A 144,179-nucleotide genomic window follows, 5' to 3' on the forward strand; every position below is an offset into this window, starting at 1 on the left:
CTGCGTTCTAGTAACAGGGAGTTGAGTGCTTTCCCATGTTGAGTCCCTAGAGTTTTCTAGAACTCTTGTGGCAAGCTGGACGGGGAACCTTCACAATGGCCCAAGGGGGCACCAGGACTCCAGATTCTCCCCCAGGATGCAGAGCCCCCTGTCCAGCCCCAAGTGGAAGGCAAATGAAAAACGAATCTGCTGATCAAGAACAGGGCACCCAGTGCTCCCTCACTGAGGAGGCCGTGCATACTCTCTCTGGAGCCCTGGTTTTGTGAGGGATGGAAGGGTAGGGTGAGTGAGAAAGTGAGGGCTGGGAGATCAAAATGGCTCTATACTGACATAGGCACTAAATGAGAACTGGTGATCACAAGCTGCCCTTGCCCTTGAAGCAAAGGCATTGTGGGAAAAAGGAAAGAGAGAGGGACTTTTCCACTTTGGGTCCAAATTCAAATATGATTTTCCAGACTTTGTACTGGCCTATGAGAGTGTGATTTTCACTCCCAGGGTCACAGACAACAACAACAACAACATTAATACTATTAAGTATTGGTTATTAAGCAATTACTATGTGCTGGGCCCTCTTATAAAGCCTTTACATGTCTGATCTTATTTGATTCCTACCACAGCTATAGGAGGTGATATACTCTTATCCTCAACATGAAACAAAGAAATCAGAAATCTGACCCTTTCCTGGCACCGGCACATGCTGGTTCAAGCCACTGCCTTCTCTCACTGGGATCCTGAGCTAAGGGATCCCTAACTAGCTTCCTTCCTCTACCCCAGCTCCACCCCTCTGCCTGGTTTATTATGCTCAGAACAGCAAGCAGAGGGATGTGTTTATAATAGAGTCACGTCATATCATCCCTCTGTTCAAAGCCGTCGGTAGCTTCTTTTCCACTTGGTGTAAAGGCCAAGGTCTTATCAGTGACCACACAGCTACACAATCTGCCCTATCCCTTCTCTGGCCTTGTGTCTACCTGCTCTCCCTGTCTCCACCCCAGCCACTCTGGCTTCCTTAGTTTTTCTCAAAAGCTCTATACATACTCCCATCTTGCTTTATTTTCTCTTTTAGCCAACACACTTATTTCTTCTTCTAAAGGGTTTAAAGTACTTACTGATCATGCTTATCATCTATTGTGCTCAACTAGACTATAAACTCCCTGAGGACAGGGATCTCTATTCTGTTCACTAATACATCTCAAGAATCTAGATCAGGCACCAATTATAAGCTCAATAATTGTTATTTTTTTAAACTTTTAAAATTTGTTCTTATGCATAATAGAATGTATTTTGACATATATGGAGTATAACTTCCCATTCTTGTGGTTGTGTATGAGGTGGAGTTACACGGGTTGTGCATTCATATATGAACCCAGGAAAGTTATGTATAATTTATTCTACTATCTAATTATTGGTTGATTTAATATAATTTGTAAAAGTTCTCAGAAGTGACTTAAAATATATGTGGTAAAATTCCCACAAGGCTAGAAACGACACCTATCTTGGTCATCACTCTTTAGCCCACAGTAAAGGGAATAAATATTCATTGAATGGATGAATAAATGAAACTAAATTTGGCAATCAATATTTCCCCACAAAGGTATCCATTTCCAGTTTTGGTCCCACATTTTAAAGTAAACCTCTTTAATCATTAATACTTGGATGATTCTTTTTAGGTCCTAATATCTACTATGTTTTAAGAAAATTGTTTTCCATTCTGAAAAAGCTAAGACTTCCTATAGAAATATTTTATTTTTTTTCTATACTGAGCTGAAATCAGAACAGTTTTGGGCTCCGGGTGGGGGTGAGTAGTCTCTAGGACTCAAAGTCATATGAAAGGCAAAATCAGAATAAGTTCAAGTCCTAGAACTGCCACTCCCTGCAGGCCCCTGAGCCCCAGGATGTCCCTCTGGTTCTGCCACCTCCCAAGCTTATCTTCTTGTCTTCTCTGAAGTTTTCACATGAAATCCAGGAAGAGGACTTCCTGGCTCACTTCCCAGGCTGCTGCCTCTATTTATCATGCGTTAATGAAAAAGTTGGCTGTCAGGTGGGAATAAACTGGAGTTTGCCAAAGTATCCAACACAGGAATTGATTTACTGAGCATTAACTCAGTAGCTTACTGGGAGACATTGGAGTAAGGAGTGGCAGAGAGGGTGAAGAAACAATGGCTTTAAGGCAGCCCCTGATGTCAAGGAGTGTCCAGTATAGTGGGTGAGCCCGGGCAGGCCTGCAGGGCCTGGGCCAATGGGGAGGCAATGTGGGATCTGATTCAAGAAAAAGGAGCCAGTCATAGATTAGGCCTTTAAAGGAAGGAGTATATTAAATCTTCCGGGGTCGGGGGACAAATTGAACAGAGAGAGGAAAGGGAAAGGGACAGATTGTTTGGAGAAGAGACAGAAGACCAAGTTGGAAGAGCAAATGGAAGAAGGTGAGTTGATTCAGGCTTTGCTCTAGAGGTAGCAGAGAACTCCCGAACAGGGTCACCACCAGGGTGAAGGAAAGGGGACATCTGCATCGTGTGCAAGATATGAGGCCCTGCCAAAGCACTCAGTAGTCAAGGTAAACAATACGTTAATGAAATATTTTTAAGATCAAATTGACAAAGTTGAGCCAGGCTTTTTATGAATATAGTTTTACTGAAAGGTTTGACTTGGGGAATGCAGGATGAAAGCCCCATTTTGGAATCCTGATCTGGGAAGACCAGTTTGAGCTCAGAGCCTGCCTCTGCCTCTGCAGAAGGGCAGCAGGAGCCCTAGGAGCTGGGGCAGCTAGTGGTCCAAAACCACCCTCCTGTTGCTCCTGTCCATCTTCCTATTTTTTTCCCTATATCATGCTGCTACCTTTCTGGCTTCTGCTGTCTCCTGTTCTTGAGGGCATGGATAATATCAGAATCCAATGGGAGAGACAATTTTGTAAAAGTTATCCACATCAGAACAAAATAAGGGGTGTGGGAGATGTACCAAGAAGTGTAGCAGTGTTGGCTGCTTCCAGCCGGGATGTTCTAGAAGCTGGTGGCATCTACCCCTGGGCTTTACAGAACAATCTGACTTGGCTAAGCAGAGACAGTGGGAGGACTGACCTGAGCTCAGATACTAGCTCTGCCATTTATTAGGTGTGTTACCTTGGATAGGTCATTGGACTTTTTTGAGCCTCGTTTTCCTTCTTAGTAAAATAGGGATCATGATTACCCTCTCCTCACAGGATTTTCATGAGGTTTTTGTGAGATATTATGCACAATCCTAGAATGGTCCTGTTCAAGATTGTTATTGTTAATGCAGACTCACATCATAGTTCCTCTATCGAAAATAAAGCAGTTCTATGAATGAAGACAATATTGGAAATTCCAGCTATCTGGAATGGAGTATGGCCATTTTCCAGTTAGCAGAAAGGGTTTGAGTAAAATCCAGAGTGAGTTCTAATGTTAGACTTCCCAGATTTACTGAATTTATCAATGAATCAACCCATGTATGCTGATTAAATACCTGTTATTTGTAAGCTAGGTATTGTGGATGACCCAAAGAAATACAGGACATGATCTTGGTCCCCACTGAACTTAGAATCTGGTAGATAAGACTTGATATAATGGGGGTGTACTTTTTAAAATTTTATTTTATTTATTTGTTTTTATTGTTGTTGTTGTTTTGCAGCCTACTATACATGTATCCCTCTCCTGATAACAACACCTGGATTTTTCCTTGGGAAGCTTTCCCATTCCCTGCTCTCAGCCCTATCCTCTCTCTGGGTTCAATGGGTAGCCTCGGCCAATTAATGCATTGCCTTTCCCTGGCCACAGTGATTGGTTCAGGGATGGGCACATGACCCAATCAGAGCCCAGGGGACTCAGTGAACCCTTATAGGTCTGCTGATTTTTTTTCCTACTTGACTAGAATGTATGAAGTTGTTATCATTTTGCCATCACAGAGAGAAAAAACATTCTGAAATGGAACCCAGGTACAGAGCCAAGAGGGAGGGTGAGGAAGGGAGAGGGAGAGATCTTGGTGATTATTTGAGCCACAGAACCAAGCCATATTTGAACTCCAATAATCCAATTAATTTTGGTTTAAAACACAGTATTATGACATGGTGAAACTTTGTTGTAAGTTTTCCCCAGCCTCCACCACATTCTGACTTCTCTGTGTGTGTCTGATTCTTAACTACTACCTGCATATATTATTTGATATCAGCCTTTTGTCTAGCTCTCCTCCTTCAGCAGACTATAAGGAAGATGAAAAGACCTTGCAAAACATGCCATCTACTTCTTTGACTTGCTTGCAATAAGAATAAGGGTTCAATTTAGCACAAATATCCAGATTAATTTATACTGTGGGCAAAAGGTAACCATTGGCCTATAAAAGCTTTAAATTTACAAGATATCAGAGTATCACCTTGAGAAGACTTATGAAGTTGCACTCATACTTAATCTCAAGATTTCTTACAAGAGTTTGAATTAGTTTTTTCCTCTTTTTCAAACCAAAGTCACAATTGTGGGTTTAAGTAGTGAGTTTCCCCCTTTTTGATTTTATGACTTAACCAGGAACAATTTGGAGGACACTCAAAACAGAAATTTTCCATTATCATTTTTAGGTACCATATCTTGCCAGCACTACTGATTAGATACTTTGGGTCAGCACTGCCAAGTGTCTTACTTGCCACCTTCCAAAGAGTTTCTGGCCAGGCATGGTGGCACACACCTATAATCCTAGCAGCTCGGGAGGCTGAGGCAGAGAGATTGCGAGTTTAAAGCCAGCCTCCACAAAAGCAAGGTGCTAAGCAACTCAGAGGGACCCTGCCTCTAAATAAAATACAAAATAGGGCTGGGAGTGTGCCCCACCCCCCAAAAGAGTTTCTGTATCACAAAAACTGCGTGTCTTTTCAGTAAGAGCATAGTAGGTGCAATAATGAAATTATTGGTTCAGGAAAGGGAATTGATAACAAATAACTTTTCTGACAAATGGGGTTCATTGTGACCAGTCAGTGTTGTTAGCATAATTGAGTTTAGCATCACAGCAGAACTCACCCTTTGAAAATTAAGTGAATTTTTGTTCCTGTTAACTCATTGTCTTGTTAGTGTTCATTTCCTGCGGATGAGTTTGAATCTAATTTTGTTCTTAAAAATTTAGAGACATAACTGGGATTATTTCAAGATATTTGGCATGGGTTCACGTCCTGTGCCAATAATTTTCTTGCTGCACCTACAATATGCTTGCCCAAGAGACCCATAATTTGTATGATGCAAATTTCTAAAAGGAGGCAAATAAGAATGTAAGAGATTTGACTGTCTGACCCAATGTGAAGCCAGCCTCACCCGAGGTGAAGGGCTCCCACATTCACTGGCCATGACGAATCAGAATGAGAGAACTTGCCCTTTGTGTCCAACTCTGCAGCACAGATTAAGACATAGCTATAAACCAGCACTGGTTTCTGCTACTGATGGCACCATTATCATTTTTAAACTTATCATTTATTCATTAAAGCAATCCCAAAGCTTATGGGGGTTGTTGACAGAACATAAATACAAACATAAAAATAAATCATACAAAGTCCTCTGGAGCTGCCTGAGACTTCAAGGATCAACTGGTTCCATCCTCTGCAGCAGCGTTACAGTCCTTGTGTTCTTTACCTCTGTTCCCATGTCTTCATTTCTAAGCTCTCCTTTAAGAGGAAAGACCTTCATGAGGTGCTGCTCTGTGAAGGGTCTTGTTCTTTCATTTGGCTCAAGAGATAACATGTCCCATGATTTGCTATAACTGCGGTATATAGTCTAGCTGGCACCTCTGTTCCAGAGCACGTCTACTTAGGGATCTCATATCCTCTGGGCTTCTCAGGTCTAGGCTAAGTATGGTGAGTTCTTCCAGATTTCTTCTGTGTTGGTTCTCTGTTTATTGATATCACCTAGCTGGGCATCTTTCCCAAAATATCCATGCTTACTTTATTGAAATGCAGTACTGGACATGATAGTTAATAACTCTATTGAATAGAGACATGGAAATACACATTATGTTTCCTCTAATAAGTGACAACTTCCCTTGACTTCAGTTATTTGCTATAAAATGACGTGTTGGACTAGATGATCTCTAGGATCCATTTCCTGGCTCTGCTCTGAGAGATGAAGACTGAATATGTACACTTTCAGAATGAGTATAGGAAGGAATGTTATTTAGATATTCCCTGTCAAATTGATTTAATAGAATAAAATAAAATAAAAGGTTTGTTATAAATATTTTCCTGAAGCAATTTACCTGTGTAGATTATGAGCCTGATTTACTTTCCTTTAGGAAATGTCATTGGTAGTCTTTGGACACACTTAATTGGTAAAATAAAAGTTTTTGATGAGTTGGATACATGTTACATAAAAGTCTAGTTTAAATATTTTAGTTTTTGCTGACATGTTATCTCTGATGTAATTCATTTCTGTTGGTCTTTGATTTTTCCATCAGTAACAGGATCCCAAGCTACTTTATAGAAGGTTTATAAACCAGATGAGGAGTGAATGTGGGTTCTACCCTGTGTAGAGTCAAACATGTGAAGGTAGGTATTCTGAACTAGATGGCAGCCTTTGGAGACCAGAGTCTGGCTTCCTGTGACTTTATCCTAGTGCACAGTAGGACTTAGTAAAGTCCACTGTGTTAGGTCAAGAATGTCACCCTTTTCCAACAACAAAGTTTCTGATAAGGAACTTGCTTTATCTTATTGTTTACCTTTCTGTTGTCAACAATCATGATGGACAAATTTGATATTCTATTAACATTTTGAAGGGAGAAGAAGAAAGGGAACACAAAGGGGGGCCAAGCTCCAGAGCTTTTTATATGTGAAATATAAATGTCAAAGTTAACTTGTTTTTCTATTAAATTCTAAGTTGCAGTTTTCTAGCTATTTATGTTTTGTGACCATTAAAAAAAAAATCAGTTTCAGAAGAAAGATGGGCCACGATTCTATGGAAGTTGCTTACAACATGATTTTCATTGTTCAAAAAACCCAAATCAACCTAAGCCAGAATGTCTTGCTGTTGTCCCTAAAATAGTCCATCTTTGGACAGAACCATTAACTATTTTTAAAAAGCCAATAATCAATAAGTCTTAATTTGTTGCACTGACATTTGTGCAGGTTTCATCTACATGAAATTAATTAGAAAGAAAATGTTTTCTCAGCGATTGGTGAGAGGAAGGGAGTCCGGTGGCAAGATAAGTTTGACCCTGTATTGTGGAAACATTTTAATGAGGTTAAGCCTCAGCGCCCTTGGATCCAGCAGCTCTTCCAGTGTGTGCTGACATTGCTAATGGGGTACCGAGGTCTTCCAAGATGGACTAATGACTTTGAAGGCATTTTGTGGGTCATTGGAGTTCTAGGTGGCTACTTAGTCTAAAGTATGTGACATAAACATCTGGAAGAGAGAATCGTGAAGAAGAAACTCACAGGAGCATAGCACCCCTCCCTCCACATTCTCTGCTGAGTTATCCTCGTCTCTGAACTCTGCTGATTGAAGTGAGGTCAGATCCTAATTTGTTGGCACCAAAGGGCATCTTGGCTCTATGAGGGGCTCACTGCATAGCCCTGCCTGTGACATTCACAGGGGATCACCAGGCTCTGGGAAGAGTGGGAAAGGATATGCATGCCTGGGCCCTCAGGGGTTAGCAGTTACTTTAATTGCTTTAGGAATCCTTCACATGAATGAGACTAATGGGGTTAGACAGAGAAAATTCTGGCCAGACTTGATCAAATACATTGAATTTTCCCCTTGGTGCATAATTAGGTTAAGAGAAGTAAGTGCTTCAGACGAAATCGAAGATGTTGGCCCATTATGAACCAAAGTCTTCAGGGAACACCTGGAGGTCCCAGACACCAAGGTTCTCAGCCTTAAAAAAAAGCATCATCTGTCAGAAGCTACGGGGAAGGTCAGTTCTGCTCAGGTCTGAGGCCTATGGGGGAGCAGAGGAGGCTGATTGTGGTGGACTCTGATCATAGGAGGACTTCTCTCTTTTGAATGGTCTTTTCCAATTTGGGGTCATGTTCTCTTCCTCATTCTACCCCATTCTCCCTTTTGGGTAGATCAATGATGGCTTCCTGGAGGGGATGGTGGGTAAATGAGGTTGAGAAAGAAGAGTCCTTAAGAATGAAGGAAACCACTATCAGTGATGGTGACATGTGACACTGGAGAAAGGAGAATTTCTCACAGGCATGGGATTCTTCACCAAAAGGTGATTCTGCAATCTGCATTTGGGGTAAAAATTGGGAGCTCATAACCCACTTCAGTCTAATGTATGAAATATGATATGTCAAGAGCTTTGTAATGTTGTGAACAACCAATAAAAAAATAAAATAAAATAAAATTAAATTAAATTAAAAAAAAAAGGATGAATCTGACCTTCTAAGAAGATCCCCGCAGAGGCATATAGAACACCAGGCAGGCATTGGAGTGACAGAAATCTACATACACTGCCCCCTGCAGGAAAGAGGAGTATCTAGGAGGTTGGAGAAGATGTGAGGACAATGACGTGTAACCGATGTGGATTGATACAAGGTTTGCCTTCTGGGATCACAAATGCAGAATGTGACAAAACAGGCCGCCAGAGTCTGAAGACACACACCATCTCCCAATTCTGCTAATTCTGCTATTCACAATTCACTGACTTCCTTGCTCTGGGCCTTAGTTTTACTCCACTGTCAGTAAAAGGAAGGAGTTAAACTAGAAGGTCACTAAGTTTCTTTGCTGTGATTTATTCAAATTTTCTTTTATTCGAATTCTCTGAAAAATGAATTGATTCTACTCCTGTAGAGTCTGGGTGAGAGTGAATTTCAGCTTTATGTATATCTGTAAAACACAAATTTAAAAAATAGAAATACATAGAAGGAAGGAGGATAGCTGGGTCAAATGGTGGTTCCATTCCCAGGTTTCCAAGGAATCTCCATACTGTTTTCTGTATTGGCTGTACCAATTTGCAGTCCCTCCAGCAATGTATGAGTGAATCTTTTTTTCCCCACATCCTCGACAATACTTATTGTTGTTTATCTTCAAAATAGCTGCCATTCTGACTGGAGTGTGATGATATCTTAGAGTAGTTTTGATTTGCATTTTTCTGATTGCTAGAGATGATGAGCATTTTTTCATATATTTGTTGATAGATTGTATATCCTCTTCTGAGAAGTGTCTGTTCAGGTGCTTGGCCCATTTGTTGGTTGGGTTATTTGTTTTTTTTGGTGCTTAGCTTTTTGAGTTCTTTGTGTATCCTAGAGATTAGGACTTAAAAACAGCATACTATAGGGACACAGCTACATCAATGTTTATAGCAGCACAATTTTCAATAGCTAAACTGTGGAGCCAACCTAGATTCCCTTCAGTAGATGAATGGATAAAAAAATGTGGCATCTATACACAATGGAATTTACTCAGCATTAAAAGAGAATAAAATCATGGCATTTGCAGGTAAATGGATGGCGTTGGAGAACATAATGCTAAGTGAAGTTAGCCAATCCCCTCCAAAAAAATGCCAAATGTTTTTTTCTGATTTAAGAAGGCTGACTCATAGTGGTGTAGGGAGAGGGAGGATTAGATGAATTCTAGATAGGGCAGAGGGGTGGGAGGGAAAGGGAGGGGGCAGGGGAGTAGCAATGATGGTGGAATGTGATGGACATCATTATACAAAGTACATGTATGAAGACTTAAATTGGGTGTCAACATACTTTATATATAAACAGAGATATGAAAAATTGTGGTATATAAGTGTAATAAGAATTGTAATGCAGAAAAAGTACATGTATAAAGGCATGAGTTGGCATGAACATACTTTTTATACAAAGATATGAAAAATTGTACTTTATATGTGTAATAAGAATTGTAATGCATTCTGCTTTCATGTATTTAAAAAATAAAATCAATAAAACTAAAAAAAAAAAAAAAAAGAAGAAAGTCCAGTAGAATAGAAGAAGGGGAACAGGAGAGATAGGTGGTAAGAAATATAGAAAGAAAAAAATAAAAAAGAGCAAACACACACAAATTTAATACAGGAAAGGAAAGGCCTGGTTGAGACCTGTGGCCTGGTTCCACAGGCTGACAGACCAGATGACCTCGGTGAAAAGGAAAAGGAGGGTCCTGGCAGTTTGTAATAAAGCCCACTCCTTAATGGATTCCAGACTGAAGAGGAATGTCCAGGTGAGTTTTTCTGGAGAGAGGCCCAGTGTGCTGTGTTTATAGCCAATACTGTAGCCTGGCCAGGCAACGGGCGCCTTTAGGACCAGCCCTGAATCACAGGACCTGAGGCTTCATCACCTCCACTCTAAGAACTGGCTGTTTGATGAATTCTTGGCTTACTCTGCTGTTTAACCTCTGAGAAAGTAGAGATAGCTGTAGTAGGATCTGCTTATCTGAACTCAATTCTGGCCCAAAGTTCTAGGGAAAAGAAATTCTCAAAGAAATGAGAGAGAAAAAATGAGTTGAAAATATTTTTTTTGTGTGTGTATTAAATATGTGTTTTGCATGTGTATGTGTTTGGGATGCTGGGGACTGAATTCAGGGCCTTGTGTAAGTTTGTGGAGTAAAATGTTCAAGAAATGAATAGCTCTATTACTAGGGGAAATTGGTGCAATAGCCTGAAAAGAATAACTTCATTTGTTTTCTCATTCTGAGCCTCACCAGAACCTGGCAGGGAGGGTTGATTTTTGTAAGTTCAAAGTGTCGGAACCTGGATCAGCTGATGGTCTGTGCCTCTTTCTGGAGACTTATGCTGCTGTTCTGCTCATAGTTGGAAGAAATTGCACTAACAGACACACTTTAAAAAAATCCAATATAAAAGAAAGACTTTCTCTCATTACAGAAATATTTGGAGAATATACAAAGAGATAAAATAGAACTGTAAAAACATCCCAGTATTCAGAGATAGCTAGCATTAAATTTGGATATTTCCCCTGTAACTTCTTATTTTGAAACAATTCTAAGCTATAAAAATTTGAGATGACAATAAACCCCTAGGAACCCTTCACCTGGATTCATAGTTGTTAACATTCTGCAGTGTATTGTCCTTATCTGTCTTGGCTGTATCATTTGGAAGTCATTTGTAGACCTGACATTTCACCCCTGAACATTTTGGCTTGTAGATCGTGAGAGCAAGTTCATATCCCTACAAAGCCTCAATAACAATATCACAACCCGGACTTTAATACTGACTTAATAACATCACCTAACAGTCTGTATTCTTGTTCCCCAATAGTCCCCCAAATGTCTGTTGTAACCTTTTAATTTCAATCCAAGTTCTGAGTTTTGTGTGTTTCCTCTATTAGCATTTCTCTAGAATTCTTTAACCCAAAAAAATAGCCCCCCCCTTTATTTTCCTTTTTTTGTCTTGAGAGTGTTCAGACCAGCCCACTTTGAATAGTTTTCAGATTTTGTAGTCCTTACTAGATTCATGTTAAATATTTTTGGTAAGAATGCCACATAGGTAATGCTTTGTACATTTTGGAGATTTAATTGTCTGTACCGAACCTAGGTTGCTTTTCTAATCAGAAAACAGAATAATGCATGTCATTATTGAAAAAAGCTTTCAGAAACATTTCAACAATACCATAGTCCTTGAATAGCTTGATCCCCAGAGAACGCAGCCTGGGTTCATGGAAGGAGTATGTGATAGGAGGGCAGATGGATGGTTTTAGCTCAATGAATAGTTATGTGATCTTGGATAACTGACCTCCTTGCTCTGACCCTAATCCTAACCCTAACCCTAGCTCAACTGCTAGTACGATGCCTGGCTCTGTGCTTAATACCATTGTTCAGTGACTTTACAAATTATTTCATGAAATGCTCCAATTGGTAATGAGTCTCTTGTCCTTGGAAGTATTCAAGCAGAGACTGGAGGGCCCCTGGAGAAACAAGTTGAGGAGGGGGTTTTGCATTGCAAGGAATTCTTCTCCTTTGCCTCTGGTGGCTTTTCTGGAGAGGTTTTTCTTTCCTATTTTAAATCAGAGCTTGATATGGACATTATTATTGGAATTATAAAAACTCACGTTATGTCGCTCTGTGTCTCCCTACTTTTCTGTCTGCTTCTGTTATTGAGTTCCTCCTTTTTCTTCCACCATCCCTTTCTTAGTTGCAAACTTCTCAGTACTTTACAAGTCTTTTCAGTTTGAGACACCAACTATGCCCCCTTGTGCTCTCTTGGAACCAGTGGGGAATTGAACCACCATAGGAAACCTAGGCCACAGACCCACCCTAGGGATGAGCTGTTTTGCTCCAGAAAACTAGTTCAGGATCCTCAGATGGGCTTCTCTCAGCTGAAAAATGAGAAGTGCCCTAGAAGTGGTGGGGTGGTATCTCCTACAACTGCTTTCTTCCTGGGTTGCTTATACCACATTTCCTAGATTTATCAATAGATTCTAGACCCTGGGTCAGCTTTAATTTCAAAGGGTCGTTTGGGAGTTTGTGTGTCTCTGTAGTGCATGAAAAGAATAGCTTGCATCTGCCCGCGTGGGGCCATTGCATTATTCCACTGGCTCCCCCGCCGCCGCCCCCTGAGCTTGCCTGGGTAATGTTCTTCCCTTACAAATTTCATCTCGCTGCACTGTGCATCGAAACGACGCAGTTATGGAGTGCACAGGGAAAAAAATTATAATGCCATTAAAAGTTATCATAAATTTCAGATCAGCATCACTTCTAATCCGATACACAATTTTACTGCCTCTATAAAGTAGGATATTTGCAGTGGTCTGAGGCGTCTCCTGGAGCGTTTTACTTCTTTTTAAATTAAACACACCAACTTTGTGCTGAATTCAGAGTGTGGACATAAAAAAGGGGGTAAAAAGGAGAGGGAAGGGACATCAGATGGGAATTGCAATTGAATCTTTATATATGCCATCTTGGCACTGTGGTACTAAATATAGTGCCAGGTAAATAGATGTGCTGAAATATTCAGAATAAAAAACAAATGTTCCAATAGCAGAAGCGTGAGCCCTGAGAATATTTCCACAGTGGGTGTGCTTAAAATAATAAAATACTGTTGTTTAAAACTACTCAATCCTAGAAAACCCTCTGTTGTTAAAAAAATATAGCGCTGGTATATGTGTGAGGGGCTATGTGTGTTGAAGATGTATAAAAACTCCTAGGAAATTAAACAGAATATAAGGGGCTTGATTTCACTGGTTGGAAGGTTGCACTGATTATTTCTTTGAGGTACACTAACTCTTCCTAGAAGTTTAGGACATCAGAAGTTGTCATTTACTAAGTGACAACTCAATACTCGGAAATGTAATGTCTCTAGCAAGGGCTGACCCATGAGCCACATGCAGATGTGTGCACTCACGTAGTGGAGAGAGGTGGTACCTGCTCAAGTGCTAGTATGAAAGGGAACTCCAATCACAAGGGTTCTGGAAGAAATGATTTGACTGAATTGTGACATTGCTTCTTCCCCACACCCTATCATGCTAGCCATTCTTAGCAACCCAAATGCTGCTATGTGCCTAGAATATGGTGCTCTGGGCTAAATGTGAAGATACAAAGGAAAAACAGACCCATAGGTCTACTTGCAAGGAGCTCATAATCTAGACCGGGATTTTAGACAGTGTAATCCTGATTACAGTAGAGTGTGTTCAATGCCAGGGAAGCCAGTGCCCACTGGGATCTTACAGAGCAGAGGAAACCATGGGTTTACCAGGACAAAACAGAATACAGCACCTTAAATCTCTTTCAGATTGGGTCTAAATTCTCCAATTCAAATAATTGCAGCAATAGTTCTTATAAGTTAACAAACAATCAAATAAACAAATGTGCATCACATTCTGGTTACTGTATGTTTTGCAGACAGAAAGCAACCAGACTTATTTGGAATTAATGAAGTTTGTAATAGAACATGAATGATACCCAAGCATGCAAAACATTTTACCTTAGGAAGATACTTAGGATCTGTCATTTAATCCTTAACAATGAGGCAGGTACTATTTAATTTTACCGATGAGGAAACAAAGATTGTGTGAGGCCAAGTGATTTTTTCCCCCCAAGTATTTGAGAGATTGGCCCAAATCCAGACCATCTGGCTGGACATCCTGCCCTATTCTATACCAGCTGGGTTTTGTCTGATGCCCATGCACAGACTCTGGTGTGGATGGTGTGTATTGAGTCTCAGGGAGGGCTGTGCCAACATGCTCTTGTTATGGCCAATTCCCAGCCTCTACATGGAACTAGAGGACCTGGAGACACAGTTGCCTGTAACCATGGTGAAGAATAATTTCTGTTGTGGTGCCTAATGGATTGGCAATAACAGAGCAGGTGGACAGAAAGCCTTGATCATAGAACTGGAGTCAGGTAATTATGTATAGCATTTGTAGGACACTTAATGCCTTTCAGGATATTGCAATCTCCTTAAAACCCAACAAAATAGGAACTATGATTATCATCCTTATACTACTGGCTGAAAAAACCAAAGCACAGAGAGATTAAGAAATTTGCCTAAGATTACAGAGGGGGACATGCTGGAGTCAGGATTCTAATCCAGATTCTAATCCAGAGTTTGCTGTCTGGAGATAACAGGACCCCATGACTCATCTCGTTTGTGTTGATGGGGCTGGGTGTCCTCAGTATTAACTGCAGATAGCATGTTGTGCTAACAGGTATTTGATGGGTTGAGACATGATCCAACGTAGGGAGTACTGTCCCTGTTGTGTGTGAAGAGGAACAAGTGAAGTTGTGTCTCCGTGTATGCTACGTTTCTAATCTTGTGAAGGAGGGTCCTACACATTTGCATCATATATTGTATTTGGAAAACAGTTTGTATTGTATAGCAGGCTGGCAAAGTTGGAACTTCTGATATAAAAGGCAATCATGAACTCTGAATACCTATTAAATAATTCATGCATTTAAGATATCAATTTACCAAACTTTTGTTAAATGCCTATTAATATGCTACATAGATGCTCTGATTGGTGCTAATTTATCACAGTATAGTTGTCTTCAGTCAAGTTAGATTACCTTACCTAAAGTATATTTAGCCTTAAATTAAAAAATTCAAATCAATAATATTTATTTAACTAGATTGTGTTGTTGAAATGAAATTACAAATAATGGCTTAAATAACAAAAACCTTTATTTAATGATAGGAAATATTTAGCCCACCATCTATTTTTATTTTTACATTTTCTCCAATGTTGACTTAAATATACTCACATAGAAAAAAATTTATGTGCACTAGTATATTTTATAAAATAGTATCAACTTCAAGACTTGATTACTTGAGCCAATTAGACTTCTATCATGAAACTCTGACATAACGAGTTCTTTGGTGTTGAGTTTTTGCTTTTTAAAATTTAGATTAAATTAATTTTAACTGGTACATAAACACAAAAACTACATATTTATGGGGTGCCATGTGATATTGTGATACATGTATATTTTATATAATGTTTAAATCAGGCTAATCAGAGCTATCTTCACACTTATTCCCTATGATAAAAATATTAGATTCTTTTCTTCTAGATATTTGAAATATATATTATTGATATCTGTAGTCACCTTTTGTGCAAAAACACACCAGAACTTCTTACCTCTATTTTTTATAACTTAGTACCCACTGATCAGCCTTTTCCTTCTCCTCAGTCTCTGGTAACCTGTGGTCTATTCTCAACTTTTATGAGATCAATTTTTTTAGGCTATGCATATGAGTGATATTCTGAAGTACTTGTCTTACTGTGCCTGGCTTATTTAATTTAACATAGTGATCTCCAGTTTTATCCATATTGTCACAAATGACAGGATTTTATTATTTTTTATGCCTCAGTAATATTCCACTATCTGTATATACCACACATTGTCTTTATCCATTCATTAGCTGATGGACACTTAAGTTGTTTCTGTTGGTTGGCTATTGTAACTAGCACTTCAATATATGCAAAGTTTGGATGTCTCTTCAACATTCTAATTTTCTTTCCTTTGGACATTTATGGCATTGCTGAGTCATATTAGTTCTTTTTACAAGATTTCAAGGAATCTCCATACTTTTTTCTGAAAAGGTGAATTAATTTGCATTCTTACCAACCGTGTGCAGAAGTTCCATTTCCCCCCCATCTTCACTAGCACTTGTTATCTTCTGTCCTTTGGATAATAGCCATTCTCACTGAAGTGAGGTAATATCTCATTGTGGTTTTGATTTGCAGTTCTCTGACGAGCATGTTTTCATATGCTTGTTGACATCTGTATGTCTTCTTTAAAATATATTTTGTATTTTGAGTTCCTTATATATTCTGGATATTTTTCTCTTATCAGATGACAGTTTTCACATATTCTCTTCCATTCTGTAGGTTATCTCTTCAGTCTGTGGATGGCTTCCTTTGTTGAGTCAAGTCTATTCAGTTTGTCGTAATCTCATTTGTATGTTTTTGCTTTGGTGGACTATATTTTGTGGCCTTGTTCAAAAATCCTTGGCCATTCCAGTGTATTTAAGCATTTCACCTGTGATTTTTTCCCCAGTAATTTCATAGTTTCAGGACTTATATTTAAACCTTCAGCCCATTTTTAGTTGATTTCATGTATTGTGGGAGGTGAGGTCTAGTTTCATTCTTCTGCATGTGGATATCCAGTTTCCCCAGCACCATTTACTGAAGGTTGTTCTTTCTCCAAAACATGATCTTGGCACCTTTACTGAAAATAAGCTACTGCAGATGCTTGTGTTTACTTCTAGATCTCTAGTTTGTTCCATGGTCTGTGTCTGTTTTTATGTCAGTATTATTTTATGCCATGCAATTTTGGTTACTACAGTTTTGCAGTATATTTTGAAGTCAGGTATATTACACTTCCTACTTTGTTCTTTGGTGCAAGATGGCTTTGGATATCTGGTGTTTATTTTTCCTTTCCCTTCCTCTTCCCTTTTTCTCTTTCCCTTTCTTTCCTTTCCTTTCCTTTCCTTTCCTTCCTTCCTTCCTTCCTTCCTTCCTTCCTTCCTTCCTTCCTTCCTTCCTTTCTTTCTTTCTTTCTCTTTCTTTCTTTCTTTCTTTCTTTCTTTCTTTCTTTCTTTCTTTCTTTCTTTCTTTCTTTCTTTCTTTCTTTCTTTCTTTCTCTTCTTTCTTTCTTTCTTTCTTTCTTTCTTTCTTTCTTTCTTTCTTTCTTTCTTTCTTTCTTTCTTTCTTTCTTTCTTTCTTTCTTCTTTTTTCCCCCTCTCTCTCTTTCTGTGTCTTTCCATGCAAGTTTGTATTGTTTTTCTAGTTCTGTGGAGAATGACCTTGAATCTGTAGATTGCTTTGGGTAGTATGGACTTCTTAACAATACTAATTCTTTTAATTCATGAAAATGGGATGTCTTTCTATTTTATTTCTTCAATTTATTTTATAAATGTTTTATAGTTTTATGAATGTTTTATAGTTTTTCATTGTAGAAATCTTTCATCTCTGGGGTCAAAAAATCTTGAGTTTTTTTTTTAGCTATTATAAATAATATTGCTATCTGGATTTCTATTGCAGATAATTCACTCTTAGCCAATAGCAATGTTACCAGTTTTTGCATGTTAATTTTTTTTGTACATTAATGTATTTTTGTATATTAATTTATTAGTTTTAGTAATTTCTTTGGTGGAGCTTGGGATTTTCTGTGTATAAGATCACATCATCTGCAAGCAGTGAGAATTTGACTTTCTCTTATCCAACTCTTATGCCTTTTATTTCTTTCTCTTGCCTGATTGGTCTGGCTAGGACTTACAACCTTTAAAAGAAAATAAATGCCAAAGAATTTGGAGAAACTCTTTTCCGCCCACGAATACTGGTTGACATTTAGTTTCAACCACAGCTTTCTATTTAAACCCATTCTGGGAGTGGTTGAATTTGGGATAGATATAAAGTTTTTCATCTTGCTTAGTTTTGGGGAAACTCCTTGAAGGGGATTTTGGCTTGAAAGACTGAGTTAGCTGGCCTTGGGGGAGGAAGACGAGGTTCAGCTGCAGGACTGTGTCAGCTGCCTGGCTCATTCTCAGGGCTCTTGACCCATGCCCATGTGCCAGCTCACTGAGGAAGGCTGGGACTTACCAGGGCCTGCAGTCAGAAGCTGAAATAGAAGTATCATTGGCAGTTATGGATGTGGGGCCAGGGAAAGAATGTATCATTCATTAATGAACTTATTAATTAAATAATGATTCATTTCACTTTGTAATGATTACTTTGGAAATTATTGAAATAGTTTTCAGATACTTTGGTGAGATGATCCAACCGTGCGGAGGAAATATCAGTAAAAGTTTTTTTCATGGCAGTTTAGTATCCATTTCAAATTAATTAAACTTTTCTTAGAAAAAGATATTATTAGCATTGCTTCAGAGTGGATAAGAGAAATTTTATCATATAAGTAATTCTATATTATGGATTGTAAAAGTACAGAGTACTTAGCTGCAAGAACAGAAAAAGGGACTTACAGTGATATCAATACAAAGCATTTTAAATATATTTGCATTCAATATGACTAGATGTTACAGACATATGGCCATAGGTGGCTGACATTATTAGCTGAGAATTTCAATGAAAGGAGGCCTGAGTCTGCATTTTAAGTTAACTCTACCATGGTTACAACATGCCTTCATGGCCTCAAAACCTAGGACCCATTCAAAGACAGGAAAAGAGAGGTGGAAGTCAGCCTCACTGTCTGCTTTTATTTGAAAAAGCAAAAACATTTAGCAAAAACATTTCCAAGTAGTCTGAGAAATCCCAATAGGCTTCATTGTCCAAAGTTGTGTCATGTGACCACTTCTAGCCACAAAGAATGCTGGGAAAATGAGCAACCACGTGTGTATCCTCTATCAAGGGAATTAAAAGAGAAGGAGTTGGGAATAGGTCAATTAACCTTCAAAAGATGCATTCAAAAATCTTAACTCAAAAGGAGTTAATCTGCATACTTAATGTGTTGGCTTTAAAAAACATGGAAAATTTCAAACATATCAAAAAGTAGAGAAAATAGAATAATAGATCCTCATGAATCCATCACAATATTCAACAAATATCAATTTATATCCAGTAGATTCAATAAATCCCTACCCAGTCCTCCATCTCTGTGTATTTTAAAGCAAATCCTAAATATTATAAAATTTTATTCACAGATAGATCTATAACAGCTAAGAAATATTTGCAAAGAAAGCATAGCCTTACTACCACTACCATCTCAAAATTAAATTAGTAAAATTCCTTAATATCACCAAACATTTGATTTGAATTCACATTTTCCCAATTATATCATTTTAAAATATTTTATTTTAATATGTGTCCTTTCTCTTTTGACTTAGTTATTATTTTGTCCATGATGTTTAAATTGATGTATCCAATAGTTTTTTTTTCTTCTTCCTGGCTAGACAAGTGCCCTTGCATTTAATTATTTTGAAGTATCTTTTAAAACCAGATTTATTGTGGCAGCTTAAGGTTTGACCATCCACACACAGAAATCATACTCCACAGGGTCTACTGAACTTTGAGTATTGATTCTTAAAGTTCAGGATGAAGATTGAGATATTGGAAAATAAGTGTATTCCTTTGGACTTGCTATGTGCATAATATCTGGGGATATTAGACTATGAGTTGGATAAAGTTCCAACTTTAGGTATGGGAGCACATGTTGGAACAGCAGCATTTTGTCACTACTGTGGTACCAATTGGTATGACCGTTCCAGTGCAGTGTGATTTACTTCATAATTTGTCCATAACAAATGAGATGCCCTTTGAGATCCTGTTCAGTCTTCCAAGTTTGTTTATTCAAGATCAATAGTTAGGGAAGTTCTTTCTAAATGTAACTTGAAATCCAAAAGCTAGAAAAGAAAATACTGATAAATTCGATTACATAAAAAGAAAATAATTGCATATGAAAAGAAAGAGATAAAAGACTAAGAAATAAATATGAATGGTGAATTGAAAAAAAATGTGCAATTCACATCACACACAAAGATCAGTCTTCTAGGCAAAAGATGATGGTGCTTGAACTTGGAGACAACAAAGAGAAAAACAGTGTGTTGGGCTAGATTGTGAAAGAGAGTCAACTAGGTACAACTACTTCTTACTATAGTTTAATTACTCTGCTATAAGTGCCAGGACAATAAAACTTCACAGCATAATGCTTTAGGTGATAACCCTGCCATTCTAATGTCATAGAGGAAGGATTCTAAACAGGCAGAGCCAGCAATTTATTGTGTATGAAACAATAGTTTTGGAGTTTGGAAGCCTGTATGGTAGTTCTGCACTGATGAGGTTAAAACTGTCATAACCCAATCATTTTACCTCGAAGCTCTCTGGCATTGTCTCACACATGAGCTTTTGGGGGAGACCTCGTATCTAAACCACGACAATGGTCAACTTGACCTCTCTGAGTCTGTATTTTCTCACAGGTTGAATGGATCAAACAAAATCCTAATTATAAATTTATGTAATTAAGATACACAATCCTAATCCCATGTAGTATAGACTTTTGTTATTCTTCATGATTATTTATATGTTGATATATTTCATTTAACAATTTGGTTAAAAACTATCACTGTAGTTTTACAATTGGGATTCAGTCGTTAAAAATTATTGAATAAAATGTTTGTTTTTCCTCCCTCTATCTTTTAAAAAGGCAAGCCTATACAGAGAAGTTATTTTCTGTGTCAGAGAATGTGCATGATGATTTGTTTATATCTTTAATGCTAGTTTTGATTACCTCAGTGTAAGTTATTAACTGAGAAAGACCAAGAACCACACTATTCAGTGGAAGTATTAGACTAATATTTATTTATTTAATTATTTTTGTAATGCTGTTTGACATTTGTATATACCAATGAAGACATTATCACAATCCAGATAACAAAGTATACCTAACACCCCCAATGTTTCTTTCACCTCTTTGTAATTTTTCTCTTTCACCCTCCCCCCCCACACACCCTTGGCCTTATCTCTAGTCAACCACTGATCTGGTTTCTATCTCTATAGATTAGTAGTAGTATCTAGAATTTTATCTCACTATAACTATATAATATGTATTTTTTGTTGTCTTGGTTATCTTGCTTGATTATTTTGATATTCACTATTGTTGTATGTATCACCAGTTCATTTCTTTTTATTGCTGAGTAATAGTTAATTGTATGGATCATGTGTTTATCCATCCACATGCCCCTGAGCATTTGGGTCATTTCTAGTTCTTGGATGTTACAAACAAAGCTACCATAAACATTTACATGCAAGTATTTTTTTGTGAACAAATGTTATTTATTTGTGTAGATTCATATTTTCATATGGCATTATCTCCCATCTATGTAAAAGATCTCTTTTAACATTTTTTTGGGAGGAGAATAGTGCAGGTCTTTTGGTGATCATTTTTACAGCTTTTCTTTAAAAAAATTTTTAAAGAAAAATGAAAAAAAATTCAAATTCCTCCTGTTTCAAATTCCCTTTGCTTTTAAAAGATATTTTTGTGGATATATCACTATACATTGATCTTATTTTCTTTTCGTACTTCAAATATTGATCCACTGTTTTATTGCTTACATTGTTTTTGATGAGAAATCTGCTGTCATCCTCATCTTTATTCCTCTATACGTAATGAATCCTTTTAATTTATTTTTTTCCTGGCTTTGTTTTAGGATTCTTCTTTATCTTTGATTTTCTGAAATTTGATTTTGAATTGTCTTGATATACTTTTCTTCATGTTTCTTATGCTTGGGTTCATTGAGCATGTGCTGTGAATTTATAGTTTTCATTAAATCTGGAAAATTTTCAACAAATTGTTTTCAAATATTTTTTTCTCCTTCAACCGCATACTTCAGGAGCTCAGGTTATGCATATCAAAAGGCTCTGGAATTTGTTCTTCAATTCACTGATACCTTTTATATGATAATCATCATTATTATTTTCTTCCTATACTTTATTTGGGATAGTTTCTATTGCTATACCTTTAAGTCTACCAATTTTTCTTCTGCCATTAATCAGTCAATCAGTCAATCTCTCTCTCTCTCTCTCTCTCTCTCTCTCTCTCTCTCTCTGTATGTGTGTGTGTGTGTGTGTGTGTGATTTTACACTTTTTTTTGATCTTTACAAAATATTCCATGTCTCTACTTAAGTTTTCAATTTATGGTACTGTGGTTATAATAACTGTTTAAATGTATTTGATGGCTACCTCCAAAATATGTGACCAATTTAAGTTGGTATAGATTGATTTTTCTCCTTGTTTGGTTTATGTTTCTCTGCATGCAAGGCATTTTTTCCTTTATATACTTGATAATTTTTTATTTAATGAAAGATATTTCACCTTGTCTGGTGTTGAATCTATTCTTGAATTTTATTCTGGGATTCAGGTAAGTTACATATAAACAGTTTGATCTTTTAGGATCTTGTTTTTAAAATATGTTCAATAGGACAAGAGCAACTGGCTATATTTGTTTGAGTATATTTTGGACTTTTCAATTTGTTACATTGATCTATGTGTCTATTTCTTTGCCAATAACATTGTGTTGATATCTTTAACTATGCAGCAAGTCATAAAATTGACTAGTATGGGTCCTTCATATTCTTTTAAAAGTTATTAAAATTCATTCTTATTCATTTGACTTCTCATATGCATTTTAGAACCAATTCTTCTGTGTCTATAAAGATGACTACTGGGATTTTGATCCAAATTGTGTTTAATCTATAGATCGTTTTTAGGAAGGATTGACACTATTTTACTATTTGAATTTTTCAAACCATTATTATATCTCTCTCCATTTATTTTGGTTCTCTTGATTCCTTTATTAGCACTGTACTCTGTCTTCACTCCTCTGGGACTGAGTGACATGAATATTAGTCCTTTTGTGATTGTTCCAAAGATTTTGAAGTCCTTACCTTTTTCAATCATTTTTCTCCTTGTTGTTTTGATTGGCTAATTTCTATTTAACTGTCTTGTCTTCAGGTTTAATGACCCTTTTCTTTGTAGTCTCCATCCTGATATCAAACCCATTCAGTGAATTTTTAATTTTGGTTATATTACTTTTAAATTCTAAAATTTCCATTTGATTCTTGAGTTTTTTTTTCTGAGACTTTTAGTTTTTCCATTTGTTTCAAGAGTATCCATGATTGTTTTTTAGAGAATATTTTAAAAATACATATTGTAGATGTTTTGTCAAATAATTCCAACATCTATGTTATCTTGATGTTGGTGTCTTTGATTATCTTTTCACATGTGGTTTGAGATTTTTCTTGTTTATTATATGCAGAGTAATTTTTCATTATGTCCTGAATATTTTGAAGATTATGAGACTTCAAATCTTACTAAATTCTATGGAGAATGTTGATATTTTTGTTTCAACAAGCAATTGACCTGTGTAATTTCAGGCTGCTAGTGCCAACCTGCCTTCTGTGGTTCTGTTAAATTTTCAATGTCTTTAGTAACATTATGTGCTTATAGCCCATGTGTGTGCCTTCTGGTGGCTAATCAGGAGTCTGGGGGAGGGTCCATCTGTCTGTTTCTCAAATTTTTTAAATATGCTGTTTAGGATTAGGTCCACATCTGGGAGTCCATAAATAACTGTAAGGGTTTGCTTCCTCCTTCTTTGCCTTATTCCTATACTCTTTGTTCTCCAGGGATCCGGTTTTCAGTCTTCCATCCAGAAACTCCAGAATTTATCTGTCCTGTCTATTGGCTGGCTCTGCTACTGCTCCTATATCCAGGACCAAATGAAGGGTGGGAAGGATGCAAAGAGATGGGAGGAGAGAAAGAGAGAGTGATGGGGTGTGCCGAATCCTCTTGGGAACATAGCATCATTGAGGGGGGATGACCGTCCTCTCAGAATTTGGCTCCTGAGACTCCTGTTGCTGACTGCTGTTGCTACCATAGGCTTGCTTGGAGCCCAGAATGCTCAATTATGAGGGTGGGGTAGGGGGAATGTCTAGGGGTCCACGCTCTATCTAAGTATTGTAGTCAAAGCTATCGAGCTACTCATGGGCATTCTCCTGTATCTGGGTATCCACTTTCAAGGTTTGGACTACATTGTGATCAGGTTGAAGGATACAGGGAAAGAAGGTAACTTCACTGCTTTTTCAGTAACACCATGAATCCTGGTCTGCCTGCTACTATTTAGTTTTTAAATAGTTGCAGTATTTGTCTAGGTTTTAAACCTGTATTCAGTGGGAGAGAAAATTAAAGTGTGATTGCTTCATCTTACCCTGAACAAGGAACCCTTAGCATTATTTTTATATGATTTATTTCTATAATATGAACAACACCTATAATTCCAATACTGTCTACCCCACCTCTGGTTTCAAAGCCATATCATTTTCTCTTTTCCTATTTGTCTCTTTCCTATACATTCTAAGAAAGCTCCTCAAGCTTTTCTTCTACACAAATGATTTAATATTTTTAAAGAAGTAGTTCTACTTTTTATTGTGTCAAAAGAGATTTTAATGCTGGTAATCACTGGTGTCTTTTCAATAATTCTTCATCTCACCTATCTCCCTTTTTATCTCCTTCTGATTCATTTGCACCTTATAGGTTTCTGTTCCCTGTTTGATACAGGCCCAATCTTCTCATATCTAGTGAACAATATTAAACATTTTCCTAGGAATATATTCTAGGCTGTATAGGAAAATTTCATTGTTTTCTCTTACTTTGAAACTTCAGGATTTTTTTTTCCTCATTACAGTTTCTTCCTCTAATAAGGGGGCTATTATATTGAATCTAGTATCTTTCAATAGATCCAATACATAGTCCTGAAAAATCTTTGACTCTCTTACTCTTAAATTCCCTTCTTAAATGTGCCCCAAAGAGCAAGTTGCAAGTTATTTCCTGATCAAATTCCCAATGCCCAGGGGGCTTTTATTCAGGGTAGTGTTGGCAGATTTACCAAATATAGAACACACAGTTAAAGTTGAATTTTAGAAGTATAGGATATGCTTTCATTAAAAATTATTTATTCGTTATCTGTAATTCAAATTCCACCAGAAGACATATTTTATTTGGAAACCATAATTCTCCGGGATGGGGGCCAGAAATAAGTAGGATCATCCCCGACTCCTTCTATTGACCTCCCTAATAAAGGGATCAGAGAGAGTTCATAAAAAGTCACAATCCCTGAGATTTTTAACCTCTCTTATCTTCCTGTCTCTTTCTCTATTAGAGAGTAAAATCTCTGTGGTACTCCTCTTTGAAAAGTCACGGTGGTCCAATTTAGGCTATCAAAGAAATGAGTGTTAAGCTCGTCTGCACTGACCACTTACATTTCTGCTGTCCTGACACCATTCCTAGAGGATCCTACTTTGAAATTGTCAATTAAGCAAAATATCAGAGCCCAGTTCCTAGAAAAGTTTTCAGAAATCACAATCTCTGGTATATGGGTTGGACAGTTTACCCTGTTCACATGAAAAAGTTACAACTGTTTGGAGAAAGCAAGGCTATGGGAGAAGTTCTTGATAGTTTATTATCTTCAATGAACTTTCTAAACAGTTTTGGGATAGCTGGTGTAGGATGGGGACAATCATAGCATAAATTAAAACAATTAGCAAACTAAGCTACTAATAATTGATGCTCCAGTTGTACGTGCAAGCATGGGAAACTACAGCAAGGATGAGCTACCAGTGCTCAGGAGTCAGGGCTTGGGAGGGAGGCTGACTCGAGTAGGTCTGAAGGAGTTTGGGCAGACGGGTAAAGAATGGAAAAGATGATGTGTCTGGACTAGCATTTATGGCTGTGTCAGCACCTCTGACAGACAAAGGGTTAATATCCTTAATCTACAAGGAACGCCTACCAATCAATAAGAAAAAGATAAGCCCAGCGATTGAAAAATGGGCAAAGGACATGAATAAATGACAAAGGGAGAAATACAAGTGGATAATAAATGTATGAAAAATGTCCAACTCATCAATATTCAGTGATAAGCAAATAAAAACAAGATACAATTTTCTGCCTACTCAATTGGGAAATACTTTTAAAGTGTTTTAAATGGAAATATCCAGTATTGGTGAGAATACAGAAGCTGGGCAGACTACACACTGCTTGTGGGAGGCCAAATTGATTCTCTATTTCTGAAGATACATTTAGAAATCTCTGTCAAAAACTTTAAAATGGTTTTAAACTTTTGATGAGGTAATAATACCTCTGGGAATTTATCTTTAGGAAGTAATTATAGATGCACACAAGGACCTAAATACAAGGATATCCCTCTTGTAGTATAATTTACAATACAACAATACCAACAAGGAAATCACCTAAATGTTCTGTTGATGGAATGGGGCACGCAGTGAGTGCAACACCTGGGAGCCATTAGCAGTTATCCTGTCAGAGAACTTTAAATCACGTAAGAAAATGCTGAAGGTTCACTATTGTTGGAAATGTGGGTAAAAACATTTAGAAGGCAGTATGAATATTATAAATTTAATTTTGTTGGAAAAACAGATAATTGTATAGAAATATACTGAAAGGAAATATATGTTAACCCTGGATCACTGTGGACAGTAGAATTTTGAGTGACTTAAGTTTTCATGTCTATGTTAATATATATTAGTGTATATGAATTTTTCATTGTCTTTTCAAAGAACAAGCATTACCTTTTAATCAGAAAGAAATAGATTCTATTAAAATGTATATCAAATGTATGATATGTCAAGATCATTGTACTGTCTTGAACAACTAATAAAAAAAGAAAAAATGTATATCTATAGCTATATATACAGATATATATATATATATATATATATATATATATATATATATATATACTGTCAAACAACAGTTCAGTACAAATAAGTAACAAGTAAAATAGTAAAATAATTACTTAACAACTTGGGTTGATAAAAATAACTACTTAAATTAATATTTAATTTTTCAACTAGTTGCTAAGGTATTGTGTATAAATGGTTCAATGTGATTTTCATGGTTAGGAGTTTTGAAGCTATGGGTTTGAGCCAGTGAAGAAACTACTGACTGTGACATGTATATTCTCTGAATTCCAACCTCCAAGTTCAGGCCTAACACCATCTTTGTGAAGGTATTATCCAAGTTATTTTCTCTTCTGTGCTGTCTTTGGGTCAGTCAGTTCCATGTAACTCTGAGCACTTTGTGTCAGGGAACTTGACTGATTTGTCATTGAATTTGGTGATACAGAAGGTGCTCAATGTTGATTGGACGGTGAATGTATGAATGATTGAACCACTGGAAAATGACTCTTACTAGATAATATCTCAGCAAACAAAAATGCAGCACCCTTACAGGAAGGGTGGCATGGGAAAAAATGAACTGGTGACAGAGGGTAATTAAAGAGACACAAAACATTGGAATTATCCAGATTGAGGGTTAAATGCAAGTTTTATTATTTCATTGCTATCTAATGTTGGGCAAGTCACTTATCTGGTCTGTCAGATGGGGTTTATGTTATCTGTTATAAAGAGTAAAAAAAAAAAAAAGCTACTAAGTGCATTCAGAGGATCCCATACAATTCCTGGTTCATAATTCTTACCCAGTTAATAGCTGCCAATAATGATAATCATCATAAATAAATATTTAACTTGATAAAATTATTTAACTGTGTAAACTGTTCCGTCAACTGGTTTAATGGATTCTCTCCTTGAAGTGGTTTGTTTTCTTTTATGATTCCCGATAGATACTGATTTGGGTATACTTAAGAAGACATCAAAGACGAGAAGGCCACCTCTTAGTCCCTCGTCCTCTACTTCTTTCCTCCAGCAAATTCTCCATTTCTAAAACTTGAGGTCTCCAGATCTGACTTATGTAAGTGATCTGATATCTTGTCCTCACACCCTGCTTTACACTAGTTTTGTTTTCAGAGTGGCTTGAAGGCTGTGGCTAAAGCTCACCCTGGGTCCGGTGCTTTCTACTTTCAGCTCCAGTACCAGAAACTGGGTGGACAGTGCTTTATCTCTTGCCCAGCTTTCTGTTTGACACATTTGGGAAAGTGGGTGGACCCCCAAGTCCCTGGTTGTAAGAGAAAACTGAGTCCCTTCCTGCTGAAGGCTCACCAGCTATTTGTTAAGGAGACACTGTGACAGTGATGTGATGTGGAGACCTCAACCCTGGTTCCCCTGGGGGAACTAGTCTCAGAGAAGTGGAATTCTCAGGGGGTGGGGTGGGGGCGAGTCCAGCAGCGCCCCCTGCAGTCTCTCTAAGGCACTTCTTTCCTTTGTTTGAATTTCAAGGTTAAAAGAGTCAGTATTCAAGGAGAGCCATGAAAGATCAACTGGTAAATATGTTCACAGTGAAAGAAAAAGAAAGCCAAATTAATGTTAAAATCTTTTTTTTTTTTTGCAGCAGAACAGAGATAGAGCTTTTGATCCTTTATCACGGGACAACAAAAACATTCTCATGATCTACATGTGTCCTGAGCGCTCCTGTTCCCCCATATGTATACAGGCGCAGGGATGCACAGTCGGATTCACACACACTTCCTTTTCTCTAAAAGCTGTATTCCCCCCTATGGATTTCTTTCTTTTTATTTCTGTCTTTTCTTTTTTCTTCTTCTCTCTCTCTCTCTCTCTTTTTTTTTTTTTTATATTTCAAAGCTGGCAGTTCTGGAAATGGCTGGAACTGCCACATCTCTGTTCTTGCTAAAGAAATCAATGCTAATCCTATTACTGGCAGTTATCACCTATCCCAGAACTCACAGCTAAAAGAAAAAAAATACACACTGAGATGTCAAAGTAAGAAAAAAAGGACTGGGGAGGAGCAGGGCGCCCTTCATTCACTTTCAAATAGTGATTGTTTTTTCTCTCTGTCTTTTTTGATCATCCTTTCTTCTCCTGTTAAGAGAGAAACCAAACTACCTGTGCTCACACAATGTTACTGGTCTAATTTAGAAGCACATGAGTCAGAGAATGGGCTCTAATTTAGATTTATCTTTCTACAGCATGCATTGACAAAGCCCTGATAGAGGGTATTTGTGTGGCTCCCAGTTTTATTAATAACAATAATAATGACACATCCTGTTTAATGGTTACTGCTGGCACTGTGCTAGGTACTTTCTGCAAATCGTCTTATGTAAATACAACAATCCTCTGAGTCAGGTATGATAAGCCTTCCCATTTTAGGGATTTAGAGACTAAAACACGAGGTTTCTCGTTCATGCCAAGTCAGACAGGTAGGAAGACATGCAGTCTGGTTCTGCATCCAGACCTGTTGAGCACAGTGTGGTGGCCAGACCCTTCACCCAGACCTCTTCCACCTCCAATTTTCCTCGGCAGCCCAGCTTGGGAAAAGAGAGAAGCATTTAAAATTGGAAATTTATTGTTTCCTGCTTTCAGCAAGTTATTCAGAAAGTAAAACATACTTAAAACCTTTAGGCTTTTTCCTTCTGACAGTAAAGTCCCTAGTCATATATATCCATCCCCAGTTCCTGCCTCTGATACCCACTTACACCCTAAGAGGGACACAATCATGTAGGCTTGGGAATCTTTACAAAATAACCTGAGGGACCTAATTCTCCTGGATGAACAGGCACCGGAGCCTTTTAAAGTGGCAACCTGAACATGCTCTTGGCCTGAGGTTTGAGTAGCAAAGTTCAAGAGAAGCAACATGAATCTCACCCAGGGGCTTATTAGAAATGTACAATAGACATCTTTATTTCCTCAAGATTCTCCAGGTGATTTGTCTGCACACTGATATTCAAGATGCACTGGTCTTGGATATTCTTTGAACTGCTAAAGAAAATGTCCCTGGTTTAGGACTCTGTCATTTTCTTTGTGCCTTGCACCCAGCACAATGCTTGGCACACAGTGGAGCTTAAAAATGTTCAACCAAAGAATGAGCAAATCAACCATCTACTTTGCCCATTGATAGGGAAGGAAAACCCATATGGGTGACTCCCATTCAGATATGGTTGGTCCGAGAGTGACGGGAAGAAGTGCACACACACACTTCATTGTGTCACCAGGAGGACTCTTAGGCTCTTTGTTACCTTGTTTGCATCTGGTGTCTTTGAGATATTTGTTGCTTCCCCCGTCCATTAATTAATCCATGGCTGTGAATTCAGTTGCCAGGAACTGTGCTGAGCATGTGACTGCAGAGAAGGCAGGAATACTTCATGACATATGGAGAAACTGGCATTTACTTCTCTAGGGGAGAGAATGGACAAGTAACTTGTTTTCTGGATTGTTAAATGTCTTGTGCCAATAGGAAGAATTGTTTTGGGCTGAATTCCTGTTCCCCATGGACTATTTTTCCCCAAGATAAGAATGAATAATTATAATAAAATTTGCCAGGAACTATATTAAATGCTGTACATAAATTATCCAATTCAGAACTCATACAGTCCATTTCCATTTTGCAAATGTAGATACCCAGACCTAGGAAAAGAGTACCAGGCAAAGCCAAAAATCTAAACACTAGTATTTCTGATCCCAGAGCTCATGTTCCGAACTACTGCCTAATTCTGATGTCAAAGTTGAAAATACTTTTCATAGTACTGTTTTTTCCCATAACAGGAATAAAATATTAATGTATAATGGGGACAAAAATATACTATATCAAATTTCCCCCTTGGCTTTTGGTTTCTGAGAAGGAAGCATTTTCTTCCTTGTTGTATAGAACCAGGTTAAAAAAATAAAGCAAAAGATTCTTTTAAATTAAAGAAATCAGAAGCTACAGGGAAAGCATAATAAGGAGCTGAAAGACACAGTAGTTCAAGAGAGAAATGGATCATAGAAACCGACCACATGATATCAGAAGTGTGTTTGAGAATTGAGTGGGCAGAGCAGAGAAGAGCAATATTTAAGGACCAGCTGCGTCCTATGTGGAGGACATTTAGAGATGCAGTTCTAGAGAGAGAAATTTTCAAACTCCTACTTTAAATTAAATGTCTTCCTTTGGCATTTTTTGAGACACCTGATAAAATTCAAAAGTTTATATAGCATAAAGAATAGACCACACAGAACCAATAGTCCTCATTTATTAGGAATTTGCTATCCCTGATTTAGATAGTCTAATATCTAATAGGCATATGCTGTTGGTGAGGTTTCTGTGGGCTCTGCTGATGGCACTCAAATAGCTCATTGTTTTATGTTTTGTGTTCTATAGTTGCCCCCAAGGACCTTTTGCTTTCAGATCCTTCTGTCAAGCTGTACTGATTTCAGTTGAGACCACCTCACTATCAGGTGACAGAGAAGAGGGAACTTTGCACTGCAGGTCAGGGCAGGAGAAGATGAGCCAGAGCCCACAAGGCCACATTATCATTATCACATTTCCTCACACAATCTGGAATTGCTGGCTTACTCAGTTCCCTTAATTTTAAAAACCAAATAAGAAGGAATTTATCATAGCAGTGTTAAATGCATATGATTGCCTCCATGGGGAAGATCTAATTCTCAGGACAGAGAGGTAGGAAATGCTGTTAAGTGTGATAAGCCCAAAGGCCATGCTGATCACTGTGATGCATTTGATTTAATCCTGGATGTTGGGGGACTTAGGAAGCTCAGCTTCAGCTCATGGCCCCAGCTCTCCCAACAGCTTATGAAATGCTAACATAGTTAGCAACATTGGATGATCTCATCTCAGTCAAGAGTGCAGAGAAGATCCTGGCTATTATATCTTCATCATCCCAGTAATAATACCAGCTGGGATTTACATACTTTCAAAATCACTAGCCTGGATCATTCATTTAACCACCATCACCACTAAAACTGAAATAGCAATAATTCTTGAAGATCGGGTACTTTATCATCTCAGTTTGTAATTAGTTTTATTGTCTCTAGTCTTCCGCTGCCTCATCTTTCCATCCCAGTCTACCCTTTATGTTAATAACAAAGCAAAAAATAGCATGAAAGCAATAAATATTTATATATCATTCCTTTTTAAAAAAACTTTCTAGGGTTCCCTATTGCATAGATGACAAAAACCAGGATTCTTTGAATGGAACCAGTGGGCATTCGTACCCTGGCCTTGACTTTTCTTCCACACAACAACAGACTGTGCTTTGTGGAGACAGCGGATAGCTGTGTGAATTCTAAAGCAGGGGAGTGACATGATCAGGCTCCAGATGATCATAGGTTTTAGAATGACCTCATCCTGATGATGGCCAGTGTAGAAGACAGACTGGAGAGAGGCAAAGTGGAGGATAAAAGAGGAGTTAAGGAAAAACTGGTGAAATAGCTTGACCCAGAATTCTTTTTTCTAAAGCCCTTAGGGTGCTGAAGAACTAACAGATAAATCTGGCTCATAAGACCTGAGAAATTTACACACACACACACACACACACACACACACACACACACATTTTCTTTTGCTAGATACAGTGAGCACTAAATCATCGATGTCTCTAGCCTACCTTTGCAGAGGGAAATTTCTTATATTCTTATATAAGGAAGCAAGACTCCTCTTCCTGGAGTCTTGGGTTTCGTTCCTTCTCAACACTGTAACAACACTTGCAATGTGGTAGAAGATGAAATACTACTATAAGTAATGACAGAAGAAATTGCTTCCCTATTGTGACGTTAACCTTTAAACTCTGAAGAGCCCTCTCATCTTTTTTTTCTGTGGGGTATTGACATTTTGTGACACTTTACCCACAACAAGGATGAAGATTTTATTAGACATCTTGGTTCCAGTGGCAAAACTTGTTTTCTCTATCTTATGAATAGTTTGGCTGAATAAAAAAAAAATATTACATAATCCTTTCCATTGATTGGGGGGGAAGGAGGAGACAAAATATTTTAAACAAAGTGTATTAAGTGAGGTTATCACCAAGTGTCTCTGTTTAGTAGATAATGAAATTGATGAGGAGTGAAGCATCCAGGAAAACAGGAAGGAAGAAATAGTGGCCAGAACAACGGATCCTATCCGTTGTTGCTCTGTTTTCTGTGGGCTGTTTGTTCCAAAACCCCCAGGAGATGCCTGAAACTGCAGGTAGTGCCAAACCCTGCACAAACTATTTTCTCTTACACATACATGTATATGGTGAAGTTTAATTTATAAATTAGGCATCCATCGTAAGAAATTAACAATAACTAACAATAAATTAGAATAATTATAACAATTAACAATATACTATAATAAAAATTCTGTGGCTGTGATCTCTCCCAAAATAGTCACTATACCATACTTGCCCTTCTTTTTGTGCTGATGTGAGATGACACAGTGCCTATGGGATGGGAGGAAGTGAGGTGGATGATGCAGGCATCATGGTGTAGTCTTAGGGTCCCCTGACCTTCTTGCTGGAACACAAGCACTGTGACACTGATATGATGACTAAGACAGCTAAGTCATAGTGGACAGGTCTGTTATGACGTGGATATGCTGGACAAAGGGTTGTTTCACATCTCAGGCAGGGTGGGGAAGATGGAGCAGACTTTCAGCACAGTACTTAGAATGGTGTGCCATTGAAGACCTGGATAGTCTATTGCTGGACGTTTTCATTAAACAATTTTTTTTGGACCACAGTTGACCATGGATAAATAAAACTTCAGAAGGCAAAACTGGACAAAAGGGAACCACTGTATCCCTGCTGTTTCGCATCCTTAGTTTCAACTGGTTGCTAGTTCAGTCGGTGAGTTCACGCTAGTACTCTTTATTTGAAATCCAGGAATAGGAATGTCTTAGAAAATGAAGGGTTGGATATTGGGTGAGTTGAAATGAAGTGTCAGTGATTCCAGTGTGTGGTCCTCAGACTGTCATTTCACCATCCCCTGGGAACATGATGAGGCCTGCCTCCAGATCTACTCAATCATAAACCATCAGAGTGGGTCTCAACAGGGTTTTTAAATGTCCTTATGAGGATTCTGGTGAACACTAACATGGAGAGCCTTTGCTTGAGGAATCTGAGTGGAGCTGAAAGCCTGCCTGGTAGTGGGCGAATGCATCAGAATCATGGGAGAGGACAGGACGGGAGGGACAGATTTGAGAGTCACCAGTGTGTTAGGGTTGAAGTGAGGACTGGAGCATCACTCAGGGGGATGGTACAGAATGAAAAGGGAAGGCTAAGAGCCACTGTTTCCATCTCTAAAGTGGTCTGCATTCTTTTTTTTTTCCCCAATGGGTGTATAGGATTTAAAAGTCAGAATGTCCTTTGCATGAAAATTGTAAGGCATCTGAGAGAATGAATATGACAGGGTGAAATCTTGAGGCAAAGTCATGGTCAAGCAGAAACTTTTTCTGAATGGGCAGACTAAATCCTGTTGTGATAGAGACTTTAAATATCTTAAGTTTTTGAGACTCTTGTGAAGTAGTTTTTTTTTTTTTTTTTTTTTTTTTTTTTTTTTTTTAATTTTACCCACGGTGAAGCTAAGGCTCTGGTGATGAGTCGTTTGTTTACTTAAGATGAAGCCTAGGGGAAGCTAGGATTTTTCTCAGGGTGTCTGATAACCAAGTCTTTGCTCCTTCCACAAAGCAAAGCAGTCTGTCATGCGCTTGAACCCTGAAAGTAGATTGTGATAGTCATGGCCACCAAAGAATCGGACCTGCTTCTCTCAGGACTTTTCTGACATCTCCTTTCTTTTCCACGTTGACTCTGGGTTTGGTCAAGTGAATTGCTGTGGTCAATGGGACATCAGTAAATGGGAAGCGAGCAGAGGCTTAAAGATGCACTAGCTGACTTGCCCTTTATCTTCTTTTGGGATTCACCCACACATGCAGAACTCAGGAAGCAGGCTCTACTGACAGCCACCACCCTCTGTCACATAGGAGAGGCCACCTTAGACCATCGGTGTGAGTCAGTTGCCTGATGACAGCAGCTATTTGAAGACTCCAGGTGAGGCAAACATTACTGCCCAGCTGAGCCAACATGTGGGCCCCAGAAACGTGAGCAAATTAGCTCTTTTGGGGAAGTTTTATTATACAGTAATAGATAAGGCCCATTTCTGTGGGTCGGGACAGAAAGTTATACCCCAATAAAACTTGTGGACTTTTGTTTCTTGAATACTCTTTCAGAAGGAGATCAGTTCACCAGTGGCTCTCAGAATTACCAGTGTCATACATGCTCAAGGGTTCCCCAAGATTCCTGCTGGGTCTCCCAAGATTTTCTAAATACAGAAGAACATGAGTAATTTAGTCATGACTCTTCTGTATCTTTTTCCTTGCAGAGGAAAGACCCACTCAATTACAAAATATGCCCAGTAGTTGTTGGTTATAATTACTTTATTAATAAAAGCAGAATGAGAATAAATATTGTCTCTAGGCAGACCTGAAATTCTGACAAATCCTTCCAATCCAAAATACAACTTTTTCAATTAAATGTAATAATAGCCTCTTAAATGCACTCTTGAGATTGAAATAAGGGAAAAGAAAATAGCACAGGCCAAAAGTTAAAAAAAAAGAAAATAGAAAAGAGGGAGGAGATGAAAACGGTGTCCAAGCAACTGTTTGGGTCTATGCCAAGTGGAAAGGAGAGCTGAGAAGATTGCAAAGAGGTGGGGCCCACAAAGTGCCTCCTCCTGCTTGGTCAAAAGGAAGATTAGAAAAAAAGAAATCTTTCCATATCAAAGCAAGACAACTAGAAAACTTGTTAATTTGGATGTAAGCTCTAGGTGGGAAAAAGTCCCCTTTCATCATTCATAACTACAAGCAAACAAGTAATTACTATTTCATGCCGACAATTGCACTATGGGTTTGGGGTCAAAATTTATATTTCCTGCATGGTACAGGAAACCCCAGGTTAATAAGTTAAACTAACTCTGGGTTAGCATATTATTATTCTAACAATACAGAACTATGACTACGAAACAATTATACAAATATGCAATCAAATATAATTTTCTTATTCCATGATATTTGGAATGTAGAATTCAGTTTTAGTTTTTATTTTATTTTTTAAAATCATGATCCCACTTGCTGTGTGGATCCAGAGCAAGGCTCTACTCATCTCTGGGGCTTTGCTTCTTCATCAGGTAAGAAGGGTAATTTTTAGCCTGAGTTTCCCATAGTTCTATGAAATTATTAGCTCATGAATATATGATATAGTACGTCAAGGTCTAGGGAATAGTAAATTAAGATCTTATCTTGGTCACTGTTTCTGATTAGCAAAGCCATTAGTACTGGCTCATTTTCACTACCCTGAGGCTCCGCCAACCTGAAATAGTTGGGAAGAAAGAGCTCTTCTCTTTCTTGTCTGAAATCTCTTGGTGTCTGGGCTGCACAGATCTACCTGGTATAGCGGCCCTGCATATATCTGTGTAGAAGGCTCTCCTAGGCTTTGGGGACCAGGAATACCTGAGCTGGTTTGGGAAGTCACTTTTCTTCAAGTGAAGTCCATATGGATATCAGCTGAACACAGATTCAGCCAGTTGCTTTCTCTAGGTGGGGAAGTCAGGGTGCAGGAATAGCATATAGGAAGGCCTTTTTTCCCCCAGTGGGGAACATGAAGGAACCACAAAGCTGTCAAACTGTGGATAGCATTTTGGGTAGTATTTCTGATATTTTTGGGCAGAATCCCTGCCTCCCAGGTCTCAATGTACCTCTACCCTTGTCTCCAGGGCAGAAGTGGTCCAGTCCAAAGATAATCAGCAAGTAATTTCCCCTGAACTCAGTGATTGGTAGAGGAGTCAGGCGTGTGACCTAGCCCTAAAGCATGGAGCACATCCCATTTTTCTGACCACAGCAGTTGATCACATACCCAATCAGAGCCCTAATATCATTGTAGCTTGTAACACATTATCATGTGTTGAAATTCCTGATAAATGCTACTGCAGAGACAGGTGTTCTTCTTCCAGTGAGTTGAAAAAGCACAGATAGGATTGCTATGGTTACTTTGCACCAATGGGGAAAAAAATCTATTTTTTGATCTATGCCAACAGAGAGCTGACCTGGGCAGGAGAAATCAAATCCTAACATTATTCTCTGAGCTCCTATCCAGTCACATATGGACTCTTAGTTAATGAGCTTACGAATCTCCCTTTTGTTAGTATGTGATTTCTAATTGGTTTGGATATTTCTGCCCCTTGCAACCTGGACAATCCTGAATGATAATAGTGGAAGCTTCCTCCTCCTGTAACTCTACCCCTTAATTTCCATCTCTGCCTTCATCCCTGGTCCCCTGGTTTCTTAAGCATCACTAGTAGGTGTGGGGCTCATAGTAGCTTCATGAATTGATTTACTGCAGAGGAATTCCTGCACATGGTGGACAGTCAGAGAAGTAAAGTAGCTTGTCATTCAACTTGATAAATGTGGTTTTCACTCCAATTTACAACTACTGGACAATTATAGAACCTAATTTTATGGTGATGCAAGGTAACTGTTATAGAAATGAAGGGAAGCAGGAAACCATGTTGAAACTGTACTGCAAACCACCAATGTGATTTCATTTCTCCCGGATCATTTTGCCTTTATCAACACTAGGCAAAAGAGGCTCTGAGATTATTGTACAAAGTAAAAAAGACTATATTAATAAACATGTGTTGGAGTCTTATGCTCCTGGCTTCTTCAAAGCATCACCATCTAAAAGACCATCTAAAAACAAGATAGCAGAAAATAGATTAGGCTGTTGGTGGTTCTGAAGGGGTTGTTGGGAGGCAAACTGTAAAAGCTGTTTTAAAGAAATGAAAGCATCTTCCCAAATTGTATAGTCAATCTCATGATCTTCCAAGTTCACAAAACAGGGGTTGAGAGCCCACACTTCAAGCTTGAGATTGGGAACTGTCTGGATCTCCATCTTTTCCTCCTCTTGTGACAATCTGTGGGAAATTTTCTAACTCGGAATCTCAGTTTTCCCATCTGCTAATTAACCATCCATCAGTATCACAATAATTCTAGATAATGCTTATAAAGCTGCAGAGACTGTGGACATCACACCATAGGTATTTATTCTGTGTTTATTATATATTTAACATGTAACCCAGAAGATGATTAATGCTTAAATATGATACTTAAGTATATTTCCAATGTTTCTCTATATTATTCTGAGTGGCCTCAAATCATCAGCCCTGTCTTGGTGGAGCTACTTATCTTCTTGAAATCAGAGAAATACCTTCAAAATGTTGACAGGGGAAAGGTCAGAGATAGCAAGTGAGGAATTTTCAAAGATAATCCTATCCTCTTTCCCCTGCCAGACTCTGTTTTCAGCTGGTTCAGAATAATTCATACCTCTGGCTCAGTTAAGTATGTGGCATCATTTAGACACTGAAAATATAATAACAATTTTACTGCAGATTAATTGTGGAGTGACACGGGATAAATCTAGAAGATATGTATAGTGTGAAATGACCCAGTGGGCCGCACTTACATGAGAACCACACATAAAGAGACACTATGCTGAACTTGTAATTCATGCAGATTCATATATAAATAATACCGAGGACACCTAGGATACCTGCAACTTAATTAGTTACCCAATAACATATTGTTAGATAAATGTAGACCTGCAATTATTGTAAGCCACTAAAACCACCTTTATTTTCACTTAAAATCCTGGTGAAATGATCTGTGGATATCTTTGGAGACTTTGTCAACCTTTCTAATTGAGGATTTTATGAAGAGTAAATACTGATTCAGATAAATAAACAGAAGTACAATATTCTGGAAGTATTAGTGGAATTTGAACAAACCAACAAAATAATCACAGTTTAGAATCTAGGGACTGTGGTTAAATAAAACATTAACTAAAAAAGCAAAAGATCACAATGAAACAAAACCCTATACTTTAAATGGTTTATTTTTAAATAGCCCCCCCCATTCCAAACCTGAAACACAGCAAATCGTGATTGTCAACCAACATTTATTGAGTACTACAGTAGGTATATTGAACTTTGAATAATTGAATTGCACATTTTAAAAATAATCTGTCTTTTATGACAGAAATCAGGCAGTTCCTGGCATAATTTGACAGCCGTCTGCCTTTCCCTGTCAGCACGGTGTGAAGCAAGGCAATTAAAATCTAGCAGTGATTTGTTTTGACTGGCGAGATTTTCTCTTTTCTCCCTTACAGAGAATCCATACTTATTCACATGCTAACTTTTGTTATTAAAGAAATGTGATTTGTATTATAAGTAATTTTATATTATTAGTGCCGATGAGTAATTTTTTATTATTAGTGCCAATAGCCTTTGAGGATTGGGTCCTGACTTAAGAAGTGTAATATCACCTGCTCTCCCTTTTTTGTTCTCTGAAGCTACTTTATTTCCCTTCCCTTGCCCCCCAAATGCAGCAACCAAGCCCTTCCAGGCTAATAATGCCCCTCACAGCAGCAGCAGCCCGGCCCTGTGGTCCTTCCTCTTCCTGCCTCTCCTCTAATGTCAGCTGTGGCTCACTGCTGACTCCTTAGCCCCCCAGCAGTATTTTCCCCTCACATGTTGACATATTCCCATAATCATGAGCCATCTTCCAGCTCCATCCATACAGACATATTTCCTTCATTTAATTTCCAATTATTATATGATAATATAAATATTAAGACTTCTTAACTTGACCTTTTTTCTTTTCATAATTGGAAAATTGCCCCATAGAGAAACTTTCATTCAAGAAAATAAAGCACAATTAGACACAAAAGTAAAATTGTACTAAAGTATGCATATTTGAGCTTTCAAAATTAGCCCTGAGTTAGTATATTCATATGTCTATCTTTACATCTTTCTCTCTATGTCAGCATTCAAGAGAGAAATTATTTTTATCTTTTCAACTCTTTTGACAAACATACACCTATATACAATTGCAAAAACACTGTTATATAGTATATATAGTAAATAATACTGTATACTATTTTGTATCATAAAGTAAATAATGGTCTGGAGGAAAAAAAAAACAAAGCACAAATTAGAGTATTTTTTTTTCTTATAGAGAAACACATTTACCAATTACTGAAACTTAGGTACCAATAAATACTGGAACACAACATCTTGATGGTGGGAGCTATTCATTATTTGTGAGAAGCATTTCTTTAAATAATTCAATGTAAGCAAAAATATAAATTTTTTCATATTCAGGTAAACTTTTCTCTGTCTCAGAACCTGATGCATTCTCTCTCTCTCTCTCTCTCTCAAAAATAAAACTTGAATAGGTAATATATTTACATTATATGCATTTGTGTGTTTATGTGTGTATATGTACACATACACACACCACACATTTCTCTTTCACTGTTAACTCTTATTCACTCAGTTTCTTTTCATCTTCTACCAGACATCTTTATTTTTAGTTTTTATGTTTTCTTCCAGAATTTTTACAAATAAATAATCAAAGACCAATGTAGTCTCATTTATCTTTTAAAACTAAAAGGTAGCATGTAATATACCTTATCTACCTTTGATTTTCTTTTTCCATTTAAAATGTATACATTAGATGGGGCTGGGGTTTTGGTTCAGTGGTAGAGTGCTCGCCTAGCACATGCAAGGCACTGAGTTCAATCTGCAGCACCACATAAAAATAAATAAATAAAATAAAGGTACTTTGTTCAACTACAAATAAAAAAATTATACACACACACACACACATACATAGTAGAGATCTCTTCTAATTAGTTCAACATCTTACAGAATGCTTCCTCATCCTTTGTGAGAATCACATAGCATTCTATTGAATGCCTTGTTTAACCTGTGTCTTATTGATGGGCACTTCTATAGTACATAATCTTCTGCTGTTACAAAAAAATGTTTTTGGGGAATAACCTAGTAGATTTCATAATTGTGAACAAGTATTATACAAGTCACCTTGTATAGGAGTGGAGTTTCTGGGTCAAAGGGTCTATACATTTTTAAGTTTGATAGATATTGCCAAAATGCCTTCAATAAGTATTATTCCAATTTATATTTTCTTCATGTATGAAAGTGTCTGTTTTCTCCAGAACCTTCACAATAGAACATGTTTAATGTCTTGGGTTTTGCCATTCTGATAAGCAAAACATGATACTACAATGTAGTATTAATTTTCATATTTCTTATTTTGAGTAAAAATAAGCTTTTTTTCAAATGGTTAAGAGTCATTTGAATTCCTTTTTAGAGGTATTGTCTGTTCTTATCTTTTGCCCATTTCTGTGTTAATGGTCTTTTTCTCATTGATTTCTAGGAGTGCTTATGATTATTTTGGTTCTTTTATTTATTATAAATAGTTTTGCAACATTTTCCCCTCAAATTTTCCTTAATCTTTTGACTTTATGATTTTTTTTTCCTACACATAAGTTTCTTTTTGTCTTCATGGAGAATATATTCTTTCAATTTCAATCCTTATTTGTATCCTTTATAGTGTTTTCAGGTTTTCTTAATGTCTTTTGCATATTTCTCTTTCAGTATATTGCTGTATTTATACTTTTGTTGCTATATGAATAAGGAATTTTCTTTCATTGCCTCTTATAACTGATGTGGTGTTTTGTAAAAGCCATTGATTACTATCTATTATTTTGTACTCCACTATCTTAAAGCATTCTCTTGTTGCTTGTAGTAGCTTTTTTAAAAAGAAATATTTATTTATTTTTAGTTTTTAGGTGGCTTCAATATCTTTATTTTATTTTTTTATGTGGTGCTGAGGATCCAACCCAGTGCTTCACTCATGCCAGGTGAGCATGCTACCATTTGAGCCATATCCCCAGCCCTGTAGTAGCTTTTTAAATACAAAAAAATCAAATTCTTGGAGCCCCCTGATCATAAAATCTAATATAGCAATATGTTTAACTTCTCCTTTCCAGTTTCTATAATTCTCTCCTATGTGATTTCTTCGACCTCCAGTACAACAATAATTGTACAATTGAACCACCAGTACTGTATTAAATAATGGTGCTAACAGAGGACTTGCTGACTGCATTTCTGAATATGAAGGGAATGTCTTCATTGCAGTGGTTCTCAATTTTGGCTGCATGTTAGAAAGATTCAGGAAGTTTAAAAGATCCTACTGGATAGGCCTCAACCCATACTAACCAATCAGAATCTCTGGAGGCAGGACCCAGGTATCAGTACTTTTTAAATCTTCCAAATGATTCCTGTGCAACCAAGACTGTGAACAAATTCTTTAGTGTTTTTCCTTCTTTAAGTGTGGTGCTTGTTTTTAAGCTAAAATAGATATATATTTTCCTGTTAATAAATTACCCATATATTTCAATTTTATTGATTTTTTAATAAAGAGTTCTTAAATTTGGTTGAATATGATTATTTGATTTTTTTCGCATAGAATTGTTAAAATAATGGATTCTATTATAAAATCATCACCACTATATTAATACAATTAATTTTATTAATGAGTTTCCTAATAATGAAATACATTTGCATTGCATTTCTGAAATAGAACTCTCTTCACAACAAAGTATTTTTCTTTTAATGTCCTATTTATTAAAATTGTATCAAAACTTTTGTTTTTACCCTGATATTCGTAAATGATATTGACATGCCATTTATATTGTGCGTGGGAAATCATCAATGGGTTTGTCTTTGATGATACACTCACAGTATAAATAGAATCTGGAACTTTTCCTGTGAGTTAGAAAGCTTAAGCTGGTTGTGAAGTGCATTTCTTTAAAATTTGGATAATTCTCTTGCAAAAATCCTACACCTGCTGCTTTCCCTGGGGAGTGGAGGTGAGGATCGAGGTCCATGAGTAGCACTTTGATAGCTTTTCCTTTCTTCCTTTCTTTTTCTGTAAAGATAATTTAGTTTAGATTTTCTATCCTTTTTGGGCACATTTTGGTAAACCATATTTTCCTAAAAGTCAGCTATTTATCCTAACTCTTTGATTTTCAAAGAGTTGAGTATTTTAAGATTCATTTAATTTTCTTTGTTTTGCTATTTGCTTTCATTTTATAATTTTTAAATTCCTTTTATCTTTACTAGGCCAGCTAGTAACTTATCTAATTTAAAAAATATTTTCCTTTTAAAAATCAGCTTTTATATTTGTTAGTATTACTTTCATTTTATTGTTTTAGAACTCATTAGTTTTTTTCTTTTATCTTTAACTGCTTGCTACTCTTTTTCCTTTGGCTCTTTGTTATTTTTTTTCCTGACAGTTTGAGTTAGATTCTAAATCAATTTATTTTTTCATCCTTTTTATGAATGTATTAAAGGCAAACAATTTTCCTCTGAGCCTCATTTTACCATAGATTCTGAAATATAGTGTTCCTATTATCATTGTTCTCTAACTATTCTCCAGTTTGACTTTGTATTTCTTTTTTGACCCATGGGTTGATTATGGAGAGATTTTAAAATTATCAAGTGGAACTGGCTTTTTTTTTTATAACTTTTAGTTTATTGCATAGTGATCAGAAGATATTTTCCCTACATTTTGGAGATCTGGGGGGATTCTTTGTGTTTTAATACATATATGAATATGTTCCATGGACACCTTTCAAGGTGCAAAGTTTGCTGTAGATTAATTATATCTACCTTATTGATTACATTAATGAAGTCTTTGACTTTTTCCATTTTTTTAAAAAATCTCTTTAACATGTCGTAAACTGAGGGATCTGAATTAAAATTTCCTACTAGCAGTATATTTCTGACTATTGCTGCCTAGATATAAAACAAACGTTCTTCTTCATTGTGCATTGCCCCTGTGAGAATTATGTCTGCTGCTTTGCTGTCTGAATTTTGCCTTGTCTGATATCGAGATCAGATCTATGTTCTCTTGGTCTGGGTTTGCCTAGGACACCTTCCTTCATTTTTTTTTCAGCCTTCTTAAATTACTGGGCTCGAGGCTTGCCTTCTGTGTACAGCTCAGTTAGGTTTCATTTTGGGATCCAATCTGAAAATTTTTCTTTCAAATAAATGGGTAAAATTCATTTACATTAATTGGTATCAGAGACTTTTTTGGTGTTACTTCTGTCATTTTATGTTCTTTACATACCTAGCTTATGTTCACTAAATATTCAATTTGCTTCTTTCTCTCTCCTTCTCTCTGTAGCTGTGTGCATACCCAGTATCATATAGAAAAATTGTGACTTTATTCTAATGGTTATTTTTATTATTACAAGTTTATATAATATCCTTAGCTCCATAATTCAGTGCTTTCCAACCTTGTTCATATCGTGGTAACCTAGCAGATGGTATTATTCAGACAACATACTGGGTTAATGGATGAGACATCTGGAGGGCCCGTCATGAGAGTGGAGTTTCTTCCAGGGCCTCAAGCCCCTCTGGAGCTAAGGACTGCCCCATTTCAGCACACCTGGGAGTGCACCTGTTGATAAGCTCTACTGCTTTTTTATATGGAAGGATAGAGCTAATTTCTTTCCTCTTCCTTCCCCTCTGTGCCTCCCTATTTAGTCTTCTTCCCTTTTTACTTTGTATAACTGTATGTGCTTCTATTTCTATGACTGATGTGTGAGCTTTAAATAATATCCTTGGGCTCCAGTCACAACAGAGTAAACAATCAAGATAATGACCAACCACCTTTTCTTCCCTGTTCCCTCCTATTATCCGTCTGTCTGTCTGTATCTATCTATCTATTGTTAACTGTGTCTTTTTTACTTTACCAGGGCACAGACATTCTGAGACCCTAATCTCCATATTTGTTATAGACTTTGTTTTAGTTTTGTTATTTATATGTTCAGTTTTTTTCACCTTCTGCTTCTATCGTTTTGTTCTTAGATTTAAAAAATACTACTCTTTTATTTATATTTCTTTTATATCCCTTGATTATCCCCAAGTGAGCATCAGCTGGGAACATGTCAGAAGTGTAGACTCTCAGGCCCTAGCCCAGACCTACGCCCTGTTTGGACGCAATCCCTGGCTGAGTCATGTACATTGGAAGGTATGAGAAACATTGCTTTGCAGAGTTCTCTGCAAAGTCTAATCCTTGAGTGTGTGATGGTTTTGTTTTTGACTTCCACTTCTTTGTCGGGGGGTTCTGCCAGCTTATTTTTCTTGTGCTTCTGTTATCTCACAAACTTCTCCCTGCTTCTTGCATTTCTTCTTGTAGAGTTCCTTCAGAGAGGCTATTTATTTATAATTCATGGTGAAATTCTTGATCACAGTGGGGGATTGAGATGGCTGTAAATTCCTTGACTCTCTTCTCAGTGAGAAGCGGGATTTATAGAGCCAGGCCTTGCATCAGGGTGACCTCTGTGAGCTGTGTTGATAAACAGAGCATGGGACAAATGGGGCTATGCTAGTTCAGCACCTGGGCCCTAAGCCACCAGCAGCTTCTCTTCCTTTCTCCTGGAGTCTTGAGCTACCCCATAGGAAGGCTGATTCTCCTGAGACCACCAGGCTGGCCACACTGGGAGAAGAGGCTTTGAGATTACAGGAAATGGAAAAAGTAGCTCAGCTGAACCCAGCCTTCCAGATGTTACTGACAAGGTATATATGAGTGAAGCTTCATGTCTTTGGGCCAACAATCCACCTGCCTAAAACTCCCAGGAGACCCCAGCTGAAAGGTGGAGCTGGAGAATCACCGAGCTGAGTCCTGTCTGAATTCCTGAACCCTAACAATGTGAGATACAGTGAACAGTAGCTGTTTTAAACCACTAAGGTTTAGGTGGTGAATAATCGGAATAAATATCCACAATTTTCCTCTTATCTGGGGAACATTCTTTCCTACGAGGATTCTTTGTAAATCGCTAAGTTTTGCTTCTCTTTTCCCAATTTCTCCTACTCACCCTGCTTTCTACACTTTTTTTTTCTTCTTCAAATAAAGGGTGAAGCTATTACCTTCAGCACATGCTCCTTCTCTCCAGGAATCGTGGTTTTGCTGGAACTTTCTGAGGTTCTCTCTTTTTTTCAGGCCATCTTGACACTCTCTTTTCTTCTTTTCTGTCTTAATAGTCACATTTTGGAGGCTGTAGATTGTTTCTGTCTCTTGCACATGTGAATAGGGAATGTTTAGTTTTTCTTGTGATCGTTATTATTTCTTTTGGTTTTATATGTGTCCCAGGAAAAAATGAAGAAATATTCACCTATATGGTCGTATCCATACTAGAAGTGAAATATTTCTTTCTTAATTGCAAGAAAACTGCTTCAGTTTCTTACAGAGGCACACCTTACTCATTCTGTTTACAGCAGCCCTTGTATATGCACACACACGACAGGGAGTAATAGGTCGACTGGGAGGTTAGCAAATCTGGTAAAGATATCGCAGGTCCATCAGGCTTTAGCCAGATGGTGGGTTTCCAAACTTGCCCTTGACCATGAAGATATGATCATAATCAGTAAACATGAAATTAAGCAGTAGTTTTTTTTTTTTTAAATCTTCTGGAGAATAATAAGTAGGTGATCTTTTATTTTAGTTTTTATTTGTTCTTTTTAGATAAACATGACAGTAGAATGTATTTTGATATACATACAGAAATAACTTCCCATTCTTGTGGGTGTATGTGATGTGGAGTTAAAATGGTTGTACATTCATATAAGAACATAGGAAAGTTATGTCCAATGCATTCTACTGTCTTTCCCATCCCCATTCCCCTGCCTTACCCTGACTCCCTGCTGTCTAATCCTGTGAACCTCCACTCCACTCTCCTCCCTGCCTATTGTGAGTCAGCATTTGCATATCAGAGAGAACATTGGACCTTTGTTTTTTGGGGGGATTGGCTTATTTCACTTGCACAATGTTCTTCAGTTCCATCTATTTACCTGCAAATGACATAAATTCATTCTTCCTTATGACTGAGTAAGATTCCATTGTGTATAAGTATTACATTTTCTTTACCCATTCATCTGCTGAAGGGCATCTAAGTTGGTTCCAAAGCTTAGCTATTGTGAATTGAGCTGCTATGAACATTGATGTGGCTGTATCACTATAGTATGCAATGGTATGCTGATTTTAAGTCCTTTGTGTGTAAATCGAGGAGTGGGATAAGTGGGTCAAATGGTAGTTCCATTCCAAGTTTTCTGAGGAATCTCCATATGGTTTCCATAGTTGTAGCACTAATTTGCAGTCCCTCCAACAATGTATGAGTGTACCTTTTCCCCCATATCCTTGCCAATATTTATTGTTACTTTTTTTTTTTATAATTGCCATTCTGACTGGAGTGAGATGAAATCTCAGTGGTGTAGTTTTAATTTGTATTTATCTAATTGCTAGAGATGTTGAACATTTTTTTTCACATATTTGTTGACCATTCTTGTTTCTTCTTCTGTGAAGTGTCTGTTCGTTTTTTTTTTTTTTTTTTTTTTTTTTTTTTTTTTTTGCCATTGGTTGGGTTATTTATTTGGTGTTAAGTTTTTTGAGTTCTTTATATATCCTGGAGATTAATGCTCTATCTAAGATGTTGGTGACAAAGATTTTCTCCCATTCTGTAGGCTCTCTCTTGACTGTTCCTTTGCTATGAAGAAGCTTTTTAGGTTGATACCATTCCACTTATTGATTCTTGATTTTACTTCTTGTGTTTTAGGAGTCTTGTTTCCTAAGCCGACATGAGTATTAGATATAGTTTCTTTATTTCTTAGAATACAAATGGCAATTTATTATTAATAAATATACCACTAATTTATTATTTCTGCTATTTTGTTATTTATTGCAGCTCAATTTTACTTATAATATGAAAGTTTCAGGGTCTTTTAGAAGACAATCTATCTAAACTCAAAAAGGCTTTGTATTTTGATTATTACATTTGTCCAAATTTTTTGGAAGCAAACCTCATTATTTCGATAGTTCATTATAGTTCATTATCTAACCCCAAAAGATTAAAATTACTTTCAACATCTCTACAAAACCATGGTCATATGTAAATATTTAGAAATAATATGATATCATCAAATATCTAGGCTATAATTATATTTCTGTAATATGCTTATTATTCTTATATTATGTGAGCTGAATCCAAAAGGATTCAAGAATTGCTATTGGCTGATTTATTTTTTTTAATTTCTTATTATTTAAGTTTTACTTATTGAGGTAAAATTTGCACAGTTGGGTATCTTTTGATATGTAGATCCTCACCCCATTTTTTCTTTTTCTTTTTTGGGCTGAAAAAAGGGAACCATTTGTCTCAGAATTTCTTTTGTTCTAACCTCTGATTTTTCTGTTGATTGCTGTTTAGCTCTAGAGAGTTGTTTCAATTGATTTTCCTTTGAAAAAACAGCATTAGTTTGTTTGCTGGTTTATCTGTTTTTGTAGAGGCTACCTTGGAGGCATTGGTTTGAGCAGAAGACACATAATTTCTGGTTTGTGGTATTGTGGATCCCATGCCCCCCAACACAGAAGGGGTTAAAAAGTGAAAACTTCATTCTTTCAGTTTTTGTTTTTAGCTGGAATGTCTACAAAAAGCCTCCGTTCAGCCATAATTATGTTTCCTAGAGATTCAGGTCACTTTGTAGTACCATTTTCAAAATGACCAGATGGTTCCCCCCATCTTCTGAAAGTATTCGATTTTTTTTTTTTGGTTTATATGAATAAATGTCATGTGTTATCAATGACATTTCATATGTTCAAATAACAGAGTTGTGTATAAGCTTACATGATCCCAATTTTAACTAGTGGTATCTCTTCAGATTGGCTCATGATGCCCATTTGGAATGGTCTTTATAAATTGCTGTAGATTCCTTGCCTTTATTTATGAGGACACTATAGTTTTTTTTTGTTTGTTTTTTTTTTAGGGGTGTTATTGGGAACTGAACCCAAGTATGCTTAGCCACTGAGACACATGCTCAGATACTTTTTATATTTTATTCAAGACAGGGTCTTGCTGAGTGGATAGTACCTTGATATGTTCCTGGAGCTGGCTTTGAACTGGGGAACATCCAGCCTCAGTCTCCCCAGCTGCTGAGATTGTAGGCATGTGCCAACCTGCATAGCTGTGTGGCAGTGTTTTAATGAGCTTTCCTGTCCCTGTGGTCCAGAGAGGAGACAAGAGTAAGTTAGAGGAGGAATCTGTTTTAAAAACAGCAGCAGGAAGGGATCAAGGTGTGTGGGAACATCTCCATTGCTTCTCCCAGTGGGAAAGACACTTTGGGCGGTTCAAGGATTGTGGGCTTCCTCCTTTGATCCCGCATCACTTTGAACCTATCAACCCACTCCCTTTTGCATTCCAGGGTTTCTAGGGAGAAATGATGAGGGCCTTATGGGGAAATGATGATGAACGCTCCCTCCCTCCCTCTCAACCCCATAGGTGTTAATGCCTAGCTCTAGAGTGTCTTAGGCAGCAGAGGGTTTTGTTACAGCATCCCAGTGTAGGTGAAGTGCCACCCCGTCCCTTGGACTCCCAGTCATTGTGAATTGGAAGAAAGAGGAATTGAATACTTTGGGGGTCCATATGATGAGGTCTTTAAAAGCTGAAAGTTCTTATGGATCTTCAGACTTGAAATGCAGAGACCATGGAAGCATCCTAGTGGTATTGATCCCTAAACAGGAAAATATCCGCCTGCGGACCCAAGGGAGACAAAAGCCTTCTGGGGATCTTTTGATCTTCTTATCATGGAAGTCAAGGGGGTCCTGGAGACCCCAAAGTGGGATGACCCCTGGGGGCTATGCCCAGGCATCACTGGGTCATTTCTTGCTCGGACCTCACAAGAAGCCACTGTGAGGTGATCCCCAACACCGGCTATCGAAGTGTGTGCCTGTGGGTGGGTGTTTGTCCATGAGTACAGGAAGCTCTGGGTGGTTACCTGTCGGACTCCCAGATAGATAGTGCATTTGGTGGTTGGTGGTTGGTGGTTGTGGTGGTTTGCTGTTGGTTTTTTGTTTTGGGTGTTTGTTTGTTTTGCTAGGGTTGTTGTTTTTGGTGTTCTGTGTGGGTTTGTTATTTTCTCTTTTTAGCTAGTATCCTTAGTTAGTGTTCCGGCTCAGGAATGCAGGGAGAGAGTAGTGAGAGTAGAGTAGAGGCGCAGGGGCCCAGCTCCTGCTACGAGAGGGCCCTGAGGGACCACTACCAAGTCCTGAGTGCCATTGGGGAGGGGAGGTATGGGCAGGTGGTACTAGCCCGCCATCTCCTGATGGGGACAGAGGTGGCGGTGAAAGTGGTGCCAAAGACAGAGAGGAAGGAGCGCGCTATGGGAATGGGAGGGGTTGATGGCCCTGGAACACCACAATATGATCCAGCTCTTCCAGGTCATCGAGACCCCGGACAACATGTTCCTGGTCATGGAGCATGCAGGTGGGGGACCTCTCCAGCGTCACATCCCACAGCCTGGCGGCCTCCCAGAGGAGAAGGTCCGCAGAGTGTTCAGGGCGATGGTGCGTGTCCTGCATCACTGCCACCAGCAGGGCTTCCTGCACCTCGACGTCAAGCCACAGAACTTCCTGGTGGATACCAGTGGCCACCACCTCAAGCTAATCGACTTTGGTCTTTGCATGATTTTCACACCTGGACAGAAGCTAAAGGAGTTCCGGGGCACGCTCCCATACTGCGCCCCCGAAATCCTGAAAAGGAAGGAGTTCGAGAGCCCCCCACCCCCGTGGACATCTGGAGCCTGGGCGTCACCTTGTATTTTCTCCTCACTGGGAAAAGGCCATTCAGGGCGAGCACCAAGAAGAGCCTGCGGAGGCGGATCTTGCAGGGAAGCTTCCACATCCCGGGGCACGTGTCCCAGGAAGCACACAGCCTCATCCTGCAAATCCTCAGGGTGGACCCCACTCAGAGGCCCACCCTAGAGCAGGTAAAGGGGCACCCTTGGCTGAGCCAGGATGAGGACCCCTTACCCATTTGTCCCAGCCAGCAACTCCCCAGGCAGCAGCCAGACCCCGCCATCCTGACCCTCATGTTCGACATGGGTTTCGACCCCTGTACTGCCTGGTTGTCCCTGGCAAATCGCCAGTTCGATGAGGCTATGGCCACCTACCTCCTCCTCCAGCACCAGAGACGCCAGGGGGTGGGCTGCCGGCTCTGGGCAAGGAAGCCTGAGGGTCTGGGGGCGGTTGGGCCTCGCCCAGGACTGGCTGCGGGTCCTCCCAGTGTCCGCCCCAGCAAGTGCCCCAGTGAGCCTGCCCTTGCCTTGCCCTGTGAGCAGCAGCGGCCCCAGGAGGCCTGGCCATCAGGGCAGAAGGGCGCTGCGCCAAGTGCCAGCGTGCCCGCCATTCCTCTCCACTTCCTCGATGTGAGGACACCCCCTCCCAATGCAGCCCCCCAGTGGCGAATGTACCTCAGGCCCAACCCTCGAACCTGGGTGGCAGAAGGGGACAGCTTGGCCTCCCAGGATCTGTCCACTGGGCAGGCACAGGAGAGAAGCAGGGGCTGGAGGGGTCTCACCAAGAGGATGGCCACCTGCCTGTGCCAGCTCTGCTGCTGCGTGCCCTGCTTCCAAGGGCCCGCGGCCCAAAGAAGAGTGGCTCCGATGGCCAGAGGCCACAGACCCCCTAGGTTCCTCTTCAGAGTGGCCCCAGGGCACGTGCCCTCGTGAGGCAGGTGGGCCAGTGCACAGCCAGAAGACCCCAGCAGGTCTGAGCATCCCGACATCGTGGCGCGGCCACTGGTCTGGAAGCGGAAGCCACAACAGCTTCGGAAGTGAGGCGTTCCCACTGGCTCAGGCTTCTCCATGTGGATGGATTCCAGCCAGGAGCTCCTCTGGTTCCCACCAGCACTCTCCTCTGCCCCCACCTGCCAGCGACATCAGAGACTCTTTCCCCTCAGGCTCCTCCCCCTGCCCTGCTCTTCTCTGCCATAGCAGAGATGGTCTAAATAAATTTGTTTCTCAGATTGTATAATAAGATTGATGTTCAAATGATTTATTGGAAAAAGAAAAACAAATTTAATGTAGGAGGAGGAAGAAAAAAAAAGAGGCAGGCCTCGGGGAAAGGGCAGGTGCCAGGCAGCTATCCTGTCCAATGCTTGGCCTGAGGTTCCTCCCTCTCCTGTTCAGTGTAAGCCTAGACTCCTGTCCCTTGAGCCTTGTACAATAGGACTCCAAAGTTGATAGCTTTGGCCACAGTGAATCTCTCTCCTGGTCTTCAGGCTTCTCCCTGAGGTTTGTGGAGCTGGTGGGTGGCAGCTGTGGGCAAGACTCTGTGTTAAGGCATTGGAAATTCTAGAGTGTTCTCTGGCATCGTCTTCATATACCTATTTGCAGGCAAGTGAGAAGTCGGTTAGTGAGCAGGTTTTGTCTGCTGACAGCGGTTGCTGGGGCCTTCACCCCACACCATGTTGCCTCTGTAGCCCAAATCTCCTTCTGGTGGCTGCTAGGGGTCACGGAGTGTGAGCACATGTTCTTTGTGGACTGGAGATGTTCAACCATCTCTGGGTTTCTACTTACATCAAAGCCAAGTGCACCCATGTGGAATTACTCTTCTCTTTAGGTTCTTGGGAAGGTGAATCCTGTAAAGGGAAGCTCCAAAAAACAAAGAGCAAGAAACCTCAGGTCATTTAGGATGTGAGGCTTCTTGCAACCTCTCTATTTCATAGTTATTAATGCTCAAGAGTGTCTTAGGCAGCAGAGTGTTTTGTTATAGCATCCCGATGTGAGTGAAGCACTACTGTCTCTTGGACCTCCAGTCATTGTAAGTTGGAAGAAAGAGGAAATGAATATTCTGAGTGTACATAGGATGAGGTCTTTAAAAGGTGAAATTTATTATGGACTTTCAGTCTTCAAATGCAAAACCATTGAAGCATCCTAGTGGTTTTCTTCTAAACAGGTAAATATCAGTCTGCAGATGTAGGTCACCAAGCATTCATTACACCACAGTGCAGCATGAATAGGAAGTAGTGCAGGACTCAGTGCAAGAGAGTCTTGGGTTTGAATCTTGACTTTGCAGGGAAAGAAAATGCTTCTGGGATTCTTCTTCTTTTATATATATATATATATATATATATATATATATATTTAGGTGTAGTTGGACACAATACCTTTATTTTATTCATTTTTATGTGGTGCTGAGGATCAATCCCAGGGCTTCGCACATGCTAGATGAGTGCTCTACCGCTGAGCCACAACCCTAGCCCAGGGTGTTCTTCTTTTTATCATGGATGTCAAAAAGGTCCTGGAGCCCCCAAAGTAAGATTGTTGTGACTGTGTCATTTCTTGCTCTGATCTCAAAAGGAGCAGTTTGAGGTAATCTCAAACATCTCTGATTCCTTAAGTATTATCTAGTAAATGTATATTTTCATATTTTTGCTTGTTTAAAAATATACTTTTGAGTGTTTACTTTAAATGATAGTTTAGTCCAATAATTCTAAATTAATGGTTATTTCTTCTCAGCACATTGGAGAGAACATTCCATTTTGGAATTCTGTTAGTTGCGAGCAGTTTACTGTTAGCCTATATAGCTCTATCTTTACAGGCAACCTGCCTTTTCTTTCTGATGACTTTACTTCTGGTTTCAAGGCACTAAGTGTGCCTTGGATGTATATGTATTTAGTTTTCTTGTATGAGAGTCCTTGTGGAGGCTCATTTCACTTGGAGCTTCTCCCTACCCTCCACACTGTTGACTCGTGACCCTAGCATTTTCCTTCCACTACTGGATTTGTCTAAGGGAGTACCCAGGTACATCTGGAACTAGCAGGGACACTTAGGCTACCCTTTAATAATCCCCAGTTTCTGGGGCCTCTCTGGGGTACTTGATGTCTCCTTCTCAGTTTCCATTCTTTAGTGGTCACCTCAGGGCAAGCACAGGTCCCACTGAACATCCTACTACACATACAATGACCTCGCACTATAAAGCAGCTTCATAAGGACACAAATGCAGCTTTAAAAAAAATGCAATCAGGAATATATGCTTAAGTAAATCGCCAAGCCTGCTAAAGGGAAAACATAAGAAAAACTTACACACATATGAAAAAGAAAATAAAGGACCCAGAGAGTAGGATGAGAAAGTACAAATAGAAAGTCAAGCAGTCATTGTGCCTTGAGTGAATATTTTGCTAGATGCCACCTATGAAGGCTGGATTCTGGAAGAGGTGATTATAGTGGCAAGAGGCTGTGGGGTGAACCTTCCAGATGGACCCAAGGTGGGATTCACCACCAGCTCTCCCACAGAGGGTAAAGAGCCCAAAAGGGTACTGAACTCACAAGTGTATCCAGCCATGTCTTGCCTTTCTCTTCCTCTCAGAATCTTTTGCTGTTTCTTTCATTAGTAGTGTTGATGTTACTGTGCTAGAGTAAGCCCTTTCCCTGCTTTTTCACCATGAGTGAATACATTTATGTGCTGGTCTTTGCTATTTTTTTATTTCATTCTGTTTATCCTATTAATCTCAGCACTGGCCTTCTAACCTCATTATGCTGTGTTTTGTCAAATGATTCCCTGGTTTGTGATCTGATACTTCATAGTTCAGCACTGAGTCTGCTCTGGTCCACCCAGCCATTGTTGTATCTTGGTGCTCTGCCACCACCCTCTTTCCATGCTGGCTGAGCCTCCTTTGCTGCTGAGGCCACTGTCTGTCTTGCTTCCCCTCACATGTGCTTTGTACTCCCTTGAAGGGGCCACTCATGCAATCAGGTAGGAAGAGATAAATTTTTTTCCATGGTGATTTATATTCTACAATAATTGAGCCATCATCAGTTATACTGCTGAGCATGCAAAAGAGGGGAACACCTCTAGTTACAGGGAGAGTTCAGACCTTGAGAGCATAAGAAAACGGTGATAGAATAATCTGGATATCAGAATGAAATGCCAACATCATCAAGGTGTCTGGACAGCATATGTAAATTTAAAAGAAAGAAATACTCTACATTCAGGGAAAATCCTGCCGAGAAGAACTGAGTTTATATAAGAGATCATGACTTAAGCCAAAGAGGTTCAAACTTTGAAACCCTATCAATATACCCAGATTCTTTGTGCTTCTGTGTGAGATCATGACTTAAGCCAAAGAGGTTCAAACTTTGAAACCCTATCAATATACCCAGATTCTTTGTGCTTCTGTCTGTCTAGAGAGTTAGGCAGGAAAGATGTAGGCTGTCCTGCATCTAAGTACAAACATAGGTCACCAACCATTACATCACAATGCAGCATGAGTAGTTAGGAATGCAGGACTCAGCATGCTGAGAGGCTCAGGTTTGAATGTTGACTTTGCTCTTTGCTTACTGTGTAACCTTGGTCAAGTGACTCATCCATTCTGAGCTTTTGTTTCCTTGCAACAGAACCTATCATACAGAGTTGTGTTGAGGATCAAAGGTGAAAATCAATGTCTAGAAACTCTTGGCACCAGGTCTACAATATTAACCTCGATGATTGGCTTCTCTTTGGGCCAGGTGGACAAATCTCACATTGACATAAACTTAGATTTGTATTTCCTCTCTTTGTTCTTTTTTGTTTGTTTGTTTGTTTGATTCCATTAAGCAGAGAGAAGAACATCATGGAAGCTAAATTGTTGCAGAAAGATGTGACAGCTGAACTTTATGAATATGGAAAACAGAAAGTTAAACAAATGTTGCAACAATTCAGTTTTCTGTGTTAACAGTGGTCATGAGGGTGGACGGGCCCTTTATATTTTCATGGGGTTTTTAGGTCATGGACCCTCTATTTCTTGTCTTACCTTGTGCTGACCCTATTTGATGTCAGTGCTAAGAATGAATGATTTCTTTATCCCCAGAGCAGTTGAATACAGAGGAGGGAGGAGTAAATCTCATTTTTAAGGCTGGGAATCATCAGCCAAAGGTGGAGGAATATGGAAGAGTCCAGAGAGCAGGCACATGAGACTTTTGGGTTCCTTTCTGTCTTTGATTATAAAACCTGCCACCTCAGAACCTTGGGAATGTCACCATCTTCCCCCTCCTTGCTGCAGTCAGAGTCTGAATGCAGCTCAGAAGGGAGATGTTGGAGCAGAGCGCCTGGCTTTCGAGTCAGGCAGACCTGGATTGGATCTTGCTAAATGGTCAGTGCCCTGTAAACCGTGTCTATTATTATTTTTTACACCCAATTCAGCATTTGTACTTCAGTCACACTGCTCCTTAATCTCCCCTTGAATGTTGTGTGTAGAGGAGCCTCTGAGTGATTAGTTTTGGATTCTTAGCTTTCGTATTCTGTTTTGAGTTCTGTCCATGTAGCCAACTTACCCAGGCTAATTGCAGTAATCTCAGTATTGAAGCCATTTCATAGCTACAGGGTTGGTTCCAAAGCATTCATAGAGGAGTGACAGGTCATTCTGGGATGGGCTTCATTCTACTTCTCAAATCTATTTTCCCTTCTCAATCTATTCTAGAATCAGTCACTTTGAAGACCCCCATGTTAGTAGCAGGGTTTGATGTCACAACCCTCCCTCTCCTCCATCTAGCCCCCAGTTTGCCCTGGAAACCTCTGAGGAAGGTACTAAGGCACCTGGCGCCTGGTTTTTAAAGTGCTCATTTTCTTTTCTTCTCATCTGTTGAACAGAGCTTTGCCACTCTAAACTAATGGCTCTGCTAGGATTCTTGCAAATGTTTGAACTGTTTCATTGTGCCATTTTGTTTGTCCTCAGAAGTCTCTTTTTTTCCTCCTTCCTACACATTTTGTTCTTGTTAGATGACACCCTCCTTTCCTGGCTCTATCTCAAGTTATTCTTCCTTTGGGATTGGACATCATTACAAGTTCAATAATTTAAAGATAGTGATGAGAGTGATAGGTAAAATTTTACAAGCACTCACCCATGTATTAGGCACCATTTTAACCACTTTTAATATATGAGCATATTTAATCTTCACAACTGCCCTATGAAATAGGTTCCATTATGATTCCACTTTACAGACAGGGAAACTGCACCTTGTCGAGGCAGCACCAGGAGTGGACCTGCTTTACTTGGCTCAGACTCTGCCTGCACTTACAGCAGCTGACTAGGGAATTTCCTCTGCCCACTGCTGGGCTCTGGGTCCTGGGATCTTGGCATGGCTGGTTTTCAATAAAGCACTCTTGTCATCCACAAGCGAACAGTGTAAGAACATTTTCTACAAAATTTGCAAAATGTTGTAATAATGTGTTGTTTGTATGAATCCTCTAAGAAGCAAGTCTGCCGGAGAGCTTTGCTTTTATAATCAGGAAAAATTATATAAAATTATGAAATAGTTTTTTAAAAAGCTAAAATAAGGTCCCCCTCACTCTTAGCACAGAACTGAAGCAAGCATTTTTAGAGCTTTCTTTCCAAACAAAGGAAGCTGAGCTGAAGAAGTCCCTTGAATTTGAAAATGTGGTGATAGTCGATAGCATCAATGCTTATACAATTAAAATAACAACAACAACAACAACAAAATTATTCTCTGGGAGAATATCTTCACAGACAAACTAATTGGTAGGGTAAAAAAAAAATTTTAAAAAAAGCAAAATTCAATCCCAAAGCAGGTAAATTTGAAAAAAAGTCAATTTAGGAACCTATCCACCAAATAGGAGTTAGAAGTCTAGAATTATTTTCTGGTTTATTCTAAAACTGAGTTTTGAAGACACAGCCTATGTGGGAATAGGGGACCATGATTTGAGGCTGCCAACCAAACAATGAAATGAGAACAATAAACAAAGAAAACCTTCCAAAGGCTCCCTTCATTTACATTCTGAGATTACTGGCCTCCTCTCTGCTGAAATAGCCTTGTGTTACCGGCTGGTCCAAAAGCATAATCAGGTGCTACCGGGGGCTCTTGCTCCAGCAAACTGCATGGAGAATATTTGAATATTGCCAAGACTATAGGTGCCTGTTTCAAGTTGTCATAGAATATGCCATAACGTGTCATAAATAAGGGAGGTGGTATTTATAAATCTGACATTAAAAATGTGTTCCTAAAATATCTCGTGTGTTCCCCTGGCCATGTCAGCATAGAAATAATGTTTAGTATTTGTTTATTTTACTGGACCACCCCATGAACCTGGGGGAAACATGTTAGGAAAAAAAAATTATAGCTACGCCAACTATTCTGGGAGATACACGAGCCCTCCATGTTTATCAGGTTGAGGGCACTGTATTTTGATGTCAATAAGCAATTTTTCCAGCCCGGTCTCCTGCCCGACCCTTTTAATCCATCAATATATTATTAGAGATAAAGTTGGTGGATGCCTGCTGCAGTTAGAAGATAAATGACATCTCTGAAGTCAGGCATTAAAGACTAGATTAAGGCCTTGTGACACCGTTTTCAGTGCTCATCTGTGTACTTCTGTTCAACCTATCACACTGAGTGACAAGAAAGAAAAATAATGAACTGGGCCAGGGGAAGAAGAAGAAAAAAAAAAGGCAGAAAAAGAGAGAGATTTTTTTCCCCCTAACAGACAAACTACATCAGTTCACACTCGGGGTTAGACTGCATTTAAAGAAAGAAAAAAAGAAAAGAAAATGGGGAATTGGGAAGGACAGGGAAGGGGCTGTTCTGTAAAGATGAAAATAGGCAGGCAAAAGGGGACATGAAAGCCGAGAATTCCATTTCTGCCCGGTTTGTGTGGCTTCTGCTGTCCCCACCTGCCTCGTGGCCTCTTCCATACAGATGTCTCCCAGTTGGCCTCCAGTTGCTCTGGAATCTACTCCATTCCCGAGTTGGAAGGGTTGACATAAACCTTGTTAAGAGGCAGCACTTGGTTCTAAATCTTGGTGAATCATGTTTTTCCATCCTCTCTGAAAGATTTCCTTCCCACCGCTCATTGGTGTGGTGGGCGGTATTAAGGGTTTTTGTAACTCTGTCTTCTGACAGTGATTTGAATACGGTTCCTGAGTTGACAAATACACATGGTGGATTTTCTCCAATTGGGTGGAAAACAGCAAACACAAATGAATTGCATGACAGAAATGAAAAGAAAGGAATGCTGGTCAGGAGAAGAGAGGGTATTAACCCATACAGAGCACCCAGGTTGAAGGCAGGAGGGGGGTCTATTGTAAGTCCAAATATGTCCTGGTTTTTTAAAATTTTTTTTCCCCTGCATATGTAGAAATCAAACCATCTTTCCTCCCAAAATATTTTACCATGTTTTCGAGGCTACAAAGGACATTGTCTTTTCTCCCAGCATTTCAGTTCTCACTAGAGTCCAAGACCAGGGGATGTTTATGAGTGCATCATGGTGTTCTGGTACTTTCCACGGTGGAACATCCACTGATGTTTGGTAAGTGGCCAATGACTCTGCAACACCTATCTCTGGCCCCGACCACTTTCCCAAGCTCCTGCTGGACAGATCATATAAATACTTGGGCCATCATAAATAGTCCCCATTGTGCAGCTTAGTGGTAAAGCGTAAGCTTAGCATGCACGAGACTCTGGGCTCCATCCCACCACCAAAAGAAAAACAACAATAACAAAATTAAAGTCAGACCTGGGTTCAAATCATCATTTAAGCAATCTGTACCATAAGATGTGAGAAAAATTGCTTCAATTGTTTGAATTTCAGATGCTGCATTTCTCAAATGAGAATTAGGGTGATTTTGTGTGTGTGTGTGTGTGTGTGTGCGTGCACGCGCACACACCCTTGTGCATTCTATACAAGATAAGTTATACCTTGGCACAGCTCCTTCTTCATAGCTGTAAAATTCTCTTCTCACAAAAAGAACATTTTTGCAACATAGAGATGAAAGATACAAATGTAATCCACAGATGACAATACCATGACATAAAGGTGGCAATACAGATGGCATCAAGCACTGAGGATGGTGCTTCCAACTTCCTCCACCTTGTCTCACTAATTTTCATTCCATATAATATGGATCTGAGTAGGTTATTTTGATGTTTACTTCCCACATACAACAGGTAGAATCAAGAGGGTGGGCTAAGAAATAGGTAATTAATGAAATAATCTGCAGTTTCCTGGAGAGCCAACCATTTAGATTTTTTTTAAAATAGTAAAGTAGTAAAAGTTGTAAAGCTAAACAAGGTTTATTCTTCCCAGATGAACTTTAGGCTGTGCATCATTAGGGAAGTCACTTAAGAGTGTTGAGTACCAGGCTCCTTTTATACTGAAGTACCTCCATTTAAAATATATATATATATATATATATGTATATATATAAACTACTTAGAATTTTGAGGACCAAGCATCACATGTTGCTTAACATGGAAAAAAAGAAATCTGTCAGGGAGAGTGTTGCGTGCTGTACTTTGGTCATAAATTCTTTTTATTCAACTATTTGTGATCAGTGGAACATAAAAAGTCATAGCCTAAAGAGTGCTCCAAGTGTACAGCCACTGCACTGCCCCCCCCCTTTCTTGGCACAGTTTTATGTTCCACAGTTTTAGTTACCCACAGACATCCATGGTCTGAAAATATTAAAGGGAAAATTCTAGAAAAAAATTATAAATTTTTAATATTTTTAATTACAGTTAAAGATAAAGAAACATTCCCCATCTCTGATCCATATCCAGCTCATGGCAAGCTTCTCCTGCTCTTCTGGTCGCCATCCAGGGTGTATAGATTCTTCCTGGTCTTTCTCCTCTTTTCCATATTTCATGACCCCTGTTCTTTCCTTTCTTGTCCCTTTCTACATCCTCATTTTAAGGCCTAATTGTTCCAGGATTTATCTACTAGTTCATTCTGTCCTTCAAATTCATTTTTCAGCCTTTTCTCCTCTTCTCCCTCCCTTTTCTCCTCCTCCTCCTCCTCTTCTTCTTGGTACTAGGGATTAAATTCAGGGATGCTTAACCACTGAGCTGCATCTCCACCATTTTTCATTTTGTAAATTTTGAGATAAACTTCGTTCAGTTGCTGAGGCTGGTCTTGAACTCGCCATCTTCCCACCTCAGCCTCCTGAAGAGTTTGACATCTTTACCACATCACCCAAACCCTGCATGTTGTGATCCATTTGCTTTTCCAGTCCCTCTTTTCCTCTTCCTCCTCCTCTAAAACCTGGGCTTCAACACAATAGTTCATATGCTTTCCATGTGGTTATTATTTACGCATGTCTCTTCCGTTGCTATTGCTCTTCTTGTTTTGAGTTTTCCTTCCTGAACACCTCCACCAGTCCAAACGCCACACCCTCTCTGGCTTACTCTTTTTCTTTTCTATAAGTCTGTCTTAGACTCAGCTAGACTTGATTTTGGCTTCCCCTGAGAGACTGTGCCTCATGTTGGCAGGACACTCTTCATTACAAGTGACAGAACCTAGCTTGGGTCAAGAAGCCAACTGATTTCAAGGCTTTGGTGATCATAGAAAAGGCAGGGAGGGGCCTCTGTGTCTCAAGGAATTCCACCAAAGGATGGGCATATGCCTAGAACTCTCTTTGTTTTTCCTCTGCCTCTTTGTAGATGTGGAGTTCATTCTCTCCAGCTGTCTTAGCCTGTCTGGAGTGCTATAACCAAATATCATAGACATGGTATCTTCTAAACAACTGAAAGTTATTACTCAAAGTTCTGGAGGCTTGGAAGACCAAGATGAAGGTGCCAGCAAATTTGCATCTGGTAATGAACCACCTCTCGTTCATAGTGGTGCCATCTCACCAACTTCACATGCTCCCTCTCTCCCTGCCTCTTTTATAAAGGCACAAATCCCATTCCTGAGAGCCCTACCCTTATGGCCTCAATACCTTCCCAAAGGCCCACCTCCCAATATCATTGCTTTGGGTTAGGGTTTCTGCATATGGATTGGGGCGGGGCTTCATCAACATGTAGACTATAGCAGCAACTGATGGCAAGATTCTTTCACATCAAAGATGGAATCAGGATTGTGGGACAGATGAATACATTAGTTATGAGTCTAGTCTTAAATTTTCTCTACCAAAGACAAACTCGCACTTGGATTCTCAGACTTTGAAGGGAAAAGTCCTGAGCATGATATCAGATTAACCCAGGGTTATCAGATGTCTATTCCTGGGCCAAGAAATTAAGGCCTAATTGGGGCAGGGGAAGCACAATGATGGGTACATGTCCTCTAATTTGGCCAGGGAGGTTGTGGTATTGCAGAAATGGCCATGACCTTTTGTTTCTCCCTGTGACTTTGTAGGTTCTTCCACCAGAGGTGAAATCTATTTCTGTACTCCTTCAATCTGGGTTGGTGCTGGGACTTGGTTTTGTGTTAACAACATGCAGCTGAGAGTTGCTGAGTCAGTTCCAAGCCTAGGCCTCAGCAGGACATGCATACTTCTATTGTCTTTGAGAGACCTATCACCACTACATGAGCAAGTCTCTGTTAGTCAATGTGACAATGATTGACATGTCTCTCATTGTCCTTGTCCCCATTGACAACTGACTGACCACTCACAAGAAGCAGAGTTGGGTAGTGAGCCATCAGTGTGCCCAGCTGAGGCCAGAAGAACCCCAACTAGAAAAGCCAAGACCCAAAGATCAACCCACAACCACATAAGTGGTGGTTGCTGCTATAAAGTACAAAGTTTGGGGTGTTTTCTTTTACATAAAATGTAAGTGAGGCAAAAACAGAATCTAGATGACAGCTGCTTCCCTAGGAACCATGTAGTTTAGAGTAGAAGTCTATTTCCCAGAAGCCAAAAGACTGTTTTCTGGGCAAACAAAACAGTGGACAGCAGGATGGCTACTTCCAGGCATTAAAGTAAGACCATTGCTTTCTTTTTTTTTCCCCTCCAGCCAGACAGTAGACTCCTGGGGGCACTGCTCCATGTGGTCCACCCACTCCCACTGGTGATTAGCAGAGGCTCCCGCATAGATCAGAGACTCAGTGAATCTTAGTTAAATGAATTCTAGATGAGGAGTTATTCTACTATAATTCCCATTTGTGGGTATATTAGACACAAGGATTTTCTCACAGACTTGCCTTACTAAATCTTAGCACCCTAAGGATATTCCTAAACAAAAAGTGTTCCACATGCTACATAAAAATGAAAATCTAGTGCCATACCCCAGCAATAATTCTGATAAAACTCAGGACTAAACCACCTCCGAGAAAGGAAATACTTCTATCAGTGCTCACTCCACATCTTTTACCTATAACTTACTGGAGAAATAAGCCATTCCTTGTCCTTCAAGGATCCATCATGAGCCAAGGACTGTGCTTGTCATTCCTTAGGCATTATTTCATTTAATTTGTTCCTCAAAATAGCTCTGTGGAGTAATTTTTATTTTCCTTTTATAGATGAGGAAATAAACTGAGGCTTGGGAGGTAAGGTACAGTTGCTCAAGTTCACCCAGGTTCTCGGTGCCCTGGTAGTGGTTTGAACGTGGGCTCCCTCGTTCTACAGGACTTTCCCTCTTTGGATAGCACGGCAAGAGGATGGAAGTGACTTCCAGATTGAGACAAAATCTCTCAATATTGGTCTGGTTCTCACTCTTAGGATTATGTATTCATTGATTTCTCTATCCTAGATTTCACTCTTCTTGTTTTTAGCCTTTTCAGATGAATCTTAGAAATACTTATTTTATTTAGCTTAACCACTAATGCACAGGGATGATAGTCTGTTTAGGGTCATGCTATGAACTCTAAGTAATAGTTACCATTCCTAAAATGCTTGAGTAGTTAAGTATAAAGATATTTAGACATAGAGGAAACTTCAACTAATTACCTCTCAGCATCTTGTGAACACAAGCTCTGCAGGATCCAGAGATGATCATAAGGTACCAACTTCTGCCTTTATGGGTCTTGCAGTCTGGTGGTTAAGATAGATTAATGAAGGAGTGTTTATTAAATGTTAGGGGGCCCAAGTCCATATACAAGAGGGTCCCAGAGGAGGAGGGAGATGACTTCCATCCTTAGGTACCAAGGAATAGAAGAGATGAGCATCCCTGGGAAACTCATCAGTGATTAAAGCATTGGATTTCAGAGGAGGAGGGGATCTAAAATACTTGAGGGGGTCACGCTGGAAAATGGGCTCCCTCAGGAAAGCTAAGAGGAGAAGCAGCTCTCCTGGCATGAGGAACAGCCTTAGCAAGGGTGTGGAGGCGGGAATGGGCGCAAGGCTGGAGAGACTTCTGCAAAGGGTTACCAGGTACCTGGTGGGTTACTCCTGAATTTCCTTTTTCTTGATATGGATACATTCCTAGAAATAAGGGGAATGTTTTGGTTCCCACGTGGACCAAAGAACATTGAAAGGAAAAAAAAAATAGAAAAAAACAAGAAGTGAGAAATGAGGGAGGCTTGAGGAGGAATGATAAAAGTTGTTAAATCAGATATTAATATATATATATGGGGAGAATATTTTCTGATATTATATGTCAAGGTATTCATAAACCAACTATCAAATTAGCTTACTAACAAAAAAACAAGGGATTAGTGAGAGAAAAAAAGTGGATCAGAGGTATAAAATCTTGAGTTGTGTTAAAGGGCAGGAGAATAAGGGAAGAGAGATTGAGTTATGACTACTTTTAGCGATGCTGTTCCCTCTTCCAACAACCTGGTGGTGTCATGAGTTTCTCAGAATCGTCAGGAGGAGCAAGTGATACTTGCTTTTAGTAATTGGTGAGGTATGGGATATTTGTAGGCTATGTACTTATGACTTAGCTAGAGATCTATAAAATGCATATGTTCCCTAAAATATGTGAACTCCAATTTTACAAAAATTAAAAATGACCCTGGGTGCTTCAACTAGTTAATAAATTAGAAAAATAAGAAAAAGCAAGAGGTTGAATACATTTATAATTTAACATGTATATTTTTTGCACATTATTATAAAGTCATAAAGAATTTCAGGGCTGGAAAATCCAAACTTTTGTGGCTAATTTTTTGAAAATAGTCTTAGATCCTCTTATAGATAATTTTGAAACTCAGAGATTCTATTATTCATTTTCAGTCTTTAGGAGTTAGAACTGAATGAATAAATAGATCCTATGGAGTTTATAAATGGAACAGAGTGTGATCAAATATACTTTTCCTAATTGTGGATATGGCTAAAATAATTTTTATGAAGATGTGGAATATAGGAAAATATTCCAGAACCTGCTTGAGATTTAAAAGCTCTGTGTCCTAGAAAGGAAACTATACCTAGAAGGTAATAGGAGCTTTGGCTGCCAAGTTTGAACTTTGGACCCTGAATTCAGATTTAACTCTTTGGGCTCTCTGAGGATGCCCTTCTCCTACCTAGTTTCAAAGAACCATATGGTTATTGGTGTCTCATCAGTAGGAGGAATCCTTGAGCTTGGAATAGTCTCCTAGGATTTAGGGTTCATCATATTCTGTACACCATGGGACTGCCAGTGGTTTTTGAGAGTACTTGTTTGTGGTGAGTGCTGATTCTCTCTGCCTGGTGGAAATAGTGGAAATGGTGGAAATAGTGGCCCTGGATTTGTAGGGACACATCTGAACTGGGCATGCACTTTGCTTCTTCTATTCCTAGGAAGGGCATCAATATTTCCATAAAAAGAGAGGAATTGGGGAATGAAAAGAGGAGCCTAGAATGAAGCTTTTGGTGATTCCTGATCTGGAGGTATAGTCCTGTCCCAGAATTAGTACCAATGACCATTAGTCTCTGACATAGTAAAGGCATAACTTATTAAAGAGCTTAAGGACGATGGGGTGGGTCATGGGATGGCCCATCATGGGGAGCAAAAGAAGTCAAAATCAAAATTTGATGCTGACTGTGCAAACACAATTTCTGTAACTCAAACCTCCACAGTTCAATACTTTATATAGTTACCAGGTCTCTCTGAGAACGGGTTTATGTGTACCCCACTGTCCCAGACATACACCCATACTTTGGTTCAGTGCATCTAAACTCAAATAGAACATAAATCTACTTGTATCCCACTAGATGGAAACCTGAAGGAACAGTTTGGCTCCCTACAAAGTGTCCAGATGGGACTCATTCGAATAATGGGAACTGGAACCTCAATGCAACCCCAACTCTACCCATTATGCCATTCCAATTTCTCTGTGGTTCCCTGCCAGATTTTCAATTATTTCATGTGTTCCTGTTCAGATGCTCCTTGATTTTCTTGTTCTGGGACATGTGACTTCTCAGTGGACCACAGAAGTTCTACAGATTTTCATGAACCAAACTTGCCATTGGCCATAGCCCTTTTGCTACATAAGGCGAGTCATCAGGACCTGTGCACTGGAGAAGCTGAATCAGTGTGGAACCATCCTCATAAGGACAGGAATATGGTCCCTCACCACAAGCCATTTCCTTGGAGAGTGGTAACAACTAGGATCAAGTTTCCAGCACTTTTTTTTTTTTTTAAGGAGAGAGTGAGAGAGGAGAGAGAGAGAGAGAGAGAGAGAGAGAGAGAGAATTTTCAATATTTATTTTTTAGTTCTCGGCGGACACAACATCTTTGTTGGTATGTGGTGCTGAGGATCGAACCCGGGCCGCACGCATGCCAGGCGAGCGCGCCACCGCTGAGCCACATCTCCAGCCCAAAATATTTTTGAAGTTTGTAGAGGAGACTCTCTCTTTTTTTTTTTTCTTAATATTTATTTATTTTTAGTTCTCGGCGGACACAACATCTTTGTTTGTGGTGCTGAGGATCGAACCCGGGCCGCACACATGCCAGGCGAGCGCGCTACCGCTTGAGCCACATCCCCAGCCCCTGACCTCAGTCTTGGAAACCAGCCTAGTTTCTGTTTTCTCACTTTAGCTTTATATCCATGATTTGGAGGTTTCTTTATTTCTTTTTTCTTTTCTTTTTAAATTTTCTTTTGAGAACTCATCTGGACTCTCCCTCAACACTCCCTATGCCATGTTGTGCAGGGCTGAGCAAGGGCAGGTCCTTATTGACTGACCAAGAGGTAAGGCCTGACCTTTGACTGGCCTTCGATTAGCACACTGCAGGGAAAGTTCTACTTGCAAGGAAAGTGATAAATACCCTGAAAAAGGGAAAGGACAAAGACCCTAAAGGGTCTAGATCAGAAGAAATTCAAGTGACTGAGAAAAGGCTGTGAAGACAGTGATCATCAAGTTTTAATAGTAACCAGAAAGCACTATTAAATTCTGCAAGGTTTACCAAGTATTTCTGTAAATCAGCTCAGTGGAGGTAGAATGGAGTAGTATTTAAGAATTAGGACCCTGAAATCACACAGATAGTATCCTGCTCTGGCCCTGAGAAGTCCTAGTCTTATAACCTTGGTCAAGTAAATTCTAAATCATAGCTCCTCTGTTTGTAAGTGGGTTAGAATAGTGTCTGCCTCACAGTATTGTTCCAAGGACAGAGTGCTCAGTAGAGTCTCCAGAACACAGTGATATCTTTATAACCACCCCCTCCGCACACACCCGCATCCCATATGACAAGATGTGCTTTATCAAATACACACGACCTGGGCCGTCTCTAAGAAAAGAAATTGCCATCAAGATTCCAAAGGAAGACAGGTAGACCTGAACAAATCTAGGGTTTAATTTTAAAATAATTTCTTACTCCAGTGATAACTCACTGAAAACCTCTGTTAACTGGCATTTTTCACATTCTCTGAGTAATGCTTGAACTTCACAGTGACCTGTTCCTGAGTCATCAGTGATATAATCCTGTCCATTTAGCTTTGGTGTTCAGTGAATTATAGTCTCAGATTTCTCTTCTAAATTGAGAACCCAAATAAGGTATTTTGGGTAATCTTCTAGTAAAATAGAGTACATGATTAAATAGAAAAACCCGGCCTACCAGTAAGTCACCAATTGTATATAGAGACCAGTTGTCTAGGGTTTCTTGCTATGACAACTGTGGGAGAAAAGTAACTGTGATGGACAAATTGAACTATTTTCAACATGGATGACTCATAATTTTCCATTTACTGGAAGTCAGTTCCCTTTGATTGAATTTGATAGACGTTTATAGATCACCCACCAGGACCCATCCCAGTTCTCCAAGATCTCAGTATCAGGGGGGAGAGAGGCAAGGGCAGTGGAATTTTCAAAATTGTAAAATGTGTAATCAGAGCAGTGATGAGACAGCATGGGTATTAGCAATGGCTTGGATTTTGTAATTTTTTGGTGATCAAAATAATCTGTCAGGCCTTCAATTTTAAAAGTGATTTTAGAAACACTATCCATATTTAAGTTTTAACCTGTCCTGTTTTGCAATTTGTTTGGGATTATTTCAGGGCCACTAGATGAGATAAGTGTTGGTAAACCACAACGGGGGGGGGGGGTATGTGTTCATCAGAATGACTCCTGCAAAATCCCTTGCAGAAAAGTCCTGAAAGGGCTCTGAGACAAGACATTGGCATCTATCTTCCATAATCAGGGTGGTGGTGGGCATCTGATAAGGCCAGTGGCATGTGGAGAAGGGGCATTCATGACACTCTCCCCAGCTGTGGGATAATCACTGCCTCCTCACCTCTGTGGGATGATGATCCCTGTGCCCCCAGGGCTCCACCTCCTCTGTCAGTGAACCCACTGCATGGAGGTGTCTTTGCCTGTCTCTGGTCCCTCTCCCCTGTCAGTTGGTGCTATTCCAGAGAACAATGACCTCCTTCTGTGTATCTGCAGATTTCCAGTTCCTGGCATAGCACCTGGAGCATGGTGAGCCCTCAGAAGACTAAATAAGGCAAAATGCATTATCTAGGAATTATGATCAACTCCAAGCTAATTCCTCATCAATTCTTAGCAATGGCATAAGGCCATATTAAACCTTGCATTAGAATGACCTATGATGCCCAGTTGAACACAATGACAATAACATACTCAATACAGTAACAAATGAATGGTATTTTAGGCATGGTCAATTGTCAAATGAGGAATTTAATGTAGAGTTTCTTTTTATATCATTAATAGGACCAATGGAAATATTTGAGGAGCCCAGCTTCATGTTATAGAATTCAAACACACTTAAAATTCAAGCAGCTTTTATTTACTAAAGGCCCATAATTGAGGAACAATCTCTCCTTCAATTAAACATTTTGCTTCAGTAAATGTGGCTCATGAATTCTCTCCCTGTTTTTAATTGCTGTAGACATTTGCTCAACATCTGGTTTTATAGCCATTAAAATAAAGAGGCTTTGCTGTAATGAAATGTGTATATTCGTCTTGAGTGGGTATCATCATTTTTTATGAGAGTGTGTCTTGTACCATGCAATTAAAGTCTTCTATCACAACTGGCTTTCAGAATGTATAGAAAGACATTTGCTGTAGAAAGATATGAATAGGTAGGAGGAAATTAATTGAAAGAAATAAAAATTATTTTCTAGAATCCTGATGGCATTTGTATTATGTCATTGCAAATTGTCAAATGCTTTAGCCAAGAAAATGAATAAAGAAATTTAATAAAAAGTAATTTATAAAGTGGGATCCCAAACTGCATCCTCCTTGTCCCTCACTCAACTCCTCTCGCACCCTTAACCTTGTTCATTCCCATCCTGGCACCCATACAAAGTCACTGTAGTCACACACATACTTGAGGATTAGCTATTTAAAAAAAAATGGTAAATTTGATTATTTTCCACTTCCTGCAACTTAGGGAAAAGATGTACAGTAAGCCTTAAGAATAATTGTGAATGATATATTTTCTTAGATCATAGTTAAATATTGAAACCTCTGTGGATGTGCACATGTGCATACATGATTGCTCATTTTCATGGGCACAGTGAGAGTCGTTTCCAGAAATCCTCCCTTCCACACCTGTTTATCAGTCTCACTGTCTTTTCCTGGCATTTATTATTCTTTGTACAACTTCTTGTCATTTTTCCTAAAAAAGCACATATATCAGCCAGCAATAAACTAATTTTAGTCAAATTCCCATGAAATGCAACTGAAGCTTGACTCTAAAAAAATAAAATCTGTCCAAGGGACTGAAAGACTTTTATTATTATTATTATTATTATAGATTAGTGGTAAGTTAAGAAAGAGAGTGACATGACTCAGGTGGGAAAGAGTAATATGCTAAAAGAAGGTGATGTGTGGTTGGAGTTGATTGTGGTGACCATTCCCAACAAGCACACGTGTCAAGCCACCACACTGTGCACCTCCAATGTGTACCACTGCTATGTGTCAATCACACTTCAATAAAACCAGGAGGGGAGGAAAGGACACCTCTCAGAGACATCTCCCCAGTTCTGTTTGCATGGCCATGATCCCTCCTTTGAATCCCAGACAGTGGACTGGGGATGTTTTGTAAGGCTGTTTAAAAAGTCTCCTGAGGGTTTTGATAGGCCATCTCAAGAATCTTTCCTCTGGAACGACAGAAGGAGTTTTGTGAGGGACCACCTGTGTGTGTGTGTGTGTAAGGAAAGATGGTGTCGACACCATTCATGGAGAAAAGAGCAAAAGGAGTTTGACTGCATTGTGCTTTTTTTTTCTTTATTGTTCACGATTTTGTCAACCCTGAACCCCAAATGCTATTTTAATGACAGTCTTTCCAAGGCTCCGGTTGTTGTTTCCTTTGGCTTGTGCCACTTTCATCCTTGTTCCTAAAATTTATGCTATTGTCAGAAATCCTAGATTAAAAATCTAGCAGTGTGGCTTGATACACTTAACTCTCTTTTTTCCCAGGTGTTCAACCCTCTTATCTGGGGTTCATCTTTTCCTTTGGTGATCTGTGTCCATGTAGATGTGCCAGTCTTTCTCTCTCTCTCTCTCTCTCTCTCTCTCTCTCTCTCTCTCTCTCTCTCTCACACACACACACACACACACACACAGGGCAGGAAGAGACTTGGGTGCTACTTTGCATCATCACCCCTATTAGGATTATCAGAGCATTGGAATTGTGGGTAGAAGAAGATCTATTTCTTTTGCAAAGGGTGAGAAAAATGGGAGGGAGTCAGGGAGAGGGAAAAGAGAGGAAAATAAAGTGTGTGTGTGTGTTTTGGATGGGGGAGGGAGGAGGCGAGAGAGGGGATATGAGTGAGTGTGGAGGGAGGAGGGGAAATGAAAGGATATTATATATTTTTTTGTATCTGTCATTTCCCTGCTATCTCCCATATGACTTCTTAATCCATCAGAATGCTGGGAAGATAATGTTTTGGGCGAAATAACATGAGAGAGAGGATAGACTCCCAAGGACCAATATCTTTATTGCTCGGAGGATAAATGGATTATGTCAGCCATTTTCTGTTGCTGACAGCTTTTCTTATTAACCGATTTTATTTTTTAATCTTCCAGGGAAGAAATATGGTTTTATGTCACAATAAAACGCCGGTCACATCTAATTCTGCCCTCAAACAAACAGATTTCTGAAAGCCTTGCAGAGAAATTTGAAATAACTTTAAAGAGGGGGTTTTTGGATAAAGTCTTTATCCAGGGGCTTGTTCAACTGCAGTGTAAAAGGTTTAGAGAGAGAGGAGAGGAGAGGAGAGGAGAGGAGAGAAGAGAGAGAGAGAGAGAGAGAGAGAGAGAGAGAGAGAGAGAGAGAGAGAGAGGAATAGAGGAATGGAGGGAGAAGGAAGAGGGAGAGAAGAAAAAGAGAAAAGAAGACACACACACACAGCTGTTTTTCTTGGTGATCTCTCTTCAAACACACTCAGGCGTAGTCAGGAAAATGCAGTTTGGAAGAAAGAGGCCCAGGAAGGAGAGCAGAGAGGTGGGGGCCCTCTCTGGGGCTCTGGGTATGAGGAGCTGCTTACCCACACCTCTTCCTCAGGTTTTCTGGAACCATTAGGAGTCAATGGCATGTCTTTCAAGAATCAGAAACAAATCTGAGAGGCATGTGGTGCTCAGGGAGGAGTTCTAGTCTATTTTCCAGGAAATTTCCACTAGCTTGAGGATCGAGGTCTTCAGAAACCCCCAAGAAAATCTCCTATCAAACACCCCACAGGGCTCTGGCCTCTGCTCACCTCTATAGGCCTGCAGCAAGCACATCGACATCACCAACATAAAAAATCACTCGCTTCTCCTGTTCTGTGTGGCACAAAGCAATTTAGCCAGACAGGGCCCCTGCCCACTAGGGGCTTAGCCCAGAAAACATCCTTAATTTGTGCCTCTCGCTTTGTGTGGTGGCCTGCTTGCTGAAGATCTGGTGCCTTGACTGATAATGATGGCCGAGTCTTACATCGTGCCTTGCTGGGAAGTATTGGTGATTTAAAGCACTTTAAAAATCTGTTAAAAATAAATCGCTTGGATTTTCCAAGGTGTTGTTCTTTTATAAGAGAAATGGGCTTTTCAAAAAAGCATTCTGAAACCTAGGACAGTTTGAGAACTTAAAGCTTGTCCTACAAGTTAGACCAGCCAATGGTGAGGATTGGGGAAACTGCAAGGAATAGATGGGACCAAACCTTCTTACCTGGAAGCCAGGAAGTGGGAATGTCTTGCCTCATTTCTATAGTTGGGGAGGCAGACTACTGGTGGAAATGGAGAGAGAATGGTTATTGGAAACCTTTTTTCTCTGACTTGAAATGGCTCCATATCGGGCTGAGTCAGAGGGCCATAAGGACCAGCAGATCCAAGGCAGCAGCCCCAAGCGGCTTTGATCTGAAACAACTCAGGACTTCTCAGAGGGACTTTGACTCTAGGCTATGCTGTTAAAATAAAATAAAATAAAATAAAATAAAATAAAATAAAATAAAAAACACACAGGGCTTAAGTGAACCATTTTATTAGTTTTGTCATATGGTCATATATAGGACTAATTCTCCAATCAGCCCGTAACACATCTCCATTACCTGTGAGCTAGATGAATATGCTGAACCAGCTGTATGGACATGTGGAGTCCTAGCAAAGATCAACTGAGCTGCAAGATAATAAGCAGATTATTAGGCATAACAATCATAGCTATCAACAATAATCAAAACCGTATATGTTTATTTTGCATTAAGCACAAATATATATTATTAAATTATTGCATTTATTACATTTAATCCTTTCAACAAACTCATTTATTTTACAGATGAAGGAACAGAGGCCAGGGAAAGTTAAATAACTTGTCCAAGGTCACACAACAAAGAAATAAGTTTAAAAGGCTGAGAATTTGCTTCTTAGAACTATACTTTTATCTAAGCATATGAGGTCCAAAAGGTTAAATGATAAAGTAACAAAGGTCACACAGCCAGTTCAAGGGTGCATCTGGATGCTACACAAGGTTTTTATAGTGTGCCTCCACTTCTCCCACCCCTTATTCCCATGGTCCACTTCCATCTCATACGCCTGCACCTCCAATCCAGTCCTGCAGAGCTCATTGTTGGTCTTTGGACTGGCTTCACATTTTAGGCCTCTGTGCTTTTACCCATCTTCTAATGGGAAAATCTCACTCACCCCTCAAGACTGAGCTCCATTGCCTCTTCAGTGAGCCTCCTTGAGCCTGCAGCATGAGGTCTGTTCCGACATCCGTGTCTCTCTACTGCCTCATTCTTGCCCCTGGTAATGTCTGTGTCTTTTTTCCCAGTGGACTAGGAGCCCTCAAGGACAGGCATTGTGTTTTTGTCTCCCTCTATTTCTGGTGCCTAATCTTGTGCTTGACAAAGTTGAACAGTTTCTGGTAACTTATATCTTTAATATTAAAGGGGAAGAAGGGCTTGGGTCTATGTCAAACATGCCTTACCACGTGGAAGCCGTGCCTGGGAGACATCTGCACCAGGTGGTGGCAAGGTCCCTAGTTAAGGAATTCCTTTCCTCACAACCTCCTTTCTGGAATGTTTGCAGTCCCTAAATTTCAAGACCAGACGTTACAAACAAAACAAAACAAACAAAAGCTGTCACAATTGTTATTTACAATTCTGCAACAAAAACGTATGGTCATACCTGTCTGCCATCATTAAGGACTCATCCTTCCGCCAAGGAGTCTTACTCAGTCTTTGCAATGAATGATCAGAACCTTCTTCCAGCAGAGCGCCAACCCATTATCTGGCTCTGTATTTTCATGTGAGCATCTCTGGGACACTTTCATAATGTACTTTTAACTCAGAAATTCATAACCAATGTCCTACAAACACTGTCCTTAAGGATGTTAACAAAGAGAGAGAGAAAGAGAGAGAGAGATAGGTGTGTCTCCAAGGGCAACGAAGCATAGAAAATGCTGAGTTAAGCTACATTAAACATCTTTCTTGAGAGCAATACTTTAAAGAGCCTGTATTAGGCAGTGTTTCTCCAATTTCTTTAAACAGGGGGGACTCTAATTAACATCTCTTATAATATTGTGGCTGAAATGTAATTTGGTGAGTATTCTTCCACTCTCAAGCATAAACATCCTTGACTCATCTTCCACCGCATATATTTTGAAATTGTTCCTGTCATATGTGTGAAAATGAGGACCGCAATCTGCATCAGGTAATGTGGTCTCTGAGGACTGGAAAGGTCTCAGACTCTATTATTAATGCAAATATAAATTTGGGATCCTCATAAACATTAATTGAGCAGCAAATGGTGGAGCCTTGATCCTCATGCTGACCTGCAGAGGGAATTTCCAGTGGAGTCTGCCATCAGAATGTCCGACTGTCATTACAGACTGTGATCTCATGCTGTGGGTCATGAGGAAATCAAAATTCCTCATGCCCACTTTTATCCTGGGAAGTTTAGTGTGAGTCTTTGATGCATTTACATGGATCAAATGGATCAATTTTATGAATCAGGAGGCATGGAGACCTATTTGGGCTTTTTCCCAAAACTGAGGTACAAAGGGATGTCACTGCATTCTCTTGCATGTGTGGCTCTAATTCAATAATCCATAAAATGAATCACTGGCGAGCGTTTCAGCTTTCTCTGTTAAATGTGGAATATCAGGAGAATGGTACTGTTTCACAGAGTTGTTGAGATAATTGAATGAGCTAATGTCTTGAAAGCACCAAGTTCAGGGCTGGGCATGTGATAAGAATTTAATAAATAGTTGGACTTTGTTAAATAATATCAGTAATGGTGATAACAAAGTTTGTATACATCATTATTTGGAACATAATAATAAGCACTTCATAATATTTTTAAAAATTGAATGAATACTAGTGTTATGCCTTTTGTCTCCGGTGACCAGTTTGTCTCCATACACTTGTGGAAACAGTTCTTTTCTGATTCTTGAGGATTTCCCGGGATTTTAATGTGTTTATCTTTGTTTTTATTTAATGAGGCACTACAATCATGTAGCTCACAGCAGCAGACATGTATCCTCTCACAGTTCTGGAAGCTGTAAGTCCAAAAAGAAGGTGTCAGCAGGGCAGGCTCCCTCTGGAAGACAGACTCCGTAGGGAAAGGTACTTCCTTGCTGTTTCTTATTTTGGGGTTGTGGCTTGATGTTCTAGGTCCTTGATGTTCCTTAGCTTACAGCTGCATCACTCCAAACTCTATCTCTGTAGTCAGGTTCTTCCTGTGTGTCTCTGTCTTCACATGACAGTTCTTCTTATGAGGAGGCCAGTTAGATCAGGACCTACTCTAGTGACCTCATCTTAATTAAGTCTGCACACACACCATTTCCTTACACAGGTGATAGGGGTTAAGACTTACACATATTTTTTTGGATTATGCAATTGAACCCATGATGATTGCTACCTCTAGACATCTTATTAAGTGAATGATAAATGCATCTAAAGTTAAGTCTTTGTTCTACTTTCCATGATGAGCAGGAAACACATTCCAAGTGACGTACTCTGGGAAGAATTGGAGTCATAAGATAGAGTACTGTTGGCACTAGAACCATGTTTCTATAGGAGTCATGGTTACCAGGCCTGAGACATAGGCCCCATATACCTGTCCATCACTGGAGCTGGCACTAAAGTGTTATGATTGGTTCCATAAAAACCGTGTCAGGGAAGGGGAGGACACTTTTCCAAAGAGAAGGATATAAAAGACTAAAACAATATATACCAATTCTACAAAGGAAATGTCCAACTCTAGGGGAATGGTGCCTCCTCCTGATGGAATACTATCAAGCCAAGAAGGTATGTTTGTGCACATCTTTGTAAAAAAATGTAGAAAAGTTTATGGCAATGCCCAAAGAAAAGTGTTTTCAAAATTGCCTTCCAAATTTTCTGTAACAAAGGTGATACTTAGAAAGATTTAAGACATTCAATTTATGTAGATGAGACAACCTTGGGCTAGCTATTGTAAGAAATAATTATGGTAGTTATGTTGGCATAACACTGAAAGATTTATTTGGAACAAAGAATTGATATCAGAATTTGTACAAAGCTAAACTTGCAAGCGAGACATTTGGCAGGTGAAAAGGAACCTAAGGAGATGAAGAGATGTCAAAAGCAAGAGTTTTGACTGGCACAAAATGAGTAAAGACAATAAGAGACGTCTTGGAAGATGGTGGATTAAAAACAAGCCCACATTCTTCTGTCTAGCTATTGTAACTGAAAAACAATAGTGTCATCTGATAAAAACAATCAATAACCCTCAGTGTAGGCTTAGGAAACAATGAATAGTTCTAAGAAAATGCAGTGACCCTGATTCTACAATACCAGCTGAAGAAGCTAACCAAGAGGCAGGAGCAACACCTGAAGGAGGGTTGAATGAGTTGCAGGTTTCAAAGAAATAAACAATGACTGTAAAAAACAAAACAAGTTACAAAACTGAAGGACCGAAAAAAAAAAATGGAAATAATACAAGGCGTGAAAGAGGGTCCCCAGGAGGTTGTTAAGAACAAAATCAAGTGCAGAAGCTCAGAATCTCAAGGATGTCTGAGTATCCAATGAAGAGAAGTGGAAAATCATGTAAATAGACAACATGTATAAATCAAAGTAGCACTAGAGGAAATGAGAAAGACCAGAATCAGGGATGCAAGGTAACAAACAACAAAAAAAGTATTACTTGAAAGAAACTTCATCCTGTAAATTGTAAAGACCTGGAGAGTTCCACTGAAGAATGGTCCTCAAAGAAAGATCCCTGTTTCTCTATTTTTATTTTGAGAAGTTAGAGCCAAAGACAGGTTACAGAGAGAGGAAAACAATGAAAAAATAAAATCAAAAAAGGCAAGGGTAACTGGTCTGCTAATTCTGAGAACTATCATTTAAATAAAAATAAACATGACTTTATTGCTTCAATTCTCAAGTTTTTGAAGAACAGACTTCAAAATGGTGTATGCTTATGTGGGCTCATGTATGGGCATGTACCTGGCTTCAAAAATCTACACAAAGCTAAATGCAGAATTATTAAATGTAGTTATTGTTCTCGCTCTCTACCCACTTAGTATCTATTTTTAAGGACTAAAGAGAAACACTTCACACATAAGACCCAAATAAAACTAGAGACTGATAATTTTTTTCTGCATTTAGAAAGAAAAGTCTCCTAAAAAACATTCCCATAATCTAAGTGGCTTCATAAAGCAGCAATTCATTCTGTCACAGTTCTGGAGACCAGAAGTCGGAAATCAAGGTGTTAATCAATGGTCTTTCCTAAGGCTCTGTAAAGTATCCTGCCTTCCTTCTTCCAGCTTCTGTTGGTGGCCAGCAGTCCTTGGTGTCGCCTGGTTTATGACAGAATGATTCCATCTCCACCTCCGTCTTCATATCTGTCATCTGCCTTTTGTGTGTGTTTGTGTCCAAATTCCCCTCTTCTCAGAAGGACACCAAGCCCTGGGTTAGGAGCCACCTAACTCAGCATGGTCTCACCTCCATGGCATTTGCAAAGACTTATTTACAAATAATGTCACATTTACAGGTTCTGGGTGGGAATTTATTTTGTGGGGACATTATTCAGCCCAGAACTCTGCTGTTGAGCCATTTTGGTAGGATCTAAATGTATTCTACTAATGTGCGAGCAGTACTGGGTGTTCTCCATGCCCCGGCTTGAAGGAGCCATGAGCAAGCAGCAAGTGAGTGATGAGGAGGCTCCAAGGAGAAATCAGGATGGCCAGATGCATCTCAGGCCTCACCTTGTGCATCCCAGGAGCAACAGTTATGGGGGACAATCAGGGACTTACAGGTACTTTTTTTTCCATTTTTCTCTGCTCACTCAAAAGCCTAATTATGGACACTGTCCTCTCAGTCCCCTGAAAAGTCAACTACTTCCCCCCTCCAGGGTCCTTTGCACTGAGATGAAGATGGAAGCAAAGATGAATATCTGCTGTGGACTCAAAAAGGCCCTGAAATGTTGTGACACAGAAGGCAAGGTCTCACTCAGAGTCAGATTGGAATCATGGCTTTCACATTTGCTTACTGCATGACCTTGGGAAATTACTTAACATCTGTGGGCCTCAGTGTCCCCACTTTAAAAGGGGATGTCATGATGGCCACTCCCTCAAACATTTTCTTAATATTTTAAAAAATTATAGTCATCGTAAAAGCTATCCCACTCCTTGGTTTATACCCAAAGGAGTTAAAGCTATATAATAATAAGGGGTAATTAGATAATTAAAAAGGGGGGGGCAGTTCAGGAAGTTTATTTTTTAAATACAGTAAAGAGCACATATTTAAAGTAAGATATTGAAGTCAAATAATTCCTCAGTCTTGAAAATCACATTACCTAATAAATTAAGGAAATAGAGAAACATGTACATCATCATCATTTTATGGGGCTGGGGAATTGAACCCAGGGGAACTCTACCACTAAGTTACACCCCCATCCCTTTTTAATTTTTTATTTTAGGGCAGGATCTCACTAAGTGGTTAAGGCTGGCCTTGAACTCACAATCCTACCTCAGCGTCTGGTGTCACTGGGGTTACAAGTGTGCACCACTGTGCCCAGCAATGTGAATATTATTAATGAGGAATAAAAATAATAAATACAAAAGGTGAAACACTCAATTAATTGGATACTTTTCTAGTATAAGACAGAATGATTATTATTTTTCTGACTAGAGGTACAGAACCTTAATAGATCCAGGGGTGGCGGCACACACCTGTAATCCCAGTGGCTTGGGAGGCTGAGACAGGAAGATTGCAAGTTCAAGTCCAGCCTCAGCAAAAGTAAGGTTCTAAGCAACTCAGTGAGATCCTGTCTCTAAATAAAATATAAAATATGACTGCAAATGTGACTCGGTGCTCAAATGCCCCTGAGTTCAATCCCTGCTACACAAACAAAACAACCTAAATAGATAATTACCATAAAAGAAGATACTAAATTATATTGTTTGCAGATGGTAATATTATCTTTTTGAAAAATCTAAAAGAATAAAATAACTGTTAGAATTACTAAGAATTTTAAAAAGTGTTTCTTTGAACTTGAATTCTCTATATAATTCATTATTAAAATGTCAATGGATACCATCAAAAGCCTACCAATCAAGAAAAGTCCAGGACCAGACAAATTCTCAGCCAAGTTCTACAAGAGCTTCAAGTAAAAATTAATACCATACTCCTCAAATTATTTCATGAATTAAAAAAGGAAGGAAACCTTTATAACTTATTCTATCAGGCTAGTATCATCACCCTGATACCAAAACTAGACACAGACACATCAAGAAAAAAAAAACTTCAGACAGATGAACATAGAGGCAAAAATTCTCAATAAAGTTCTGGGTAAATTGCATACAAAAGCATATTAGAAAATAGTGCACCATGATCAATAAACCAAAATCAATAAATATAATACATCACATCAATAGACTTAAAGACAAGAATCATATGATTATCTCAATTGACGGAGAAAAAGCATTTGACAAAATACAGCACCTCTTCATGTTCAAAACACCAGAAAAACCAAGCATAGTAGGAACATATCTTAACATTGTAAAAGCTATATATGCTAAGCTCAAGGCCGACATTATTCTAAACGGAGAAAAATAGAAAGCATTCCCTCTAAAAACTGGAACACATGGGAATGTCCTCTTTTACCACTTCTATTCAATATAGTCCTTGAAACTCTAGCCAGAACAATTAGATGAAAGAAATTAAAGAATATGAATTGGAAAAGAAGAACTCAAATCACTATCTGCTGATGACATGAGTCTATGTTTAGAAGATCCAAAAAATTCCACCAGAAAAGTTCAAATTCAGCAAAGTAGCAAATATGTGAAAGAAAAATTCAACATCTCTAGCAATTAGAGAAATGCAAACCAAAACTAAGATTTCATCTCACTCTAGTCAGAATGGCAATTTTCAAGAATACAAGCAACAATAAGTGTTAGCAAGGATGTGTGTGGGGGGGAAGGCACACTCATACATTGCTGATGGGACTGCAAATTGGTACAACCACTCTGGAAAGCAGTATGGAGATTCCTCAGAAAACATGAAATGAACCACCATTTGACCCAGTTATCTCACTCCTCAGTTTATACCCAAAGGACTTAAAATCAGCATACTACAGAGACGCAGCCACATCAATGTTTGCAGTAACTCAATTCACAATAGCTAAATTATGGAACCAACATAGATGCCTTTTAACAGATGAATGGATAAAGAAAATGTGGTACATATACACAATGGAACATTACTCAGCCTTAAAGAAGAATGAAATTATGGCATTTGCAGGTAAATGGATGGAGCTGGAGAATATCATACTAAGCGAAATAAGCCAATCCCCCCAAAAAATATTTGAATGTTTTCTCTGATAAGTGAATGCTGATCCATGATGTGTGTGTGAGGGTGGCTATGGAAGATCAGAGGAACTTTGGATTGGGCAGAGAGGAGTAAGGGGAGGGGAGACAGTGTGGAGTGGGAAGGATGGTGGAATGAAACAGACATTATTACCCTATATACGTGCATGATTGCATGATCGGTGTGACTCTGCATCATGTACCGCCAAAGGAATAAGAGGTTGTGCTCCATTTGTGTACAATGTGTCAAAATGCATTCTACTGTCATGTATAACTAATTAGAGAAAGTTAAAAAAAACAAAGTCAATAACTGTCCCATAATTCAACAATGATCATTTTGAAGGTGGAATTTTAAAAACCCCTAAGATTCTGCATAGCAAAGGAAACAAGAGCAGAAGAGAGAGAGAACATATAGAATGGGAGAAGATCTTTGCTACCTGCTTCTCAGATAGGGCATTCATATCCAGAACACACAAAGCTTAATATAAAAAAAAACAAATAAACCAAATCAATAAATGGGTAAAAGAATGAAATATATACTTCTTAAAAGAAGAAATAGAAGAATGTTCATCACATCTAGCAATTAGAGAAATGCAAATTAAAACTACAATGAGATTCCATCTCACTGTGTCAAATGACAATTTTCAAGAATACAAACAATAAATGCTGGTGAGGATGTGGATAAAAGGTACACTTATGCATTGTTGGTGGGACTGAAAATTAGTGCAACTACTCTGGAAAGCAATATGGAGATTCCTCAAAGAGCTAGAGATGGAACCACCATATGACACACCTAGCCCACTCTTTGGTGTACATCCAAAAGATCTAAAATCAGTAATACTATAAGAATGTGGCCACATCAATATTTACAGCAGCACAATTCATAATCGCCAAGCTATGGAACCAATCTAGGTGCCATTTAAGAGATTAATGTATAAATAAAATGTGGTACATATACACAATGGAGTATTACTCAGCCATAAGGAAGAATGAAATTTTGGCATTTGCCAGTATATGGATGAACTGGAGACTCTCCTAATAAATGAAATAGTTCAGACCCCCAAAAGTCAAAGATGGAATATTTTGCCTGATATGTAGAAGCAAGTCCAAAATAAGGGGAAGAGAGAAAGAGAGGTAGAGTGGGGAGAGAGAGAGAGAGAGAGAGAGAGAGAGAGAGAGAGAGAGAGAGAGAGAGAGAGGGGGAAGAGTGAAAGAGGGAGAGAGAGAGAGAATGAGAGAGAGAGAGAGAGAGAGAGAGAGAACGGGGAGGGGGATTCTATCAAAATAGAAGAAAAATCAGTGGAATAGATGAAGGGAATTGAGTGGGAGGGAGGAGGGATGGAATAGGGAAAGACAGTGGAATGAATATGACTTAACTTTCCTGTGTACATATATGAATATACCACAGTGAATCTTGCCATCATGTGTACACACAAGACACTAATTTAAAAAATTATAAGTAAATCAGTAGAGTAGGGAAAAAGAATGGGGGGAGGGAGGAGGGAAGGGAGAGGGGAAATATTGGAGACTGAATTAGAGCAAATTATATTCTATGCTTTTATAATTATGTCAAAATGAATCCTAATGTTATGTATAACTAAAAAGAGTCAATAAAAATAAATTTAAAAAGTGCTTGGGTAGGACAGTAGCCATGAAAGGTGTTGATAAGTAATTGGATCCAAAATGTATTTTCATAGAAATGTAATATAACTCATTATTAACTTAAGGTAATGAGGAAAAATGTAATTTTGCTTTTGAACGTTTTATTTTTATCATGTATTAATTATACCTGTTAATGGGATTCAATGTGGCATTTTAATACATGCACTGATTGAATTGATCCTCCCTTTGGTAACCTTCCCCCACACTTCCTAACCTCTAATAACTACTCTTCTACATTCAGGTCATCATCTGTTTAACGTCCACCTATGAAAGAGAACATGTGGCACTTGTATCTCTGTGTCTGGTTTATTTTACTAAAAATCATGTCTTCCAATTTCATCCATTTTTACTGTAAATGACAGAATTTCATTCTTATTTATGGATGAAAATTATTGTGTCTGTATACCACATTTTCTTGATCCATCCACCCATTGACAGGTTGGTTCCATATCTTAGCTACTGTATGGATAGTGCTCTGATAAACATAGGCGCAGGTATCTGCTTGGTATGTTGATGTCATTTCATATTTGTTGACCATTTGTATTTCTTTCTTTCTTTCTCTTTCTTTCTTTCTTTCTTTCTTTCTTTCTTTCTTTCTTTCTTTCAGAGGTGTTCATTTTAATTGCTTATTTTTTTGTTAAGTTCTTTGAGGACTTTATACATTCTGGATATTAATCTTTTGCCAGATGAACAGTTGGCAGATATTTTTTCCATTCTGTAGGTTGTCTCTTTGCTTTATTGATTGTTTCTTTTGCTGTGCAGAAGCATTCTAGTTTGACATGATATTATCTGTCTTTTCTATTGTTGCCTAGGTTTTGGGGGTCATATCTAAGAAATTATGGATCATTCCAAGGTCTTGAGGCATTTCTCCTATGTTTTCTTTTAGTCAGTTGAAAGTTTCAAGTCTTACATTTATATCATTGTCCATTTTGAGTTGAGTTTTATACATGGTAGGAGAGGAAAAATATCATTTTAATAATGAAAAAAAGTATCATACGGAACCAGATGGTGCCTAAGACTCCTTTTTGAAAATTACTCCCAAATTAACCTATAACTTTAATTTTGACGTATATATCATATTCACATACAAACTTTAATTCAGCATCTATCTCTCCTTCTTCTAATGTTTCAGTGAACAAATGGAAAAAAAAAACATGTCTTAGTATTTCTGATATCCTACACGGCTCTTAAGAGATTAGTCTAAAAAATTAATATATCAGAAAATTAAGAAATTACGGTAAAATGTAAAATGAAAAAGCTCACCTTGATGTCATCACTCAACAAAGTTGAGGAATCCACAGTTAAATGTAAGAGAAAATTATTTCCAAAATCGTGATTTCCCCCCCTTCCAGGGAAAGTCCTAGACCTGATCATGGGACTGATAGCAGAAAGCAGGATACTTAATTGGAGGGTCATGAATGGCAGCTGCTTGGTGCCAGAGTGCCTAGTTGCAGCATTTGTTGCTTGGTTAAATTCATGAGTGGGGTTCTTTTTTTTTTTCCTGGTTATTATTTTATTTGTTCTTTTTTTTTATTTGTGTGTGAGAGTAAAGTCGATCTTAACATATTTGTACAAACATGGAGTATTTGTATTGGTATTATAAAATAAATAAAATAATAAAATAAATAAAAGTTTTCCAATTAGGAGACCACTCTTGAAGATGTACATGATGTGGAGATTCACTGTGGTGTGTTCATATATGTACAGAGGAAGTTTATGCCAGATTCTTGCCACTGTCTTTCCTATTCCCATCTCCCCCACCCTTCCCTCCATTGCCCTTCGTCTAATCCACTGAACATCTTTCCTTCCCCCTTGTTATGTGTTAGCATCTGCATATCAGAGAGAACATTTGGCCTTTGGTTTTGGGGGACTGGCTTCTTTCACTTAGCATGATAGTCTCCAGATCCACCCAGTTCACCAACGAATACCATAAAGTCATTCTTTTTTTACAGCTAAAAAATTCTACTGTGTATACACCACATTTTCTTTAACCACTGAATGGGGTTCTTTAAATGATATGGGACTTTGCTCATTCTAGGTTGAGAATGGGTACTGAGCGCTACTGCCTGGGACCTGCTGGAGGAGAGAAGGTGTGTCCTGAGACACACTCAGCAAGAAAGGAGACAGTATCCCTGAGGGGCTGAGTGAGCAGGTGCAGTGCCTTCTCCCAATCTCTCCAGTCAGATAGGCACCCACTGGCTCCTACAGGAAAAATTGGTAAGAGGGACAGGGAGAGGATAGGAGTCACCGTAAAGGAAATAATATTAATTTGAGTGATTAAAAAAAAATAAAAGTTATGAATAACAAAATACAGCATACAGGAGATTGAAAGGTGAAGAACTAATAATTTTTCAAACATAGGACACTGACAAAACATGGACATGTTGAGCTCCTACACATGATTGAGAGAAAAACATGCAGTTTTATGGTTTTCTCTGATCCTATCACTGACTCCGATTTCTCACGTTTCAACCCCAAATGCTTCATTCCCTGAACAATCTACCTACAAAGCCGTAAGTCAATTCTATTCCAACACCTTTATTTTGATGTTCAACATACCTCTTATCATTAACTTATATCTCTTTTATTTTCTGCTTCTTATGTTGTTGTCTTCTATCTGTCTGGTAGGATGTAAGTTTTAAGAGAGTAGGAGTATTTTCTTGTTTATCACTATTTTTTCTGCTCCTAGAAGTTTTTTTTGTGTGTAACCAAAATATACTTTAAAAATGATGGCAAATGATTTTTTCCAGATGTACAAAAGTTAAAAGAATCTGTCAACAGCAGACTTGTATTTAGAAGGACCATTGAAGTCTTTCAGGAAGAGAGAGAGTTATGTTGGATGAAAGCCTGGGTCCATACAAAGATATGAAGAAATGGTAACTATATGAGTAAATACAGCACACTTTTTTATTTGATATTATTTAAAAATAATCAACTCTAAACAAAACAAGTTAAAAATAAGTGCTGGTAGATACCTTATATAAAAGTAAAATGTATAAAAACAATAGAACAAGGTTTGGAGAGAAAAGGCTTTCCATACTGAATGCCAAGTGGTATAACATCAGTTAAAGGTTGACAGTGCTAAGAATGTGTATCATCGATCTTCGTGCTTCTAAACTGGGTGGTTTTTGCTCCTTGTTTACCCAAGGAATATTTGATGCTGTCTGGAGACATCTTAGTCAGGATGAGTATTTCTGGTTTCTAGTGTGTAAAGCCAGGATGCTGTTAAATGTCCTAGGATACCTGGGACAGTCCCTACAACAAGGAATTTTCTGATCCAGTACATCAACAGTGCTGAGGTTGAGAAAACTTGTCTTAAGAAAACCCCTAAATTATAAGCCAACAAAAACAAAAACAAAAAAAGTGGAATCATTAAAAATAATTAATTAATAAAGAAGAAATTAGGGGGAAAGAAGAATAGAGGAAGTAAACAGAAAGCAACTAGCAAGCCAAGCATATTAATAATTGCTTTAAGTAACTTAATCCTATGTTAAGAAAAATGCATTTTAATTATGGACATGAGTAAGGTAAGAGTGAAAGTATGGGCTGGGCATGGTGGCACACACCTGTTATCCCAGCAGCTTGGGAGGCTGAGGCAGGAGGATTGTAAGTTCAAAGTTAGCCTCAGGAAAAGTGAGGTGCTAAACAACTCAATGAGAGCCTGTATCTAAATAAAATACAAAAAGGCTGTGGATGTGACTCAGTGGTTGAGTGCCCCCTGAGTTCAATCCCTGGTACCCCCACACAGAAAGAGTGAAAACATGGAGAATATATATGCCATGCTGATATTAGTTGTACAAAAGCTGGAGTGTTTATTGTTAATATGAGACAAGGAGATTTTAAAAAATTACCACCAGGGATGAAAAGGTCATTTTGTCATAATCTAGAGGTCAAGAGGACATAACAGTTAAAATGTTAATGTAGCTAATAACAAAGCTTCAAAATACATGAAGTAAAAACTGATAGAATTAGAGGGGGTTATAGGAAACCATCAATTACCATTGGAAATTTTAACAGAAAACTTGAACATCATATCAGCGAATTTGAACTAATTGTTATTTATAGAATATTTTGTACAACATCAGTAGAAAGCATTCTTTGGAAGTGCACAAAAAACATACCTAAATATTTGGAAACTAAACGATATACTCATAAATGATCCACAGGTCAAAGATGAAGTAGAAAGGGAAAGCAGAAAGTATTTTGAACTGAATGAAAATGAGAACACAATATACCTCAGTTTTTGGAATGCTTCTAAAGCAGTAACTGGGGGTTTATACATAGCACTATACACTATATACGCATAAATGAAAATAACAAAGTTGTCAAATCATTAATTTCATTTTTCTCTTTAAGAAACTATCAAATAAAGAGAAAATTAAACCTAAAGTAAGCAGAAGAAATAAAGACCAAATGAAGTAGAATCAAAAGAGGGGGGAGAAAGGAGAAAATCAGTGAAAGTTTTTTGTTCAAGAATATCAATACATTTGATAAATGTCTAGCCAACTTGTCAGGAAGAAGACAAAAGAAATCAATTTAAATAAGGGAATAAGCGAGCTTATGTCATTACAGACTTTACAAAGGTTAAACGTTAATAAGGGAATATTATAAACAATAATTTTTTTAAAAAGAGAGAGGGAGAGAGAGAGAGAGAGAGAGAGAGAGAGAGAGAGAGAGAGAGAGAATTTTTTAATATTTATTTTTTAGTTATCGGTGGACACAACATCTTTGTTTGTATGTGGTGCTGAGGATCGAACCCCGGCTGCACGCATGCGCATGCCAGGCGAGCACGCTACCGCTTGAGCCACATCCCCAGCCCAATAATTTATTTGCCAATAAATCCAACATCATAGAGGAAGTAGACAGATTCCTTGGAAGATACACACTGTGAAAGGTCAACCAAGAAAACAACAGATAGCATAAGAAATAAGTTCTGATCCTTTGTTGCACAGTAGAGTGACTGTAGATGATGATAATGCGCTATATATTTGAGACATGCTAGAAGAAAATATTTTGAATGCAAAGAAATGGTTTGTGTTTGGGAAGGTAGATTAGCTCAACCTGATTTGAACATTGCACAATGTGTACTTATATTCAAACATCTCATATTACCTGGTAAATATGTATAATCTTATGTCATTTAAGAATAATAAAGATATAGAAATACATAACATAAAGAGCCATGTATCTGCTAACTAAATTGAACTTGTAGTTTAAAACTTTCCTACAAAGAAAAATTGGATTGACAAACACCAGACATATAACTCACATTCTACATAAATTCTTCCAGAAAACTGAGAAGAAAAAAATACTTTCCAGTTCATTCTAGAAGGCCAGTATTACTCTGCCTCCAAAATGTGAAAAGGACATTTCAAGAAAACAGAACTACAGAAACACATAATCTCGTGAATAGGAGGCAAGAATTCTAAAGAATATTCTAGAAAATTGGATCTACCAATATATGAAAAGTATTATATATTATGATCAAGTGTGGTATATTTTATATATTTATATAAGGTGATTTGAAAACAAATGAATTTGCCATATGAAAAAATTCAAAGGGAAAGTCTATAAGGTTATCTCAATCATAATAATCATAAGATTATCTCAGCAGACATAAAAAGCATTTGATAGTATATAAAATCATTCATGAGAGGCCCAGCAACCTGCAGAGTGACAGAGCTGCCCCACGCGCCTGCAGGGTAGGCGGACCTGTGACCAACCAGCAGAGCAGACCTAGCGGCCCGCCAGCGTGGTAGACAGATCACCCCAATTGGAGGAGGATCACAGCCACTACCTTCCCTGCAAGGGAGATTTTTCAACTATACAAGAGCAATATAAATAAATAGAGGGAAAATTTCAAAAACACAATAGTTTCACCAAGCAGAAAGAAACGCGAGCAGTATGAAAAGACAAGGAAAGAAAGGACCACAAGCAATGCAGGTCAACTCAACTCTAGAAGAGGTAATAGCTGCAACAGATGGAATGTCAGATAAAGAATACAGGATATACATGCTTCAGGTGATCTGGAGTCTCAAGGAAGACATGAGACAGCAAAATCAGACAATGAAAGATCACTTTGACAATGAATTACATAAATAAATCCAAGAAGCAAAAGATCAATTACACAGGGAGATAGAGGTAATAAAAAACAAACAAATAGAAATCCTAGAAATGCAGGAAGCAATAAACCAACTTAAAAACTCAATTGATAATACTATCAGCAGAGTAGAACACTTAGAAGATAGAACATCGGACAATGAAGACAAAGTATTTCAACTTGAAAAGAACATAGACAGCTCAGCAAGACTGTTAAGAAACCATGAGCAGAACATCCAAGAAATATGGGATAACATAAAGAGACCAAACTTAAGAGTCATTGGGATACAGGAAGGCATAGATGTCCAAACCAAAGGAATAAACAATCTATTCAATGAAATAATACAAGAAAACTTCCCAGACTTGAAGAATGAGACAGAATCCCAAATCCTAGAAGCCTACAGGACGCCGAATGTGCAAAACCATAAGAGATCCACACCTAGACACATTATAATGAAGATGCCCAACATACAGAATGAGGAGAGAATTTTAAAAGCTACAAGAGAAAGGAAGCAGATTACATTTAGAGGTAAACCAATCAGGATAACAGCTGATCTTTCAACACAGACTCTGAAAGCTAGAAGATCCTGGAATAACATATTTCAAACACTGAAAGAAAATGGGTTCCAACCAAGAATCGTGTATCTGGTGAAATTAAGCTTCAGGATGGAAGATGAAATTAAAACCTTCCACGATAAACAAAAGTTAAAAGAATCTGCAGCTAGAAAACCATCTCTTCAAAAAGTCCTTGGCAAAACATTACAGGAAGAGGAAATGGAAAACAACAATGAAAACCAACAGTGGGAGGTAGAACAGTAAAGGGTGGAAAATAAACAAAGAGGAAAACAAATCAGGTTAAGTAGCATTAATATACAAATATGGCTGGAAGAACAAACCACATCTCAATAATAACCCTAAATGTTAATGGCTTAAACTCACCAATTAAGAGACACAGGTTAGTTGAATGGATCACAAAACAAGACCCAACAATATGCTGCCTACAGGAGACGCATTTGATAGGAAAAGATATACATAGACTGAAGGTGAAAGGTTGGGAAAAATCATATCACTCATATGGACTGCGGAAACAAGCAGGAGTGTCCATACTCATATCAAATAAAATAGATTTCAAGCCAAAGTTAATCAAAAGGGATAAAGACAGACACTACATACTGCTCAAGGGAACCATACACCAACAAGACATAACAATCATAAATATATATGCCCCAAACAACGGGGCTGCTATGTTCATCAAGCAAACTCTTCTCAAGTTCAAGAGTCTAATAGACCACCATACAATAATCATGGGAGACTTCAACACACCTCTCTCACCACTGGACAGATCTTCCAAGCAAAATTTGAATAAGGAAACTATAGAACTCAATAACACAATTAACAACCTAGACTTAATTGACATATATAGAATATACCACCCAACATCAAGCAGTTACACTTTTTTCTCAGCAGCACATGGATCCTTCTCAAAAATAGATCATATATTATGTCACAGGGCAACTCTTAGACAATATAAAGGAGTAGAGATAATACCATGCATCTTATCTGATCATAATGGAATGAAACTGAAAATCAACGATAAAAGAAGGAAGGAAAAATCATGGATCACTTGGAGAATGAACAATAGGTTACTGAATGATCAATGGGTTTTAGAAGACATCAAGGAGGAAATTAAAAAATTCTTAGAGTTAAATGAAAACACAGACACAACATATCGGAATCTATGGGACACATTGAAAGCAGTTCTAAGAGGAAAATTCATTGCTTGGAGTTCATTCCTCAAAAAAAGAAAAAAAAACAACAAATAAATGATCTCATACTTCATCTCAAAATCCTAGAAAAAGAAGAGCAAAACAACAGCAAAAGAAGTAGAAGGCAAGAAATAATTAAAATCAGAGCTGAAATTAATGAAATTGAAACAAAAGAAACAATTGAAAAAATTGACAAAACTAAAAGTTGGTTCTTTGAAAAAATAAATAAAATCAACAGACACTTAGCCATGCTAGCGAAGAGAAGAAGAGAGAGAACTCAAATTACTAGCATACGGGATGAAAAAGGCAATATCACAACAGACACTTCAGAAATACAGAAGATAATCAGAAATTATTTTGAATCATTATACTCCAATAAAATAGAAGATAGTGAAGGCATCGATAAATTTCTTAAGTCATATAATCTGCCCAGATTGAGGCAGGAGGATATAGACAACCTAAACAGACCAATATCATTTGAGGAAATAGAAGAAACCATCAAAGGATTACCATCTAAGAAAAGCCCAGGACCGGTTGAGTATACAGCAGAGTTCTACAAAACCTTTAAAGAGGAACTAATACCAATACTTTTCAAGCTATTTCAGGAAATAGAAAAAGAGGGAGAACTTCCAAATTCATTCTACGAGGCCAACATCACCCTGATTCCGAAACCAGACAAAGACACTTCAAAGAAAGAAAACTACAGACCAATATCTCTAATGAACCTAGATGCAAATATGCTCAATAAAATTCTGGCGAATCGGATACAAAAACATATCAAAAAAATTGTGCACCATAATCAAGTAGGATTCATCCCAGGTATGTCAGGCTGGTTCAATATACGGAAATCAATAAATGTTATTCACCACATCAATAGACTTAAAAATAAGAACCATATGATCATCTCGATAGATATGGAAAAAGCATTCGACAAAGTACAGCATCCCTTTATATTCAAAACTCTCAAAAAACTAGGGATAACAGGAACATACCTCAACATTGTAAAAGCAATCTATGCTAAGCCTCAGGCTAGCATCATTCTGAATGGAGAAAAATTGAAGGCATTCCCTCTAAAATCTGGAACAAGACAGGGATGCCCTCTCTCACCACTTCTGTTCAACATAGTTCTTGAAACACTGGCCAGAGCAATCAGACAGACGAAAGAAATTAAAGGCATAAAAATAGGAAAAGAAGAACTAAATTATCACTATTTGCAGGTGACATGATTCTATACCTAGCAGACCCAAAAGGGTCTACAAAGAAACTACTAGAACTAATAAATGAATTCAGCAAAGTGGCAGGATATAAAATCAACATGCATAAATCAAAGGCATTCCTGTATATCAGCGACAAATCCTCTGAAATGGAAATGAGGACAACCACTCCATTCACAATATCCTCAAAAATAATAAAATACTTGGGAATCAACCTAACAAAAGAGGCGAAAGACTTATACAATGAAAACTACAGAACCCTAAAGAGAGAAATTGAAGAAGATCTTAGAAGATGGAAAAATACACCCTGTTCATGGATAGGCAGAACTAACATCATCAAAATGGGGATATTACCAATAGTTCTCTATAGGTTTAATGCAATGCCAATCAAAATCCCAACGGCATTTCTTGTAGAAATAGAGAAAGCAATCATGAAATTCATATGGAAGAATAAAAGACCCAGAATAGCAAAAACAATACTAAGCAGGAAGTATTAACAATACTAATCAGGCGGTATAGCAATACCAGATTTCAAACTATACTACAGAGCAATAGTAACAAAAACAGCATGGTACTGGTACCAAAACAGGCGGGCAGACCAATGGTACAGAATAGAGGACACAGAAACCAACCCACAAAACTACAACTTTCTTATATTTGATAAAGGGGCTAAAAGCATGCAATGGAGGAAGGATAGCATCTTCAACAAATGGTGCTGGGAAAACTGGAAATCCATATGCAACAAAATGAAACTGAATCCCTTTCTCTCGCCATGCACAAAAGTTAACTCAAAAGGGATGAAGGAGCTTGATATCAAATCAGAGACATGGCATCTGATAGAAGAAAAAGTTGGCTACGACCTACACACTGTGGGGTCGGGCTCCAAATTCCTCAATAGGACACCCATAGCACAAGAGTTAACATCTAGAATCAACAAATGGGACTTACTCAAACTAAAAAGTTTTTTCTCAGCAAAAGAAACAATAAGAGAGGTAAATAGGGAGCCTACATCATGGGAACAAATCTTTACTCCTCACACTTCAGATAGAGCCCTAATATCCAGAGTATATAAAGAACTCAAAAAATTAGACAATAAGATAACAAATAACCCAATCAACAAATGGGCCAAGGACCTGAACAGACACTTCTCAGAGGAGGACATACAATCAATCAACAAGTACATGAAAAAATGCTCACCATCTCTAGCAGTCAGAGAAATGCAAATCAAAACCACCCTAAGATACCATCTCACTCCAGTAAGATTGGCAGCCATTATGAAGTCAAACAACAACAAGTGCTTGCAAGGATGTGGGGAAAATGGTACACTTATACATTGTTGGTGGGACTGCAAATTGGTGCAGCCAATTTGGAAAGCAGTATGGAGATTTCTTGGAAATCTGGGAATGGAACCACCATTTGACCCAGCTATTCCCCTTCTCGGTCTATTCCTTAAAGACCTAAAAAGAGCATGCTACAGGGACACTGCTACATCGATGTTCATAGCAGCACAATTCACAATAGCAAGACTGTGGAAGCAACCTAGATGCCCTTCAATAGACGAATGGATAAAAAAAATGTGGCATTTATACACAATGGAGTATTACTCTGCATTAAAAAATGACAAAATCATAGAATTTGGAGGGAAATGGATGGCATTAGAGCATATTATGCTAAGTGAAGCTAGCCAAGCCCTAAAAAACAAATGCCAAATGTCTTCTTTGATATAAAGAGAGTAACTAAGAACAGACTAGGGAAGAAGAGCACTAGAAGAAGACCAACATTAAACAAGGATGAGAGGTGGGAGGGAAAGGGAGAGAGAAGGGAAATTGCATGGAAATGGAAGGAGACCCTCAGGGTTATACAAAATTACATACAAAAGGAAGTGAGGGGAAAGGGAAAAATAATACAAGGGGGAGGAATGAATTACAGTAGAGGGGGTAGAGAGAGAAGAGGGGAGTGGAGGGGAGGGGAGGGGGGATAGTAGAGGATAGGAAAGGCAGCAGAATACAACAGACATGAGTATGTCAATATGTAAATCAATGGAAGTGTAACTGATGTGATTCTGCAAGCTGTATACGGGGTTAAAATGGGAGTTCATAACCCACTTGAATCAAAATGTGAAATATGATATATCAAGAACTATGTAATGTTTTGAACAACCAACAATAAAAAAATAAAGTTTATGCTGATTCTCAAATAAAATAAAATAAAATAAAATCATTCATGAGAAAAAATTTTGAGCAAAGTAGGTAGAGAAGGGAACTTCTTCAGATTGATAAAGGGTTTCTACCAAAAACCTACAGCTAACACTCTTTTAGCTAATTTATAGCTAAAATTTACATGAAAATGCAAAGGATGTTGTAAAGTGAAAACAACTTTAAAAATAACAATAGTCAGAAGAGGAACAATACCTCATTTCAAAGATTATTCTAAAACTACATTAATTAAGACAGTGCAAGGGCTGGGGTTGTGGCTCAGTAGTAGGGTGCTTGCCTCTCATGCATGAAGCCCTGGGTTCCATCCTCAGCACCACATAAAAATAAATAAATAAAAATAAAGATTTTTTTTTAAAAAAAGACAGTGCAAGATTAATATCAAGACAGGCAAGATTGATATCAAAATCAGTGCAACAGAATAGGGAGTCCAGAAATAATCTCAAACATATATGGATATATATATATATATATATATATATATATATATATATATATATATATGGATTTTTGACAAATATGCAAAGACAATGCAATTGAGGAAGGATAGTTTCTTCAACAATGGGTGCTGCTACAGTTGAATATCCATTTGCAAATAAAAGAACTTCTAACCATATATCACAATACATATAAAAATTCAAAATGGGCTCTATACATAAATTTAAATCCCAAGCCTATAATATTTTTAGGAGAAAATAAAGAGAAACACCTTTCTGATTTTGGATTATATGAACATCCGTTAGCTACCATACCAAAAGCATGCTTGCATTAAAAAATATTGATAAACTTAGTGTCATAAAAAGACTGTCACACCCAGTGCTGGCAAGAATGTCAGCAATTGGTGCTGTCATATACTGCTGATGAAAATGTAAAATGGTACAACCATTTGAAAAAACAATTGTTGGTTTCTTAAAAATTCAAACATTCACTTATCATATAACATAGTTATTCCACTCTGAGGTATTTATTTAAAAGAAATAAAAACATATATGCATACCAAGTCTTTTGTATATAAGACTTGGTATGAATATATATAAACATAATAGCTCTATTACTAATAACTCCAAGCTAGAGACAACTTAAATATTCACCAATAGATGAATGGATAAAAAAATGTATGGTATTTCCAAATAATAGAACATTACTCAGTTATAAAAATAAAATCAATATTTGTTTTTGAACCATGAATGAATATCAAAATAATAAACAGCCTTAGTGAAAAGAACTGGAAGGTAGAAATATGTGCATATGATTGCATTTTTGAAAGTTCTAGAAAATGCACACTAATGTATAGTGATAGAAAATTAGTGATAATCTGGATACTGACAGGGAGAGGTGGAATATAGGATTGGAATGGAGCAAGGAAATCTGAGAGTGATAAATATCTTTGCTATCTTGAGAGTTTCATGAACAAATAAATGCACATACCAAAATTTGTCAAATACACTTCTAATGTATGTGATTTGTTTTGTCAATTATACCTCAATAACAACAATAAAAATTATGAGACTGTGCTCAGAGGAAAATTTATGGCTCTAAATGAATAGTTTAGTAGAAAAAGTAGTTGAAAATCAGTTAAGTTTCCTGCTTAAGAACAACCGAAATAATAGCAAATTAAATTCAAAAGAAATAGAATAAGGAAAGTCATAAAGATAAAAGCAGAAAATAATGTAACTATAGAAAACCTAAAATAGGAAATAATCATAAGTTAATTAAAAAATCAGAAGTTCTCTTTGAAAATCCAGCTAAACACTCCTTGATATTTATCCAAAATAATTAAAACCAGCATACTTTAGAAAGACCTGCATACCCATGTTTATTGCAGCACAATTCGCAGTAGCCGAGTTCTGGAATCAGCCTAGTGGTCTGTCAACAGGTGAATGGATAAAGAATTTGTGACATATATACACAATGGAGTTTTATTCAACCATAAAGTAGAATGAAGTTTTGTCATTTGTAGGAAAATGGATGGAACTGGAGACCATGAATTTGAGCAAAATAAACCAGATCCAGAGGGAAAAGTGTCATATGTTTTCTTTCATATATGAAAACTCTCATAAATAGAAGGCAGACCATTAAGGGCAGAGGAAAGAGACAAGGAGGAGGGAGGCGAGGAGGGTAGAGGAGGCATTGGGAGTGACATTAAGTATTCTTAATCTTATGTTTTTATATATGTTTTTATGTCTGTGCAGACATGCTACAATGGAACCCACCATTTTGCATGTTTAATATGCATCAATTCAAAAAGAAATTGATAGATCTTTAGAAGACTGATCAAGTAGAAAAAGACCAGAAATCAAAACTAACAGTAATGTAAGGGAACACCACTACATATCCTATAGAAATTCTAAACGTAAGTAGATATCACAAACAACCTTATTCTAATAAATATTAAAATATATAAATATTAAAATGTATTTAAAAATTCTAGAAATTTAGGAAAATTTCTAAATACACACAAAGAAGAGAGAAAACTCTGAAAAGTCTTATGTTTATTAAGAAATAAAATCTATAATTAAAATAATTCCTCAAAGAAAATTCCAGGCCCAGTGACTTTACTGGTAAATTCTAAACATTTAAGTTAATACTGAATGAATTAAACCAACATTCTTTTAGATTTCCCAACTCATGTTACAGGGCCAGCATATCCATGAAGCCAAAACCTGACAAGAACATTGCAAGAAAATTGTAATCAGTATCTCATGAGCAAAAGTGTGAAAATTCCAGACAAAGTATCAGCAAGTAAAATCTAGTAAAAAATAAAAAAGGATAATACATTGTGACCATAGGAGATTTATCTCGGGAATGCAAGGTCAGTTTAATATTTAAAAATTAATCCAGATGGTTTACCAATTGCTAGATTAAAAATGAAAATCTCATATGTCATTTCATTATGTGCAAAAAATCATTTGAGCAAAAAAAGATTTGTTTACAATAAAAACGTTCAGTGAGCTAGTGATAAAAGGAAGTATTCTTAATCTTAAAAATGTGTAGCCATAAAATACTAATAGCTAATGTTATACTAATGAGGAATGCTGAATTACTGTTCATCAAAGAAATAAAAATAAGACTACTCCCTACTCGAATGGCTGAAATTGAAAGAACAACAAAACTCAAGGTTGGTGAGAATATAAGAAAATTTCAACTTTATGCATTGCTAGAGGTCATGTAAATTGATAAAATCTTTTGGGAAAATTCTTTTGCAGTATCTACGTACAATAAGCACTATATGTCTCTGTCTTAATACTACATACACTATAACCAATCAATTTCACTCCTGGGCTTGTGAATAAATAAAAAAAATTAGTCTTTGCTTGGTTAGCCACAAAAAGACCTATATAAGAATGTTTGCAATGCTTATAATAGCCTTTTTCATAATGATTAATGACTAAATGCAACCTAAGATCCATGATCCATAAAATGGATAGGTACGTCATGGCATACTCACAACAAGCAAATCTGCTGATATATGCAACAACACAGACGAATTTCACAGATAGGATGTTCAGCAAACAAAACCAGGAGAATGCAAAATGTAGGTACTCATTTTCTATTTCCACTTATAACAATTACCACACAATTGATGCTTTGAAGCAACAGGAATTTGTTATCTTACAGGTCTGGAGTCAGAAGTCCACAATCAGTCTCACTGGTGGGGATCAACGTATCAACAGGGTATGTTCCTTCTGGAGGCTTGAAGAATGTGTTCCCTCTCCTTTCCATCTTTCTAGAGCTATCTGCAGCTCTTGACTCCTGGCCCTTCCTCCATCTTCAAAGCCAATAACACAGCAAATTCTTCCATCTGATCATCTCTGTAATTATATACATGACGTCTACATCTGTTGGCACATCTTCTTCTTTAACTCTCTTGCCTCCTGCTTTCTTTTATATTGTCCCTGTGAATACATTGGCCCCACCTAGGAAACACAGGATAATTTACCCATCTCAAGATCCTTTACTTAATCACATATATAGTCCCTTCTTTGCCATGTAAGGCAACAAAGTCACAGGTCTCAAGTATTGGGACATGTGGTTTGCCTTACACATTGCAATTTAATTTATGTGGGGTTCAAAAGAGGCCATGACTAAATGTATGGTGATAGAGGGTCAGAATTAGCAAATACCTTTGAAAGCATCAACCTATATGATCAGGATTGTATCTGTTGGGCATTGAAAATGGTTTGTAACCGGGCAATGGTTTCATGGGCATATATATACATATACTTCATATACTTAAGAATTTTGTACTTTATTTTAAGCAATTTATGCCTGAATAGAAATAAAAATAAATAGAAATAAAAATAAATTACTAGAAAACCTGGAATAAAAATAGAATAAATCTTGTGGTCTATGGAATGACCCCAAATATTATAAGATATAGACAAGTGAAAGTACTAAGGAGAAGTTAAATGATAAGTCAAAGAAAGACAATATCTATTTATCAGAAATTCCATGAAGAAAAATGAAAGAAAATATATTTCCATGAAGGAAAAATAGAAGAAATATTCAAGGAAATAATAAAAAATCTCAGAGTTGAAGAAAGATTAATTTTCATCAAGAGGATATCTGAGTTCTATGCATGATAACCACATGTTTCCTGATTACATATCAGGACAACAAGGATAAAGATCCTTAGAGTTTTCAAATGGAATAAAAATTTTGCAGAAATCATATCACCACCAGCATAGAACTTACAAGATAATGATACAACATTTGCACATTCACAGTGAAAATACTATTGAATCAGAATTCTTACCCAGCAAAGTGATCATTCCATGTACCTTTTTTTATTTCTTTCATACATGACAATAGTGGAATGCATTACATTCATAATTATCCATTCACAGCACAATTTTTCATAACTCTGTATATAAAGTATGTTAATGCAAAATTATGCCATTATACATGAGCTCTCTTATTGATTTTTTTGCATTACAATTCTTAATATACCTTTATACCACAATTTATCATATCTCTGTTTGTATATAAGGTATGTTGACACCAAATTCACATCTTCATACATGTATTCTGTATAATGATGACCATCTCTTTCCACCATCCTTGCTATCCCCCTTCTCCCTCCCTTTCCCTCTCACCCCATTCCCTATCTAGAAGTAATCTTCCTTCCATGCTCTCCCTTCCTACCCCATTTTGAGTCACGCCCCTGATATCAGAGAAAACATTTGGCATTTGTTTTTTGGGGATTGGCTAACTTCATTTAGCATAATCTTCTCTAATGCTCTCCATTTCCCTGCAAATGCCATGATCTTATTCTTTATTAGTGCTGAGTATTATTCCATTGTGTATAAATGCCACATTTTTTAATCCATTAATCCACTGAAGGACATCTAGGTTGGCTCCACAGTTTAGCTATTGTGAATTGTGCTGCTATAAACATCCATGTACCTTAAAAAAAGAAAACAGAAAACATCAATGGGGCAATGGTGTTGTCCAATCAAAGAAAAGTGAGACATTAGTTCTAAGAAACTGTGGATCTATCCCAAGATAAGTATTTCATCCAGCATGATGGTTATGCAGCAGATGAGAAATCAATTGATGAAATTATAAGAAGTCAAGAGGCTCTGAGGAGAAAGTCTTCAGTATTCAAATGAGTTCTTCTTAACAAATTATGATTAAGAAGCTAGAGGAGCTGGGCACAGTGGCATATGCCTGTAATCCCAGTGATTTTGGAAGCTTAGACAGTTCTATGAACGTCACAAGTTCAAAGCCAGCCTCAGCAACTTAGAGATACGCTAGGTAACTTAGTAAGGCCCTCACTCAAAACAAATAAATAAATAAATAAAAAGGGCTGGAGATGTGACTCAGTGGTTATTGGTTGTCAAGTTTTAGAATCAGAGACAAATACAATCTACTATTGGGTGATTCTTAAAATTGTAAAGGTGTGGTAAAAATGGACAGAATTTAGGAAAGGAAGTGGGTAGTGCAGGAGTGTTAATTTCATCATCCAAAATAAAGTTTCATGTAATAGTGTTCAAAGTTAATTAAATAAGAAATAAAATTCAAGTGTGTCTTTTTAAAGTTATATACACACATGCAAGTTTTACTTTAGGACTAGCTGAAATTATACAAAATTACCTTAATTTCCACTGGAGAAAATTGTGTTTGTTCCATGACCTCTGCAATTTTTTGTCAAAATACTAATTACTCTCTGATTGTTTATAAATGTATAGGGAAATAAAAATAATGAAAATAATATTTAAATACTGTTTTAGTCAGCTTTTTTGCTCCTGTGATCAGAAGACTTGACAAGAACAATTTTAGAGGAGGAAAAGTTTATTTGGGGACTTACAGTATTAGAGATCTCAGTCCATAGACACCCGGGTCCATTCTTAGGGGTTTAAGGTGAGGCAGAACATCATGGTGGGAGAGTGTGGAGGAGAGAAGCAGCTCACATGATGATTAGGAAGCAGAAAGAGAGAGAGAGAGAGAGAGAGAGAGAGAGAGAGAGAGAGAGAGAGAGAGAGAGAAAGAGAGAGAGAGCTCTGAGAGAGAGAGAGAGAGAGAGAGAGAGAGAGAGCCCTGTTCAACAAAAATAAAATATATACCCCTAACACACACCCCCAGTGACCCATCTTTTCTGTCCACAGCCAAGGTGCCTTTAGTTACCACTCAGTTAATCCCCATCAAGGGATTCATTCACTGATTGGGTAAAGGTTCTCATAACCCAATCATTTCACCTCTGAATGTTCTTGAATTGTCTCACACATGAGCTTTTGTGGGTCACCTAACATCCAAACCATAAAAGATACTATTACTTCAAACTGTAAAAGTATTTAGAATTATGTACTTTAGTTTTTAAGTGGGATTGTGAATTGGTACAACCACCATAGAAATCTGTATGAAGTTTGCTCAAAAGACAAGGAATGGGAGCACCATATGAACCCACTCTACCACTCCTCGGGATTTATCCTAAAGAATTAGTCATCATAATACAGTGATATATGCCTACCCATGTTTACAACAGCATAATCCACAATACCCAAATATGGAACCAGATTAGAACCACCAATGAATGAATGGACAAAAAATGTGGCATATATATACACAATGGAGTTTTTTCAACTGTAAAGAAAAATGAAATTATGTCATTGGCAGGAAAATGTATGGAACTTAAGACCATTAAACAAAAGAAAGTCAAGGGTCATATGTTTTTTCTCAATGTGTAAGCTAGAGAAAAGAAAGGAATAGAAAGATGGGATAGGGGTTTCATGAATTCAAAGGGAGATCAGTAGAATAGCAGAAAGGGATGGAGGACGGGGAGGCAAGGGAGAGAGGGGGAAGTGTTGGGGAGTAATAATGGCTAAATTATATTGCTATATTGTGTGCATGTATGAATATGTAATAAATAATCCCACCATTATGTACAATCATAATGCACCAATTAAAATGTAGAAAAACAAAAATTAAAAATTAAAAATAAAATAAAAATCTGTTTTATTATGTTTTAAAACTATTAAAGAAATTTAAATGTTTGCTTTCTTATGATACAATTGGGAATCTTTTTCATGCCTTTGCAAGTTGTCATACTTCTTTCTAATTTTGGACCAGTTGCCAACATTTTATTCTTTTTGCTTTTAATGTCATGAGATATCTCTGAGAGTTTCATTGCTGTGATGTTTTTAGCTGGAATCTCCTTCAGAACTTATCATTCTTTTCATCATGAAGACCCATGTGTGCCCCAAAGTTGCCAGCTAAGTTTCTTTGGTGTCATCTTTGGAGTTCCTTGAATGATGGTGGTGTCAACATTTTCATGGTCAGCTACTTCTTCTATAACTCTATATGTCTGACTTATATTCACTTCCAATTTTTATTGTTATTTCACTTTGTGCTTCTTTGTTAATTCCTCTTTTAATCATTAATTTCTTCTATAAAGGTCATATGGGTTGATCACTGGGAGATGAAGAAGAAGTACAACTACTTGCTTTGCTGTCGTGTGTGAACAGTGCAGTGACCAATCTGACATATTTTGAAAGAAGTGATATAATTGGTCACTGACCATGATGCATGTTATGTAGTGATCTGTGGACTGAAGAGTAGCAGTTATATTTGTACTTTAGGCGATTACTCCCAGGCAACATTTAAAAATAACTTAAGTGTAGTTTAAAATTCTTTCCTGATCTTTCTGGCCAATCTTTCATTCCTGTTTTGCAGAATTAATCACCATTCTGACTTTTATCACCATAATTTAGTTTTGTCTCTTCCTTAAATGAATATAAATAGAATCATAATGAAATTTGTGCTCTTTTATGTCTGACTCCTTTCATTTAATACATTGTCCTGGTGATTCATTCATGACTTTTTTGGGGTGGAAATCATTTTTTATTGTCAAGTAGCATTGGAATTTAATTTCAAAAATTAAACATGCCTATAGTAAAACATTTAAGAGGTACAATAGTAAAAAAGAAAATTTTGTGAACTCTTCTTTCTTTTTTTTTCCACAAGAAACCTTTTTTAAATACTTGTTTATCTGATAAAGACATTTTTTTCTATATAGAGTATTTCCAATCTTATAGTCCTGTATACATAGCTAATGCTTATTTTCCTTATTCTCTTCAGGCAATAGAACAAACTCTTGATTAATTTGCAGAGCAATCAAAAAAGAATTCACCAATATTTCTTAACACCACATTTGACTTTCAATTTTTTGCCACTTTAGTTATTGGCAACCAATCCTTCCAGTTGGTTAGGCCAGACATCTCGTGATCCTCTTGGATTGCTTCTTTTAGAAACTCCATTATCACACCAGGACGACTCTTTCTTCAAAGGGTATCCAGAACTTGATGACTTTTCACTCTTCCAATTCTACTCTCAAGAACAAGCCAACATTATTTCTCAACTGGATCATGGCAATCTCTTCCAAATCATTTCTCCTCCCTTTTAAAAAGAATATGTGGTGGTTAATTTTCCAGACAGCAGCCAGATGATCATGTTGATATCTAAACTGGATCATGTAGGGAAGTAGATGTAGCTCATTAGTAGAGCACTTGTTTAGCATCTGCAAGGCCCTGAGTTCGATGTCCAACGCAGCACAAACAAATGAACAACCAAATAAATATATTGGGTACATCACATCTGGGCCCAAAACACTCCAAGGGCTTCTTCCCAGAGTAAAGCTAAAGTTCTCCCATAATGCCCTACAAGACCCTACCTGATCTGTCTACTCCTTTAACTCTGATTTTATCATCTATGATTATTTTCCTCACATAATCTTCTTCAGCCACCTTGGTCTCTTTGTTATCCTCAAAGACACCAGACATCTCACAGTGTGATGGTACACACACCTGTAATCCCAGCAACTCTGGGGGCTGAGGCAGGAGGATCAGAAGCTCAAGGACAGCCTCAGCAATTTAGAACCATCTCAAAATAAATGATAAAAAGGACTGGTCATGTGGCTCAGTGGTAAAAGTGCCCCTGGGTTCAATCCAGTACCTAAATAAATAAATATAAATAAACACTCCAGACATGCTCCTGCCCAATGCATTCCCCCAGATACCAAAAGCTCACTTCTTGAGCTCCTTTAGATTGTCACTTTTCAACATGAGTTGTTCTTGACCTCTTCACTGAAAACTGAAACCCCTTCCCCAGAGAATCCCCTCCTCTTTCCTTACTTTGTTTTTCTCCACAGCAAATCATACATTGTTGTCTAATATACGATATAATTCGCTTATTTGTTTATGGTATCCCATCTGCTAAAATGTAACTTCTGTGATTAGGGTACTTTTTCTGACTCATTCTTTGCTGTAGTCCCAGTGTCTGGAATTATTAAACATGGTAGAAGTTTAATAAATATTTTTAAAAGAATATGTGGTGGTTAATAAATTGTGAAATCCGTAGGAATCTGATGTGCAATCACACTTGGAATTTAGAAATTTGTGTCTTTATAAGCTGGCCTAACTTCCTGCCAAAGAATATCTTGTCCATGTCATTCCCTAGTGCCAGGGTTTGCATCATTACACACTGCTCAATTTCTTTTAGTTCATTGGCCTAAGTAAGGACAGAAATGAGATCAAGGGTCAACAAAATGTTCACATAAGGGCAATATCTCCCTCTTTCACTTATTTGAACTCTCATTTGTGTACTTTATTTTGTTGAAATAGATTGGATTTGCAAATTATGTCCCCAGGATATGATACTTTTTGTGTTTCTATCTGCGATTTTGGCCATCACAGGGGACAAGGGAATTGCTTGGGGGCAGTGGTTCTCCAGTTGGAACGCATACCAGAACCAGTTGTGTCATCTTCTAGACTAGTTGACTCTGAATTTCTCAAGGTAGAACTTATGAATCTCCATGTTTGATCAACTCCCTAAATAAATTCATAAGCAGCCAACCTGGCACCTAGTCATGGCCTGGCTTTGGGAGACACCAGGCTGTGGTAGCAATTCACACTGTTAGAATTGCTGTAGGAGGAGAAAATAGTGAGTTAGGGCTGGGCTGTGGCTCAGTGGTAGAGCACTCATCTAGCATGCACAAGGCCTTGGGTTCGATCCTCAGCATCACATAAAAATAAATAAATAAAATAAAGGTATCGTGTCCAACTACAACTAAAAAAAATATTAAAAGGAAAAAAGTGATGAGTTGGTCTCAAGATGCACTCATATTTCATTTTCTAGGTAAATCTAGTGATTTTTAGGAAATCAGAATCTATTTTTGGGACACAGAGTCCATATTTTGTAAAGAATCCTTCTTGGAGGAACCTTTGGTGAAATAGAATGCAGAATTACTGAGAGAATACTACAGGAGCCACAGTCCTAGTGACTTACCTATGTTGTCTCTGTAATCTGAATTTCTGGGGTTTTCTGTGTTGGCAGAATAAGCATGAAGGTGGGTACCAAGAATATTGTCTTGCTGCCTCCACTTTAGGTTTCATTTACTGGTCACACAAGCCCAGAAAACTGGTTGTCCAGTCTCACACAGATGTGTGAGAGTTCCTCCATTCCCCTTTTCTCATTGCCCTTCATATCAGCAGGGCAAAAGACAACATCTCACACCCCCCCACCCAGGCCAAACTCCACGCTGTCTTCCTCCCCTAGAGATCTCTGCACAAAAAAAATTTTCTTTCCTTCTTTTTCTTCCCTCCCTTCCTCCCTCCTTTCCTTCCTTCCTTCCTTCCTTCCTTCCTTCCTTCCTTCCTTCCTTCCTTCCTTCCTTCCTTCCTTCCTTCCTTCCTTCCTCCTACTTTCATACACCAAGTGCAGATGCCCTTCTTCTGCAAATAGATTCTATAGTAGGGTTCAGAGCTGGAATATCACCGACAATCTAAGGGTATGGGGGTGTCACCTCTGCCCAGCAAAAACATTCCATTTCATCCAACCCAATCCTATGAAGGAGGTCTAATTATGTTCATTTATAGAGAAGGAAACTGAAGGTCAGGGAAGTTGGGAAACTTGATCAAGTTCCTCAACAGAGCAGGATTCTGAGTGAGGAAGAGCAAATTCTGAAGTCCAGTATTTCACTGTATTACTTTCCTCATCTAGAAGGAGACACAAACTTTGAAGTTAGAAGTGATAATTGGGACTTTTCTTTCAACTTTTGCAGTACTTGGTCACCACATCTGATGATGATGATGATGATGATGATGATGATGATGATGATGAGTCATTGATCATGAGGATGCCAACTTCAGCATTCCTGCTTTGGTCTGAGAAAGCTGAAGTCTCTGGTTGATCAGCTCCTGCTTTTTGGAAGAACCTGAGGTTTTGTAACCTTTTTTCCTAAATGGAATCTCCTCACAGCCTTTCCCAGTGTTGGATAAGCTGTTTCACTTCACCTGTTTCCACCTGGAATGTCTCATTCACTCATCTTGGTTTTTTTAAACTGACTTGGATTCAATCTTCACACTGATTCAAAAGGAAGGAAAAGAAAAGAGAAGACTTCTGTCTGCTGGACTTCTGACACATCTTCCACTTCCCCTTTAGGCCTTTCTGTTGGGACCATGACTATTTTAGGGCCACCAGTTCTGCTCTGACTCTGAAGCCCCTCTATCTGCTTGCTTTCCTTTCTTATTCTCACACAATTAATCATGAATTGGTCCTTGATGACTTGGACCTCATGGTGTTTCTGTTTTGCAGTCTGCTCTAGTCCAGGCCAAGTTTTCCTTGGCCTTTTCCACACCACAGGCCAGAACATCACCAAAATTATCCTAACCTTTAGATTCTCCATTGCTATAAAGTAGAAAGCAAAAACACCATCCCACCAGGGAGAAAGGTTGTGGGTTTACACCGTCTTTGTACTTCTATGATAAAGCTATGAATAATCTGTCTTAAAAGGACTTCATTTTCTTTCAAGCCAAGATTTAAAAGTTATGCAGCAATAATAAAAACAGCAAAGGCTTAAGTAGTTCCCCATAATAAGGATCCTTTTTGGGGATCAGGCACAGGTCCATGACAGTTGACTGGAGACTCTGCACTAAGTCTCCTTATCCAGGACTGGCTGATATAGTATCCACCATCTTAAAAGTTGCTGGTAGTCACAGAGGAAAAGAGAGGTCTGGTAGACATGCCCTGGTTCTTAAAGGTCCCTCCAAAACTATTACGTGTCACATGGACCCACATTATGTTACCCAAAGGAAGTCACACACCCACAACTAACTTCAAAGGGTCAGGGAAGTGCAATTCTATCAGTTCAATCTGAAAGTAGAGAGCGCCAGAAATATTTGATGAGAAGCACCAGCAATTATTACTTTGGGCTTGAGTAAGAACTAAAACCACAAATAGTGCAAGAATTCTTATACTGGTTTAAAAGTAAAAGTGAAGATTTTTTTCAAGTTAGAAATAAGCAGTAAATCCTTAGTCATTAAGATCTATTGTTCTCCTGTTCCTCTTAACTTGAGAGTAGGGATTTTACCTCAATCATTCCATCCATGTGGCATAGCCTAGTGGTTTTGAAATCAGACTCCATTCTATAATATACTTGTTGTGAGAATCCATTGCTTTCTCTGGGAAAAAAAAATAGATCATACCAGCCCCTTGCATCCCTCAAATAATCAACAGTTGTACCTAGAGAATTAAAACTACTTTTTACTGAGTCCCCTTGGAGTCTTAAGACTGGAATTCATATGTTTGGGGCAGAGGTTAGCTAGTTGTCTCTCAATATAATTGCTTTTTCTTTTTCCTGAGCATGGATAGACTCTACACTGTTGAAAATGACCATGTGATTAAGGTCTAGAATTGAAATAAGAGTGGAATTTATGTGTACCATATCCAGGCTGTACTATTTTAGTATTATTCCTACTAAGTCAATGCTGGAAAGCCTAGTGACCTCTGAAGCCATTTGTTAGGGACTGCAGAGCCACAAAATAGAAGGAGACAAGATCCCTAAATTGTTGCTTGTAAGAAGGACACTTGCCAATCAGGAATGGCCATTTGGATTTTAGTTGAATCCAAGAAAGAAATTTCTCATGTTTGATCCATTCTTTTTTTTTTAATTTGATTGTTCTTCATTTCCTTAATGCAGATGTTTCTGACAAAGTCTTTTTGAATTGGGAAGGGGGCCCTGTGAGGAGATAGTTTGCCTAACATTGTTAACAGAAGATTTTCCAAGTAAAGTATGGTAGGAAAAGAGGGCTAGAGGATGAGCAGAAGGTCTCTTTTGAAGGTGGATCCTCAGCCCCCAGCCAACTGCATGCCTTTGGAGAGAGGTGATGCTATGGGTGAGGAGTGGTATTCTCATCTTGGTGTGAACAAAAGTTCTCTGGAGAACGTTGGACCTTAGTGGTGGTGAATTAATGGCCATGTTCAGGTAAAAAATGGTCAGATCCAATTTGTAGAATTTGTGCTTTTAAGTTTTTTCCTGCCACAAGCTGGAAATACCCACTATGAAAGCAGATTCTCAGAGTTTTGGCATTGATCCTGGAAGATTCTGTTAAATTGTATGGAAATTATCAAGCAGCATTAAGTAATAAACCCAAAAGTATGGTTCAACTGATGGGCAATGTTTGCAATATGAAAATTCGAGAAGGCAGGAATCAAGAAGAGGCTGGGCACAGCCAGCACCTCTGGAAACCTCACTTTCAACATCAGCCTGACCAACTTGCTGCCTTCCTTTAAGTAAACCCCTGGAGCTCAGTTTCCAACTTCTTTTTTCACTTCCCTCTTTCCTTCTAGATTCAACTCAGAGGTCACCCCCTCCTGGAAGTCTCCCTGACCCCACTTGGGTTAAAAGCCTTGGTAAAGCAAGCCCATCTTTTATGCTCCTATAGGAGATCATTACACTTTGGCACCACAGTTGTGTCTTTTGACCTGGAGTGGATTTCTTGAGAGCAGGAAACAGATCTTCTACATTGTTGAATCTCCAACAATTGGCCCAGGGTCTGGCATGCCCAAGGTGTGTTGAATACTTTAGGGGCTTATTTTGCTAGGAGGTTTGTGTCCCACGTAAAGAAAATGTATCAGGGTAACCTATCCCAAAAGACAGGAATTGAACAGAAACCTAAGGGAAGTGTTTTAGTCAGTTTTTTGTTGGTGTTGTTGCTGTGGCCATAAGATTTCATGAGAACAACTAGAAGAGGCAAATTTTATTGGGGGGCTTATGGTTTCAGACATTTTAGTTCATAGACAGCTGACTCCATTGTTTTGGACCTGAGGTGAGGCGGAATATTATGGCTTAAACTTGTGGTAGAGGCAGATACCTCAGAACATGACCACAAGGAAGAGGAGAGATTCCACTCAACAAGGACAAAATATATACACCAAAGGCATGCCCTCAAGGACCCACCCCCTCCATCCACACCCTACCTATGGTCACCACCCAATTAAACCCTATCAGGGGATTAATGCACTGATGAGGTCAAGGCTCTCATCATCCAATCATTTCACCTCTAAAATTTCTTTCATTGTCTCACACAAGAGCTTTTGGGGGACCCATTATAAACCATAATAGGGAAGGAGGAGAAAAAGGAAGAGGAATTCCAAGGAGAAGGTACAACATAAGCAGAGCCCTGTACTGGTTCCAGGATGTCCTTCACAAGATGGTAGCGTGGGATAAGCATCCTCTGAATCATGGATGGCATAAGCCAGAGGCCTCTCTACACACAGAGGAGAGGCTGATGGGAGTGGGATCCTGTACTGTTGGCCCCTGGAAAGCCCTGTCATGTCTCTGGAACTGCCTGGCTGCTGTCCATACCCATGGGTTGTCATCACTATGGCTGATGTCCAGGGTGTGAAAAAAATAAATAAAGCTCTATTAATTTCAGCTCCATTAGAAACACAGGAAATAAATTAATGTTTGCCAAACGGGAAAAGAAAAAAAAATCAATAGGGAAAGAAATATTATTTTTAATCTTCTGAGAAGGTTTTTTATAAACAACAGAAAGGGGAAAAAATAAAAATCATGAAAAAGGTTCTGCCATCTTCCTTTTAACCCTTATTTATTATCACTCATTCTACATCATCCAGAACTGCAAGATAATTTAAAATTCCATTTTAATTTCCATGTACCATATAATTCAACCTAGCCTTTTACAGTGTATTTTTTTTTTAACTGAAAACTTTTAAAATGTCTCAAAAGGAAATACAACCACGGGGAGGGAGGGAGGGGAAGAAGTTCCGTAAAAGGACTAGAGTAGTCATTTAATTTCAGAGATTAAAAGGTCTGTGCAAAAATATGATAACACTACCAGCAACAAACACAAACAATGCAACAGTCCTTTAATGGCATGGCGGATGGTGTGGGTGGCTGCGACAGGCCGGCTTTCTCCTCTGTCCTTCCGTACTTGCATTTGAATTCAAGTTATTTTAGCCATCTTGGTTGTTTTAGGAGAATATTCTTTCATTCATTCCTACAGTGTTGACATGTTCCAAGATAGTGGCTTCTACTTTCTGTCTGTCTGTCCTTCCTCCATTCTGGTCTCACTGTCCTGGCCTTCGCCCTGATCTTACTATACCTTGGTTGTGGGTGAACCTGAGCTGGCCTGTGGTGGTTGATGGCGGAGAGTCATGCTGCCCGCTGAGCAGGCCACCTGAAGATTTACTGTGTTCATTCATTCAGGTTTTTCATTCAGATATTATGTTAGTCAGGATAGGTTAAATTATGCTGATCTAACAAATTGCCCCTCCTAAAGCTCAGGTATCTAAAACAACAAAAATCATGTTTTTTTCTGTAATATTTGTCCAATGCAAGCTGTCAGAGGACCTTTGCTTAGGTTTCACCTTGACCTGTGCTTCTCTGACCTTCACAGAAGGGGTTGGAACATAATGACCCTTGTACTATCTCTGAAAGGTATCTTGTCATTGCTACTTATATCTCATTGGCTAACACAAATCACCTGACCAAATGTGTCTATGAATAGACTGGATAATGTTCGTGACACTATTCCAGGCACTGTGGATACTGTAGAAAGTCTTTATGTAAGTGGGGTAGCAGAAAGTCTTTACGTTAGTGGGGTAGGCAGTTAATGAACTTCTGGGGAAAAAAACCCACAATTTTAAGCAAGATTAAGTGCTATGAAAAATTAAAGCTAAGAAGCACAGAGAATGACAGTAGCAACAGGTAGAAAAAACTTTTTTAGACATGGTGGTCAGGAGAAATGTCTCTTGAGAACATTGCACATGAGCTAATAATTGAAGAAATGAGCCATGGGAAGAACTAGGGAAAGAAGATCTTAGGAAGAAAGAACTGCAAGTGCAAAGGTCCTGAGGTAAGAATGGGCTTCACATTTAAAAAAGCAGCCAGGAAGAACAAGGGACTGGAGTATAGCGAAGGAGCCAAGTAACTGGTGAAAAGGTGAGGAGGAGCCAGATCCCAAGAACCTTGTAGGTCATGTTAAGGATTCTGGGTGTGATGGAAAGACATTAGGGTCTTTTTAAACAAAAGACTGGTGCAGTTTGATTGACATTTTCAAAAAAGATCTTTCACCTGTTTTGAGAAGAAACTGTGAAGGGAAGAGTGTTAATGGGACAACCCCCTCAGGCAGCTACGGGTAGTCTTGTACCCTCTTCTTTTCCCTGGAAATCAGAGAAGAATACCAGTGGTTGGGACCTTCCTGTCTCTGGGAGGTGCTGACCTCCAACCTTACTTTGGCCCATGCACACCGGGTGAGTCCTTGCTCAGGGGATTCTTCCTGTGAGATGCACCTCTTACTTTATAGCACAACCATGAATTTGCAGAGGAAGAATGCTCTTCAGACTCCAGATCTCTTCCCCTAACCCAAGAACATAGAAGATGGCTACAGGAATGAATGGTGCCCTGTGAAGTCGGTTTATGGTGGCTGAGAGCCATGTCCACACTTGATTGCCACAATTTTTCTCTATAATCATGACTGAAAAATAAATTCCTGGCTTTGGGAAAAAAAAAACCTTATTATTTAAAAATGTCCTGAACATTAATTTGCTTAATGCTGCCTGTCATCGATGATGTGTTTCTCCTGATGCATTGGCACAAGAAATGGCAGAAGGCACCTCGTATGTTTGTGTCAGGTCTCATCGGCAGCAGCGTTTGTCAGGGGTTGCTTAAGCAACAGCCACAAAACACCTGATTGTGTACCTAGAACTGCCTATTATAGCAGAGCCGCTCTCGCCTCTATCTGCCATCAGTGATTTGTATGTTTCAAATGAAATGAGCAGGAAACAAATCTGGAAGGAAGAAGATATCCAAATTAGTTCTCTGGCCGACCTTTCACAATGAGAGCAGGTATCTGCTCTGAAAGTTTTTGTGTGGCAAGATTTTTTGGGGGGGGCATGTGTTTGCTGTCTTGATTCCTTTCTCTGCCCAAGCGTAAGTATGCAGGTCCAGGTGAGCCCAGGGGAGAGGGCCTAATTTAGGCCTGGCAAATGACTTTCAGGTAGAATACATTTCTGTTATTTCTGAATCTAGTTAAAATTGCAGTTCAGTCCTCAAGACCAAAAAAAAAAAAAAAAGAAATAGGTAAACTTCTGTAACATCTGTCCAAAACTCAATCAGATATTTTCTTGGGTGACCTCTGAATTATTACAGAATAATGCAAAAATAATGCGTTAAAAATGGAGACTAAGAAAGCCCACTTACAACACTTTAAGAAACATGTTATAATGAATGCAGTGACTATTGGAATTTTGGAATAGACAATATTTTCATATATTTATGTGTCTGAGGGGATAAGAGTATCCTGTACTTTTTTTTCCTTTTTCTTTTAGAAGAATTTGAGATTGATAGAAGAGTTACATTGACAGTACAAAAGTTCTTAATATGTCACTCACCCTGCTCCCTATAATATCTACATCTTACAGAATTACAGTGAATTTGTCAAAATTAAGTAATTAACCTTGGTTCAATACTATTGACTGAAGTCTTTATTCAGATGTCACAAGTTTTCCACGCATGTCCTTTTGTCTGCTTGAAGATCCAACCCGGGATATTACATGCATTTATTTATTCAACATTTTGTTTATAGCCATAGGGACTTGTGGATATTCATTTTATTTGCAACTTATATTTGTATGTATATTGTTTTTGGAGTGTAATCTAATACTATGGTAATAAATTTTGTTACTCAGATTACTCCAGCTTTAGCCCCTGGAACACCTTTCAGTTGGCTCCCTGGTCCTATTGACATGACCCATTCTCTGTTCCCCCTCCCTACTTTTGATTGCTTTTATGGTTTCTGAATCTTTCCCACCCATTCTGTAGTTTCCCTTCCTAATTGTAAGATCATCCAGTTCTCCCAGGAGTCCTAGTTCCCTTTATCTGTGAATGGTATTTAGAAGTAAAAATCTGGGTGTGGGTGGGCTTATTGTTCCTGGGGTGTCACTGCTTCTGGGCCTGCTTGGTGAATAGAGCTAGGAAATACACATATGCTTACTGACCCAACTGTACATGTAAATCAATCTCTCTCTCTCTCTCTCTCTCTCTCTCTCTCTCTCTCAAAACAACTAGGAGTTTGCTTTTGTGTGTTTGACTCTAATCCACCACCACAGGATTCACAGAAACACAAATGCCAACCCAAATTGTTTTGAGAGAGAGAGAGAGAGAGAGAGAGAGAGAGAGAGAGAGAGAGAGAGAGAGATTTGCACATTCCTTCTTATTAATTTACAATTTAAAAAAAACTAGCTCCTATTACTTACATTTTATTTACTTTGGTCAATGCTTGCATACATGTTGTTTCAGGATTGCTAGCCAATACTTCTTTGAGAACTACGTTTATGAACCAGAGTACCATCTTTTTGTACAATTCTTTTTGTTTCCAGTTTTAGTATCCAGCCCAGATACCACTACCCAAAAACTTGGGTTAGTTTCTATATATTTCACTCCATTCAGTCAAGCTAGACCATATACTGATAATGCAGTTAGATTAATTTGTCCTTCTGTGTTCAATCCTTGGAACTTTCAACCCTTTGGTTTAATGTTTTTAAAATTAACACAAAGCCAAGTTCATGCCTTTTGTTGTACAGTTCTATAAGTTTTAACAATCCACCATCCCAGAGCCATAAAGAGCTGTCTTGGCCTGTGTGTCCCTTTGTACTCAGCCTTTCCCACCTCCAAACAATCACTGATTTGCTTTCCATCCTGTAGTTTTATACACAAGTTAAAATTTTTCCCACATTATTTTGTTTATTTATTTAATTTTTATTTATTCTGTTTAGCTCCACATTATTTTAAAATTCAGATGGCTTCATGTTATGTGGACTTAGATATATCAGTCCACGTCCTCTCGTTCTCTTGGATATGTTAGGAGACACCCGCTGCAGTGGGTAAGCAGCTCAGCGTGGGCTGTGTAGTTAGAACACTTGGGAGCACAACAGTTCCAATACTTACTAACCATAGGATTTTGGTCAAGTTACATAACATTTCAATGCATCAATTTCCTTTTTTCCTAAAATGGGGAGAATAATAAGACCTGTTATCTAAGATTGTTATGAGAAAAAAATGAACAGATATATGTGCAGTTCTTAGAATGAGCATAGAATATAGTAAACAATCCAAAATTATTAGTGGCTATCATTATTTCTACTATTATTATTGTTACTAATCTATAATGTCCTCATTTAAAATGAACAAAATTCCCCTTCATTAAATCATTCATCTGCCCCATTACAAGTAGAGAATCTGGTTGTTGGAGAATGGAAACCTCATTTTCATCCTTGCTCATGGCTACTTCTTCTCTTTAGAGTTTAACTCAATTGAGTTTAACAAAACACACATTCTTTCATTCATTTTACAGGAATTTACTCATGACTTAGTTCTATAATGTGAGCCAGGCCTTTATTCATGACTTAGGGCTGTAAAGAGGACCATGCCTTTCTTCACTTACTACTCTCAGCACATGGTCGGTACTTAATACTTAATTGCCGAATGCATGAGTAAGACATTCTTGGGGACTACTGGTGGCCCTTGGGAACACAGACGTCAATGGATTTGGTTCTTTAGTTGAGTGAGGGAGAGAGTTTCTCTGACCAATACCTTTCAGAGGCAGGTCTGGTGAGCTATTCCTGGGGGAATGTGAAGTTGGCACTTGGAGACAGGTTTCAAGGGAGAATTAGAAAGCCACTGTGTGGACAAGATGGGAAAAGCCTTCTGGGAGAGGACCTGACCCAGGCCAACAATTCAAGACTCATTCTGGGAATGGTGCTTTGTGTAAGGTGCAGAGTGGAAGGCCTGATAACACAAGGCCGGAGCTAAGGCCAGCGTGGAAGTCCCAGATAGATCTTAACGGTTTTTATTTTCCATGATGAGGACCTAGACTCCTGAGAGCAGCAGAAGCCATGGGAGGCTTATAAAGGATTCTAAGGATCATATTTTTTCAGCACATCTAGAAGGCCACAGTAGTGAGAGTGGACGACGGATAGGGAACACTTCAGAAGCAGTGAGACCAATGGAAAGCTGTGGGAGACAGCTGGGAGATAGATGGCTGTGGTCAGAACTGGAGCTGACCTTTGGATGGTAGATTTGACAGGACTTTTAGATCAACTGCATATGGAAGACTGAGGACGGAAAAGAGTAAAGTGAAAAGCAATGGGTTTACCTGGGTAAACTCCTGGATGGTGGAATCACTCCTGGACTAAGTTTAGACCTGGATGACCCCCAGTTCTGCAGTGGAGGTAGGAGTGAAGGGGCCAGTTCAGGTGTACACACTGCATATACCTGTGCACACCTGAATAGACACCAACACTACCAGCCATTACTGATATTCAAACAGGAAACAGAGTCAGAAGTGACAAAGGGTGTTGTATAGGTGCTTGAAATGTACATAAAGGGAGGATGCATCTTCCCAAGAAGGTTCGTATTGAGTTTGGAGCCAGGAAAGTGATTACATGCATAGTCCCTGGATTGGAGAGTGACCCAGCTTGCTTTGTCTTCAGTCACTTCTGATTGGCATGGATGCTTGCCCCCTAGGGGTGACCTTCAATAGATAAAGTCATATCTTTTGTCTATGGATATGATGCTACTTCCCACTGTCCACAAGAGAGGCCCTCGGAGTCTCTTTCATCCCTTCGATGGTGACATTTTCACAGTGGTAGCTGTTCTAGACTACAGGCACAAGCAGGATGGACTACAAGAACCAAAGGAAACTGTCGTTGTGAGAATGGGGGCCTGTGACCTTCCTTTGTTAAGGGTCCTCCAATCAATGGAGCAAACCAGCCACAGCAGATGGAGGATACGTTATATGCAAGTAGCTGCCCGTTTTCCTGAAAGCAAGAGCCTGTGATGTAGTGTTGAAATGGGTGCTCAATTCAGAGAGGAAAGGCCACGAGGTCATGGAAAGGCAATTCAGAGCACAGAGGCTAAGAGAATGTGACCTTCATCCCGACGCCTTAACAGGGATGGGAGCCTTGGCCTTCAGCCTGGCCAGGCCCCCCCCCCCCTACTTGTCACGCACACGTGCATCACAGGGCAGGTGGAAGCCCATCTGCACTAGGCGCTGTGAGAATAATAGGATGGCTTTATGTCAAGCAAGGAGGCACGTTTATTACAGAGAGTCTCTTGCTCCAAGCTGCAGATGAGAGAAATCCTCTAATCTCATTCAGTTTTAATCCTGGATTAAGACAGCTCTGTTAATAAAACACTAGTAAAATCAAGAATAGTTTGCAATTATCTTCAACTTCTATTACTGACATTAAATGGTTTTAAAATATACACACAGGCCAAGTGAAGTGTGTTTTAAATTCCCTGCACCCTTCAAGAAAGAGTTCAGGAAAATGAGGTCTTTCAACAACAAAGAAACTGCTAGAAAACTCAAGGCAGAGGAGGAAAAGAAACAGGAGGGAATGGCTCTGTTGGGATAGTATTTTCAGTTTTTATGCAAACAAATTCATTCAGATTAGACAGATGACCCCAAACCGTGTTGGCATGGCAGGTGAGGCTGAGCTTGTGGAGATGGATGTCGTGGGTGAGTGAGCCCCTGCACAGGCATGTCAACCCAGAGCTCCATCCCATCTACAGGGAGCTGCCTTATCTGTGCCGGCAAGTGTCTCCCGGGCAAGGCAGGGAGAATTAGCCATCATCATCCAGGGGCTCTGCACACAGGACTCAACCACAAAGAGTATCACACACCTGGTGGATCTGAAAACCAGAAGGGGCCAGTGATAGTCAGACCACTGGGCCTTGTGCTTTAAATACTCTGCAGCTACTGGAAATGCTTCAAATGGTTTTCTCTTCTTTCATTTCTGGAAGCTTGGCTGCCATTGGTGCCCATACAGTTTCACTTGGGAGGTGAGGCAGACCTACTCCTCTGGCCTCCTGGGAGAGCATGTGGATAGCACCCTTCTACAGACACTCACCACTTTCTGAATTTGCTTTCTGGGTAAACTTGCCCATAGGTCTTTCCACCTTGCTTTAGATCAAGTTATGACAAGCTCTTCCCACCAGGAAGCCTGGAGATCCTTCACCAGGGATGGAGGGAGGAGGTGGGGAAGATGCAGTGAAAGAGCCACCCACGGCTGACAACAGGCAGGACCTGGCTTACACACATGTCGTTTGTTATCAAAGAGTTAACACATGAGACACTGGGTGGGAGGGGGAAGAGTCCAGGTCACATACGAACTTGATCGTTGGCACCTGGAAAATTTGATGGCTGTTGTAACATGTGCAGGTGTTCCCAACAGGTGACAATCCACAGGAGAGCAGAGGCTGCTGTTCCTTTAGGCTAGGTGACATGTGTGCACTGTGCACAGTTCCCTGGCTACCACTTATCACAGAGGCCAAGTGCAGCTGCCATTGGTTGCTCTATTTGTGCTGTCGTTTAACTTAAGGAAAGAAAGGGACTCTTTCCTGTTCCCTTGGTTTTCTCAGGGGAACAATAGACCACATGGGCTGTTTGCTTCCTCACCATGCATCATTCATTTGTGGCACTTGTCTGGACCCCATGATTATTCCTTTTTGTAATCCCTATAAGTCTAGGCATGTATAAGACCCAGAGCCTGAGCTCTTTGTAATTGGCAAAGTGTACACCATGATGTGTATTTCTCTGCTCAGGTGCTTAGTTTTATTAGGAATCATCACTTCCTCCCAACCTCTTCATTTCCATCGCTAGCTCTAGAAGTCAACTCTTTTCGGAGCCATTTCACAAGAAATAAAGTGTACCTATGATCATTTTTGAGGGTTGCCATGCTGTATGCTTGGAGTAGAGAATGCAAGACTGTTGATGTGGGGTGTGGGAAGGAGCTGGGCTTGCTCAAGGGTGGTGAAAGGCCTTCACATTTGAACCCTGGTTCTCTGTTAGAGCCCTGGTATCTCAGGTTTGACAAGATGTCAGGGAACTTTGGAGATACCAACTCATCCAAGTCATGAGTATCAAGTTTGCGAATCTCCTTGATGTAATTGTAAAGAATGACTTTGTAAAATTCAGGAATATCTTTAGGAGGTTCAGAATACCTTGAAATCGTATCCAAAATTTTGTGTGAATAAGAATGGTTAGTCAACTTTTTCACTGCAGTGACCAAAAGACATGACAGGAACCATTAGAGGAAGAAAAGTTTATTTAGGGGCTCATGGTTTCAGAGGTCTCAGTTTATAGATGGTTAATTTTATTGCTCTGGGCCTGTGGTGAGGCAAACCTCATGGCAGAAAGTGTGACAAAGGAAAGCAGTTCAGGACATGGGACAGGGGGGAGGGGTACACTCCATTCTCCAGGGACAAAATATAAAATTCGAAGGCAAGGCCCCAGTGACCTATCTCTTCCTGACACACCCCACCTGACTCCAGTTACCACCCAGTTAATCTCTATCAGGGGATTAATGCACTGATTGGGTTAAGGCTCTCATAACCCAATCATTTCACCTCTAAACTTCCTTGCATTGTTTCACCTATGAGCTTTTGGGGGACATCTGATATCTAAACGATAACAAAGAGGATGCACTTTTTATTTTGTTTTTGCTGATGAGACAATTGTTAACTGTCATTAGACTTTCAAAATAATCTATATTCCAAAATAGTTAACGACTGTTAGTGTACCCTACCTATTTTCACTTTTCCTATTCCAAAAACTGAAGTTATTTACAAACACTGCTGCAATGTGAAAAGAGATAATACATTGGGACCAAGAGTTAAAACTGAGTACTGGTTCCATTGCTCTGGCTGGGTGGGATTGAAATCTCTTGCATATGACCTTGTCTTACATCTCTCTGGGACCATTCACTGTTCATGGTCATGGGGTGCTAGTGCATACAAGCTATTCCCCCAGCAAAGTTTTAAGGACTTGGGGAAACCCCAAGTCCCTGGGGCATATTGAAGAGAGAACTGGTCGAAGATTCTTTCTCAGAAGCAGAACTGGGAAATTGTATGCATGTATAAATGTGAGTATATTTATGTGTGTCAACAGTTGTAAATAGGTGTATGATCGTGTGTGAAAATGTATATGTGTGAGTTTGAAAATATGAGTGAGTGTATATGGTAATGTGCTCATGCCTACATAGGTATGGAATCTTCCTTATGTGTTTGTGTTTAAGTTTGCATACAGGCATATCACAGAAACATACAGAGTATGGAGAACGGGGAGGTCTAGGGGAAATAATTGGGAAAGAGAGGAGGAGAATGTTCTTCGGGCATGATTTTTAAAGTAGTGATGCTCACAGGCACTATTTCAAGATATTTTCAATGAACTAAACTTATCTGTGAGTTCTGCTGGTGATAAAGCCACGGGTTCTGTTAATATTTCTGTGGTTTGTTGCCTATGTTGATAATAGAAGAGGGCTGTGGGTGTAGCTCAGTGGTATGGTCCTAGCAAGCATGAAGCCCTAGGTTTGATCCCCCTCCCCCCAAAAAACATGAACTTTTCCTAATAAAATTTCTAAACCCTCAGAAGTATACTCACAGCCCTCATTTAAATGCCCATTAACCTTGTGTAAAAAACCCCAATTGAGTTATGACAGACATCTGAAAGAGAAATATAGAATGCAATGAAAAATATCAGAAAGTATCTTATATGAGATAAAGAAAGTATGACACTGAATATTTTTGTTTCAACGACTGGTGTGTGAGTGTGTGTGTGTCTAGGTGTGTCTATGTGCATGTGTATACCCGTACACATACTGGGACATGATGTGGAAACGGGCAAAATAGTTAGGAATTCAATTTTAATAAAGCCTGAAAATCCTGGAATGCCAGAGAGGAATCTGACTCAGGTTCAGTTTCAGAAATCTTCCGCTAATACCTGTGAGAAGGTGGGGCCAGAGTGAGTGGGTGGAGAGGGCAGTGGTCAAGAGCTCTCCTGGGAATGCAAGAATCAGGAAAATATCTGTGCAATGGTGGAAAAACAAGGGTGAGCAGGTCTCGGAACCTAGGGGTTTGGTGACCCACTGGATGTGGAAGATGCCACAAAGGAAAGAGACTCATGTGCTCCTTGGGTTGTTATTTAGGCATCTAAGTGGATGGGGATGCCTATCTGAACCAGAGGATCCCAGGAGCAGGAGCAAGTTTGAGGGGGAAGAGGTGGAATTTGATTTTAGAAATGTTGACGTCGGCACTCCCATTTAGGATGTCACTTCTTTTTAGATTTCATCTCCGTCATTTCTGAAATGTGTCCTCTTTATCTGAAAGGAGATTTCTTTGAGCCTTATTGTCTATAAAGATTCTTCCTCGTAAAGATATTTGCACGATTACATTAAATTAGATTATATATGTGAAAAGGAACTTCCTAACCAGAATCTTAAAAAAAAAAAAAAAAATCTTCCTACAAATCGTTATCTACTGTATAAGTCTTTTTTTTTTTTCCCTGAGAAGAAAAAAAAATCGAAAGCAAACTATATGGAGTGCAATTAGCTCATTTAAATCAGCTCATGTGAATACAAAGTTAAGGATAGGTCTAGACTTTGGGCAGCGTTCTAGATTTTGCTCCAGTTCTCAGCTGGCTCTGCTCTCTTCTGTGTGCTGGCTCTGTGCTCTGTTCTCAGGGATGACATCCCTTCACTTGGTCAAGTTGGTGGCAACAGCTCCAGCTTCCAGGCTCCCAGCTTCCAGCCCAGGGTAAGAACATTTCTTTTTTCTTCTAGTTCCTATAAATTTATTATTCTAATTAGGTGAGTTTAGGTCATTTGCCTTCCCACTGGGCCAAACAGGGTAAAGCAGGGTGCAATAATTTACTAATTTGTTTAGGGGGAAAGACTAAAGCTGATCCTATTCAGATCACTGGCCTGAGAAGGGTATTGGAGGATCCTTGAATAAATATTGGGGATTATTGCCAGAAGCAGTTAGAACAAATACCAGGAAGCAAATATTGGAAGTGTAGATATCTGGGCCAGAGAGGATTATGGCCTAGTGTAGGGCTGTAGACAGAGAACGTGTTGGGTGTTCTTTTATTGAACTGGATATCTAGGTGGATGGTTGAAAACATAAATACTCATGTCGCTCTTTGAAGAATCGGGCTGCTTTCAGGATATTGACTGGAGTGAAAATTCAAAGGACCTTTAGTAACTGTGAGTCATAGGAAGTGAGCACCAAGCAGGGAGCAGCGTCAAGAAGAAATTCGGATTCTCTGTAGATTATAAAATTGAGAGATTGCTTGGCTTCTTCATGCAGAGACAAGAATCAATAGAATGAACAACAGCAATTCCTCCCCTTCTCAACAGGACCTGCTGCCCCATAGTCTGTGGTTTGGCTCCTAAAACCCATTCTAGATGTTTCTTTTTGGTTCTTGTAGCCAGGAACATAGTCAGAGTGGGTTTCAAGAGGCGTTTGTGGTTAGTACTTTAGCGCTAGTCTAGTTGGCCATAAGTAGATTTTTACACGTGTACACAAAATACCACAATTGCCTACACTCACCTACAAGTGGATGTGCACGTGCATGCCCACGTATGCACACACACACACACACACACACACACACGCAAGCGCGTGCTTCACACACACACACACCTTGAAAAGCAATTTTCCCCCCAGAGCATCAAAAAGTTCCCCTTTCCACTTAAATGCTTTTCCAAATAGTCTTATTTTATTTTATTTTATTTTTATTTATTTCTCTGCCATATCCTTTTCAATCTGGAAAGTGACTTGGCCTCTTTTCCCCCATCTATTTTCTGCCTTCCTGCTATTCAGTTTAGGCATGAAACACAGAACTAGATTGAAAGCATTCAATGGCTATTCAATCAGAGAAGAAAAGAGCCCCTTGGAGCTTTATTAGATATGAAGATCCACAATAAAAATCAATTTCTGCCTCTTTATGCAGTTTAAATGACAAAGCACCCACCCATTCTGCAGCCATTGTGCCGGGGAAATGTAATTCAGTCCCCGAGCTGGGCCCAGAGCACCACGGACTCCCTGACCCGCACCGACAGATTCCAATATGATACAGACCTTCGGAGATAATTACAGCCACTTCATCTCACTGCAAGAAAAAAGTTATCTGATATCTTTGAGGGTTAAAAGGCTATGTGGGCCGCATTTTCAATAACCCACTAAATCAGCATCTTAAAAAATACCTAAGCTTTGTTCCATTAGAAAAAAAATTTTGCCCCCTTACTCCCAACTTCATTTCTGAGCCCCAGCTGATAGTGTCACAGGTGCCTCCTGCCAAACCTATTGAGCTTTCTTTGGCCCAGAAGGGGACCCTCCTGGATAATTAGACCAAAGGGAGACAAGGTGAGAGCAATGTCTTTAGTCCTCTGAGGATGCCGGTCTTCAGGTCTCCACGTTGGCCTCACCAAAAAACATACCCAAACCAGAAACCAACCAACCAACCAACCACCACCACCACCAACAACAACAACAACAAAAAACGAAAAACTTATTTAACTGCTCAAAATGTGAGTATGAAAAGTTTTCTTCAGTAGGAGTGGACACATAGTCCTTTTAATAAAAAGAAGCTTGTGTTTGAAGAGAGGGCATCGCTGGACATTAGCTTCTGGGAGTTGAAACTATCCCAATAGAAGGAGGAAGGTCTCTGGTTTCTTGGAAGTGTTCAGAGAACGAGAAGGCTACAGGGTCACAGGAAGGAGCGGGGTGCCTGAGAGCACAGGATGTTACAAACCCATCGGGTCACACTCCAAATAACAGTGAGAATTTGAATGAGTCAAAACAATGATGCTTTGCTCGGGCATCCGTGAGGCATGGAGGATTCAGAGAGCCCTGAAGCCTCCTTAGGACAGCTCCTCCATTATCTAGGTCTTAATTCTCTAATCAATGGAGTATGAGGTATTTTCCAAATGATCCTCATGGTGCTTTTTATTCTTCTCCAAATCTGTGATTTGATCCCCAAATATGCAAAGTGAACTGCTATAAGAGGTTATCTTTTAGTTGTAAATTTAAAAAATATCTGCAAACAACTTTCTAATAAAGTATTTTTCTAAAAAAATAAGGTGGAAGGTGTCTACTGAGCTCTGGATTTGGGAGCACGTGACACTGCAGCTCAGACTTGACATGGCCAATGAGTTTTATCTTTGTGCTGACTGAGCCTGCCTGGCAGTGGTCATCCACAGCAAGGCCATCTTGTACAAATAGGAGCCCTCTATGTCATTTAAAATACTCCTATGTCACACTATTGAAAAAGATTGTAAAAAGAAACTGTCAAATTAAATTTTAAAATATGTTTTATGTAACTCAGATTATAAATTATAATTTCAATATGGGTCAGTATTAAAAATTATCAACAAAATAGTTCACATTTTTTAAACTTAGTCTTCATAATCCAGTCTGTTTCACAGCTCAATTCAGACTAGTCGTATTTCAAGTGTTCAATAGTCACATGTGGCTTGTGACTACCAAATGGGCCACGGCCTCTCTACAGGCTGGTGTTGGGGAGGACAGTGAGGGTGTCCTGTGGGCAGAGGGAAAGATTCTTTGATTGATAATGTCATGTCTGCAGTGGACAAGCTTTGGGATTGGCCCTATAAATAGGCTACGCTGCATCTGTCTGGCTAGGTCACAGTGAAGTTCCCATTTCACTCTTAATTCAAATCTGGGCCTTTGTACCAGGATGGCATCAGAAAAATCAAAATAATTTTAATTACTTTGAAAACAGTAGGTTCCCAGTGGCTCATGAGACTGAGGCAGGAGAACTGAGAGTTCAAGGTCAGCATCAGCGACTTAGTGAGGACTTAAGCAACTTAGCAAAGCCCTGTGTCAAAATAAAATATAAAAAGGGCTGGTGATGTAGCTCAGTGTTTAAGCACCCCTGAGTTCAATCTCCAGTATCAAAAATCAATTACTTAAATCAATTAATCAAAATAATAATAATAAATTTGGAGATTTGGGGTAGGGCAGTAGGTTTTCCTCAGCAGACACAACTCCCTGCCTTGGAAGAAAGTTTCTGTATATTGAAAGGTTCCCTCCTAGGAACTGGAGTCCACATTTCTTCTCTGTGGTTTGACTGAGTGTCTACTTTGCTGTGAGGAAGAAAAGCAAAGACCAATCCAGGGGCCAGTAGTATATTTGGCAGTACACGTGGAAGAAAGTCAAATGACTCAGGGTGCAGCCTTATTCTTACCTAGAGTTCTAAGACAGTCACTGTGGCATCTTGTTCCTCTAGAAAGGGTCTTAAAGGAACTAATCAGGTTCTTTTTTAAAAAAGATATATCTTGAATAATTGAAGCATCTCCTCAGCTATCAAAACTTTCATGTGAGTCTGAGATATTATAATCTTTTCCTTGTCCAGAGCTATTGGGGTGAGGTTTTGCCTGTTTTATTATAGTACAGGACAGCTAGGATTGTTTTTCCAAATATGAGCAGTCATTGTTAACCTCCCTTGATGACTATCCTTTCATCTTTGAGGAAGTCATAGTATATATAATCGTTAACATTTTAAAAATTGTCTTCCCAAGTCCAATTTACCTGAAATAATGGATAATCTTTGTCTTAAAATTCAAGAACATCAAGATAATGAGGCTGAACAGCAACCATGATAATTTGGGGGAGAAAGGTCAGTCATTCTAGGATTTTATACTGTTTCTGGGGTTTCAGTCCATTTTGATTCTTAATTTGTGGATGACTATTTCTTAGGAAAGGGATCTTCAGATTCTTTGAGTAATGACACACATGGTTTATTCATTATAAACTATTTCTTGGGTATACATTCTAAAACCTCATGACTCTTGCTTTCATTGTGTGGCCTTGAGGAAATTATCCATACTAAACCCAATATAATTCAACTGGGTTAGGATAGGAAAAACATTAATAAAAATGTTTGCAAAGCACTCGGAGCCTGTTGAAGAAATAACAGAATGAGATAATAAGTAATTATTTCTGATTGCTCTCTTAATTTGGAAGCTAGGGTTCTTGGACTGGATTCATTACAATTTTTAATAATTTGGAGAGATCAAAGACTTAACTGTGCCTGTGTGATAACAGAAAGTTTTCTAGAGAATGATGAAACCTAGTTCAAGAGCTCTATCGTTAAATCAGGTTCTGACTAAGCATTAAAGAAAAGCTGATCAAATCATTAATATTGTTTGGATTCAGTCTCCCTCATCTCCCTCAAGTACTAGAGCAAGTCAGCTGACTCCATGCAGCCTGAGACTAGAGGAGGAATACTTTGTCATCCCTCAGGAGATCACCTGCTTGTCTTTACCTCAGAGACATGAGGTTAAAGCAAGAGGACTTCCCTGGTAGACAGCGTTTCGCTCATATTCTTATATTTCATTGATGGAGAAATTAAATGAATCTCATGTGAATCCATCAGAGAGGACTCTTGGAAGCCTGTGCTTCGTTTCCTCCAGACTTTTTTCCATGTGCTGATTTTTCTTTGTAGCCTTTTGCTGTGATAAATCTTAGCCACAGAAAAAAAAAAAAAGCAAATCCTCAGCACTATCCCCCACACTGACTCAGGAATCTGGAGGTGAAACCAGCTTCTGTGTTTTAACAGATCCTCCAGGTGATCCTGACACATGCTGAAGCTTGGAGCCACAGGTTAAGGAGGTGATGCTAGAAGTATTTAGCTATACCACAGGGCAGCCATGGCCTCAGTAGTGATGGAAACACTGACTGGTTTAGAGCCCAAATTCTTGTTTCTGAATTAACCAACCTAAGAATTTCCCACCTTGAATTAGATGATGATATGTTGTTTAACACCTCTTAAGTAAAAATGAAATCCAAGTGAGTTTGTTCTTACTGTAACTCAGGAGTTGGTAAACTATAAGCCAAATCTGGCCTATTTCTTGTTTTTGCATGACTGGTGAGCTAGGGATAGTTTGTGTAAGCTTAAATGTTTGGGGGAAAAAATCAAAAGAATAGTATTATGTGGTGACATATGAAACTCTTATGGACTTCAAATCTTAGTGTCCATAAATAAAGTTTTATTGGAACACAGTCACACTCATTTGCCCGTATATTTTCTATGGCTGCTTTGTGCTACAAGGACAAAGTGGAAGAGTTGTGGCAGAAATCATATGAACTCATAAGCATAATGTACACATGGTCAACTTATGATGGGGTTGCAGCTCATCATCTCAATAGTAAACCCATTGCAAGCTGAAAATTCCATAAGTTAAAAATGTATTTACCGACTCTCATAACTTAGCCCAACAGTACAATATAAAGTTCCATTCATCCTGCCACGGCACGGCTACCTGGGAGCTGCAGCTCTCGGCCACTGCCCAACATGGCATGAGAGTAAGCACATGGCTAGCCCAGGAAAAGACCAAAGCTCAAACGTGAAACACGGTTTCTACCAAATTCATATTGCTTTTGCACTGTTGTAAAGTTGGGGAGCATCTGTACCTGGTAAACTTTTATTTTTATAGCAAATATATTATGCTGGGATGGCTGGACCCAGTCCTTCCCCTCTAACCTGCGGGCTCATGTGTGGCCTGGTCACAGGTCCAGACATCACTACCTCACAGTAAATTCCTTATGAAGAAGCTGGATGTCCTTTCCTGTCCATAGGCTTTAGTCACCCATACACACAGTCTTCCTTAACTGTGAACCCTACTTCCCAGAAAGTACTTGGGTCACTCATTCAGATTTGCCTGGACTTCAAGGTCAGAATCTATTTTGCTTAACCATGTGGAGGAAGAGAAGTCTTACATTCTACTCCCAAATTAAGGAATGAAGACCTTCCAAGTGAATCCACTTGAGGGTCCATTGCCCTTCTTTAAGACACACCTTATGTGATTGAATTGCTATTTGCAGTAAATTAAAATTGCTGTAAATTCCCTTGACCATCCTCCCATAAAGAGGGGTCCTCTCTGCATTCCTCTTGGACCTGTCTTTGCCTGTGTCTGCTCTAATCAGAGTAGTGTGGAAGGGATGTGATGCCAGCCCCATGAGAGTGCCCATGTTTTTCCTCTTCCTTTCTCGAGGAGCGCCTATCTATTTAAAAAGCTCAACAGTCCAAGGACACCACACTGTGAGGATGCCCAAACCAGCCATGTGGAAGGACTGCATGGAAATGGAGAGACTGACCCGTGGCCTGTCCTCCTGTCATCTCTGAGTCTTCTTATCTGAGGCCCTAGAATTCATGGAACAGAGACAAGCTATCCTCATCATACTCTGTTCATAAAATTTCTCATGCACAGAATCACGGATATAATTAAAAACCCTGATGTTTCAAGTCACCAATTTTCAGTAGTTAGGCATTGATGGATGCTGGTAGAACTCTACTGTAATGCTGAATTTTGCTCTTGCTAGAGTTTAACACGTATGAGAGAGGAGTTAAAATCTATTTAAAATAGAACATTTCTTCAAATGGGGTCTACAGTCTGGTTTGTTGTGTTGCACCAGTGCTGATTTTGTAGTTCTGATCATTGTGTGATGGTTGCATAAGTTGTTAACACTAGTTAAAGCTGGGGAAGGATATGATTAAACTCTGGGAACTACATTTTGTTACTTTTATGTGTATCTAAAATTATTTCAGAATGAAAAGTAAACAAGGAAATCTTCTTCTATGCATTTTGTCTCTGAGGTTGCATCTGCAGAATGTAAGCCTTTTCCCAAGAATTAGTCATAGGCAGTTGTCTGCAGCTCTGTTTAAATCTCCCAGAAATTTTAGAGTGGCATGCAGATCTCTAAATGTCTACCCAGTCTGTGTCCAGAGTTTGGGGAGAATGTCTGAAAATCCTCTATAACTCTCTCAGTGGCCCTCTCTAAAGGGATAGTAAACAGATATGAGAGGAAAAATCTAAAGTAATTGGAAGGTACTTACTTTGTAAAAGAGACAAGAACCAGAACAGCCACTCCTAACAGTTATGAAACTACAGTTATAACTCTTCCTTCTTTGCTTAGAACCTCACTTTGCTTGTATTGACCCTCACTTTAAGAAAACAACTAACCCAAACATTCATCCTCTTCTGAAATCCTATCCTAAGAACTTCCGGGCTCAATCTGTAAACAGTAAAATCATACACACAGTTTTCCTAATAAGACACAATTTCAGAATCACCTATGGGGAATTAAAAAACCCAAACGACTTCTTGCATCTGATGAGATCACAATGGAATGAAACTAGAAAATTAGCAGCAAGAGAAATAATAGAAATCATACAAACACATGGAGATCGAACAACATGCTTTTGATTGAAAATGAGACATGGAAGTACTGAAAAATGAAATTGATCAAATTACATTCTGTGCATTAAAGATATGTAATAATGACTCCCACTATTGTGTATAATTATAATGTACCTACAAAAAGAAAGAATATTTGTGAATCAATTTCAACAGCACGTTAAAAAAAGATACTACATAATGATCAAGTTGGTTTCATCCTAGAGATGCAAGGATGGTTTAACATATGCACATCCATAAACACAATACAATCAATTATTAAATCACATGATAATCAATAGATACAAAAAAAGCCTTTAATAGAACTCAACATCACTTTGTGATAAAAGCTCTGAATAAATTAGGTATAAAAGGATCAAATCTCAATACAATAAAAGCTGTGTATGACAAACCCACAGCCAGTATCATACTGGATGGGGAGAAACTGAAAACATTTTCTCTGAAACCAGGAACAAGACAAGGATGTCTACTTTACACTCTTATTCAATTCAGTACTAGACATTTTAGCTGGAGTAATTAAGCAAGAGGAAGAAATAAATGGGCTACAAATAGAAAAGGAGGAAGTCAAAGCATGCCTGTTTGCTGATGATGTGATTCTATATTTAGAAAACTCAAAAGGCACTTAAACAGATTCAAAAAGTATCAGGATACAAAATTAACATGCAGAAAACAGTACAAACAGTACGATATAAAATCAGCCTAGATGCCTGTCAACAGATGAATGGATGAAGAAAATATGGCACATGTGTATTTTTAATATGTACACACACACACACACACACACACACACATACTGGAGTATTGCTTAGCCACGAGGAAGAGTGAAATTGTGTAAATTGCAGGAAAATGGTTAGAACTGGATGTCACTGTATTGAGCAAAAATGATTCAGACACAAATATACAAATAATGAACTGAGAATGAAATCAGGAATGTAACACAGTTAACAATAGCCTCAAAAAAAAAAAAACTAGGAATAAACTTACTTAAAGGGGTAAAAGAAAGACCTCCACAATGATAATATAAAAACTAAAGAAAGTAATTGAAGAAGGTGGGAAGACCTAATTCTCATGTTCATGAATTAGGAGAATTCATATTGTTAAAATGGCCCTACTGGGCTGGGGATGTGGCTCAAGCGGTAGCGCGCTCGCCTGGCATGCATGCGACCCGGATTCGATCCTCAGCACCACATACCAACAAAGATGTTGTGTCCGCCGAGAACTAAAAAATAAATATTAAAAATTCTCTCTCTCTCTCTCTCTCCTCTCTCACTCTCTCTTTAAAAAAAATGGCCCTACTACTAAAAGTAATCTACAGGTTCAATAGGATCCCCACCAAAATACCAATGACTATCTTCGAAGAACTAGAAAAAGACTATAAAATTCATATGGTAGCACAAAGACCCAAGATAGCCAAGTAAATCCTGATCAAAAAGAGCAATGCTGAGGGCATCACAGTACCTGATTTTAAAACATACCACTGAGTCATAGTAACAAAAACAGCATGTCATTGGCATAAAAATAGAGGACCCCAAAATAAATCCACACATCTATCACATCTATAACCAACTGATTCTTTACAAATGTGCCCAAAACACATTGCAGAAAAAGATAGCCTCTTCAACAAATGATGTTGGGAAAATTGGAAATCCACATGGAGAAGATTGAAACTAGACCCTTCTCTCTCATCTTGTATAAAAGTCGACTCAAAATGGAGCAAAAAATGTTGACATCAGCGTGGAAACTTTGAAACTACTAGAAGAAAACATAGGAAAAACAATTTACTATATTGGCATAGGCAACAATTTCATAAGTAATACACTAATAGATCCTGAAACAAAAAGGATTGAAAAATGGAATTACATCATATTAAAAATCTGCATAGCAAAGAAAACAATCAAAGCAGTAGAGAGAAACTACAGAATGGGAGAAAATCTTTGCCAACTCTTCATCTGTCAGAGGATTAATATCCAGAATATATAAAGAACTCAAAATACTTAACAAAAAAGAGTAAGTGGTCCAATAAAAAATGGACCAATGATCTGAATAGCACTCTTCAGAAGATGAGATATATTTGGCTAATAGAGAAATGAAAAATGTTCAGTATCTTTAGCCATCAGGGAAGGTAAAAACTACATTGAGATTCTACTTCCCCATCAAAATGACTATTACAACTTAGATAAAGAAAGATTTGGCAAAAATTATTGGCTTAGTTCAGAGGCCAGTCAATAGATGAATGGGTCAAGAAAATGTGGTATATATACCCAATGGTGTTTTACTCAGCCACAAAGAAGAATGACTTTATGACATCTTCTGATAAATGGATGGAAATTGAGAACATGCCATCATGCTAAGTGAAATAAGCCAGGCTCAGAAAATGAAGAGTGGAATGCTTTCTGTCATAGGAGGAAGTGAGAGCAAAATAAGTGAAAGAAAATGGTGATGGTGGGTATGGGATATCATAACGATAAAAGGGAAGATCATAGAGTACAAGAAGGAGATTGAGAGGGAGAGAGGAGGAATGGGAAAGGGGAGGAAAAAACCACATTGTATACATGTATAAATATACTACAGGGATTTCACCTTTATGTGTGTGTGTGTGTGTGTGTGTGTGTGTGTGTGTAAAGTACCGATAAAAATACATAAACAAATGAACATAAGAAAGATTAGCAAAGTAGAAAATAGGTAAAAGGAGGGGAGAAGAATAAGGCAGGGGATAGGGATTGAAATCAAATTCCAAGCATGTATAATTTTTGTTGAAATGAACCCACTGTTATGTATAACTATAAGGCTCTAAATTTTTAAAAAGCTAATAAGGATATGGAGAAAAATAATATGAATCAGTACATTTTCTATGGAAAATAGTATAGAGGTTCCTCAAAAACTCTAAACTAGAATCGTCCTATGATCCAGCTATACCACTCCTGGGTATAAAGGAAATGAAGTCAGGGAGCTTCATACCCATGTTCATAGCTGATATTCACATAGCTGATATGGAATCTGCCTAGGTGCTTGTCAACAGATGAATGGATAAAGAAAATACAACACGATGATGACTATACACATACATGCACACACATACATACATACATACGATGGGGTACTATTCAGCCATAAAGAATGAAATCATGTCATCGACAGGAAAATGGTTGGAATGTAAAGACATCAGATTAAGCAAAATAAGCCACACAAAATATGACAAAAATCATATTTTCCTCTTACATGTGGAAACAAACAAATAAAGATAACCTAGAAGGGAACTTGGGGGAGAGGAGAAAGAGGCTGGGCAAGAGAGGGCCAAAGAGAGAGAGAATGTGGTCAAGGCCTGATTTATGCATATACAGAAATGTCACAATGAAATCCATTAACTTATAATTTTTTTATTGGTTGTTCAAAACATTACATGCATTAATAATTTTAAAAACCCTGCTGTGAACAAATAAATAAATAAAGCTCATGGTGACGTCTTCCTGCAAGGCTGGACTTGATACATTTCAGTTATCTGCTGGGCTTTCTTTTAAGATTATATTTTATTAAAAGGGTGGATAATTACATTAAAAATAACACCTGTGTGGTAATAGTCTCCATTGCTGCTGTAAGTTAATGTGACTTAAGTTTTTTTTTTCTGTTTTTTACATATTTAACAGATTTATTGCTTTGAGGAGGGGGAGTCTTTCTATACTCAAAAATGAGGAGGGTGAAGCTGAAGCTCCCCTGTGTGGGGGAGTTTTAGGTGGGTTGTAGAGAAGAATTGTTCTCATAAAGAGAAATGGAGGGCTGACAGCATGGTCAGTGGTAGAACATTTGCCTAGCAGGCCTGAGGCCCCAAATATTATTTATTGATATTTTCAACCCTCAGCACTCCTCTAACCATCCTGCTCCCCACCTCTGCCAAAAAGAGAGGAGAGCAAATCAGTTTAAATTTGAAGCAGGACTTGGCGGACAGGAGGAGGCACAGGCCTACGGACATGGAGGCTGATACTATTGACACTCTTTCTTACCCTCCTGGTGTTTTTCTGTGGCCATACTGGATTCATAGCTGTTCCTGCTGCACGTCACACTAGAGTTCCACCCCAGGCCCTTTGTCTTGGCTCCTCTCCTCTCTGGAATATTCTGTCCCAGGTTCTCATCAGTTCACTTCCTGCCTTGCTTCAGGATTCTGCTCACAGCTCATCCAGGCTGAAGTTTCAACATCCCCAGTTCTCCATTCCTCTTTCTCTTCTGGCTTTAATTTTTTCTGAGCACACTTCACTTATACTATTTATTTATATTTTCTTCCAAGAGAGAAAAAAAAAAACTTAGGAGGACATAAATCTTGTTTCTTTTGTTCACTGCAGTCACCCCAGAACCTCGGTCAGGTCCTGGTTCAACTAGGTACTCAGAAACCATTTGCCTAAAAGGAATGAGACAGTGAGGTCTTTTCTGACCTCTGTCTCTTCTTCTCATCCTTAGTCTAGTTTTCTCCATTACCATGGTCACCACTTGACAAACTCCGTATTTCTTTTCTTTTTTTTTTTTGTTTTCTCTCTCCTCTTTCTAGAGGACAAGCTGCACAAAGGCAAGATCATTCCATCCCTTGTTATCAAACAAGCTAAATGCTCATTGCAATTTTTTGAAGAATTAATTAATAAATGTATGAATAAATAAATAAATGGACAGAGGTCATGGGGTGAGTACTTATCCCATCTTGGGAACAACCTCCTGGCTCTAGAGTCAATTCAAAGCTCAAAGACCAAGTCTCATTCAACTGGGCCCCTCTGGGACTGTTGAAGATAAAGCCAAGCTAACAAAAGCCCACAGGAGAAGGAGCCGGGAATACCCTGGGAGCCAGGCTGCAGCTCCAGAGGCTCACATCCTCATCCCTGGCCCATCTAAGCTGGCCTGGTCCTGGAAGTCAGGGTGTAGGCTCTCCTCCTTCCTCTGGACAGAAGTTGCTTCACCCAGCAGAAAATAGAGACAAATAAATAAAGCTTCCAACTTCTCTGTTTTGCCAGCGCCTCTGCTCATACACCTGATCCCGTCCTAGAAGCTACAAAAGAGAAGAAGAGAATCAGCCATGCTTTGTTCTCAACACGCCTGTCCCCATCGGAACATCTGAACTCTCTGAACTGGAAGGAATTTGCATGGCTCCCTAGCTAGATCCTCATTCCTCCTCCCCCGGCTTTAATTCTGGCCTTTAGAAGCTTCACAGGACTTTTAATTACAATCAGAGAAAGGGCTCGGACAATAGTTGAGTAAAATAAAAATAACAATACTTAAAATTACAATAGGGCCCCCTCCCCAAACAATCTGCAGTTATTCTCTGCCTTAAAATAAAATAGCTTTCATCTTTTCCCCCCTTACAACAGCCTCCTTCGCCTAGATAATGCATTTCGTTAGATTTATTTGCTCAGCCCCAAAAACTTGACACTAAGGGGATTATTTAGTTTTAGATTTGCTGTAGTCCATAGTAATAGCCAATAGGGAAAGAAATGAAGCAGCAATATTAGCAGGGCGACAGGGAGGGGAGGGGAGCCGGGGAGGGGGCCCTGCAGTCTGCAGCTAAGCAAAACTGCTTGCATAAACACCATTAAGAAGATTTAGACATTGCTTTTCTTATCATCAGCACTCCTGGAAGAAATAAAAAAAAAAAAAAAGGAAAAAAAAAAAGAAAAAACGGAAAAGGGACAGGGCTTGACTTGCTGTGTATGCGTTTCCATTAAAGGTTCAATAGGAAATAAAACCAGCTGAAGAGTCCAAATGCAGTGATGCTCCAGACCTATCCACGCCGGCCTCATCACAGTCCAAAAGAGACATTTGTTCCACACGTTACTGGAAGAAGCGGCCGGACAGAGCACAAAACACCCTGCCTGCGTCGCCCCATGTGTGACTGAGCTATGGATGGAGGCTGCTGCCTGGCTGGGCGCTGCGGGCCCATCCATCACACCCCTCCTGTCTGCACACGCCCTACACACGTGCATCCCAGGAGAAAACATTTCCAGTTTTCACGCCTTCTTCAAATCCCTAATTTTCAGGGCAGTGAGGGGGAAGAACTGGTGAGAAACAGGGAGAAATTGATGATCAGAAAGAAGGGCTTCACCTGCATTTGGTTGCAGGAGTCAAAGGGGGCTGCGTGGGAGAAGGAAGGATGAGAGGAGGTCAAGGAGGTGGGAGAGGCAGAGAAGGAGACTGCCGTCAAGCTCCCAGGAGAGAAAGTGGGAAACAGCTCAGCAATTGGAAGTGCTTCTGGTTTTGGCCAGGGCCTCACACATTCTAGGCAGGCGCTCTACTACTGAGCCAAGTCCCCAAACACCTCTTGCTTTTTTTTTTTTTCTTTTTGTTTTTGAAACTCCCTAAATTGCCCAAGCTGGCCTCAAATTTGTGATCCTCCTGCCTTAGCCTCCCATGGGGCTAAGATTACAGCGTATGTCACCCTGCTGGGTTTGAGATTATTCTTAAACACTCTTGGAAGTGTTTTTAAAGAAGTGCTGAAATCTAATGGGCCATTCCTAGAGCAATATCTGTCTGTCTGATAAATTGTGTGAATACCTGCAATGGAAAAGTGGCAGTGAGGCATTGTGTGGCTCACAGAACACCAAGAACAGATGACTCTGCTCTGCTGTGCTGTAAAATAACATTTGGGAGTTTTAACCACAGTTGTATTTCCTAGATGCATCCTTAGGAAGGCATTCCTAAATGATCAAAGGATGTGTGTGTGTGTGTGTGTGTGTGTGTGTGTGTGTGTGGTGTATCTCTTATATCTGTAATACACTACTGGAGTGAAATATTCCTAATAATTACAAAGTTTGTAGTACAGAATTTTAAAGAGCAGATTGCTCCTAAGAAGACATAATTTTCATCATCAAACTTGTACATAAAATATTGGCATCTCTGGGGCTCCCCAGCCCTTCCATTGTATGGATTCTTTTTTTTCCCAGAGGCCAAATTTATCTCAGGGGCTACTGAGGACTGTGCCCACGAAACCTTCCCATTTTTTGGAAGGTATGGATAGAATGGATCATGGGTCTTATGCAAGTTAAAGGCCACCTGTCACACTTCTTTATTCAATGAGCAGACACCTTTGCTGAATTCAATGGAAGGAGGATCCCACCCACAGGCCTTACTCCATTAGGCTACAGAACAGCGATGATAACAATATCAACACAATTGCAGTTTATTGAGTTATTATGTCGGGTTCTGTAATTAGTACTGTCATCCACTATCACATTTCCTTATATATGCAGGCACTGATGCTTGGAGGAATTCAGTACAATAGGCTCAGCCACTCAGTTAGGTGACAGCCTTTTTCTGTCCATTTCTTAAGGCTGGGCCGCTGTCAGTGGTTTGTACTGCTCCCGAAAGACAACGGACTGGTTTCTTCATGGCTGGTCATTCTCGGAGCCAAGCAGATTGTCCAAAGTGAGTTCTCTTCAGTGTGAGGCTCATTCAGCTCTTCTAGGACTGGGCGGGTTATGGTTATGGTACAAATCTTTAGCTTAGAGACTGGGACTGACTGGTCCCAGTGAACAGTGACCACCCTCGAAGCCATCTCTTCTACTATTTCCAACACAAAGCAGGAAGATTTGCCTTATTCATTTGGGAGTGCCAAGTTGGGCCAAGACCCTGCATAGACCCTCCACCTTGGGGACATCTGTCAGGTTTCCAAAGTGTGGTGTGGGAAACAGATGGTCAGTCCCCTGTTATTTCTCATGGTCCTTGATTTCCCTGAATCTGAGAACCCCTGGGTCCCCTGGACACTTGGTCCCCACCTTCTGAGCTCCCTGATGGCAGGCCTTTGCTGGTTCAGTTCTGCATCCCCAGCACCCAGCACTTCTGGCACAGATGTGCTTCCACGGGTCACTGGGAATCTTTCTTTGTCCACTGCCACAAAGTAGGCCTGACTCAATTGTCCAGATAGGCAACTTTGTTACTTTAAAATTTGTTTCTAGGAAGAGAATTCTCCACCATACTTAACAATGCATCCTGACATTTTGTCACCCCCTTGTCAGAGAAGCCCTTCTTAGTAGCCAATTCTACACCTCTGTTGTAGGGCGCAGAGTCTTCCTCCACTGTCTGTCCCCTGTAGAGCTGGAAAATAATTAATGAGACACCATCGCTTATGTAATAATTCTTTATCTGCTTGAAGGTTATTTACTGGTCTTATAAAAACTGTCTTTCTATTGCTCTAGTCCCAGGGTGCTAGTATAATGTAATGACAGAGAAGTAAGGACTGACACAGCCCTAACCTGCAGTTCTTTCCTGCCATGATTTTAATCAAATGTCAAACAAAAAGATGGGCAACTAATGAGGGCCCAGGTCAATACTGCTCAGAGATGTCCCACCTGTGCAGACTTGTTTCTGTGCCATCGTAGCTCACGCTGACATCCTGCAGAGCCCGCCCACCCCCTGCCCCTGGGCCCCAGAGCACATTCACTATGGACAGGCCCTTACCTTTCGGAGGGCTGCTGCCAATACGGGGGACATCACAAATTCTTCACAACCATAGCCCAATTTTTGAGTGCAAAATGTGCCAGCCATTGTTCCAAGTGCATTACATTCATCATTGCTTTTGATTCTTCCCATTACCTATAAAGTAGTTTTTATTATTATCCTCATTTTATAGAAAAGGAAATGTCAGGCAAGATGAATAACTCGCTCCAAATCCTGAAGCTTTGATTGGTAGAGCCGAGTTTTGAATCCCAACAGCTTGGCCCTTACACGGTGTTCGTGGCCCAACTCATAATATGCAGGGCCTGGCACCCAGTGTGTGACCCGGCTATGGTGAGTTTCAATGAGATGGACGATGCATTTTCTAGGGACCTGGATATGCAAGGAGATTTTTTGCCAAGAGGGCTGTTTTCTTTCTGCCTGTCAGTAATCAAGAGAAAATTTCAGCATTCAGAGCATCAGTGATGGGTATACGGAATCGGTAAAGTCAGAGTATCGCTTCCTGTGATGGGGAGGAATACTACCTACGTCTTGTTGAAGAAAGAACATAGGGCTGGGATTGTGGCTTGGTGCCCTGGATTTGATGCCCAGCACACGCACATGCACACGCATACACATGTACACACACCCCCCCACACACAAATCTAGAACAGTTTTCAAGAAGAGTAAGTCTGGCACATTATAGATGTAATTCACATAATGAGCAAACATATTCATTAACAAATACTAAAACATCCACTGTGAACTCATCTGGGATGCAGAAAATAGAGAGGCAGGACCACTGACCTGACCTCAGACATTGGACAATGTAATTATGGTGACAACATCAACTAGCAGAATCTTGGCAGAGAAGGGACTGCAGGGCCATCCAGTTCTCTTGACACAGGCCTTCAGTCCCCACGTGACCAGCCACCAAACTGTCTCCTGGCCCAATTGCTACAATCCAGCGGTCTTCTTTTTGCTGGCTTGGGCTAGCTGCTATTTCTGTCTGAATGCTCTGTCCCATGTTCTCTGCATGTTGTCCCTTCGCATCACTCAGGTGTCAGCTCCAACATCTCCTCCTCAAGAAGCCTCCCTGAACTCTGAGGCTGAAACAGACCGTCCACGCAGGTGCACACCTGTGAGCACAGACAGGCACACACAGCTGGGGTGAGTGGAGCTCCTATTGAAACTGCCTCATCTTTATTTGTTCACGTGTTTACCTCCTGTCACCTCTACTGAATTTGTACTCGTTGAAGTGTGTTGACTGTTTCATTCATCACTGTAGGTCCCACACCTATGTTAGTGCCCAATACTATTTTTTTGTTAATTTCATTTTTTAAAAACACTTGCCCCCTACACACACCTCATGGGGTGTGTGTGTATGATGTACATACTAAAAATTTTAAGTGTACAGAATAGTGAGAGTGCTAACAAATGTGTACCGTTCTGTAACGGTGACCACAACCATGACATAGAACATTCCCATGTCATCTTAAACTCCCCCCGGTGCCCTTTTGGAATTAATTCCCTTCCTCCATGAAGTCATGGGTCTGCTTTCTATATGTATGTGCATGTATGTTTTCTATTTCCAGAATATAAATTTGAAATTTTAGAATCTTTTTTCAATCAATTTTATTGATAAAGTCTCCTTAATAGTCTTTTAACAGATTATTGAGATAATAATTGATCTACAATGAAACACATATATTTAAAATGTGAAATTTAGTGAGTCTTAACATATTTGTATATCTGTGAAACCATTACTACAAATGGAATCATACAGTATGGGCCATGTTTTGGTCTGGCTCTTTTCATTCAGCATAATTGTTCTGAGATTCATCTGTGTTTTAGGCATTTCAATAGTTCATTCCTTTCGATTGCTGAGTAGTTTTCCACTGTATGCATGAACCACAATTTGTATATACTTACCTGTTGATGAAGAACTAGGCTATTTCTAGTTTTTGGCTATTGCAGGTTAAAGCAGCCAAGAAAATTCTTGTCACATCTTTGAATGGACACATGCTTTCAATCTGAGTGAAAGATGTCAAACAAAATAGAATATATACTGTATGATTGCATTTTGTAACATTTTAGAAAATGAAGACTGACCGTCGACAGTTGTTGGGGGGTGGGATAGAGAGAAGTAGGAGAATGCAACAGATGCAATATATAAAATCATGGTTTCATGATAGATAACCTTTTTGCACAATAAAGTTGGATCTTCAAACAAATCCTGCCCTTTACAAAAAGACACATCCCAGCCATTCAGAATCAAAGGCCAGTCTTGCATGACAAGACCTGCCACCTCCCCTGCAGCCCCTTCGTAAGCACATCAACATGTTCCCATCAAACCCGCAGCGTTGGCCTTGATGGCTGTTCTAGAATATCCAGGCTCCCTTTCATTTTGGATTTCTGCATCTCATCTGGCGGGGAGTCCAGTCTGGCCTACAGGTTGCCAGTTCAGCCCCTCACATTCTTCAGGTCTCTGCTCAAAACTCAGCTTCCAGTGAGATCATGAGTGTGCGAGACTGTCCCAAGAGTGCAACACTGTCACCCTTAGCCCTTCTTATTCACCCCCTGCTTAATTATTCTCCGTAGCATTTATTAGGATCTCACAACTCATCTCTCGCCCTCTCCTGCATGGTTAGCTCTGGGAAGGTAGAGCCTTTTCCCCTATTTTCTTTATTGCTCTATTCCCAGCACTTAGAACAGTGTGACTTGCATATAGTAGACACCCAGGAAATCTGTACAGAGTAAGTAGATGAAATAAGCAAATCAGCAAAAAGAAACACCTGAACCATAATTTATGTCTTGGTATTATTTTGAGGATTAAATAAGACAAAGCAGGAAAGTAACCTGTGTTGTCAGTCTGTTTCTGGTCCTCCGTGTGGTAAATAATAGCAATGGTCATGGTCCACATGTATGTGTCATCATTACAGAAAAGGGAGACATTAAATCACCATGTCCCTGAGTACCCCTTTTCTGTTCCCCCAAACCTAGCCACACTAAAGGAACAAAGAGAGCAAGCCTGGGCTGGAATGCCGGGATGCATATAATTCTGAAGGACACTGGCTTTCTCTTACACACTCTGGGAACTAGGGCAAGTCAGTGTTATAGGTAGAAAGCTACTTTCTTGCATGTAGGCCAGATGCTCCTCGGGATGCTGGTCAGACAAGCAATTGAAGAAAGTCAAGGCTGATGACGTCACTGCTTCTGCAGCCTAACACATAGAACCCCTCCCTCAGTGGCAAGTGTGGAACTGAGGGCACTGTGGAAGTGACATGGATCACTTGTCCAGCCAGCCACCCCTGGACCAAACACCAGCAGGGAGAGGAGGCACTGCTTGGTGAAGCACCTTGAGGGACAGAGGTGCCATGGGTGCAGCCTGCCTGCATTGTGCTCTTCTTGGACTAGTCACAGATCTCCTGCAAGCTTTTCCCAACAGATCACATGTCTCCCTGAGCTCTCCCCAGGCACTTCCTACGGCCTTTCTGCAACCTATTCCTCTGCCCTGGCACAACTCGGCTGTGGATTGACACGTGTATTAAACATAAACTCTGTCAGGATCTATGTTAAGTGTTTTCTAGGTATTAACTCACTTAACTCTACACGATCTTATGAGATAGGTGTAATGGTTTGGCTTTGAAATGTCCCTCAAAGGCTCACATGGTGAAGGGTTGGTCCCTAGTGCAGCCACGTTCAGAAGTAGAGATTTTGAGAAGGGATGGGGTCATAGAGGTTCTGACCTCACGGGTGGATTAACCCATCCATGGATTCGTGATCTGAATGGAAAGTGATGCACACTGTAGGAGGTGCAACCAAGCTGGAGAGAGTGAACTCCTGGGGCCTATCCCTTGTCCCCAGTCCCTTGCCCACTCTCTCTGCTTCCTCACTGCCACAAGCTGAGCACGTTCCTCCATCATGACTTTGTGTCATGATATAGTACTGCTTCACCTCAGACCTAAAGCCATGGAGCCATTTGACTGTAAACTGATACCTTTAAAACTGTAAGCCAGGGTAAATCTCTCCTCATTTAAATGGTTCATGTCAGATCTTTAGGTCACAGTGATAAAGAAGCTGACTAACACAGCAGGAGTATTATATTCATTTTACAGATGAGGAAACTGAGGCACAGAGTGAAGTGAGTTTCCCCAAGATGAGGAGCTGTGAGGTGACTTGAACCCAGGCAATATGGTTCGAAGCCCATGCTCACGAACTGCCAGTTCATAACATAAGCTTATGTTATATGGCCAGTTGAAATTCGAAAACTGAAAATTTTATCCTTCACCTAAAGCTTTCTCTGCATTCTCTATTAGAAGACATTGCAATTTAAGGAAGCCAATATTCTCAAAGCTGAGTCTCAATGCAAACTTTCTGTTATTCTCTGTCAGTAATAGGAGACTGAGATAGTTTCTCTGCCATTGGTAGCATGACCCAAAGAATTGTTCTGACAGGTGTGTGGGTCAGATTGATCACAGTGAATCCCCTCCATAGTGACTACCAAAGGCCAGGAGATGCTGAGCTGTGTTCTTCTGCCTGCAAACAAGCTCCACAGCCCAGGTGGTCACAGGTGAATAGATCAAAGACATAGTAACATCTCTTCCATAAGGATTTCCAGGATCATGGGGGATCCATGCTCTCCAGTAAGCTTCCTGGGTCTGCATGCTGCTTTGTTTTCTCATTAACGTCAAGGACTTAACTTAAAAAGAAAAACAACTGAAGTATCCTTAGGTGCACAAGTGCATTGACTAGAAGCTCCTCCAGTCTCAGCTGAAATCGTGTTCACCCAAGGTCAGGATTAATTTATGCTCCTGAACTGGCCTCCAGTTAAGAGACGTGTAGACAGTTTTATTGGCCTGATTTTCATCCACTTATAAAGTCAACCACACAGAACCTCCACAGTGGACTTATCCTAGATTTTAAGGAGAAGCTGACATTTGAATTATGGGTATTGTACAGAATATGAAATGGGATTTATAGGCATCATATTTAAGTTTACTGAGTATTTGCAACGCAAGAGTCTACATGTAACAAAGTCAGATGCGAACAGAAAATAAAACGTGGAGGAAAACAGATTTTTGTATCTGGGTCTGACTTTATCTGAGCTGGCTGAGTTCTGGACTGGCAGATAAAGCCCAGAGGTGGTCATGTACATGGCAAATAGATTCTAGATCAACTGAGTCTATAGATGGCCTCCGTCAGATATGGCCTCACAGTTGGGATGCAGTTTACCACCCTACTCCCATGTCCCAGAGAATCATTTTCAAGATTTGTGAATTCAGAATTTTAGTTATTTTTCAGTTTGATGTGAATTCTTGTTTTCTCGAACTTTTATAGCAAGAGAAAGATTGTCTAAGCCACACTCAAAAATTTGCCAAGGGAGCAATAAAACTCAAAGGACTGCTTTAAAGCTTTGAAAGAGCTTCTCCACTCACCATATGATCACTCAGATTTATTTGTTAAAAAAGGGTCTTTTTCTCTGGGAATAAAAACTAGACCTGGAGATGTGGATATGTGCCCTCTCACTGTGGGCTTACAGAATTGTGGAAATATATGCAATTTATTGAGATTCTGAAAACAAGAAGTGAAAGGATAGGGAAACTTCAGAATGAAAACAGATATGAGGCCAGATCTTTACTGTGAACCCTAAATCTATCATAGGAAAATCTGCATGGCGGGGGTGGGGGGGTCATCAGACTATTCTCTCAGGGGACACAACATGATTACATTTCCTTACCCACTTCAAGTTAGCTGTGGCCATGGGATTTGCTTTGCTGAATGAGATGTGAGCAGAATTTTTCAGACTCAGCATATGCTTTGCAACACCTATTTTCCCATCTGAATTGGTGAGTAACAGTGTTTACAGTAAGGCTTTTCCATAAGCCTGGGACCCTGTCATTCTACAACAGATAGATCAGTAAAGTAATTGAGGAAACAAAATATTGGTTGTTTTAAGCCAGTAAGATTTGGGGTGGGGGTGTTTGTTACCGCATATACTTAACCTATACTGACTGATACATTAGGAGGGCCAAAAATGGTTGAAATATTTAAATATAAAATAAAATTGGAATTAAAATGGACCTGGAAGCTCAATATTCAGTACTTCATCTCCTGTTAGGAAGGTATTTCTGTCTCACTGTCTTGTATTAAATAGTTAACAATAACATGAAGAGTTTTTTTTAAAAAGACAGAAAACCCTTCTATATAAGATGAAACTTGGAAAAATAAAAAATCTGAAGCAAAGTCATAAAAAATAACTTCAAAATGTCTTAAAAATGGGACATGGTAAAGGAACAAACACATTTCTCTGCAGAAATCTCAGACAATTCTCAGGACTCCTAAAAGAGTGGCTTATCCTATAGAACCAAAGTTCACTCCCTTCCTTGGACAAAAGAGCTCAAATGTGCAGGTATTTTGCAAGGGGCACCCGAGGTCCCTGTCTAAAGATGGCTGAGGTGCGGCATGACTGAAGGATGCAGATATACTGTATTTGCATGAAGTATGAGAGACAGTGGTAGATGATGACTGGTCTTGGTCAACAGAGACATCAGACCCAGACCACTCTGAGAAAGAAAGAAGAGGCAGAAGAATTTTCCATCTGACTAAGCTTAAACCCAGCATCATCTGATTAATTGTCCAAAAGAGACCAAACTACATTTAATGAACAAATAATAGGCTTGCCTCATTGTCATTGGGAATGATGGCACAATGAGACCAGCTGTGGACAATCAACAGAACTGTATTCTTTGCATACCTGTATCAGACCAATAAATATAGACACTGTCACACAGAGGCCATCGAACAAGAACAAACCAAACCAATCCAGCCAAAAAAAGTAGGGATTATTAAATGCAGAAAACAAATTTAGGTGAAATGAATAAAACAAAACATATCTATTTCATAAATGAATATTGGTCAGATAAAGTCATTTAAAAGGGGAAAATAGTCTAATATATAAACAAAACAAAAGCCTGCAGAATAAAAAGGTCCACAAAATCGAAGTTGTGAACTCTTTTTTTGGTACCAGGGATTGAACCCAGGGGTGCTTTACCACTGAGCCTCATCCCAGCCCTTTTATATATTTTATTTAGAGACAGGGTTTCACTCAGTTGCTTAGGGTCTTGCTAAGTTGCTAAGGCTGGCTTTGAACTTGTGATCCTCCTGACTCAGCTTCCTGAGCTGCTGGGATTACAGTCATGCAACATCGTGCCCAGTGTGAACTCTTTTTAACTTAAACATATTTTAAACCTTCTGCCCATAACAACTATAAATTCCGGAAAACCTTTGTAAAAATAATTAAAACAATATTTGAAACTTTACTATTTCAAAAATGTAAAGTTATTTAAAAATGCTATTTGTTGGAAGCTACAACAGGTAGATACAAACTTGAAAGAAGGCAACCAGTGTGGTTGAGATCCATGCTTATTCAGTTCACCTATACCATGAATGGGAAGAGGGCTCTTCCCATTCATGGTAGAGGTGGCAGGAATAAAACTTGAAAAGAAAGAAGAAATCTTATCGAGCCAAGGAATCCAAATTTTTATTTCAGAATGGTTGGATTTTAAAATGGGAAATCCCAGAAAAAGTGAGAGCCCAGATTGCTGAACTCCCAAATCTTCATGCAAGCATTCCTGAAATTTTTACAGGACTCCTGAAATGAACACTCACCAGGCCATATGACAAAGAGTCCCCAAAGAAGTGACAGTTGGAAGGCTACAAAAAATGTGTCACATTTTTAGATTGGGAGAGAGAGGTGATGGGAGGGGAGGGGAGGGGAGGGGGTATAGGGAGGGCAGCAGAATACAACAGACACTAGTATTGCTGTATGTATAAACGTGGCTGTATAACCAATGTGATCCTGCAATCTGTACACGTGGAAAAATGAGAATTCATAACCCATTTGAGTCAAATGTATGATATGTCAAGATAATTGTATTGTCTTGAGCAACTAATAAAAAAAAAAAACTGTGAAGAGATTTCAGAACCCACCACCACTGGTGACACAGGGTTGGTAGAACTCTTGTTGGGTTGGTGCGGCTTGTCAAGCTACTTAGGATTTCTAACTAACACACCTGAAAGTTCATACCTTAGGAATAAAGACCTAATTCTGGGAAAATGGAGGTGTATCTTAATACTAAGGGCAAAATGAAAGAGACTCTTCCTAACAAAACCTACAACAAAGCCTCCACAAATCACTAGCAACTAAGTAGTCTGCTAGAATAAAGCATGACACTCTTCAGAGGAAGATAACTGAAACCAGAATCTCTACAATCTATACCACCTAGTGTCCAGTGTAGAATTAGAAATTACTAAATAGGTAGTTAGATGAACTATATGTTCAAACAGTTATAATCAAAGTGATAGAGAATTTACATTAAAATATGTTATAATGGGTAAAGAACTGTAGAATATCAGAAAAGATCTGAGAACTCTAAAAAGAGCTAAATGGAAAACTGAAAAATATAATATTTGAAACAAAATATTCATTAAATAGTACTAAAAGCAGATTAGACATAACAAAAAGAAAAGTATAAAAATATGAGATGAAGGGGGAAGATACCACACATGGAAGCACATATACCACGTGACACCATCTACTTGACGGTTGAGAACATGCAGACCTATTCTTTGATGATAAATCAGAATCGTGGCAGATTTTGGAGGGCTGGACATTGGACTGGGAAGGGAGGGAGTAAACATTTTGAAATGATAGAAATGTTCTTTTTCTACAATAGGTTGGTAATCATATGAATGAGTGCATTTCTCAAAATTCATCAAATTGTTTTCTTAAGATGTACACGTGTTATAGCATCTAAATTCTCCATTAATTTTTTAAGAAGAATTTCACTAGACATTTAGGAGTGGAAAAGATGAACAAAATGTATCAGGTGAACTAAAGTCTAAAAATGATAGAAGGGGTTTTGGTTCTGAGTAAGAGAGCAGAAGTGCATTCCAGCCTTTCTTTCTCATTCTATGTAAGTACAAAAGCTGGACAGGATTCATGAGCCAACTTAAAACCCTGAGGAGTCTGAAAAGTAAACAGCAGCAGACAGGGAGGAAGGCCTGAATTCAAAGCACTTTTGAAGCAGCCTCAAGTTTACCAGTTTTTTTTCTCACAGTCTGAAGTTAACATAGGCAGAAATCCCAAAGCAAACACTGGGAATACAGACTAGGCTTCAGGAAAATCATCTAATTCTCCCTGGAGAAATGACAGGGCTTTCCTAATGCTCAGAGACACCGTAGAAATCCCTCGTTTTCCTCTTTCTTCCATTCTATTGCATTCCAGCCTCCAAACTATGGGAACCTGCAA

Source organism: Urocitellus parryii, chromosome 12, assembly GCF_045843805.1.
Source record: "Urocitellus parryii isolate mUroPar1 chromosome 12, mUroPar1.hap1, whole genome shotgun sequence".
NCBI lineage: Eukaryota > Metazoa > Chordata > Mammalia > Rodentia > Sciuridae > Urocitellus > Urocitellus parryii.